Source organism: Dendrobates tinctorius, unplaced genomic scaffold (genome assembly GCF_039654945.1).
Source record: "Dendrobates tinctorius isolate UK_male_01 unplaced genomic scaffold, ASM3965494v1 ptg000182l, whole genome shotgun sequence".
NCBI lineage: Eukaryota > Metazoa > Chordata > Amphibia > Anura > Dendrobatidae > Dendrobates > Dendrobates tinctorius.
In genome coordinates, this window is record NW_027361849.1 from 381,635 (window position 1) to 525,813 (window position 144,179).

Genomic DNA, 144,179 nt, shown 5'->3' on the forward strand with positions numbered 1-144,179 from the left:
ATATACCTGAGTGCTGATTTAGTCTTTTGAAGCCTAGCGACTTCAGGGCCTGTTTTTCCTATCAGTCGGTTGGCACATTTTGGATAGGGTTTTTGCGGATGGCAGACAGCAGCTTTCCTATCCTGTCCTATTTTAGTTAGCTTGGGCCCCATCATTTGCTCAACCTATCTTTCTATCTGTGTTAGTGTTTTCATCTTGCTTTACCGTCATTATATTTTGGGGGCTGCCTATTGCTTTGGGGTCTGCTCTGGGGCAGTTTAGTTTTTCCCCTTTCTGTCTTTAGGCTATGTAGTTCTCCGGCTGTGATCGAGGGGTCTAGGGCACCGTAGGAACCCCCCACGGCTACTGCTAGTTGTGGATAGGTTCAGGGGTCTGCAATCTGATAGCTGCCAACCTCTCCGGTTTTTCTGGACTTAGCTAGTATTTGGTTTTTCCTCCTTCGGTGACTCATCATAACAGAATCACCAGCCATACTGCAGATCCTAGGGTACTCAATAGCAGGAGAGAATTGTAAAACAAAAAAAAAAAGTGTGTTAGAATTTTCTTTTTTTGTGCATATTTTTTCCTCTATATCTCTGAGGCCGTAGGGGGAATTTTTCTCTCAATGGAGATGAAGCAATTGTCTGATCGTGTGGAGCAGCTCGCTGCTGAAGTGCGGGGAATTTCCGCCTATCTTGCTCATTCACATGCTGCTGAACCAAAGATTCCTACTCCTGATGTGTTTTTTGGGGATCGGTCTAAATTCTTGAATTTCAAGAATAATTGTAAATTATTTTTTGCCTTGAAGCCTAACTCGTCGGGGAACTCCGCGCAGCAGGTTAAAATTTTCATCTCTTTGCTGCGCGGCGATCCCCAGGATTAGGTGTTTTCTTTGAAACCTGATGATCCTATTCTGACTAATGTGAACACATTTTTTCAAGCCTTGGGGTTGTTGTATGATGAACCTAATGCTATTGATCAGGCTGAAAAGACCCTGTTGGCATTAAGCCAGGGTCGGGATTCGGCAGAGTTGTACTGTCAAAAATTCTGAAAGTGGGCTGTCCTTACTACCTGGAATGATGGTGCCTTGGCAGCCCTCTTTTGGAAGGGTTTGTCAGAAACTGTAAAGGATACTATGGTGGGATTTCCTGTTCCCTCTGGTCTTGACGATTCTATGTCATTAGCCATTCAGGTGGATCGGCGTTTACGTGAACGCAAAACTACACGAGAGATGTTGCCACCTGTTGAACAAATGTCTGAACCTATGCAATGTGATAGAGTTTTGTCTAGGGCGCAACGTCAGGAGTTCAGAAGGCGTAATAAGCTGTGTTTTTTCTGTGGAGATGCCTCGCATATTATTTCTGTCTGCCCTAAATGAGAGAAACATTGTGCACACACATTTGCTGTGGGTGGTGTTCAACCTAAGTTTCTTCTGGCAATTTCTCTGATCTGCTCCCTGTCCACATTTTCCGCCATGGCTTTTGTGGATTCGGGAGCAGCTCTGAACCTGATGGACTTGGAGTTTGCTAAACGTGGATTTCCTATGACACCTCTGCGGACGCCTATCCCTTTGAGGGGTATTGATGCTACTCCTTTGGCGAAGAATAAACCTCAGTTTTGGACCCAGGTGGTAATGCGGGTCGCCCCAGACCATCAAGAAAATTGCAGATTTTTGGTGTTGCATAATTTGCATGATACCATTGTTTTGGGGTTTCCCTGGTTGCAAATCCATAATCCAGTTCTGGATTGGAAATCTTTGTCTGTGGTGAGTTGGGGTTGTAGGAGTGCCCTTAGTGATGCTCCTGTTTTCTCCACCTCTCCTCAGTCGCATGATGTTCCTGACTATTTGGCGGACTTTTATGATGTATTTAGTGAGAATGAGTCTGCGTCTTTGCCTCCTCATAGGCGTTATGACTGTGCAATTGAACTGAACTCGGGGTGTAAATTCCCCAAGGGTCGGCTTTTCAATTTACCTGTACCCGAGCATGAGGCTATGTGATCCTATATTAAGGAGTCGTTGGAGAAGGGTCATATTAGACCATCCTCGTCACACTTAGGTGCTGGGTTTTTTTTCGTGGCTAAAAAGGATGGGTCATTAAGACCTTGTATTGATTATCGTGCTCTCAACAAAATTACTGTTAAATATCAGTATCCGTTACCCCTGATTTCTGATCTATTCTCCAGAGTTAAAGGTGCTTGCTGGTTTACCAAGCTTGACCTCAGGGGGGCGTATAATCTTATTCGCATTAAGCATGGGGATGAATGGAAGACGGCGTTTAATACTCCGGAGGGACATTTTGAGTACCTGGTGATGCCTTTTGGGCTCACTAATGCCCCTTCTGTCTTCCAGTGCTTCATGAACGATATATTCCGAGACTTTGTGGATACATTTTTGATTATCTATCTGGATGATATTTTGATCTTCTCCAAGAATTGGGACTCTCATGTGGAACATGTTCGGACTGTGTTCCGGATTTTGATGGAGAATTCCCTGTATGTCAAGGGATCGAAATGCCTTTTTGGGGTACAGAGGATTTCATTTTTGGGATTTATTTTGTCTCCGTCAACTATTGAAATGGACCCGGCCAAGGTACAGGCCATTTATGATTGGGTTCAGCCCACTTCTTTGAAGACCCTCCAGAAGTTTTTGGGTTTTGCTAATTTTTATTGGAAATTTATAGCTAATTTTTCTGGTATTGCCAAGCCATTGACTGATTTGACTAGGAAGGGTGCTGATGTGCTGAATTGGTCTCCGGAGGCTGTTTCTTCCTTTCAGGAGCTGAAGAGAAGATTCACTTCTGCTCCGGTTTTGCGGCAACCTGATGTCTCACTCCCGTTTCAGGTGGAGGTGGACGCTTCTGAGATTGGTGCAGGAGCGGTGTTGTCCCAAAAAGATCCTGTGACATCTAAAATTAATCCTTGTGCTTTCTTTTCCCGAAAGTTCTCCCAATCCGAACGTAACTATGATGTGGGGAATCGGAACTGTTGGCCATGAAATGGGCATTTGAGGAGTGAAGACATTGGTTGGAGGGAGCCAAACACCAAGTCGTGGTCCTTACTGACCACAAGAATTTGATTTACCTGGAGTCGGCCAAGCGCTTGAATCCTAGACAGGCTAGGTGGGCCTTGTTTTTCACACGTTTTGATTTTATGGTCTCTTTTCTTCCGGGCACTAAGAATGTCAAGGCAGACGCCCTCTCTAGGAGTTTCCTTGCTGATTCTCCTGTTGTGACTAAGCCTGCTACCATCTTAGGCGAGGGGGTAGTTCTTTCTGCCATCTCTCCCGATATGAGACGTGCTCTGGAAGAGTTTCAGGAGGACAAACCTGAGCATTGTCCCATTGGAAAGTTGTATGTTCCTGACCAGTGGAGGAAGAGAGTGATGTCTGAAGTTCATTGCTCTGCATTGCCTGGTCATCCAGGTATTTTTGGTACTAGAGATCTGGTGAGTCGGTCTTTTTGGTGGCCCGCCTTGTCTCATGATGTCAGGAATTTTGTGCAGTCCTGTGGGACTTGCTCCCGGTCTAAACCTTGTTCTCACTCTATTGGCTTGTTGATGCCTTTGCCGGTGCACAGGAGGCCATGGACCCATATTTCAATGGATTTTTATCTCTGATATGCCTGTCTCTCAGAGAATGACTGTTATTTGGGTGATTTGTGATAGATTCTCTAAGATGGTCCATCTTGTACCACTCCCTAAGTTGCCATCTTCCTCTGAGTTGGTGCCCTTGTTTTTGCAACAGGTGGTTCGCTTGCACGGGATTCCTGAGAACATTGTATCTGACAGAGGAGTTCAGTTTGTGTCTAGATTTTGGAGGACTTTCTGTTCCAAGCTGGGAATTCAGTTGTCCTTCTCCTCTGCGTTTCACCCTCAGACCAATGGGCAGACGGAGAGAACAAACCAGACTTTGGAGTCGTATTTGAGATGTTTTATTTCTGCCGATCAGGATGATTGGGTTTCATTTTTGTCCTTGGCCGAATTTGCTTTAAATAATACAGCTAGTTCTGCCACTTTGATGTCACCTTTCTTTTGTAACTTTGGGTTTCACCCTCGATTTTCTTCAGGGCAGGTGGAGCCTTCTGCCTACCCAGGTGTTGACACTGTGGTGGAGAGAATGCACCAGATCTGGGACCAAGTAGTGGATAAGTTGTCTCTGTCCCAGGAAAAGGCCCAGCGGTTTTCCAACCGGCGTAGGACCGTTGGTCCCCAGTTTAAGGTTGGTGATATGGTTTGGTTATCATCAAAAAATATCGCTATGAAGGTGGCTTCTCCAAAGTTTAAACCTAGATTTACTGGACCTTACAAGATTTTGGAGATTATTAATCCGGTCTCTTTTCGGTTGGCACTTCCTGTCACATTTAAAATTCATAATGTGTTTCATAAGTTCTTGTTGAAGAGGCTTGTTGAACCAGTAGTTCCTGTGGTGGCACCTCCTGACCCTGCATTGGTTGAAGGTAACATGGAATATGAGGTAGAGAAGATACTGGATTCCCGTCTGGCTAGACGGAGACTCCAGTATTTGGTTAAGTGGAAGGGTTATGGTCAGGAGGATAATTCCTGGGTCTCTGCCTCTGATATTCATGCCGAAAGATTGGTGCGTGCCTTTCATCGGGCTCACCCGGTTCACCCTGGTGGCATGGATGAGGGTTCAGTGACCCCTCCTCAAGGGGGAGGTACTGTTGTGAGTTAATTTTTCCCTTCATCGTTGAGGTCTGATGAACTCCCTCCTCTGGTGAAGGAAGGTAGTGAGGCTGATTACCAAACACCTGGGCAGCTAGATGATGACTGGGTGGCTGGAATTGAGGACTGGATATAAGGAAGCCGACGCCCTTTTGCCTTGCTGGTGATCCTGCTGGATTCTTGGAGACCAGTCTGATTCCTACGTCTCAAAGCTAAGTTTTTCTGCTCTGCTTTGTACACTTCAGTTTTGTTTTGCCTTGTTTTTTGGGAGTTCTGCCATCCCCGGCCGGGGGTGAGCTGTATTCCATTTTTGTCTCTGATCTTTTGATCTTTGCTCTGTCTTCAGAATATACCTGAGTGCTGATTTAGTCTTTTGAAGCCTAGCGACTTCTGGGCCTGTTTTTCCTATCATTCGGTTGGCACATTTTGGATAGGGTTTTTGCGGATGGCAGACAGCAGCTTTCCTATCCTGTCCTATTTTAGTTAGCTTGGGCCCCATCATTTGCTCAACCTATCTTTCTATCTGTGTTAGTGTTTTCATCTTGCTTCACCGTCATTTTATGTTGGGGGCTTCCTATTGCTTTGGGGTCTGCTCTGGGGCAGTTTAGTTTTTCCCCTTTCTGTCTTTAGGCTATGTAGTTCTCCGGCTGTGATCGAGGGGTCTAGGGCACCATAGGAACCCCCTACGGCTACTGCTAGTTGTTGTGGATAGGTTCAGGGGTCTGCAATCCGATAGCTGCCAACTTCTCTGGTTTTTCTGGACTTAGCTAGTATTTTGTTTTTTCTTCCTTCGGTGACTCATCATAACATACCCGGCCACAAGCTCTTATTGGTCTGGTGGTGCTTCCAGGTCAGGGCACCGCCAGAGCTCAAGGAGAGTGGTTGACGCACGGCCGCGGCCTACGGGCATGCGCACAGAGTGCAGAGATGCCATCGATCGTGCACCAGTCAGACGGCGTGAGCTCCGACCCGAGGGAGACTGCGATGCTGGAGCAGGGAGGTAAGCATGAGTGGAGGTGGCTGTGGCGGCCGTGACAGTCTCTTTCTTGTTATAACATCATGCTGTTGCTTGGCCAGTGTAATGTAAAATGTCTGTAAGGTAGAACTTTCTAGAATCCTCAATTCTTTCCAGAAAATCACCTTGTCACACAGCAGCATCCCCCCTCCTTATCAGCTCTGTGCTTGCTGGTAACATGAAACCGTCCATTTCCTCTCGAAGCCTTCTCCTTCCCCCCTGCACAGCTAGGGGGAAAAGATCTCTTTGTTCTAGCCGAGGCTGGATGCCAGTATATGGGAAGTATTAAAACAAGTCATATTGCAAAAACCATACAACTCAGAGATATAATAACCATATCACTGCGTAGGCAACGAAAGCAGCTTACCAATCTCTAATTTTCATAATCCTAATCCCTCCAGAAACTGTGATATGGATTGCTCCCAAATGGAGTGTCCTAAGTATGGCATGCTTGGTGTCTTTGGATTCTATTCAGTAAATCACAGACAATGAAGCCCTATGTGTGTTGGTATGGGCTTTTCTCTTTTAGATATAGTTGTTCTAAGTTTTGTAGTCAAATCCTAACTTGGAGAGAGGGAGGTTGGACCTCTGCAGACCACCCATTTCGTGAGGTCACAGACCCTAGACTATAGGTATTCCCTACCAAATTCCAGTCAGTTGTAGCTGGAGTCTTGATGCTGACAAGAACCCCAGATGAGTGGAGACATGTGGCTCCGCCTTCTTGCCTCACATGGCTTGCCTAAATAATCATGAGCAACTGTAAGTGTTACTTCTGTCTTTTTAATCCCCTTTATGTTATATTTGTATTGTACATATTTGATGTCTCAACTTAATAGCAACTTTTGTATTTGTAATCACTGCCCGACTTTGGGGAATAAATCATAAAATTATTAGTTTGACTTCATGCTCTAAGAAATGAACTATGTACCTTTTTTAGATAATCGCTACTAATTTGGGGTTTGTCACGGACCCTCTTAATTACCGCTGTGATTAAGTAAAGCATGGCTGGTGGCAGCGTGGTGTGCACGGCTGGCTAGGCTAGCAGGCAGTACGGACGGGTCTTACATGCTGAATGAGGGGCTGCGGCCACAGCATTGATAATTCCCTTACTGCTGTAGTCTAGTGGCCCGTGCACAACAAGCAACCTGTCCGGCGACTAATTATCCTAGGTGCAGTTCCCTGACTGACCTGAGGGTAAGGGGGGCGCCGGAGAGCTGCGAGTTCCAAAGTGGAACTGAGAAAGTGGGATATACATAAATCCCCGCAGTTCTTGGAAGGTTGTTAGCAGTGGTGGGGCATCCAAAATACCCCCCTGCGGTAAATTGTTAGAGCAAGATTAGCTTGCTGTATTTTTGTCACGTGGTGCCGGTGGTGGGATAAATAAGATAAGCCCCCACTGTGCCTGCGGTATCCATGTGCCGGCAGTGCGTCATGTCCCTCCGTCCGCTGACAAACCCGTGTTGGTGGTGGGATCGTGACGTTTTGGTGGCACCGGCCGCGCCATTCGTCACAATTTGGTGGCAACGGTGTGCCTCCTGCTTGCGTTCATCACATATTGGTGGCAGCGGTGGGATGTTCCTCACAGCCAGTATGGAAATGTGGTGGAGATGCCAAAGAAAAACCATGACGAGTTTGGTATCTGGTCAGGAGCCTGGATGTTTATGGTAAAACTTAACTGTTCAGGTGGTACGGTTGCCCATATTCCATAATCTTCCTTCCTTCTGCAGGGATCATATCCTTTTCTTCTACCAGGGGCAACCGAAACTCTGTCACAGGTGCGGCGACCCCACACACTTCAGTGCAAACTGCACTGTGCAGAAATGTGCATTGTGTGGGGATATCGGCCATCTTGCTGCATCTTGTGTGGAGATTAGGTGCCACCTGTGTGGTGAGTTAGGTCACCCATTCAGCCGTTGTCCTCGCTCCTATGCTAATGCAGTCGTGACCCTGATGGGAGGAAGCTGTGAGGCTGATTCTGCTGAGGAAGGGACTAGCAGGGGTCAGGGAGCTGAGATGCCAGGGAGGAAAAGCAATAAAAAGACGCCTGCCCAGCTGAGGCATCTAGACAAGCGCAGACAGGAGAGCGAGCTGGGCAAACCCCGGTCTACTGGGGCGCCCCCTGTCCTGGACAACAGTCTTGCTGCTAGGGCCTTGAGGGATGATGAGTTGGATGAGGAGGTCAGGAGGATTCACAGGTAGGAAAGTGCCACTTCCTCAGAATTCTCCCATTATGAAAGTATGGATGAGGATAATATATGCAGTGGCTAGAGGACAAGCATAAGCTCGGCACCAAAAAGAAGAGAAAGAAGGGAGATAAAACATCTTCCGCTCCCCGGTGGCGGCTGGTGTAATTACATCACTGCTTAGTTTGCTGGTGCAGGTTGTGACCACTCCCCCCATCCTTTAAAAGGTCACCTGATGCGTCAGCTGACTGTTGGTTATACAGTTTCTTTTGGATACCAACCGTGCTGAAGACAGGAGATTGCTGGTGCAGTGGTGCTTCAGCTGACTGCTGTTATCTGGTGCCTTACTCTGCTGTACGGTGCATTGCAGCAGAGAAAGCTAAGTGTGGTTTTTGTTACCCTGTTTCTTTTGCTGTCTGTCTATCCTTACCTTGAGTTGTATTAGTGCAGCGGTGGGACCAGTGTCCGCACTTGCCAATTCCCTACTTAGGGATAGGTGCAGGGCAAGCGAGGGCTAAGGTATTCTGCTTGGCGACGGTTTGAAAGAAGCCGTATAGGGACGTCAGGATAGACCAGGGCACATCCTTAGGAGACTGCAGGAGGTGTCCATTTCCCCGTTCCCTATCGCAGGGACCACCGTTGTAATTATTTCCCTGGTGTTTCCTTGTTTGTTTGCCGTTTAGTGACCAACCGATTGTTGGGTCGTGTCACACAGGGCCAGTCACTTCGTGACAGTACCTAAGGAAGGGAAAACTGACTCCCCTCTGGTTGGTCTTTCTAACCGGTTTCAAGCCCTTAATAACGCCTCTTCCTCCGAGGCGGAAGCTGAGGGTGAGGTCCTGGCTTCGGCGGGGCTTACAGGGGGTGACAATTCTCCTTCTTCTGGGAATGTAAGGTCCTTGGAGGGTCTAGAGAAAAAAAAGGGTCTAAAAGAAAAAACATGTGGAAAAAGACACCTCTGTGTCGTTAGAGGGGAAGGATTCCTACTCTGAGGCAGAGGATAAGGGGAGTGGGGAGAAGAAAGCCATCTAACTCAATCACCAATGATGGCGGTACCCACTCCGTTGATCCTGGCGTCCATTAATGTCACCAGCATGAAGTCAAATACGGCCAGATTTGCGGCCTTTGATTTTCTCAGCCGTGTTGAAGCTGATACTTTCTTTTTGCAAGAGACCAGACTGTCAAACATGGCAGACGTGTTTAAAGCCAAGAGGGGGTGGAGATTCGGGCCCTCCTATTGGTCTCTTGCGGCCGAGCCATATAGCGGAGTGGCGGTCCTTTTTACCGCACCGGTGGAATGCCGACGGGTTATTGAGTTAGAAATGGGGAGGTGCCTGATCTTAGATGTCCTCATGAAGGGACAAGAGCTCCAGCTTATTAACATCTATGGTCCCCAATCTAAGTGGGACTGGAAGTGTCTCATTATGAGGATCAAGCCCTACCTTTTAACACGTCGGCAGGTTGTCTTTGGAGGGGACTTCTATACTGTCATGAGGCCCCGAGATAGAGGAGGTTCCAGAGACAAGCTGACTTATGATAGCATCGCCCTTAATTGTATAGCTAGTGAGGCTCGCCTGGTGGATGTCCACATTCGGCACACCCCAGGCCACGAGGGGTTCACCCATCATAGAGGTAACTGTAGGTCAAGAATAGATAGGTTTTATTTAAAGGAGGAAGCTGTCTCTTCAGCAGTGTCTGTTGTTGAGGTGGAGTTCTCCGACCACTGTTTAATTTTGTTTTCTCTGAATGTTACAGAGACCCTCTGGATGGGAAGAGGCTTTCGGAGGCTCAATTCATCTCTCTTGGAAGAAGCGGATATAAGACAGTCCTTTGATGATTTTCTTCAGAGCCAGGTACCCTTACTGGATCTTTGTAGTAGTAAGTTAGAGTGGTGGGAGATGTTCAAGAAAAGGGTGGCGAGATTCTTCCACCAGCTCTCGAGCCTCAGGAGTCTGAGCAGGTATCGCCTGTATCAGGGTCTGAGGAGGAAACTCGAGCATCTCGTCTCAACTGGAGGTAGCCACAAGATCTCCAGAGTGAAATCTTTGCTCATGAGGTGTCAGTACGATAGACATGCATCTTTGGCTTTTGAGAGGGATTACGGGAAGTACCGCTTGCCCGACCCTTAGAGAAACTGCAAGATGTCAGTGAATAGTAAAGTGGTTGCAGGACTGGTCGACACTACTGGGTCCCTGAGGCGATCCAGATCAGGGATCCTGGGGGTTGTCAGATCCTTCTACTCGCACCTCTTGGGGAAGAGGGATCTTGATTGGGATGAGATGTTGGCTTTTCTGGCTGAAGCCATTCCTGAACCAGGGGTAGACCCCTCTCTTGATGTTTTGACAGAGATGATCAGGGAAGAGGAAGTTAAGTTGTCGATTGAAGGACTTGCTGTTGTGAGCTCATTTTCTCGTTCACCTTTGATGTCCAATGAACTCCCTCTGCTGGTGAAAGGAGGTGGTGAAACTGATTTGGATGGGAGAAACCTGTCACCTGAACAGGTTGATTGCGATTGGACATCCGGAATCTCTGAGTGGATATAAGGCAGCCGACGCCCTGTAGGGTTGCTGGTGATTTCTCTGCTCTGAGCTCTGGCCTCCAGTTTAGTTCCTGTATTCTAAAGCTAAGTTTTGCTCTGTTATTGTTCCATGAGATTTTGTCTGATTTGCTTAGTTTTGTGTTCTGCCAGCCCCGGCTGGGGCTCTGCTGAATTTCCATTTTTGTCCCTGATCGGTTAAATCTCTTTTGCTCTGTCTTCAGAATATATCGGAGTGCTGATATAGGGATTTTGAAGTCAAGTGACTTCAGGGCTGTTTTTCCTATCAGACGTGTTGGGACATTTTTGGTAGGGTTTTTGCAGATTGCAGCCAGCATCTTTTCTGTCCTTTCCTATCTAGTTAGTTGGGACCCATCGTTTGCTCTGCCTGTCTTTCTGTCTGTGTTTGTGTTTTCATCTGTTTTCACTGACAATACATGTTGGGGGCTGTCTATTGCTTTGGGGTCTGCTCTGGGGCAGTTTAGATTTCCCCTTTCTTTCTTTAGGCTTATTTAGTTCTCCGGCTGTGAAGAGGCGTCTAGGACCACCGTAGGAATGCTCCACGGTTACTGTTAGTTGTGAATAGGATCAGGGGTCTGCAATCCGCTAGCTACCAACCTCTCCGGTTTTCTGGACTTAGCTTGCATTTTTGTTTTTTCCTCCTCCGGTGACTCATTCATAACTGCTTGCCCAAAAATAATAAAAAAAAAAATCGCCCGGTCCAGATGGCTTAACATCTGAATTTTATAAGACCTTTAAGGACGCTTTGTTTCCCCTCTTGACTGAGGTATTCAATGAGTGTCTTTCCTCGGGCACTCTGCCAAAGTCAATGAGGAGGTCTGCCCTGATCATCTTGTCAAAGGGTAAGGACCCATTGTGCATTGAGAATTGGTGTCCCATAGTGCTTCTCAATGCAGACTGGAAGGTTCTGGCAAAGGTGCTGTTTAATTGACTGGTGAAATTTGCACCCCGACTCCTTTCGGAGGCCCAGCATTGCTCTGTTCCAGGTCGCAGCACATTTAGTGCTGTGCTCGGTGTCCAGGAGGCGGTGGAGCAGGGTAGGGCTGGTCACTGGAAGGGGTAGATGCTGTCACTGGACCAGGCCAAAGCGTGTGATTGGGTTAATCATGAGTACCTCTGGTCAGTCCTTCTGAGATATGGCCTGCCGAGGGGTTTGTTGATTGGCTTAAAACTTTGTACGGTGAAGCAGAGAGTTTCCCGCTTGTGTACGGTTGGATTGGCAGCTCTTTTGAGGTTGTATCTTTCTTTCTTTAGGCTTATTTAGTTCTCCGGCTGTGAAGAGGCGTCTAGGACCACCGTAGGAATGCTCCACGGCTACTGTTAGTTGTTGTGAATAGGATCAGGGGTCTGCAATCCGCTAGCTACCAACCTCTCCGGTTTTCTGGACTTAGCTAGCATTTTTGTTTTTTCCTCCTCCGGTGACTCATAACAGAATCACCAGCCATACCGCAGATTCTAGGGTACTCAATAGCAGGAAAGAATTGTAAAAAAAAAAGTGTCAGAATTTTTTTTTTTTAAATGTATATTTTTTCCTCTTTTTCTCTGGGGCTGTAGGAGGAATTTTTTCTTAATGGAGTTTAAGCAATTGTCTGATCATGTGGAGCAGCTCGCTGCTGAAGTGCGGGGAATTTCCGCCTATCTTGCTCATTCACATGCTGCTGAACCAAAGATCCCTACTCCTGATGTGTTTTTTCGGGATCGGTCTAAATTTTTGAATTTTAAGAATAATTGTAAATTATTTCTTGCCTTGAAGCCTAACTCATCGGGGAGCTCTGCACAGCAGGTTAAAATTGTCATCTCTTTGCTGCGCGGCGATCCCCAGGATTGGGCGTTTTCTTTGACACCTGATGATCCTATTCTAACTAATGTGGACGCATTTTTTCAAGCCTTGAGGTTGTTGCATGATGAACCTAATGCTATTGGTCAAGCTGAAAAAGCCCTGTTGGCATTGAGCCAGGGTCAGGATTCTGCAGAGTTGTACTGTCAAAAATTCCGAAAGTGGGCGGTCCTTACTACCTGGAATGATGGTGCCTTGGCAGCTCTCTTTCGGAAGGGTTTGTCAGAAACCGTAAAAGATTATATGGTGGGATTTCCTGTTCCTTCTGGTCTTGACGATTCTATGTCATCAGCCATTCAGGTTGATCGGCGTTTACGTGAACGTAAAATTACACGAGAAATGTTGCCACCTGTTGAACAAATGTCTGAACCTATGCAATGTGATAGGGTTTTGTCTAGGGCGCAACGTCAGGAGTTCAGAAGGTGTAATAAGCTGTGTTTTTTCTGTGGAGATGCCTCTCATAATAATTCTGTCTGCCGTAAATGAGAGAAACGTTTTGCACACACATTTGCTGTGGGCGGTGTTCAACCTAAGTTTCTTCTGGCAATTATTCTGATCTGCTCCCTGTCCACATTTTCCGCTAAGGCTTTTGTGGATTCAGGAGCAGCTCTGAACCTGATGGATTTGGATTTTGCTAAACGTTATGGGTTTCCTATGACATCTCTGCAGACGCCTATCCCTTTGAGGGGTATTGATGCTACTCCTTTGGCGAAGAATAAACCTCAGTTTTGGACCCAGGTGGTAATGCGGGTCGCCCCAGATCATCAAAAAAATTGCAGATTTTTGGTGTTGCATAATTTGCATGATACCATTATTCTGGGGTTTCCCTGGTTGCAAATCCATAATCTAGTTTTGGATTGGAAATCTGTGTCTGTGGTGAGTTGGGGTTGTCGGTGTGCTCTTGGTGACGCTCCTGTTTTCTCCACCTCTCCCCAGTCGCATGATGTTCCTGACTATTTGGCTGACTTTTATGATGTATTTAGTGAGAATAAGTCTGCGTCTTTGCCTCCTCATAGGAGTTATGACTGTGCAATTGAGCTGAGCCCTGGGTGTAAATTTCACAAGGGTCGACTTTTCAATTTATCTGTACCCGAGCATGAGGCTATGCGATCTTATATTAAGGAGTCGTTGGAGAAGGGTCATATTAGACCATCCTCTCCACCCTTGGGTGCTGTTTTTTTTTTCGTGGCCAAGAAAGATGGTTAATTAAGGCGTTGTATTGACTATCGTTCCCTCAACAAAATTACTGTTAAATATCAGTATCCGTTACCCCTGATTTCTGATCTATTCTCCAGAGTTAAAGGTGCTTGCTGGTTTACCAAGCTTGACCTCAGGGGGGCGTATAATCTTATCCGCATTAAGCATGGGGATGAATGGAAGACGGCATTTAATACTCCGGAGGGACATTTTGAGTACCTGGTGATGCCTTTTGGGCTCACTAATGCCCCTTCTGTCTTCCAGTGCTTCATGAATGATATTTTCCGGGACTTTGTGGATAAATTTTTGATCATCTATTTGGATGATAGTTTGATCTTTTCCAGGGATTGGGACTCTCATGTGGAACATGTTCGGACTGTGTTCCGGATTTTGAGGGAGAATTCCCTGTATGTTAAGGGGTCGAAATGCCATTTTGGTGTACAGAGGATTTCATTTTTGGGATTTATTTTGTCTCCGTCAACTATTGAAATGGACCCGGCCAAGGTACAGGCCATTTATGATTGGGTTCAGCCCACTTCTTTGAAGGCCCTCCAGAAGTTTTTGGGTTTTCCTAATTTTTATCGTAAATTTATAGCTAATTTTTCTGGTATTGCCAAACCATTGACTGATTTGACTAAGAAGGGTGCTGATGTGCTGAATTGGTCTCCAGAGACTGCTTCTTCCTTTCAGGAGCTGAAGCGGAGGTTCACTTCTGCTCCGGTTTTGCGGCCACCTGATGTCTCACTCCCGTTTCAGGTAGAGGTGAACGCTTCTGAGATTGGTGCGGGAGCTGTTTTGTCCCAAAAAGATCCGGTAACATCTAAAATGAATCCCTGTGCTTTCTTTTCCTGAAAGTTCTCCCCATCTGAACGCAACTATGATGTGGGGAATCGGGAACTGTTAGCCATGAAATGGGCATTTGATGAGTGAAGACATTGGTTGGAGGGAGCTAGACACCAAGTCATGGTCCTCACAGACCACAAGAATTTGATTTACTTTGAGTCGGCCAAACGGTTGAATCCTAGACAGGCTAGGTGGGCCTTGTTTTTCACACGTTTTGATTTTGTGGTCTCTTTTCTTCCGGGCACTAAGAATGTCAAGGCAGACGCCCTCTCTAGGGGTTTCCTTGCTGATTCTCCTGTTGTGACTAAGCCTGCTACCATCTTAGGTGAGGGGGTAGTTCTTTCTGCCATCTCGCCCGATTTGAGACGTGCTCTGGAAGAGTTTCAGGAGGACAAACCTGAGCGTTGTCCCATTTGAAAATTGTATGTTCCTGACCAGTGGAGGAAGAGAGTGATGTCTGAAGTTCATTGCTCCACATTGGCTGGTCATCCAGGTATTTTTGGTACTAGAGATCTGGTGAGTCGGTCTTTTTGGTGGCCCTCCTTATCTCGTGATGTCAGGAATTTTGTGCAGTCCTGTGGGACTTGCTCCCGGTCTAAACCTTGTTCTCGCTCTAGTGGGTTGTTGATGCCTTTGCCGGTGCCCAGGAGGTCATGGACCCATATTTCAATGGATTTTATTTCTGATCTGCCTGTCTCTCAGAGAATGACTGCTATCTGGGTGATTTGTAATAGATTCTCTAAGATGGTCCATCTTGTACCACTCCCTAAGTTGCCATCTTCCTCAGAGTTGGTGCCCTTGTTTTTGCAACAGGTGGTTCGCTTTCATGGGATTCCTGAGAACATTGTATCTGACAGAGGTGTTCTGTTTGTCTCTAGATTTTGGAGGACTTTTTGTTCCAAGCTGGGAATTCAGTTGTCCTTCTCCTCTGCGTTTCACCCTCAGACCAATGGGCAGACGGAGAGAACAAACCAGACTTTGGAGTCTTATTTGAGATGTTTTATCTCTGCTGATCAGGATGATTGGGTCTCATTTTTGCCCTTGGCCGAATTTGCTTTAAATAATAGAGCTAGTTCTGCCACTTTGATGTCACCTTTTTTTTGTAACTTTGGGTTTCGTCCTCGATTCTCTTCAGGGCAGGTGGAGCCTTCTGCCTGCCCAGGTGTTGACACTGTGGTGGAGAGAATGCACCAGATTTGGGACCAAGTGGTCAGGGCCGGTTTTAGACAAAGTGGGGCCCTAGGCAAAAGTTTAAAGTGGGGCCCCAAATGTTAACATTGTAAAACCACACATTTAGGTTACATTACATGAGTAGGAAGTGGATACAGGTGGCAGAGGGGCCTGGAGCCAGTGCTGGCACTGTGGCCCCCATATTCAGGGGCCTTATATCGGTCAATGGGTCTGCCACTATTAGCATTACACAGGAGCGTGGCTAGGATCAGAAAAGATTGGAGGGCCAGGCCCCAAGACAAAAAGTTGTCCCCCAACCCCCTCTTAATTTTTTTTTAACACTGCAGCTAACACAGCAGGGCTCCCAACTGTCCTGGATTCAGCGGAACAGTCCTGATTTTGACACTCCCACCCGATATCCAGGCCGGGATTGCAGTTTTCCCGCACTGCGAATCAGCCACCACGCCCACCTGTCATTTCAGAAGTGGCTGTGTACCGGTCGCCATACAATTCCCTCTATGCATAGCACACTCCAGAACAGAAGCCCTCCCCGGCTCACGTGACCAGTCACATGACTCTGACCTCATCTTATGTAACACCAGAGATAGCAGTAATAACTCTTGGAGAACAGATAATGTAGTAGATGTCACCTGCAGTCCTATGTAACACCACAGATAGTCTTACTCTGAAACGCTATGGCTATGTTCACATGCATTTTTTTCAGTAGCCAAAACCTGTTCAATTGGCAGTAAAAATGTTGCGTTCAAAACACCTGTTTTTCAGCTTGTTTTCTGGGGTTATTTACACTTTTCTCAGCTTTTTTTAAAGTGAGGATGATTGCTTTGTCTACAGTATGTTTAAGGCCACGTTCACACGTTGAGTATTCGGTCAGTATTTCACATCAGTATGTGCAAGTCAAAACCAGGCGGGTGAGAAATCCAGAAGTGGTGACCTGTTCCTGTTATACTTTTCCTCTGATTGTTCCACTGCTGTTTCTGCATTACAAATCCTGATGTGAAATACTGACCAAATACTGAACATGTGAATGACACTTAATAGTTTAATTCACCAAAACCATTTCAAAAATTGCAGCAAAAAATACCGATGCAATATCTGCAGCTTTCTTTTTTATTCTTTCATTGCTTTCTAAAGGTGAAAACACACTGAAAGAAGGGACACGTTGTAGATTTAAAAAGTGCTACAGTTCTGAAATTCAGTCAGAAAAAAATCAAGCGCATGCAGGAGATTTCGGAAATCTCATATGTTTTGCTGGCACTTTAAAAAGCCGCTCTTGGCCGCGTTCATAGGCAGAATCTCTGCAGCTTTTTCTTCTGCAAATAAGAAGCTTACAGCATTTTACAGCACAAGCAAAGACTGAGATTTTCAGAGATCTCCCGCACACCCTTTTATTTTCTCCTGACTGAATTTCACAACTGCAGCGTTCTTTAAATCTGCAGCGTCACTTCTTTCAGCAATTTTTTGCACCCGTAGAAAGCAATGAAAAAGTTTTAGAAAATCTCACCCCTACCATGTACTGGACGCAGTGATTTCGCACGGTTCAGTGACCACATGTGGAATCACCTGCGTTCAAAAGATGGCAGCAGTTTAGACGGAGCACAAGTCCGCTACGTTCAAAGTGCTGCCATTTCTGGATCGTCTGCACATACCCTAAAAAATGGGCATTTTGAAAGCAGTGTTTTTACTGCCAAGAGAGCCAGCTTTAAAATAGTAACATAGTTTTGAAGGCTGAAGGAAGACCTTATGTCCATCTAGTTCAGCCTATTTTTAGTGCAGCTGTTCGGCATTGTTGATCCTGGGGAAGGCAAAAAACCCACAGAGTAGAAGCCAATTTTCTCCATAGGGAAAAAAAATTCCTTCCCCTAAGCTGCGTCAACCATCTACCTATAATATTCTGTTATTCGTAACCTTCTATCCTGTTACTCACAAGAAAAGCCTCCATTCCTTTCTTACATTCATTCAGTGAGTTGGCCATCACCACTTCCTCAGGAAGAGAATTCCAGAGCCTCACTGCTCGTACCGTGAAGAACCCTCTTCTATGCTGGTGCAGAAGTTGTCTTTCCTCCAAACGAAGAGAATGCCCCCTGTTCTTGTCACAGTCCTCGGTACAAACAGTTCATTGGAGAGATCTCTGTATTGCCCTCTGATATACTTGTACATATATATTAAGTCTCCCCTAAGTCTTCACTTTTCTAGAGTAAATAGACCTAATTTTGATAACCTTTCTGGGTATTGTAGTGAACCAACTCCATTTATCATGTTAGTAGTTCACCTTTGAACCCTTTCAAGTTCAGTAATTTCTTTCTTGAGCACCGGCGTCCAAAATTGCCCACAATCCTCCAAGTGTGGTCTGACGAGTGGTTTGTACAGAGGGAGAATTATGTTTTCATCTCGTGTCCCCAGACCTCTTCTAATGCATCCCATGGCCCTATTTGCTCTGGTGGCAGCTGCCTGACACTGGGCACTCCAATTTTGCTTCTTATTGACTAAGATGCCTAAGTCTTTTTCCATGTCTGATTTCCCCAGCAGTTTCCCATTTAGTCAGTAATCGTAGCATCTGTTTCTCCTTCCCATGTGCAGAACCTTACACTTATCTGGGTTAAACCTCATTTGCCATTTTTCAGCCCAATTCTCCAATTTACTCAAATCTGTCTGTAGTTGCAAACTGTCCTCCTTTGTGTTAACGACCTTACATAGTTTTGTATCATCTGCAAATACTGATATTTTACTGTGTAAGCCATCCACTAGATCATTAATAATTTTTTGGCTGCAAAAAAAAAAGGCACCAAAAACGCTGATTCCTATGCAAACCTGTACTAGTACTATATATATGTATGGTTTACCCTTGTTATTTCACATCGGAATTCATTTATTTCTATATCATAAATCCCCTGATTCAGCAGACAATATCCTGGTCATGTCATCCAGACAGTAGTGACAGGAGGTCGCCCTGTCACATTACAAGCAGTGATAAGTGACTGTGGTCAGAGCTGATGCTGATCGCTGCTGTATGTGGCTGTGAATCCTGATCCTACAGCAATCAGCACAGAGCTCTGGGACCACAGTGAGTAAATCATTGCACTTTGACCTGTTATTGCTGCTCTTACCAGGTTCTGTGGCTTCACTTAGGCATATCCATTCTCAGGTCAGTGCTAGGAGCAGCCATGACACAGGAGGAGACATAGAGCTGCAGTCATCTGCTGTGCTGTAATCGGACCCTCCCCCTCACTCTCAACTTTTAACCTAACTGCAGGGAGAGACAGGGGGGCTCAAGGGGCTTTGCGAGAGACACTCCAAGACTTCAGAGCAATGCACAGCGTTATTCACTGCTGTACACCCTCTGGGCACTTCATAAATGGACTGCAGATGCAGGGGGACCCCTTTGTAGGTGGGGGCCCCAGGCATCTGCCTGGTCTGCCTGGTCCAAACGCCCCAGTGGTTTTCCAACCGGTATAGGACCATTGGTCCCCTGTTTAAGGTGGGTGATATGGTTAGGTTATCATCAAAGAATATCGCTATGAAGGTGGCTTCTCCTAAGTTTAAACCTAGATTTATTGGACCTTACAAGATTTTGGAGATTCTTAATCCGGTTTCTTTTCGATTGGCTCTTCCTGTTACATTTAAGATTCATAACGTGTTTCATAAGTCTCTGTTGAAGAGGTTTGTTGAGCCAGTAGTTCCTGTGGTGGCACCTCCTGACCCTGTATTGGTTGAAGGTAATGTGGAATATGAGGTTGAGAAGATACTGGATTCTCATCTGGCTAGACGGAGACTCCAGTATTTGGTTAAGTGGAAGGGTTATGGCCAGGAGGATAATTCTTGGGTCTCTGCATCTGATATTCATGCCGAAAGATTGGTTTGTGCTTTTCATCGGGCCCATCCTGATCGGCCTGGTGGCGTGGATGAGGGTTCGGTGACCCCTCCTCAAGGGGGAGGTACTGTTGTGAGCTCATTTTCTCATTCACCTTTGATGTCCGATGAACTCCCTCTGCTGGTGAAAGGAGGTGGTGAAACTGATTTGGATGGGAGAAACCTGTCACCTGAACAGGTGGATTGCAATTGGACATCCGGAATCTCTGAGTGGATATAAGGCAACCGACGCCCTGTAGGGTTGCTGGTGATTTCTCTGCTCTGAGCTCTGGCCTCCAGTTTAGTTCCTGTCTTCTAAAGCTAAGTTTTGCTCTGTTATTGTTCCATGAGATTTTGTCTGATTTGCTTAGTTTTGTGTTCTGCCAGCCCCGGCTGGTGCTCTGATGAATTTCCATTTTTGTCCCTGATCGGTTAAATCTCTTTTGCTCTGTCTTCAGAATATATCGGAGTGCTGATATAGGGATTTTGAAGTCTGGTGACTTCAGGGCCGTTTTTCCTATCAGACGTGTTGGGACATTTTTGGTAGGGTTTTTGCAGATTGCAGCCAGCATCTTTTCTGTCCTTTCCTATCTAGTTAGTTGGGCCCCATCATTTGCTCTGACTGTCTTTCTGTCTGTGTTTGTGTTTTCATCTGTTTTCACCGACAATACATGTTGGGGGCGGTCTATTGCTTTGGGGTCTGCTCTGGGGCAGTTTAGATTTCCCCTTTCTTTCTTTAGGCTTATTTAGTTCTCCGGCTGTGAAGAGGCGTCTAGGACCACCGTAGGAATGCTCCACGGCTACTGTTAGTTGTTGTGAATAGGATCAGGGGTCTGCAATCCGCTAGCTACCAACCTCTCTGGTTTTCTGGACTTAGCTTGCATTTTTGTTTTTTCCTCCTCCGGTGACTCATTCATAACTGCTTGCCCAAAAAAATAATCGCCTGGTCCAGATGGCTTAACATCTGAGTTTTATAAGACCTTTAAGGACGCTTTGGTTCCCCTCTTGACTGAGGTATTCAATGACTGTCTTTCCTCGGGCACTCTGCCAAAGTCAATGAGGAGGTCTCCCCTGATCATCTTGTCAAAGGGTAAGGACCCGTTGTGCATTGAGAATTGGTGTCCCATAGTGCTTCTCAATGCAAACAGGAAGGTTCTGGCAAAGGTGCTGTTTAATCGACTGGTGAAATTTGCACCCCCGACTCCTTTCGGAGGCCCAGCATTGCTCTGTTCCAGGTCGCAGCACATTTAGTGCTGTGCTCGGTGTCCAGAAGGCGGTGGAGCAGGGTAGGGCTGGTCACTGGAAGGGGTAGATGCTGTCACTGGATCAGGCCAAAGCGTTTGATTGGGTTAATCATGAGTACCTATGGTCTGTCCTTCTGAGATATGGCCTGCCGGGGGGGTTTGTTGATTTGCTTAAAACTTTGTACGGTGAGGCAGAGAGTTTCCCCCTTGTGTACGGTTGGATTGGCAGCTCTTTTGAGGTTGGATCTGGTGTTCGCCAGGGTTGTCCCTTGAGCCCGCTGCTGTACGTGTTTGCGATTGACCCACTTCTTAGGAGGGTGGAGCGTGGACTGTTGGCCGGGATCGGGATGGATCGGGCATCACCGGAAACCACTCTGAAGGTGGTGGCGTATTCCGATGATGTCACTGTTTTTGTTTCCTCTCACGAGGAGGCAGGGTGGCTGATGTCAGAGGTAGATCGCTACTCGGAGGCATCCGGGTCCAAGATCAACTGGGTGGACACCCTTCCAGGACCCAAAGTCTCTGCAAAAGTCCTTGGCATCGAATTTGGCCAGGGGGATTACCCCAAACAAAATTGGAACAGCAGGCTAGAGATCACCACTCAGAAGGTGAACCAATGGAAGGGTTGGTCTTTGACCCTCAGGGAAAGGGTAAACCTGATCAAAACTTACCTGCTCCCTTTACTGATTTATCTGGGCAGTGTGTGCATCTTGCCGGAGTCTCTCTGGACTCGGGTCTACAGTTTGTTCTTCCAACTGTTATGGGGGAATAGGCTGAACCTGGTCAAGAGGGAGGTTACTTACCGTACGAGGAGACTAGAAGGGTTGGGTATGGTCAACCCTCTGGTATTCCTTGTGGATACCTTCATTAAGATCAATATTGCAAACCTCTGGTCAGAGAGGGCTCCTCCGTGGGTATTCTCCTGTAGGGGATGGTTTCAGCCTTTCTTCCAGGAATGGGAGACAGGAGGGCAAGTGAAGGATCTTCGCACACTGCACGGACATCTTCCGGCTTACGCTACCTTGGTTCTGAAGGTAATTCGCCGGTGGGGTCTGGGAATATGGGAGATCAGGACTCTGCCAAGGAAACTCCTTGACAATAGGGTTCTGTTGACCCATTTCCAGAGCCCTCTGGTGCTCAGGCATTGCCCAAGTCGGGATCTTGGGGTCGGTTTGCATCTTTTGAATTCTATCAGGATCCCCTCGAAGTTTTGGGACTTGGCTTGGCGCTGCTTCCATGGGAAACTGTGTGTGAGGGACAATCTGAAGTGTAGGAGCTCTGAGGACAGGAACTGTCCTCGGGAGCATTGTGGTACCGTGCTGGAAAGGATGGACCATTTCCTGCTTCATTGCCCCTTCAACACAGAGGTGTACAACAGGGTGGGTGCCGCCATTGGCTGGTCTCGGCTGGCCGGTCTCTCCTATGCGGAATGGGCCTATGGAGCATTCAGAGACCTTGGTGGCCGGGACCGCTGCACATTATTTCTAGTTAATGCAGTGGTTAGGTATCACATGTGGAATGCACGGTGCTTAGTATCGACGCAACGGAAAATCCTCCCAGTGGACGATGTGTTTAGGACCATACTCGGTGACCTGGTGAAGGTGCGCTCTCTGGAGTATGAGAGACTGGGCACACGTAGGGCCGCTCTCCTCTGGAGGGGCTTTTCTTTTAGTGTGCCCTAGTCTGGTCGTCTCCTTTCCTGGTGGTGGGCTGCCGCTGACACTAGATTTTTGTTTTGTGATTGGTATACAGTGATGTTGGGCTGCAGGCGCCGAACTTGGGCTTTGTGATTTGTGGGTATTGTGGTGTTTATTTCTGTATATATTGTATATAGGGATATAGATTTGGGTGTAGGTGTTAGGCTGGGTGGTGGGAAAAGTGGGGCGGTGGGTTTATCTTGTGGGACTATGGGACACTGGGGTGTTTGGGGAAACACTGGCACTGCCTGATCTGGCCTATGGACGTTGGACATGGACTGAGGCATGAGACGCAGGACCAGCTCTCAGGTCAGTGCGGGGGTTGGGAATGGTGGGCTTGTGTGTGGGGTGTTTAGTTTAGTCTTGTATATATTTCTATAGTATGTGGTTATTTTATTTAAAATTAAAAAAAAGTATGTATATTGTTTTTGTTTGCTATTGTTTATTTTGTTTTGTTTGTTATTAGTTTGTTGGTGACCAGACCGGAAGGTGTAAGTTATTATTAGTTATTATTCTGTATATACGTATAATATGTGAGAGGAGAGAATGAGCGGCCGGACCAGTGTTCAGTATACGGATCATTGTCTGGCTGATATTCCTGCTATGTTTCTGTTATTATTATTGATATGTTTTTCATTTTTATAATAAAAGATCTACAGGAGGTAACTCAGGATCAGTAATGTAATGTATGTACACAGTGACTGCACCAGCAGAATAGTGAGTGCAGCTCTGGGGTATAATACAGGATGTAACTCAGGATCAGTAATGTAATGTATGTACACAGTGACTGCACCAGCAGAATAGTGAGTGCAGCTCTGGGATATAATACAGGAGGTAACTCAGGATCAGTAATGTAATGTATGTACACAGTGACTGCACCAGCAGAATAGTGAGTGCAGCTCTGGAGTATAATACAGGAGGTAACTCAGGATCAGTAATGAACTGTATGTACACAGTGACTGCACCAGCAGAATAGTGAGTGCAGCTCTGGGGTATAATACAGGGTGTAACTCAGGATCAGTAATGTAATGTATGTACACAGTGACTGCACCAGCAGAATAGTGAGTGCAGCTCTGGGGTATAATACAGGAGGTAACTCAGGATCAGTAATGTATGTACACAGTGACTGCACCAGCAGAATAGTGAGCGCAGCTCTGGAGTATAATACAGGATGTAACTCAGGATCAGTAATGTAATGTATGTACACAGTGACTGCACCAGCAGAATAGTGAGTGCAGCTCTGGGGTATAATACAGGGTGTAACTCAGGATCAGTAATGTAATGTATGTACACAGTGACTGCACCAGCAGAATAGTGAGTGCAGCTCTGGGGTATAATACAGGAGGTAACTCAGGATCAGTAATGTATGTACACAGTGACTGCACCAGCAGAATAGTGAGCGCAGCTCTGGGGTATAATACAGGATGTAACTCAGGATCAGTAATGTAATGTATGTACACAGTGACTGCACCAGCAGAATAGTGAGTGCAGCTCTGGGGTATAATACAGGAGGTAACTCAGGATCAGTAATGTATGTACACAGTGACTGCACCAGCAGAATAGTGAGCGCAGCTCTGGAGTATAATACAGGATGTAACTCAGGATCAGTAATGTATGTACACAGTGACTGCACCAGCAGAATAGTGAGTGCAGCTCTGGGGTATAATACAGGATGTAACTCAGGATCAGTAATGTAATGTATGTACACAGTGACTGCACCAGCAGAATAGTGAGTGCAGCTCTGGGATATAATACAGGAGGTAACTCAGGATCAGTAATGTAATGTATGTACACAGTGACTGCACCAGCAGAATAGTGAGTGCAGCTCTGGGGTATAATACAGGGTGTAACTCAGGATCAGTAATGTAATGTATGTACACAGTGACTGCACCAGCAGAATAGTGAGCGCAGCTCTGGAGTATAATACAGGATGTAACTCAGGATCAGTAATGTAATGTATGTACACAGTGACTGCACCAGCAGAATAGTGAGTGCAGCTCTGGGGTATAATACAGGGTGTAACTCAGGATCAGTAATGTAATGTATGTACACAGTGACTGCACCAGCAGAATAGTGAGTGCAGCTCTGGGGTATAATACAGGAGGTAACTCAGGATCAGTAATGTATGTACACAGTGACTGCACCAGCAGAATAGTGAGCGCAGCTCTGGGGTATAATACAGGATGTAACTCAGGATCAGTAATGTAATGTATGTACACAGTGACTGCACCAGCAGAATAGTGAGTGCAGCTCTGGGGTATAATACAGGAGGTAACTCAGGATCAGTAATGTATGTACACAGTGACTGCACCAGCAGAATAGTGAGCGCAGCTCTGGAGTATAATACAGGATGTAACTCAGGATCAGTAATGTATGTACACAGTGACTGCACCAGCAGAATAGTGAGTGCAGCTCTGGGGTATAATACAGGATGTAACTCAGGATCAGTAATGTAATGTATGTACACAGTGACTGCACCAGCAGAATAGTGAGTGCAGCTCTGGAGTATAATACAGGATGTAACTCAGGATCAGTAATGCAATGTTTGTACACAGTGACTGCACCAGCAGCATACTGAGTGCAGCTCTGGGCACGCCCAGGAAGAGGAGGAGCGTCTGGGCTGAGCTCTGCAGGCTAGGCTTTTGCTAAGCTCCTGGGAAGGGAGGTTTTTTTTTCCTGCAAGGACTTTCCATCTGCCCCCTTCCCAGGAAAGAGGACTCTCCCTGGGACTGAGCGCCGGGGCTGTGCCCCTGGCTCCCACCCTCCGGCAAGCCAGCTGGGGGTGGGGGGCCTCATCCACCACCAGGAGGCCCAAGGCACAGTCAGCCAGTCCCAGGGATGGGGAAAAAGCGGACCCCAGGGGGCCGCAAGGCTCCAGGGTCCGGGACCCCTGAAGTGAAGGCTGTGGCGGGCCCTTCCCCCGGAGGTGCAGCAGCCGGCAGAGGTGAGGCGGGGCCCCCCCTTAACATCTGGGGCTCCAAGGTTGCGGGAGAGCCAGCTACCACCTACGCCTCCCGCATTCATGCCCACCTCTCCGAGTACGAGGAGGCCGGCAAGCAGCTCAGGAGACTCCGGGGGGAGTTGGAGGGAGCCCGGGTCATCAGTAAAAACAGGCTCCCTGCCTCAAAGAGAGCGGAGGTCACCGCCACGGTCAAGCGGCTGAAAGGGGAGATTCGGGCCCTGGAGGACCGGCAAAGTACCATCATGGCCGGCAGCGGCCCCTTCCAGGAAAAGCTTCAAAACAAGGACCGGTTCAGGGCCATGGCCGGTGGGTCTCCTGGGGGGTCAGGAGTCCCCATCCAGGTGGAGGAAAGCGAGGAGGAGGAAGAGCAAGATGGCGCCCACACCACATCCGGGCCACCTCCACCTGAAGACCTGGCGGACACCAGCGTGAGTCAGGTAACATGCAGCGGGATAGCCCCCGAGCAGGTGGCCCTCCCGCTGGACTCCAGTAACGCGGAGGAAAGCGGGAGCGAGGGGGAGGATGGAGGGAGCGGGAGTAGTTCTGAGGGGGGCTGCCTCATCCTTAAACAAGTACGGCAGACTGAATCCCCAGCACGGTTTGGCACGCTGTTGTTTGGGTATGAAGTCTGCCCGGAGGATGAGGCAACCGGGAAGAGGAGAAACAGGAGGCGCAGGCGTAAGGCCTCTGAAGGCGTGGAGGAACAACTGGTTTTTGCTCCTCTTCCCGGGGCCCCTCTGTCCCGCTGTGTGGAACCCGCTACCCACCCCGGCTCGGGCCCTGTGGTGGGTCCGCAGCGAGGGAGCGGGGAGAGAGATGACTGTTGTGACCTGACTGTCGCATCTGGTGACAGTTCAGACCAGGGCAGCGACATGGAGGTCGGTGCTGGTTGTGGTGTTGGTGGTGGTGTCCAGGCTCAGCCCTCGGTGGCAGGGGAGGCTGGCCTGGCACCAGGTAAAGTTGGTACAGCCAGGGCCGCACCTCCGGCGGCGAGTGCTGGGGCTTCTGGACCCCCCACGTACGGATCCGCTAAGTCTGGATCGCTAGTGGGGGTCCAGAAGCCTAGGAAGGGCGAACAGAACATCAAGCAGCAGCTGAGGCGGTGCAAAGTGCTGGTCGCTCCCATGTCGGCGCCTGTGGTGAGAGCGGGGTCTCCGGCACGTCGACCCAAAAAGGGGTCCGTGCAGGGGGCTCCGCCGCCGCTGGGCGACGAGGGGGAGTGGCCGGCCTTGCCTGTCTCAAGTGGTGGGCATGGGGTGGCAGCGGTGGTCTGTGAGGGGGGCGTGGCCTCCCCGAGTGTTGCCCGGCCTGCAAAGGCTGTGGCGTGCGGGGGGGCATGTCCTCCTCGGCCGTCGTCCCACCCGCTGCGTCTGCGTCGCCCGGGGGGGGCATGGCCTCGCAAGGGGTCGCTGCTCTGCCCGTGGTGGCTGTGACTGGCGGGGGGGCGTGGCCTCAGCGGTCGCGACTCCGCCCGCTGTGCTCGCGTCACCCGGGGGGGCCGTGGCCTCGCAGGGGGCCGCGGCTCTGCCTGGGGTGGCTGCGACCGGCGGGGGGGCGTGGCCGCTGCGGGCCCACTGCCCTCTGTCCCACCCACCCTTCCAAGTAATGCTGTACTGCCCCCAAAAGCTGGCGGGGAGTTGTCGGGGTCCCCGGCCCACCTACCTTCATCTGAGGGTGCGGGGACTCTGGCGCTCCCTGGCAAGCCGGCGGCGGGGGTGAAGAAAAGTGCAGGGCAGGGAGCGGTGCCAGTGGCCGTCCCTGCCCAGAGTAAACAAAACTCAACAAAAGAAAAAAAAATGGAGCTGAAACCAGGAGCTGCTGTTGCTCCTAGGCCCAGCCAGGACAGAGTGCATGATGTCATCAGCACTGAGGCATTTAAAGGGGCAGCGGCGCTCCTGGACAGGAGCTGGAGTAGCTCCCAGCAAGAGAGCTCAGGGCCCCCAGCAGGCAAAGAGAGGAACTACACTGGTTTGGGAAATGTTAAAAATGTAAAAAATGTAAATAATGTTGCTATGTTCACCAATTGTGCGAGTGAGAGTGAGTACGAAAGCGGAGTGGATATATTTGAGGAGATGTTTGCTGAAGTGAATGGTGATATGAGTGACATGGATGAGGGAGTGAGTGCTACTGTGAATGTGGGTGAGTGTGCTGGAGTGAATGCAAATAATAAAAGAGTGAATGGGAGAGTGAGTGGGAGGACGAATGAGGGTGCTGGCACAAGTGGTGGTAGTGGTGGGAGGGCTGGCCCGTCTGCCCCCCTGGCCGCAAGACCCCAACATAGTTATGCGGGGGCCGCGGCTGGGGGTCGGGGTGGTCCTGGGGGGGTCTCCTCGCCTCCGGGCTCCAGGGACGGCGCTTTGCACCACCGTTTCCTGGAGGCCCTCAAAAAAGGAGAAAGGTCGATAGTGGTAGAGGGGAGGACAGTGGACTTGTCTTTCTGGATAGAGAGACACTGCCTTGCTGCCTTCCAAAACCAAAGGGAGGGAGGGACTGTTTGGTCTCTCCCCACAGCCGGGCAGGGGCCGCAAAGGAGGAATGTGGTCCGTCTTAGGTGGGGGGGCAGTGAAGCTTGTCCACCTAGGAGCAAGGTGGTGGAGCTCCTCCTTAAGATGGGCTTCGGGGCGAATGACATCTTTGCCCTGATACATCCTTCGGCGTCCCGCTTCTTCGACGTCAGCTTTGTGCGGCCAGAGGGGCTTGAGCTCTTCTGGTCTAACTATGAGCTGGTGCGGGAAGAGCCCGGATGGCGAGACTTTGTTGCGCAAGCGGTGTCTCGCCAAAATTCCGTCAAGCGAGTGACCGTGGTCACTTGTAACGAGTCACTTGCCGGCGTGGACATTATGACGTGGCTTTCCCGTTACGGGGAAGTCACCGAGGTCCCCAAAAAGAACAGGGACGAATTAGGCATCTGGTCGGGGGGCTGGACCTTCATGGTTAAACTGAAGGTTTCCGGCGGCACGGTCACCCACATCCCTTCCTCGGCGTTCCTGGGAAGGGACAGGATCCTGGTCTTCTACCAGGGGCAACCGAAGGTCTGCCACAAGTGCGGCGACCCCACTCACTTCAGCGCTAGCTGCAAGGTACAGAAATGTGCCTTGTGTGGTGGGGTAGGTCATCTGGCCGCCTCGTGTAAAGACATTCGGTGTCACTTGTGTGGTGACCTAGGTCACCCTCTCAGCCGCTGCCCTCGCTCCTTTTCTAATGCCGCTGCAGGCCCGGCGGGAGGAGTCCGTGAGGGAGAAACCTCTGGCGGCGCTCCTGCAGCTGTGGCAGGTGGTGGCGGAGGGGAAGGGGCTGAGGGACCGGTGAGGAAGGGCAATGCCAAGGTGAGGGGCCCCGCGTATGTGCGGAGGCAAGAAAAACGCCATGGGGGTGGGGGGCAGGTGAAGTCTCGGGCAACCGGGGTGATGCCTGCTCCTCCCTCCAGGCCCGTGGCAAAAGCCTCTGAGGTCCTGAGGGAGAGTGTGGTGAGAGAGGAGATCAGGAGGATGGAGAGGGAGGATAAAGCGGCTGACTCGGACGGGTCCTCACAGTATGAAAGTGTTGATGAGGAGGTCCAGGAGCAGCCTACAGCAGCGGGTGGCAAAAGTAAACGTGCCAATTGTAACAAATCGGGGGGGAAGAAGGCTGGCAAGCCTTCAAAATCTCCCCCGCCCCCGACCACCAGGGTGCGCACGGAAGGGCCCGCTGACCCCCCTCTGATTGATCTCTCCAACCGGTTCAGCGTCCTCGGAGGCTCGGATGATGGGCCGCAAGACGAGGATGCTGGGCCGGGGGTACCACCGGAGGGTCCTTCGGGGGATGGTGGGGTCCGTCCCTCAGGGGGCAGTGTTCCTCCTGGGGGGGGGACAGACCTGGAACCCGGGGGCGAGGACACCGGGGGGGGTGGGATGGACACAACGGGAGCTTCCCTGAAAAGGAAGGTGTCCGACCCCTCCCCAGGTGGAGGTGATAGCAGTGGTAAGAAGTTGGCCATCCAACTTGATCACCCATGATGGCGGAACTCGCCCCGTTGACGCTGGCATCTATTAATGTTGCCAGCATAAAGTCAGATGCGGCTCGCTTCACGGCCTTTGATTTTTTCTCCCGGATTGAGGCAGAAATTTTATTCTTGCAAGAGACCAGACTAACAGACATGGGGGCCATCTATAAAGCACGGAGGGAGTGGAGGTGCGGGCCCTCATACTGGTCTCTTGCGGCCGAGCCGTATAGCGGGGTGGCAGTCCTTTTTAAGACTGCAGCTGTTGAATGCCGACGGGTTACTGAGTTGGAAATGGGGAGGTGCCTGATCCTAGATGTCTTCATGAGGGGACAAGAGCTCCGGCTCATCAACATCTACGGCCCGCAGTCCAAGTGGGACCGCAAATGTCTCTTCCTGAGGATCAAGCCCTTTCTTTTTACGAGCCGGCAGGTGGTCTTCGGTGGGGACTTCAACACCATTACGAGGTCCCGTGACCGGGGGGGTCCCGGAGATCGCCTGGCTTATGATAGCGTCGCGTTGAATAGCATAGCCAGCGAAGCTCGCCTGGTGGATGTCCACATCCGGCACACCCCAGGTCACGGAGGTTTCACCTACCATAGGGGTAGCTGTAGGTCTAGAATAGACAGGTTTTTTTTGAAGGAGGACGCCATCTTTTCTGCTGTGTCCGCCGTTGAGGTGGAGTTCTCCGATCACTGTCTAATTTTCTTTTCTCTGAATGTTGCAGAGACTCATCGGATGGGAAGAGGGCTGTGGAAGCTCAATTCGTCCCTGCTGGAAGAAGCGGAGGTGAGACAATCCTTCGAGGACTTTCTTCAGAGCCAGGTACCGCTGTTGGATCTCTGTAGTAGTAAGTCAGAGTGGTGGGAGATCTTCAAAAAGCGGGTGGCGGGGTTCTTCCGTCAGCTCTCGAGCCTCAGGAGTCTGAACAGGCACCGCTTGTACCAGGCCCTGGGGAGGAAACTCGAGCAGCTTGTCTCGACTGGAGGTGACCGTGAGGAAATCTCCAGAGTGAAATCTTTGCTCAAGAGGTGTCAGTATGATAGACACACATCTTTAGTTTTTGAGAGGGACTTCGGGAAGTACCGCTCACCCGACCCTTACAGAAACTGTAAGATGTCAGTGAATTGTAAGATGGTGACAGGACTGATCGACAGTACGGGGTCCCTGAACAGATCCAAATCAGGGATCCTGGAGGTGGTCAGATCCTTCTACTCACACCTCTTGGAAAAGAAGGATCTGGATCGGGACAGGATGTCGGCTTTCCTGGCTGAAACCGTCCCTGAGCCAGGGGGTGATCCCTCTCTTGGTGTTTTGGCAGAGGAAATCAGGGAAGAGGAAGTGAGACTGGCCATTGATGGGCTTCGGCCCAAGAAATCGCCAGGTCCGGATGGCTTAACATCCGAGTTCTATAAGACTTTTAGGGACTCCTTGGTCCCCCTCTTGACAGGGGTATTTAATGAGTGTCTCTCCTCGGGCACTCTTCCCGACTCAATGAGGAAGTCAGCCCTCATTATTCTGTCAAAGGGAAAGGATCCGTCCCGTATCGAGAATTGGCGTCCCATAGCGCTTCTCGATACGGACCGGAAGGTTCTGGCCAAGGTGCTGTTTAATCGGCTGGTGAAGTTTGCACCCCGGCTCCTTTCAGGGGCCCAGCATTGCTCTGTTCCGGGCCGCAGTACTTTTAGTGCTGTGCTCAGTGTCCGAGAGGCAGTGGAGCAGGGTAGGGCAGGTCACTGGAAGGGGTACTTGCTGTCATTAGATCAAGCGAAAGCCTTTGACCGGGTCAACCACGAGTACCTCTGGTCCGTCCTTTTGAGGTATGGTCTGCCTGGGAGGTTTGTAAAATGGTTAGAGATCTTGTACCAAGGGGCTGAGACTTTTCCGCTGGTGAACGGTTGGTCAGGTCGCCCTTTTGAGGTGGGTTCTGGGGTCCGTCAGGGCTGTCCGCTGAGCCCGCTTTTATACGTGTTCGCGATCGATCCCTTCCTAAGGAGGGTAGATCGTGGACCGTTGGCGGGAGTCGGGATGGACCAGGCGGGCTCTGGGTCCTCTCTGAGGGTGGTGGCGTATGCCGATGATGTTTCCCTTTTCGTGTCCTCGAGAAGGGAGGCGGATTGGGTCATGTCGGAGGTAGTGCGCTACTCGGAGGCATCCGGGTCCATGATCAACCGGGATAAGTGTGAAAGTCTCTGGCTGGGAGGGGGAGATCCCAGGTTTGATCTCCCGGACACCCTTCCAGGGCCCCAGGCCACCGCCAAAATTCTAGGCATCGAATTTGGCCCCGGGGATTACCCCCAGCAAAATTGGGAGGGCAGACTTAAGATCGCCGCCCAAAAGGTGGACCAATGGAAGGGTTGGTCTTTAACCCTGAGGGAAAGGGTTGCCCTGGCTAAAGGCTTTCTGCTACCTTTATTAATATACCTGGGCAGTGTGTGCATCTTGCCGGAAACTCTCTGGACACGGGTCTATAGCCTGTTCTTCCAATTGTTATGGGGGAATAGGCTTAACCTAATCAAGAGGGAGGTTACATACCGTACGAGGAGACTAGGTGGGTTGGGTATGGTCAACCCGGTGGTGTTTCTAGTAAACACCTTTCTTAAGACTAACATCTCCAACCTCTGGCTAGAAAGGGCTCCTCCGTGGGTAGTCTCCTGCAAGGGTTGGCTTTGGCCTTTCTTCCAGGAATGGGAGACAGGAGGGCAGGTGAAGGACCTACGCACACCTCATGGGCATCTCCCGGCTTACGCTACCCCGGTTCTGAAGGTGATCCGCCGGTGGGGTCTGGGAATGTGGGAAATCAGGACCATGTCGAGGCAATGCCTTGACAGGAGGGTCCTGTTGACCCATTTCCAGAAGCCCCTGGCCCTTAAGGATTGCCCAGGCCGGGATCTGGAGGTCGGGCTGGGGCTTTTAAATTCTAAGCGGATCCCCATGAAGTTTTGGGACTTGACCTGGCGCTGCTTCCACGGGAGGCTGTATGTAAAGGATAACTTGAAGTGCAGGAAATCCGATGATCGGGGTTGTCCCCGTGAGGAGTGTGGCGACGTGCTGGAAAGCATGGAGCACTTCCTGCTTCATTGTCCCTTTAATGCAGAGGTTTACAACAGGGTGGGTGCTTCCATACGTTGGCCGCGGCTGGCGTCCCTCTCCTACGCTGAGTGGGCCTATGGAGCGTTCAGATCCCTGGGTGGCCGGGACCCGTGCACTTTATTCCTAGTCAGTGTAGTGGTTAGGTTCTACACTTGGAATGCACGGTGCCTAGTTTCGACGCGGAAAAAAACCCTTCCGAGGGATGAGGTGGTAGGAAACATCTTGGGTGACCTGGTGAAGGTCCGTTCTTTGGAGTTCGAAAGGTTGGGTGTGAGGAAGGCCTCTTGGCTTTGGAGGGGCCTCTCCTTTTAGAAACGCACTCAAGGGAGAGCTAGCTCCGTGTGAATGAGGGTAGGGATAGCATAAGTTTCACTGGGTGTTAGGGACAGAATTAGGGGCAGATAGGGACAGGGAGGGACAGGCACTGAGGGACAGATAGAGAGTTAGTTATGATAAGTTAGGTAGAGTAGGGGCAGGTAGGGACAGATAGGGACAGTTTTTTTTTTTAGGGACAGAAGTAGGGACAGTCTTAGTTGTTGAGGGACAGGGTGAATGTGTTAGTGAGGGATGGGGCCTCCAGAACTCCTTTCCTGGTGTTGGGCTGGTGCATGTCACTTTAGCTTTTTGTTTTGGAAGCATGAAATTTAATGGATATTGGGCTTGCAGGCACCAAACTTGGGCCTGTGGCAAGGTTTTTGGAAATGTGGTTAATACTTATTGTTTGGGTAATATTATCAATGGTTATAGCAGGTCGTATCTTAGGTGTATAACAAGTGTAGTATGTGCTTTTTGTGTATCTGTACATGTATGCAGTATTGTATGTATGTCGCTAGGATGGTGCTTTTAAAAAAAAAATGTATATATTATAGTTAGGAAAGGGGGAAGGGGTACAGTCAGGTTGGGTGGGGGTTTCTTGCGGGAGGGAGGGGGGAAGTTTGGACCCTGGAATGGACCCTGAGAAATCAAGGGCCGAAGATCAGAAGGAGATGGCCTGGGAACTACACCAAGGACCATGGGAAATATATAATGAAATGTAGATACGGGCCATAAACTTTCCTGGACCCTGAGGTGCTGTTTTTTTTTCTGAGGCCATAAACTTTCATGGACCTAGGTGTGGAAAAGGCTACGAACTTGTGGACCTGTGGTGTGGGTGGTGGGAAAAAAAAAAAAAAAAGGGAAAAAGGGGGGGGGTTTCTTGCTGTGTTGAGGGGAAGTAGTTGAGGGTCTGCCAAGATGGCTGTTTTTTCTGTTTAAGGCAGTGGGCCAGAAAAAGTGTTTACTTTCCTGTTTTAAATCCAGTATATAGGAATGAATGGGAGCATGAGTGAAGGTGTGAATGGGGTTGAATGTGAAGGAATGGATTTTTGTTTGTTTGTTTGTTTTCTTTGTTTTTTTTTTGGAGGTTACTGCTGGGGGTCCCTCAGGCTGCAAAGCCTGGAGACACTGCACTATGTTCTTCAGAGATGGACTGTCGTAAACTAGCATATTTGCACAAGTTTTTTTTTTTGTATGTCGGTGTGGTTTATTTTAGTTCATGTATCGTGGTTTTTGATTTCTGGAATGTTGTTTTTGTCTGTCTTATGTATTATGTTTTTGATATTTTTATAATAAAAGAGATACAGGATGTAACTCAGGATCAGTAATGTATGTACACAGTGACTGCACCAGCAGAATAGTGAGTGCAGCTCTGGAGTATAATACAGGATGTAACTCAGGATCAGTAATGTAATGTATGTACACAGTGACTGCACCAGCAGAATAGTGAGTGCAGCTCTGGAGTATAATACAGGATGTAACTCAGGATCAGTAATGTATGTACACAGTGACTGCACCAGCAGAATAGTGAGTGCAGCTCTGGGGTATAATACAGGATGTAACTCAGGATCAGTAATGTAATGTATGTACACAGTGACTGCACCAGCAGAATAGTGAGTGCAGCTCTGGAGTATAATACAGGATGTAACTCAGGATCAGTAATGTATGTACACAGTGACTGCACCAGCAGAATAGTGAGTGCAGCTCTGGGGTATAATACAGGATGTAACTCAGGATCAGTAATGTAATGTATGTACACAGTGACTGCACCAGCAGAATAGTGAGTGCAGCTCTGGAGTATAATACAGGATGTAACTCAGGATCAGTAATGCAATGTTTGTACACAGTGACTGCACCAGCAGCATACTGAGTGCAGCTCTGTACACGCCTCGGTGGTCGCGGCTCCGCCCGCTGTGCTCTCGTCACCCGGGGGGGCCATGGCCTCGCAGGGGGCCGCGGCTCTGCCTGGGATGGCTGCGACCGGCGGGCCCACTGCCCTCTGTCCCACCCACCCTTCCAAGTAATGCTGTGCTGCCCCCAAAAGCTGGCGGGGAGTTGTCGGGGTCCCCGGCCCACCTACCTTCATCTGAGGGTGCGGGGACTCTGGCGCTCCCTGGCAAGCCGGCGGCGGGGGTGAAGAAAAGTGCAGAGCAGGGAGCGGTGCCAGAGGCCGTCCCTGCCCAGAGTAATGAAAACTCAGCAAAAGAAAAAAAAATGGAGCTGAAACCAGGAGCTGCTGTTGCATCTAGGCCCAGCCAGGGCAGAGTGCATGATGTCATCAGCACTGAGGCATTTAAAGGGGCAGCGGCGCTCCTGGGCAGGAGCTGGAGTAGCTCCCAGCAAGAGAGCTCGGGGCCCCCAGCAGGCAAAGAGAGGAACTGCACTGATTCAGGAAATGTAGATAATGTAAATAATGTTGCTATGTTCACCAATTGTGCGAGTGAGAGTGAGTACGAAAGCGGAGTGGACATATTTGAGGAGATGTTTGCTTGAGTGAATGGTGACATGAGTGACATGGATGAGGGAGTGAGTGCTACTGTGAATGTGGGTGAAAGTGCTGGGGTGAATGCAAATAATAAAAGAGTGACTGGGAGGACGAATGAGGGTGCTGGCACAAGTGGTGGTAGTGGTTGGAGGGCTGGCCCATCTGCCCCTCCGGCCGCGAGACCTCAACGCAATTATGCAGGGGCCGCGGCTGGGGGTCGGGGTGGTCCTGGGGGGGTCTCCTCGCCTCCGGGCTCCAGGGACGGCGTTTCGCACCGCCGTTTCCTGGAGGCTCTCAAAAGGGGAGATAGATCAATAGTGGTAGAGGGGAGGACAGTGGACTTGTCTTTCTGGATAGAGAGACATGGCCTAGCAGCCTTCCAAAATCAAAGGGAGGGAGGGACTGTTTGGTCTCTCCCCACAGCCGGGCAGGGGCCGCCAAGAAGGAATGTGGTCCGTCTTAGGTGGGGGGGCAGTGAAGCTTGTTCACCTAGGAGCAAGGTGGTAGAGCTCCTCCTTAAGATGGTCTTCGGGGCGAATGACATCTTTGCCCTGATACATCCTTCGGCGTCCCGCTTCTTCGACGTCAGCTTCATGCGGCCCGAGGGGCTTGAGCTCTTCTGGTCGAATTACGAGCTGGTGCGAGAAGAGCCTGGATGGCAAGACTTCGTGGCTCAAGCGGTGTCTCGCCAAAATTCCGTCAAGCGAGTGACCGTGGTTACATGTAACGAGTCACTCGCAGGCGTGGACATCATGACGTGGCTTTCCCGTTACGGGGAGGTCACCGAGGTCCCAAAAAAGAACAGGGACGAATTCGGCATCTGGTCGGGGGGCTGGACCTTCATGGTTAAATTGAAGGTTTCCGGCGGCACGGTCACCCACATCCCTTCCTCGGCGTTCCTGGGAAGGGACAGGATCCTGGTCTTCTACCAGGGGCAACCGAAGGTCTGCCACAAGTGCGGCGACCCCACCCACTTCAGCGCCAACTGCAAGGTGGTCAGATCCTTCTACTCACACCTCTTGGAAAAGAAGGATCTGGATCGGGACAGGATGTCAGCTTTCCTGGCTGAAACCGTCCCTGAGCCAGGGGGTGATCCCTCTCTTGGTGTTTTGGCAGAAGAAATCAGGGAAGAGGAAGTGAGACTGGCCATTGATGGGCTTCGGCCCAAGAAATCGCCAGGTCCGGATGGCTTAACATCTGAGTTCTATAAGACTTTTAGGGACTCCTTGGTCCCCCTCTTGACAGGGGTATTTAATGAGTGTCTCTCCTCGGGCACTCTTCCCGACTCAATGACGAAGTTAGCCCTCATTATTCTGTCAAAGGGTAAGGATCCGTCCCGTATCGAGAATTGGCGTCCCATAGCGCTTCTCGATACGGACCGGAAGGTTCTGGCCAAGGTGCTGTTTAATCGGCTGGTGAAGTTTGCACCCCGGCTCCTTTCAGGGGCCCAACATTGCTCTGTTCCAGGCCTCAGTACTTTTAGTGCTGTGCTCGGTGTCCGAGAGGCAGTGGAGCAGGGTAGGGCAGGTCACTGGAGGGGGTACTTGCTCTCATTAGATCAAGCGAAAGCCTTTGACCGGGTCAACCACGAGTACCTCTGGTCTGTCCTTTTGAGGTATGGTCTGCCTGGGAGGTTTGTAAAATGGTTAGAGATCTTGTACTAAGGGGCTGAGACTTTTCCGCTGGTGAACAGTTGGTCAGGTCGCCCTTTTGAGGTGGGTTCTGGGGTCTGTCAGGGCTGTCCGCTGAGCCCGCTTTTATACGTGTTTGCGATCGATCCCTTCCTAAGGAGGGTAGATCGTGGACCGTTGGCGGGAGTCGGGATGGACCAGGCAGGCTCTGGGTCCTCTCTGAGGGTGGTGGCGTACGCCGATGATGTTTCCCTTTTCGTGTCCTCGAGAGGGGAGGCGGATTGGGTCATGTCGGAGGTAGTGAGCTACTCGGAAGGCATCCGGGTCCATGATCAACCGGGATAAGTGTGAAAGTCTCTGGCTGGGAGGGGGAGATCCCAGGTTTGATCTCCCGGACACCCTTCCAGGGCCCCAGGCCACCGCCAAAATTCTAGGCATCGAATTTGGCCCCGGGGATTACCCCCAGCAAAATTGGGAGGGCAGACTTAAGATCGCCGCCCAAAAGGTGGACCAATGGAAGGGTTGGTCTTTAACCCTGAGGGAAAGGGTTGCCCAGGCTAAAGGCTTTCTGCTACCTTTATTAATATACCTGGGCAGTGTGTGCATCTTGCCGGAACCTCTCTGGACACAGGTCTATAGCCTGTTCTTCCAATTGTTATGGGGGAATAGGCTTAACCTAATCAAGAGGGAGGTTACATACCGTATGAGGAGACTAGGCGGGTTGGGTATGGTCAACCCGGTGGTGTTTCTAGTAAACACCTTTCTTAAGACTAACATCTCCAACCTCTGGCTAGAGAGGGCTCCTCCGTGGGTAGTCTCCTGCAAGGGTTGGCTTTGGCCTTTCTTCCAGGAATGGGAGCCAGGAGGGCAGGTGAAGGACCTACGCACACCTCATGGGCATCTCCCGGCTTACGCTACCCCGGTTCTGAAGGTGATCCGCCGGTGGGGTCTGGGAATGTGAGAAATCAGGACCATGTCAAGGCAATGCCTTGACAGGAGGGTCCTGTTGACCCATTTCCAGAAGCCCCTGGCCCTTAAGGATTGCCCAGGCCGGGATCTGGAGGTCGGGCTGGGGCTTTTAAATTCTAAGCGGATCCCCATGAAGTTTTGGGACTTGACCTGGCGTTGCTTCCACGGGAGGCTGTATGTAAAGGATAACTTGAAGTGCAGGAAATCCGATGATCGGGGTTGTCCCCGTAAGGAGTGTGGCGACGTGCTGGAAAGCATGGAGCACTTCCTGCTTCAGTGTCCCTTTAATGCAGAGGTGTACAACAGGGTGGGTGCTTCCATACGTTGGCCGCGGCTGGCGTCCCTCTCCTACGCTGAGTGGGCCTATGGAGCGTTCAGATCCCTGGGTGGCCGGGACCCGTGCACTTTATTCCTAGTCAGTGTAGTGGTTAGGTTCTACACTTGGAATGCACGGTGCCTAGTTTTGACGCGGAAAAAAACCCTCCCAAGGGATGAGGTGGTAGGAAACATCTTGGGTGACCTGGTGAAGGTCCGTTCTTTGGAGTTCGAAAGGTTGGGTGTGAGGAAGGCCTCTTGGCTTTGGAGAGGCCTCTCCTTTTAAAAACGCACTCCAGGGAGAGCTAGCTCCGTGTGAATGAGGGTAGGGATAGCATAAGTTTCACTGGGTGTGTTAGGGACAGAACTAGGGGCAGATAGGGACAGGGAGGGACAGGCACTGAGGGACAGATAGAGAGTTAGTTATGATAAGTTAGGTAGAGTAGGGGCAGGTAGGGACAGATAGGGACAGTTTCTTTAGGGACAGATGTAGGGACAGTCTTAGTTGTTGAGGGACAGGGTGAATGTGTTAGTGAGGGATGGGGCCTCCAGAACTCCTTTCCTGGTGTTGGGCTGGTGCATGTCACTTTAGCTTTTTGTTTTGGAAGCATGAAATTTAATGGATATTGGGCTTGCAGGCACCAAACTTGGGCCTGTGGCAAGGTTTTTTTTTGGAAATGTGGTTAATACTGATTGTTTGGGTAATATTATCACTGGTTACAGTATATAAGCAGGTCGTATCTTAGGTGCATTACAAGTGTAGTATGTTCTTTTTGTGTATGTGCATATGTAGTATTGTATGTATGTTGTTAGGATGGTGCTTTTAAAATGTATATATTATAGTTAGGAAAGGGGGAAGGGGTACAGTCAGGTTGGGTGGGGGTTTCTTGCGGGGGGGAGGGGGGAAGTTTGGACCCCGGAAAGGACCCTGAGAAATCAAGGGCCGAAGATGAGAAGGAAGACGGCCTGGGAACTACACCAAGGACCATGTGAAATATATGAGGAAACGTAGAGACGGGCCATAAACTTTCTTGGACCCTGAAGTGCTGTATTTTTTTTTCTGAGGCCATAAACTTTCATGGACCTAGGTGTGGAAAAGGCTACGAACTTGTGGACCTGTGGTGTGGGTGGTGGAAAGGGAGAAAAAAAAAAAAATAAATAAATAAAAAAAAATAAAAAAATAATAAAAAATAAAAAGATTAAAAATAAAAAAAACGGAAAAAAAAGGGGGGGAGCTTTCTTGCTGTGTTGAGGGGAAGTAGTTGAGGGTCTGCCAAGATGGCTGTTTTTTTTTTTGTTTAAGGCAGTGGGCCAGGAAAAGTGTTTACTTTCCTGCTTTAAATCCTGTATACAGGAATGAACGGGAGCATGAGTGAAGGTGTGAATGGGGTTGAATGTGAAGGAATGGATTTTTGTTTTCTTTTTTTTTAGGAGGTTCCTGCTGGGGGTCCCTCAGGCTGCAAAGCCTGGAGACACTGCACTATGTTCTTCAGAGACGGACTGTCGTAAGCTAGCATATTTGCACAAGTTTTTGTATGTTGGTGTGGTTTATTTTAGTTCATGTATCGTGGTTTTTGATTTCTGGAATGTTTTTTTTGTCTGTCTTATGTATTATGTATTGTGTTTTGATATTTTTATAATAAAAGAGATACAGGGTGTAACTCAGGATCAGTAATGTATGTACACAGTGACTGCACCAGCAGCATACTGAGTGCAGCTCTGGGCACGCCCAGGAAGAGGAGGAGCGTCGCAGCTGAGCGTCTGCAGGCTGGGGTTTTGCTAAGCTCCTGGGAAGGGAGGTTTTTTTTTCCCTGCAAGGACTTTCCATCTGCCCCCTTCCCGGGAAAGAGGACTCTCCCTGGGACTGAGCGCCGGGGCTGTGCCCCTGGCTCCCACCCTCCGGCAAGTCAGCTGGGGGTGGGGGCCTCATCCACCACCAGGAGGCCCAAGGCACAGCCAGCCAGTCCCAGGGATGGGGAAAAAGCGGACCCCAGGGGGCCGCAAGGCTCCAGGGTCCGGGACCCCCGAAGTGAAGGCTGTGGCGGGCCCTTCCCCCGGAGGTGCAGCAGCCGGCAGAGGTGAGGCGGGCCCCTGCTTAACATCTGGGGCTCCAAGGTTGCGGGAGAGCCGGCTACCACCTACACCTCCCGCATCCATGCCCACCTCTCCGAGTACGAGGAGGCCGGCAAGCAGCTCAGGAGACTCCGGGGTGAGTTGGAGGGAGCCCGGGTCATCAGTAAAAACAGGCTCCCTGCCTCAAAGAGAGCGGAGGTCGCCGCCACCGTCAAGCGGCTGAAAGGGGAGATTCAGGCCCTGGAGGACCGGCGAAGTACCATCATGGCCGGCAGTGGCCCCTTCCAGGAAAAGCTGCACAACGAGGACCGGTTCAGGGCCATGGCCGGTGGGTCTCCTGGGGGTTCAGGAGTCCCCATCCAGGTGGAGGAATGCAAGGAGGAGGAAGAGCAAGATGGCGCCCACACCACACCCGGGCCACCTCCACCTGAAGACCTGGCGGACACCAGCGTGAGCCAGGTAACATACAGTGGGATAGCCCCCCGAGCAGGTGGCCCTCCCGCTGGACTCCAGTAATGTGGAGGAAAGCGGGAGCGAGGGGGAGGATGGAGGGAGCGGGAGTAGTTCTGAGGGGGGCTGCCTCATCCTTAAACAAGTACAGCAGACGGAATCCCCAGCACGGTTTGGCACCCTGTTGTTTGGGGATGAAGTCTGCCCGGAGGATGAGGCAACCGGGAAGAGGAGAAACAGGAGGCGCAGGCGTAAGGCCTCTGAAGGCGTGGAGGAACAACTGGTTTTTGCTCCTCTTCCCGGGGCCCCTCTGTCCCGCTGTGTGGAACCCGCTACCCACCCCGGCTCGGGCCCTGTGGTGGGTCTGCAGCGAGGGAGCGGGGAGAGAGATGACTGTTGTGACCTGACTGTCGCATCTGGTGACAGTTCAGACCAGGGCAGCGACATGGAGGTCGGTGCTGGTTGTGGTGTTGGTGGTGGTGTCCAGGCTCAGCCCTCAGTGGCAGGGGGGGCTGGCCTGGCACCAGGTAAAGTTGGTACAGCCAGGGCCGCACCTCCGGCGGCGAGTGCTGGGGCTTCTGGACCCCCCACGTACGGATCCGCTAAGTCTGGATCTCTAGTGGGGGTCCAGAAGCCAAGGAAGGGCGAACAGAACATCAAGCAGCAGCTGAGGCGGTGCAAAGTGCTGGTCGCTCCCATGTCAGCGCCTGTGGTGAGAGCGGGGTCTCCGGCACGTCGACCCAAAAAGGGGTCCGTGCAGAGGGTTCCGCCGCCGCTGTGCGACGAGGGGGAGTGGCCGGCCTTGCCTGTCTCAAGTGGTGGGCATAGGGTGGCGGCGGTGGTCCGTGAGGGGAGCGTGGCCTCCCGAGTGTTGCCCGGCCTGCAAAGGCTGCGGCGTGCGGGGGGGCATGTCCTCCTCGGCCGTCGTCCCACCCGCTTCGTCTGCGTCACCCGGGGGGGGCGTTGGCCTCGCAAGGGGTCGCTGCTCTGCCCGTGGTGGCTGTGACTGGCGGGGGGGGGCGTGGCCTCAGCGGTCGCGGCTCCGCCCGCTGTGCTCGCGTCGCCCGGGGGGGCCGTGGCCTCGCAGGGGGCCGCGGCTCTGCCTGGGATGGCTGCGACCGGCGGGGGGGCGTGGCCACGGCGGGCCCGCTGCCCTCTGTTCCACCCACCCTTCCAAGTAATGCTGTGCTGCCCCCAAAAGCTGGCGGGGAGTTGTTGGGGTCCCCGGCCCACCTACCTTCATCTGAGGGTGCGGGGACTCTGGCGCTCCCTGGCAAGCCGGCGGCGGGGGTGAAGAAAAGTGCAGGGCAGGGAGCGGTGCCAGTGGCCGTCCCTGCCCAGAGTAATGAAAACTCAGCAAAAGAAAAAAAAATGGAGCTGAAACCAGGAGCTGCTGTTGCTCCTAGGCCCAGCCAGGACAGAGTGCATGATGTCATCAGCACTGAGGCATTTAAAGGGGCAGCAGCGCTCCTGGACAGGAGCTGGAGTAGCTCCCAGCAAGAGAGCTCGGGGCCCCCAGCAGGCAAAGAGAGGAACTGCACTAGTTCAGGAAATGTAGATAATGTAAATAATGTTGCTATGTTCACCAATTGTGCGAGTGAGAGTGAGTACGAAAGCGGAGTGGACATATTTGAGGAGATGTTTGCTGAAGTGAATGGTGACATGAGTGACATGGATGAGGGAGTGAGTGCTACTGTGAATGTGGGTGAAAGTGCTGGGGTGAATGCAAATAATAAAAGAGTGACTGGGAGGACGAATGAGGGTGCTGGCACAAGTGGTAGTAGTGGTGGGAGGGCTGGCCTGTCTGCCCCTCCGGCCGCGAGACCCCAACGCAATTATGCAGGGGCCGCGGCTGGGGGTCGGGGTGGTCCTGGGGGGGTCTCCTCGCCTCCGGGCTCCAGGGACGGCCTTTCGCACCGCCGTTTCCTGGAGGCTCTCAAAAAAGGAGAAAGGTCGATAGTGGTAGAGGGGAGGACAGTGGACTTGTCTTTCTGGATAGAGAGACACGGCCTTGCTGCCTTCCAAAACCAAAGGGGGGGAGGGACTGTTTGGTCTCTCCCCACAGCCGGGCAGGGGCCGCAAAGGAGGAATGTGGTCCGTCTTAGGTGGGGGGGCAGTGAAGCTTGTCCACCTAGGAGCAAGGTGGTGGAGCGCCTCCTTAAGATGGGCTTTGGGGCGAATGACCCCACTCACTTCAGCGCTAGCTGCAAGGTACAGAAATGTGCCTTGTGTGGTGGGGTAGGTCATCTGGCCGCCTCGTGTAAAGACATTCGGTGTCACCTGTGTGGTGACCTAGGTCACCCTCTCAGCCGCTGCCCTCGCTCCTTTTCTAATGCCGCTGCAGGCCCGGCGGGAGGAGTCCGTGAGGGAGAAACCTCTGGCGGCGCTCCTGCAGCTGTGGCAGGTGGTGGCGGAGGGGAAGGGGCTGAGGGACCGGTGAGGAAGGGCAATGCCAAGGTGAGGGACCCCTCGTACGTGCGGAGGCAAGAAAAACGCCATGGGGGTGGGGGGCAGGTGAAGTCTCGGGCAACCGGGTCGATGCCTGCTCCTCCCTCCAGGCCCGTGGCAAAAGCCTCTGAGGTCCTGAGGGAGAGTGTGGTGAGAGAGATCAGGAGGATGGAGAGGGAGGGTAAAGCGGCTGACTCGGACGGGTCCTCACAGTAAGAAAGTGTTGATGAGGAGGTCCAGGAGCAGCCTACAGCAGCGGGTGGCAAAAGCAAACGTGCCAATCGTAACAAATCAGGGGGGAGGAAGGCTGGTAAGCCTTCAAAATCTCCCCCGCCCCCGACCACCAGGGTGCGCACGGAAGGGCCCGCTGACCCCCCCTGATTGATCTCTCCAACCGGTTCAGCGTCCTCGGAGGCTCGGATGATGGGCCGCAAGACGAGGATGCTGGGCCGGGGGTACCACTGGAGGGTCCTTCGGGGGATGGTGGGGTCCGTCCCTCAGGGGGCAGTGTTCCTCCTGGGGGGGGGACAGACCTGGAACCCGGGGGCGAGGACACCGGGGGGGGGTGGGATGGACACAACGGGAGCTTCCCTGAAAAGGAAGGTGTCCGACCCCTCCCCAGGTGGAGGTGATAGCAGTCGTAAGAAGTTGGCCATCCAACTTGATCACCCATGATGGCGGAACCCACCCCGTTGACGCTGGCATCTATTAATGTTGCCAGCATAAAGTCAGATGCGGCTCGCTTCATGGCCTTTGATTTTTTCTTCCGAATTGAGGCAGAAATTTTATTTTTGCAGGAGACCAGACTATCTGACATGGGGGCCATCCATAAAGCACGAAGGGAGTGGAGGTGCGGGCCCTCATACTGGTCTCTTGCGGCCGAGCCGTATAGCGGGGTGGCGGTCCTTTTTAAAACCGCAGATGTGGAATGCAGACGGGTTACCGAGTTGTAAATGGGGAGGTGCCTGATCATGGATGTCTTCATGAGGGGACAAGAACTTCGGCTCATAAACATCTACGGCCCACAATCCAAGTGGGACCGCAAATGTCTCTTCCTGAGGATCAAGCCCTTTCTTTTTACGAGCCGACAGGTGGTCTTCGGTGGGGACTTCAACACCATTATGAGGTCCCGTGACCGGGGGGGTCCCGGAGATCGCCTGGCTTGATAGCGTCGCGTTGAATAGCATAGCCAGTGAAGCTCGCCTGGTGGATGTCCACATCCGGCACACCCCAGGTCACGGGGGTTTCACCTACCATAGGGGTAGCAGTAGGTCTAGAATAGACAGGTTTTTTTTGAAGGAGGACGCCATCTTTTCTGCTGTGTCCGCCGTTGAGGTGGAGTTCTCCGATCACTGTCTAATTTTCTTTTCTCTGAATGTTGCAGAGACTCATCGGATGGGAAGAGGGCTGTGGAAGCTCAATTCGTCCCTGCTCGAAGAAGCGGAGGTGAGACAATCCTTCGAGGATTTTCTTCAGAGCCAGGTACCGCTGTTGGATCTCTGTAGTAGTAAGTCAGAGTGGTGGGAGATCTTCAAAAAGCGGGTGGCGGGGTTCTTCCGTCAGCTCTCGAGCCTCAGGAGTCTGAACAGGCACCGCTTGTACCAGGCCCTGGGGAGGAAACTTGAGCAGCTTGTCTCGACTGGAGGTGACCGTGAGGAAATCTCCAGAGTGAAATCTTTGCTCAAGAGGTGTCAGTATGATAGACACACATCTTTAGTTTTTGAGAGGGACTTCGGGAAGTACCGCTCGCCCGACCCTTACAGAAACTGTAAGATGTCAGTGAATTGTAAGATGGTGACAGGACTGATCGACAGTACGGGGTCCCTGAACAGATTCAAATCAGGGATCCTGGAGGTGGTCAGATCCTTCTACTCACACCTCTTGGAAAAGAAGGATCTGGATCGGGACAGGATGTCAGCTTTCCTGGCTGAAACCGTCCCTGAGCCAGGGGGTGATCCCTCTCTTGGTGTTTTGGCAGAAGAAATCAGGGAAGAGGAAGTGAGACTGGCCATTGATGGGCTGCCAGGTCCAGATGGCTTAACATCCGAGTTCTATAAGACTTTTAGGGACTCCTTGGTCCCCCTCTTGACAGGGGTATTTAACGAGTGTCTCTCCTCGGGCACTCTTCCCGACTCAATGAGGAAGTCAGCCCTCATTATTCTGTCAAAGGGTAAGGATCCGTCCCGTATCGAGAATTGGCGTCCCATAGCACTTCTCGATACGGACCGGAAGGTTCTGGCCAAGGTGCTGTTTAATCGGCTGGTGAAGTTTGCACTCCGGCTCCTTTCAGGGGCCCAGCATTGCTCTGTTCCAGGCCGCAGTACTTTTAGTGCTGTGCTCGGTGTCCGAGAGTCAGTGGAGCAGGGTAGGGCAGGTCACTGGAGGGGGGTACTTGCTCTCATTAGATCAAGCGAAAGCCTTTGACCGGGTCAACCACGAGTACCTCTGGTCCGTCCTTTTGAGGTATGGTCTGCCTGGGAGACCGTTGGCGGGAGTCGGGATGGACCAGGCGGGCTCTGGGTCCTCTCTGAGGGTGGTGGCGTATGCTGATGATGTTTCCCTTTTCGTGTCCTCGAGAGGGGAGGCGGATTGGGTCATGTCGGAGGTAGTGCGCTACTCGGAGGCATCCGGGTCAATGATCAACCGGGATAAGTGTGAAAGTCTTTGGCTGGGAGGGGGAGATCCCAGGTTTGATCTCCCGGACACCCTTCCAGGGCCCCAGGCCACCGCCAAAATTCTAGGCATCGAATTTGGCCCCGGGGATTACCCCCAGCAAAATTGGGAGGGCAGACTTAAGATCGCCGCCCAAAAGGTGGACCAATGGAAGGGTTGGTCTTTAACCCTGAGGGAAAGGGTTACCCTGGCTAAAGGCTTTCTGCTACCTTTATTAATATACCTGGGCAGTGTGTGCATCTTGCCAGAACCTCTCTGGACACGGGTCTATAGCCTGTTCTTCCAATTGTTATGGGGGAATAGGCTTAACCTAATCAAGAGGGAGGTTACATACCGTACGAGGAGACTAGGCGGGTTGGGTATGGTCAACCCGGTGGTGTTTCTAGTAAACACCTTTCTTAAGACTAACATCTCCAACCTCTGGCTAGAGAGGGCTCCTCCGTGGGTAGTCTCCTGCAAGGGTTGGCTTTGGCCTTTCTTCCAGGAATGGGAGACAGGAGGGCAGGTGAAGGACCTACGCACACCTCATGGGCATCTCCCGGCTTACGCTACCCCGGTTCTGAAGGTGATCCGCCGGTGGGGTCTGGGAATGTGGGAAATCAGGACCATGTCGAGGCAATGCCTTGACAGGAGGGTCCTGTTGACCCATTTCCAGAAGCCCCTGGCCCTTAAGGATTGCCCAGGCCGGGATCTGGAGGTCGGGCTGGGGCTTTTAAATTCTAAGCGGATCCCCATGAAGTTTTGGGACTTGACCTGGCGTTGCTTCCACGGGAGGCTGTATGTAAAGGATAACTTGAAGTGCAGGAAATCCGATGAGCGGAGTTGTCACCGTGAGGAGTGTGGCGACGTGCTGGAAAGCATGGAGCACTTCCTGCTTCATTGTCCCTTTAATGCAGAGGTTTACAACAGGGTGGGTGCTTCCATACGTTGGCCGCGGCTGGCGTCCCTCTCCTACGCTGAGTGGGCCTATGGAGCGTTCAGATCCCTGGGTGGCCGGGACCCGTGCACTTTATTCCTAGTCAGTGTAGTGGTTAGGTTCTACACTTGGAATGCACGGTGCCTAGTTTCGACGCGGAAAAAAACCCTCCCAAGGGATGAGGTGGTAGGAAACATCTTGGGTGACCTGGTGAAGGTCCGTTCTTTGGAGTTCGAAAGGTTGGGTGTAAGGAAGGCCTCTTGGCTTTGGAGAGGCCTCTCCTTTTAGAAACGCACTCAAGGGAGAGCTAGCTCTGTGTGAATGAGGGTAGGGATAGCATAAGTTTCACTGGGTGTGTTAGGGACAGAATTAGGGGCAGATAGGGACAGGGAGGGACAGGAACTGAGGGACAGATAGAGAGTTAGTTATGATAAGTTAGGTAGAGTAGGGGCAGGTAGGGACAGATAGGGACAGTTTCTTTAGAGACAGAAGTAGGGACAGTCTTAGTTGCTGAGGGACAGGGTGAATGTGTTAGTGAGGGATGGGGCCTCCAGAACTCCTTTCCTGTTGGGCTGGTGCATGCCACTTTAGCTTTTTGTTTTGGAAGCATGAAATTTAATGGATATTGGGCTTGCAGGCACCAATCTTGGGCCTGTGGCAGGGTTTTTTTTTTTGGAAATGTGGTTAATACTGATTGTTTGGGTAATATTATCACTGGTTATATAAGCAGGTCGTATCTTAGGTGTATAACAAGTGTAGTATGTGCTTTTTGTGTATCTGTACATGTATGCAGTAATGTATGTATGTCGTTAGGATGGTGCTTTTAAAATGTATATATTATAGTTAGGGAAGGGGTACAGTCAGGTTGGGTGGGGGTTTCTTGTGGGGGGGAGGGGGGAAGTTTGGATCCTGGAAAGGACCCTGAGAAATCAAGGGCCGAAGATGAGAAGGAAGATGGCCTGGGAAGTACACCAAGGACCATGAGAAATATAGGAAACGTAGAGACGGGCCATAAACTTTCATGGACCTAGGTGTGGAAAAGGCTACGAACTTGTGGACTTGTGGTGTGGGTGGTGGAAAGGGGGGGGAGGGAAAAAAAAGGGGGGGGGGTTTCTTGCTGTGTTGAGGGGAAGTAGTTGAGGGTCTGCCAAGATGGCTGTTTTTTTTGTTTGAGGCAGTGGGCCAGGAAAAGTGTTTACTTTCCTGTTTTCAATCCAGTATATAGGAATGAATGGGAGCATGAGTGAAGGTGTGAATGGGGTTGAATGTGAAGGAATGGATTTTTGTTTGTTTTCTGTTTTTTGTTTTTTTTTTTTTTTTTTTTTTTGGAGGATCCTGCTGGGGGTCCTTCAGGCTGCAAAGCCTGGAGACTGCGCTATGTTCTTCAGAGACGGACTGTCCTAACCTTGCATATTTGCACAAGTTTTTTTTTTTTTTTTGGTTCCTGCTGGGGGTCCCTCAGGCTGCAAAGCCTGGAGACACTGCACTATGTCCTTCAGAGATGGACTGTCGTAAGCTAGCATATTTGCACAAGTTTTTTTTTTTTTTTTTTGTATGTCGGTGTGGTTTATTTTAGTTCATGTATCGTGGTTTTTGATTTCTGGAATGTTGTTTTTGTCTGTCTTATGTATTATGTATTGTGTTTTTGATATTTTTATAATAAAAGAGATACAGGCTGTAACTCAGGATCAGTAATGTAATGTATGTACACTGTGACTGCACCAGCAGAATAGTGAGTGCAGCTCTGGGGTATAATACAGGATGTAACTCAGGATCAGTAATGTAATGTATGTACACAGTGACTGCACCAGCAGAATAGTGAGTGCAGCTCTGGAATATAATACAGGATGTAACTCAGGATCAGTAATGTAATGTATGTACACAGTGACTGCACCAGCAGAATAGTGAGTGCAGCTCTGGAGTATAATACAGGATGTAACTCAGAATCAGTAATGTATGTACACAGTGACTGCACCAGCAGAATAGTGAGTGCAGCTCTGGAGTATAATACAGGATGTAACTCAGGATCAGTAATGTAATGTATGTATACAGTGACTGCACCAGCAGAATAGTGAGAGCAGCTCTGGGGTATAATACAGGATGTAACTCAGGATCAGTAATGTAATGTATGTACACAGTGACTGCACCAGCAGAATAGTGAGTGCAGCTCTGGGGTATAATACAGGCTGTAACTCAGGATCAGTAATGTAATGTATGTACACTGTGACTGCACCAGCAGAATAGTGAGTGCAGCTCTGGAGTATAATACAGGAGGTAACTCAGGATCAGTAATGTAATGTATGTACACAGTAACTGCACCAGCAGAATAGTGAGTGCAGCTCTGGAGTATAATACAGGAGGTAACTCAGGATCAGTAATGTAATGTATGTACACAGTGACTGCACCAGTAGAATAGTGAGTGCAGCTCTGGAATATAATACAGGATGTAACTCAGGATCAGTAATGTAATGTATGTACACAGTGACTGCACCAGTAGAATAGTGAGCGCAGCTCTGGAATATAATACAGGATGTAACTCAGGATCAGTAATGTATGTATGTACACAGTGACTCCACCAGCAGAATAGTGAGTGCAGCTCTGCAGTATAATACAGGATGTAACTCAGGATCAGTAATGTAATGTATGTACACTGTGACTGCACCAGCAGAATAGTGAGTGCAGCTCTGGAATATAATACAGGATGTAACTCAGGATCAGTAATGTAATGTATGTACACAGTAACTGCACCAGCAGAATAGTGAGTGCAGCTCTGGAGTATAATACAGGAGGTAACTCAGGATCAGTAATGTAATGTATGTACACAGTAACTGCACCAGCAGAATAGTGAGTGCAGCTTTGGAGTATAATACAGGAGGTAACTCAGGATCAGTAATGTAATGTATGTACACAGTAACTGCACCAGCAGAATAGTGAGTGCAGCTCTGGAGTATAATACAGGATGTAACTCAGGATCAGTAATGTATGTACACAGTGACTGCACCAGCAGAATAGTGAGTGCAGCTCTGGGGTATAATACAGGATGTAACTCAGGATCAGTAATGTAATGTATGTACACAGTGACTGCACCAGCAGAATAGTGAGTGCAGCTCTGGAGTATAATACAGGATGTAACTCAGAATCAGTAATGTATGTACACAGTGACTGCACCAGCAGAATAGTGAGTGCAGCTCTGGAGTATAATACAGGATGTAACTCAGAATCAGTAATGTATGTACACAGTGACTGCACCAGCAGAATAGTGAGTGCAGCTCTGGAGTATAATACAGGATGTAACTCAGGATCAGTAATGTAATGTATGTACACAGTGACTGCACCAGCAGAATAGTGAGTGCAGCTCTGGAGTATAATACAGGATGTAACTCAGGATCAGTAATGTAATGTATGTATACAGTGACTGCACCAGCAGAATAGTGAGAGCAGCTCTGGGGTATAATACAGGATGTAACTCAGGATCAGTAATGTAATGTATGTACACAGTGACTGCACCAGCAGAATAGTGAGTGCAGCTCTGGGGTATAATACAGGCTGTAACTCAGGATCAGTAATGTAATGTATGTACACAGTGACTGCACCAGCAGAATAGTGAGTGCAGCTCTGGGGTATAATACAGGATGTAACTCAGGATCAGTAATGTAATGTATGTACACTGTGACTGCACCAGCAGAATAGTGAGTGCAGCTCTGGAATATAATACAGGATGTAACTCAGGATCAGTAATGTAATGTATGTACACAGTAACTGCACCAGCAGAATAGTGAGTGCAGCTCTGGGATATAATACAGGATGTAACTCAGGATCAGTAATGTAATGTATGTACACAGTAACTGCACCAGCAGAATAGTGAGTGCAGCTCTGGAGTATAATACAGGAGGTAACTCAGGATCAGTAATGTAATGTATGTACACAGTAACTGCACCAGCAGAATAGTGAGTGCAGCTCTGGAGTATAATACAGGAGGTAACTCAGGATCAGTAATGTAATGTATGTACACAGTGACTGCACCAGTAGAATAGTGAGTGCAGCTCTGGGGTATAATACAGGCTGTAACTCAGGATCAGTAATGTAATGTATGTACACAGTGACTGCACCAGCAGAATAGTGAGTGCAGCTCTGGGGTATAATACAGGATGTAACTCAGGATCAGTAATGTAATGTATGTACACTGTGACTGCACCAGCAGAATAGTGAGTGCAGCTCTGGAATATAATACAGGATGTAACTCAGGATCAGTAATGTAATGTATGTACACAGTGACTGCACCAGCAGAATAGTGAGTGCAGCTCTGGGGTATAATACAGGAGGTAACTCAGGATGAGTAATGTAATGTATGTACACAGTGACTGCACCAGCAGAATAGTGAGTGCAGCTCTGGAGTATAATACAGGAGGTAACTCAGGATCAGTAATATAATGCATGTACACAGTAACTGCACCAGCAGAATAGTGAGTGCAGCTCTGGAGTATAATACAGGAGGTAACTCAGGATCAGTAATGTAATGTATGTACACAGTAACTGCACCAGCAGAATAGTGAGTGCAGCTCTGGAGTATAATACAGGAGGTAACTCAGGATCAGTAATGTAATGTATGTACACAGTAACTGCACCAGCAGAATAGTGAGTGCAGCTCTGGGGTATAATACAGGCTGTAACTCAGGATCAGTAATGTAATGTATGTATACAGTGACTGCACCAGCAGAATAGTGAGAGCAGCTCTGGGGTATAATACAGGATGTAACTCAGGATCAGTAATGTAATGTATGTACACAGTGACTGCACCAGCAGAATAGTGAGTGCAGCTCTGGGGTATAATACAGGCTGTAACTCAGGATCAGTAATGTAATGTATGTACACAGTGACTGCACCAGCAGAATAGTGAGTGCAGCTCTGGGGTATAATACAGGATGTAACTCAGGATCAGTAATGTAATGTATGTACACTGTGACTGCACCAGCAGAATAGTGAGTGCAGCTCTGGAATATAATACAGGATGTAACTCAGGATCAGTAATGTAATGTATGTACACAGTAACTGCACCAGCAGAATAGTGAGTGCAGCTCTGGGATATAATACAGGATGTAACTCAGGATCAGTAATGTAATGTATGTACACAGTAACTGCACCAGCAGAATAGTGAGTGCAGCTCTGGAGTATAATACAGGAGGTAACTCAGGATCAGTAATGTAATGTATGTACACAGTAACTGCACCAGCAGAATAGTGAGTGCAGCTCTGGAGTATAATACAGGAGGTAACTCAGGATCAGTAATGTAATGTATGTACACAGTGACTGCACCAGTAGAATAGTGAGTGCAGCTCTGGGGTATAATACAGGCTGTAACTCAGGATCAGTAATGTAATGTATGTACACAGTGACTGCACCAGCAGAATAGTGAGTGCAGCTCTGGGGTATAATACAGGATGTAACTCAGGATCAGTAATGTAATGTATGTACACTGTGACTGCACCAGCAGAATAGTGAGTGCAGCTCTGGAATATAATACAGGATGTAACTCAGGATCAGTAATGTAATGTATGTACACAGTGACTGCACCAGCAGAATAGTGAGTGCAGCTCTGGGGTATAATACAGGAGGTAACTCAGGATGAGTAATGTAATGTATGTACACAGTGACTGCACCAGCAGAATAGTGAGTGCAGCTCTGGAGTATAATACAGGAGGTAACTCAGGATCAGTAATATAATGCATGTACACAGTAACTGCACCAGCAGAATAGTGAGTGCAGCTCTGGAGTATAATACAGGAGGTAACTCAGGATCAGTAATGTAATGTATGTACACAGTAACTGCACCAGCAGAATAGTGAGTGCAGCTCTGGAGTATAATACAGGAGGTAACTCAGGATCAGTAATGTAATGTATGTACACAGTAACTGCACCAGCAGAATAGTGAGTGCAGCTCTGGAGTATAATACAGGATGTAACTCAGGATCAGTAATGTATGTACACAGTGACTGCACCAGCAGAATAGTGAGTGCAGCTCTGGGGTATAATACAGGATGTAACTCAGGATCAGTAATGTAATGTATGTACACAGTGACTGCACCAGCAGTATAGTGAGTGCAGCTCTGGGGTATAATACAGGATGTAACTCAGGATCAGTAATGTAATGTATGTACACAGTGACTGCACCAGCAGAATAGTGAGTGCAGCTCTGGAGTATAATACAGGATGTAACTCAGGATCAGTAATGTATGTACACAGTGACTGCACCAGCAGAATAGTGAGTGCAGCTCTGGGGTATAATACAGGCTGTAACTCAGGATCAGTAATGTAATGTATGTACACAGTGACTGCACCAGCAGAATAGTGAGTGCAGCTCTGGGGTATAATACAGGATGTAACTCAGGATCAGTAATGTAATGTATGTACACTGTGACTGCACCAGCAGAATAGTGAGTGCAGCTCTGGAATATAATACAGGATGTAACTCAGGATCAGTAATGTAATGTATGTACACAGTAACTGCACCAGCAGAATAGTGAGTGCAGCTCTGGGATATAATACAGGATGTAACTCAGGATCAGTAATGTAATGTATGTACACAGTAACTGCACCAGCAGAATAGTGAGTGCAGCTCTGGAGTATAATACAGGAGGTAACTCAGGATCAGTAATGTAATGTATGTACACAGTAACTGCACCAGCAGAATAGTGAGTGCAGCTCTGGAGTATAATACAGGAGGTAACTCAGGATCAGTAATGTAATGTATGTACACAGTGACTGCACCAGTAGAATAGTGAGTGCAGCTCTGGGGTATAATACAGGCTGTAACTCAGGATCAGTAATGTAATGTATGTACACAGTGACTGCACCAGCAGAATAGTGAGTGCAGCTCTGGGGTATAATACAGGATGTAACTCAGGATCAGTAATGTAATGTATGTACACTGTGACTGCACCAGCAGAATAGTGAGTGCAGCTCTGGAATATAATACAGGATGTAACTCAGGATCAGTAATGTAATGTATGTACACAGTGACTGCACCAGCAGAATAGTGAGTGCAGCTCTGGGGTATAATACAGGAGGTAACTCAGGATGAGTAATGTAATGTATGTACACAGTGACTGCACCAGCAGAATAGTGAGTGCAGCTCTGGAGTATAATACAGGAGGTAACTCAGGATCAGTAATATAATGCATGTACACAGTAACTGCACCAGCAGAATAGTGAGTGCAGCTCTGGAGTATAATACAGGAGGTAACTCAGGATCAGTAATGTAATGTATGTACACAGTAACTGCACCAGCAGAATAGTGAGTGCAGCTCTGGAGTATAATACAGGAGGTAACTCAGGATCAGTAATGTAATGTATGTACACAGTAACTGCACCAGCAGAATAGTGAGTGCAGCTCTGGAGTATAATACAGGATGTAACTCAGGATCAGTAATGTATGTACACAGTGACTGCACCAGCAGAATAGTGAGTGCAGCTCTGGGGTATAATACAGGATGTAACTCAGGATCAGTAATGTAATGTATGTACACAGTGACTGCACCAGCAGTATAGTGAGTGCAGCTCTGGGGTATAATACAGGATGTAACTCAGGATCAGTAATGTAATGTATGTACACAGTGACTGCACCAGCAGAATAGTGAGTGCAGCTCTGGAGTATAATACAGGATGTAACTCAGGATCAGTAATGTATGTACACAGTGACTGCACCAGCAGAATAGTGAGTGCAGCTCTGGGGTATAATACAGGCTGTAACTCAGGATCAGTAATGTAATGTATGTACACAGTGACTGCACCAGCAGAATAGTGAGTGCAGCTCTGGGGTATAATACAGGATGTAACTCAGGATCAGTAATGTAATGTATGTACACTGTGACTGCACCAGCAGAATAGTGAGTGCAGCTCTGGAATATAATACAGGATGTAACTCAGGATCAGTAATGTAATGTATGTACACAGTAACTGCACCAGCAGAATAGTGAGTGCAGCTCTGGGATATAATACAGGATGTAACTCAGGATCAGTAATGTAATGTATGTACACAGTAACTGCACCAGCAGAATAGTGAGTGCAGCTCTGGAGTATAATACAGGAGGTAACTCAGGATCAGTAATGTAATGTATGTACACAGTAACTGCACCAGCAGAATAGTGAGTGCAGCTCTGGAGTATAATACAGGAGGTAACTCAGGATCAGTAATGTAATGTATGTACACAGTGACTGCACCAGTAGAATAGTGAGTGCAGCTCTGGGGTATAATACAGGCTGTAACTCAGGATCAGTAATGTAATGTATGTACACAGTGACTGCACCAGCAGAATAGTGAGTGCAGCTCTGGGGTATAATACAGGATGTAACTCAGGATCAGTAATGTAATGTATGTACACTGTGACTGCACCAGCAGAATAGTGAGTGCAGCTCTGGAATATAATACAGGATGTAACTCAGGATCAGTAATGTAATGTATGTACACAGTGACTGCACCAGCAGAATAGTGAGTGCAGCTCTGGGGTATAATACAGGAGGTAACTCAGGATGAGTAATGTAATGTATGTACACAGTGACTGCACCAGCAGAATAGTGAGTGCAGCTCTGGAGTATAATACAGGAGGTAACTCAGGATCAGTAATATAATGCATGTACACAGTAACTGCACCAGCAGAATAGTGAGTGCAGCTCTGGAGTATAATACAGGAGGTAACTCAGGATCAGTAATGTAATGTATGTACACAGTAACTGCACCAGCAGAATAGTGAGTGCAGCTCTGGAGTATAATACAGGAGGTAACTCAGGATCAGTAATGTAATGTATGTACACAGTAACTGCACCAGCAGAATAGTGAGTGCAGCTCTGGAGTATAATACAGGATGTAACTCAGGATCAGTAATGTATGTACACAGTGACTGCACCAGCAGAATAGTGAGTGCAGCTCTGGGGTATAATACAGGATGTAACTCAGGATCAGTAATGTAATGTATGTACACAGTGACTGCACCAGCAGTATAGTGAGTGCAGCTCTGGGGTATAATACAGGATGTAACTCAGGATCAGTAATGTAATGTATGTACACAGTGACTGCACCAGCAGAATAGTGAGTGCAGCTCTGGAGTATAATACAGGATGTAACTCAGGATCAGTAATGTATGTACACAGTGACTGCACCAGCAGAATAGTGAGTGCAGCTCTGGGGTATAATAAAGGATGTAACTCAGGATCAGTAATGTAATGTATGTACACAGTGACTGCACCAGCAGTATAGTGAGTGCAGCTCTGGGGTATAATACAGGATGTATCTCAGGATCAGTAATGTAATGTATGTACACAGTGACTGCACCAGCAGTATAGTGAGTGCAGCTCTGGGGTATAATACAGGATGTAACTCAGGATCAGTAATGTAATGTATGTACACAGTGACTGCACCAGCAGTATAGTGAGTGCAGCTCTGGGGTATAATACAGGATGTAACTCAGGATCAGTAATGTAATGTATGTACACAGTAACTGCACCAGCAGAATAGTGAGTGCAGCTCTGGAGTATAATACAGGATGTAACTCAGGATCAGTAATGTATGTACACAGTGACTGCACCAGCAGAATAGTGAGTGCAGCTCTGGAGGATAATACAGGAGGTAATTCAGGATCAGTAATGTAATGTATGTACACAGTGACTGCACCAGCAGTATAGTGAGTGCAGCTCTGGGGTATAATACAGGATGTAACTCAGGATCAGTAATGTATGTACACAGTGACTGCACCAGCAGAATAGTGAGTGCAGCTCTGGAGGATAATACAGGATGTATCTCAGGATCAGTAATGTAATGTATGTACACAGTGACTGCACCAGCAGTATAGTGAGTGCAGCTCTGGGGTATAATACAGGATGTAACTCAGGATCAGTAATGTAATGTATGTACACAGTAACTGCACCAGCAGAATAGTGAGTGCAGCTCTGGAGGATAATACAGGATGTAACTCAGGATCAGTAATGTATGTACACAGTGACTGCACCAGCAGAATAGTGAGTGCAGCTCTGGGGTATAATACAGGATGTAACTCAGGATCAGTAATGTAATGTATGTACACAGTGACTGCACCAGCAGAATAGTGAGTGCAGCTCTGGAGTATAATACAGGATGTAACTCAGGATCAGTAATGTATGTACACAGTGACTGCACCAGCAGAATAGTGAGTGCAGCTCTGGGGTATAATACAGGATGTAACTCAGGATCAGTAATGTAATGTATGTACACAGTGACTGCACCAGCAGTATAGTGAGTGCAGCTCTGGGGTATAATACAGGATGTATCTCAGGATCAGTAATGTAATGTATGTACACAGTGACTGCACCAGCAGTATAGTGAGTGCAGCTCTGGGGTATAATACAGGATGTAACTCAGGATCAGTAATGTAATGTATGTACACAGTGACTGCACCAGCAGTATAGTGAGTGCAGCTCTGGGGTATAATACAGGATGTAACTCAGGATCAGTAATGTAATGTATGTACACAGTGACTGCACCAGCAGAATAGTGAGTGCAGCTCTGGAGTATAATACAGGATGTAACTCAGGATCAGTAATGTATGTACACAGTGACTGCACCAGCAGAATAGTGAGTGCAGCTCTGGAGGATAATACAGGAGGTAATTCAGGATCACTACACTGATACAAGGGACTTCAGGGCTTTAAGCCAGGTGCTTTTTGCTGTCCTGCAGTTCGAGGGTCTTCAGTCTCACGTGAACGGAGTAACTTGTCAGGGAATTATAGTCACAATCATTGTCTAAAATCCTTTTTATCTAGTTTGCAGCAGAACAGACAGTGACACGTGGTCTCCAGAGTGATCTCTTGGCAATGTGACTACGTTAAGACTCCTCACAGCCTCTTATATGCTCCCTGCCCGTGTCCTGGATTAATGACAACCAATGTTTATCCTCTGGGAAACAAAATAGCAAAACTATGGACCCCAAAAGAATAAGATGATTTTGACAGAGGGAGCAGCTGTCACCCAGAATGCAGCCATGAAGTTCTTACAAGCCCCAGAGTAAATGGAAACATCGAGAAGGTCCCACACAAAGCTGCAGGCGTGACCTTCACAAGTCCTTGAGAGCCAAGCAGTGTAATATGGGCGCTCATCTTCTCTCCGGATGATGGACTCTTTTGACTACAGGGTTAGAGGATGAGCAGCCGTCATGAGACCCCCACCAGCAGCCGTCATGAGACCCCCACCAGCAGCCGTCATGAGACCCCCACCAGATGTTCCATATCCCTATAGAAGGAGGTGATGATTGATGGGTTTATTATACACACAGTCACACAGTTTATGGATCCATGTCGGGTACACATGTCATCTCTAGGTCAGTGTGGTTAGGTAACCGTAGATTGGAACAATGCAAACTCTAATGTTACCTGTGGATCATGACAGTCTCGTATGTTACCTACAGTTGCGGGTGTCACCCATATTGTGTGAGGTGCTGAGTGTCACCTGTATCGGGGGAGGTGCCGAGTGTCAGCCATATCGTGGGAGGTGCCGAGTGTCACCCATATCGGGGAAGGTGCCGAGTGTCACCCATATCGGGGAAGGTGCCGAGTGTCACCTGTATCGGAGAAGGTGCCGAGTGTCACCCATATTGTGTGAGGTGCTGAGTGTCACCCGTATCGGGGAAGGTGCCGAGTGTCACCCATATTGTGTGAGATGCCGAGTGTCACCCGTATCGGGGAAGGTGCCGAGTGTCACCCATATTGTGTGAGGTGCCGAGTGTCACCTGTATCGGAGAAGGTGCCGAGTGTCACCCATATCGGAGAAGGTGCCGAGTGTCACCCATATTGTGTGAGGTGCCGAGTGTCACCCGTATCGGGGGAGGTGCCGAGTGTCACCCATATTGTGTGAGGTGCCGAGTGTCACCCATATTGTGTGAGGTGCCGAGTGTCACCCATATTGTGTGAGGTGCCGAGTGTCACCCATATCGGGGGAGGTGCCGAGTGTCACCCATATTGTGTGAGGTGCCGAGTGTCACCCATATTGTGTGAGGTGCCGAGTGTCACCCATATTGTGTGAGGTGCCGAGTGTCACCCATATTGTGTGAGGTGCCGAGTGTCACCCATATTGTGTGAGGTGCCGAGTGTCACCCATATCGGGGGAGGTGCCGAGTGTCACCCATATCGGGGGAGGTGCCGAGTGTCACCCATATCGGGGGAGGTGCCGAGTGTCACCCATATTGTGTGAGGTGCCGAGTGTCACCTGTATCGGAGAAGGTGCCGAGTGTCACCCATATCGGAGAAGGTGCCGAGTGTCACCCGTATCGGGGGAGGTGCCGAGTGTCACCCGTATCGGGGGAGGTGCCGAGTGTCACCCATATCGGGGGAGGTGCCGAGTGTCACCCATATTGTGTGAGGTGCCGAGTGTCACCCATATTGTGTGAGGTGCCGAGTGTCACCCATATTGTGTGAGGTGCCGAGTGTCACCTGTATCGGAGAAGGTGCCGAGTGTCACCCATATCGGGGAATTTGCCGAGTGTCACCCATATCGGGGGAGGTGCCGAGTGTCACCCATATCTGGGGAGGTGCCGAGTGTCACCCATATCGGAGAAGGTGCCGAGTGTCACCCATATCGGAGAAGGTGCCGAGTGTCACCTGTATCGGAGGTGCCGAGTGTCACCCATATCGGGGGGTGGTTGCGGACTGCCACTGATATCGAAGGAGGTGCACAGCATCACCCTTATCGGTGGAAGTGGAAGCGTCACCTATAATGAGGAAAGTAGCGAATTTCACCCATATTGGGGAAGGTGCAGAACATCACCCATATCGGAGGAAGTGCTAAGTGTCACCCATATCGGGGGGAAGTGGCGAGTGTCACCAATAATGGAGGGAAGTGGCAAGTGTCACTCGTATCGGGGGGAGGTGCCGAGTGTCAGCTGTATCGGGGGTAGTAGCGAGTGTCACTCGTATCGGGGAAGGTGCCGAGTGTCACCTGTATCGGGGGAGGTAGCGAGTGTCACCCATATTGGGGGAGGTGCCGAGTGCCAGCTGTTGTCAGCATTTGTCATGTGTACAATGTCCATGGATCGTGGTGTCACTCGTATCGGGGGAGGTGCTGAGTGTCACTCGTATCGGGGGAGGTGCTGAGTGTCACTCGTATCGGAGGAGGTGCCGAGTGTCACCTGTACCTGGGGAGGTAGCAAGTGTCACCCATATCGGTGGAGGTAGCGAGTGTCACTTGTACCGGGGGAGGTAGCGAGTGTCACCTGTATCGGGGGGAAGTGCCGAGTGCCAGGTGTTGTCAGCATTGGTCACGTGTACAATGTCCATGGATCGTGGTGTCACAAGTTCTTCACCAGAGATCCTCTGAGTTCTAGGCTTCATGTGCGGCGGATGAGGGTCGTTGTGGAGGATGGATGTGATGCACTTCTGTTGTACATGGAGCTCTGTATAGGTCACACGTGCGCAGTCACTGCCGGCAGCGGAGGATTCCTTCCTGTGGATTTGGGGCGGTCGACATCCTAATCGGGGTAGAGGATGAATCCGGAGAAGGTGCTGTACTTGTTGTTGTTCCCACCATGTGCCTTCCCGCCGTCCAGCTTCACGTAGATCTCGTCGCCGGAGTCCAGGTGCAGCACCACGCTGTTACTGGCGTAGTCATAGTTCTGATCCGCGTCCTGGGCGATGGCGCTGGCCCGGACCTGAGGAGAAAGGAAGCAAGGTAACTATCAGGGTCTGATATCAACCCCCAATATAGCAGCAAGTTATAAGCACACTGGATTAACCCCGTATATGACAGCGATAAAATAACTGCCACCATGCAGTGTGGACGCACCGCGCTGATCCGGCTCGTGCCTCAGGATTGCTGCGGCCATAACTCCCCACCGTCCTCCGCAGGCCCACATCACTCCCCCCCAAGGCCTATACCACTCCCACCGCTCTACCAAAGGCCCAAATCACTCCCATCGCCCCCCCCACAGGCCCACATTACTACCACCGCCCCCCGCAGGCTCATATCACTCCAACCACCCCCCCGCAGGCCCACATCACTTCCACCCCCCCACAGGCCCACATCACTCCCACCACTTCTCACAGGCCCACATCACTCCCTCCCCCCCACAGGCCCACCTCTCCCCCAATGCCCCCCCACAGGCACACATCACTCCCACCGCCCCCGCAGGCCCATATCACTCCCACCCCCCCTGGAGGAACACAACCCATCACTTCCACATACCCCACCTCCGCAAGCCCACATCACCCCCATTGCCCCCCACAGGCCCACATAAATAAACTGGAGCAGTGGGCAGCAACTAACAGAATGGTTTTTAACAGGGAAAAATGCAAAGTACTACATCTGGGCAATAAAAATGAAAAAAGCATATACAGAATGGGAGGAATAGGGCTAAGCAACAGCACATGTGAAAAAGACTTGGGTATACTAATAGATCACAGACTGAATATGAGTCAACAGTGTGATGCAGCAGCAAAAAAGGCAAATGCAATTCTAGGCTGTATTAACAGAAGCATACAGTCTAGATCACGTGAAGTCATTATTTCCCTCTACTCCTCTCTGGTCAGACCTCATCTGGAATATTGTGTCCAGTTTTGGGCACCACATTTTAAAAAAGACATTGAAAAACTGGAGCAAGATCAGAAAAGAGCGACCAGAATGGTGACCAGTCTGCAAACCCTGTCTTATGAGGAACGGCTACAGGATCTGGGAATGTTTAGCTTGCAGAAGAGAAGACTGAGATGAGACTTAATAGCTGTCTACAAATATCTCAAGGGCTGTCACATTGTAGAAGGATCATCTTTATTCTCATTTGCACAAGGAAAGACTAGAAGCAATGGGATGAAACTGAAAGGGAGGAGACACAGATTAGATATTAGAAACTAATTTTCAGCAGTGAGGGTGATCAATGAGTGGAACAGGCGGCCATGAGAGGTGGTGAGTTCTCCTTCAATGGAAGTCTTCAAACACAGGCTGGACAGACATCTGTCTGGGATGATTTAGTGAATCCTGCTTTGAGCAGAGGGTTGGACCAGATGACCCAAGAGGTCCCTTCCAACTCTACGATTCTATGACATCACTCCCACAGGCCCACATCACTCCCACCCTCCCCGCATACCCACATCACTCCCACCGCCCCACCACAGGTCCACATCACTCCCACCGCCCCCCACAGGCCCACATCACTCCCACTGCCCATAGGCCCAAAATCACTCCCAACGCTCTCGTAGGCCCACATCACTCCCACCTCTCCTCACAGGCCCACATCACTCCCACCCCTCCCCCCCGCAGGCCCACATTACTCCCACACCCCCCGCAGGCCCATATCACTCCCACCACCCCCCTGCAGGCCCACATCACTCCCACCGCCCCCCCGCAGGCCCACATCACTCACATCACCTCCCGCAGGCCAACATCACTTCCACTACCACTCCCACTGACCCCCACATCACTCCCACTGGGCCACATCTCTCCCACCACCCCTCACAGGCCCACATCACTACCACCACCACCCCCGCAGGCCCACATCACTGCCACCACCACTCCCACAGGCCCACATCTCTCCCACCACCCCTCGCAGACCCATATCACTCCCACCGCCCCCCGCAGGCCCACATCACTCCCACCGCCCTTCCACAGGCCCACATCACACCCCCCCCGCAGGCCCACATCACTCCCACCGCCCCTCGAAGTCCCACATCACTCCCACTGCTCCCAACAGGCCCACATCACTCCCACCCCCCGCAGACCCACATCACTCCCACTGCCCGCAGGCCCACATCACTCCCACCACTCCCCACAGGCCCACATCACTCCCACCGCTCCCCACAGGCCCACATCACTCCCACCCACCCGCAGGCCCACACCACTCCCACACCCTCGCAGCCCCACATCACTTCCACTGCCCCCCACACAGGCCCACATCACACCTCCCTCCCCCCACGCCGCATGCCCACATCACTTCCACCACCCTCTGCAGTGAGTAATTGGTGATGTATAATCTCTATAATGCTCTGTGCACAGAATTCTGTTCTTCAAGAGATCAATTATCTCCGTTTATTTGTCCGTCACTCAAACCCCCACAGATCAAGCCAGAAGTCTCTGCAGCAGCGTCCAGTCCCTAAACACAAGTTCACACATCTGAGCCATGGCTAACAACCACAGAAATGTGACTGCCCACGACTGCGCCGTGGCTGCCCACCACTGAGCCATGATTGCCCACTGCAGAACTGTGAGTGCTCACCGACCCGTGGCTGCCCACCACTGAGCCATGGCTACCCACCACAGAATTGTGACTGCTCACCACTGAGCTGTGACTGCCCATCGCAAAACCATGACTGCCCACCGCAGAACTGTGACTGCACTCCACTGAGCCATGGCTGCCCACCACTGAGCCATGGCTGCCCACCGCAGAACTGTGAATGCCCTCCACTGAACTGTGGCTGCCCACCACTGAGCCATGGCTGCCCACCGCAGAACTGTGACTGCTCACCACTGAGCCATGGCTGACAACCACAGAAATGTGACTGTCCACCACTAAGCCGTGGCTGCCCACTGCAGAACTGTGATTGCCCACCATTAACCGTAGCTGCCCAACACACAGAACTGTGACTGTCCACCACTAAGCCATGGCTGCCCACCACAGAACGGTGACTGCTCACCATTGCGCCGTGGCTGCCCAACACACAGAACTGTGACTGCCCACCACTAAGCCATGGCTGCCCACCACAGAACGGTGACTGCTCACCATTGCGCCGTGGCTGCCCAACACACAGAATTGTGACTGCGCACCACTGAGCTGTGACTGCCCATTGCAAAACCATGACTGCCCACCTCAGAACTGTGACTGTTCACCACTGAGTCGTGGCTGCCCACTGGAGAACCATGACTGCCCACCACAGAACCGTGACTGCCCACCACAGAATCATGACTGCCTACCAATGAGCCGTGGCTGCCCACTGGAGAATCATGACTGCCCACCACTGAGCCATGGCAGCCCACCACAGAACCATGATTGCCCACAACTGAGCCGAACTGGGACTAAAAAGCAGCCCTGACATATAGAGTCCACCAGGGCGCATACAAAGTTTTCTTCCCCAATTCCACAAATAAAGTGCCACATGTGCCCTGGCATCATTTTCAGTGTCACATGGCTGTCCCCTCTAATAAAGGGCATGTCCGGCATCCCTGAGCTCTGAGTTGTGAGGTGGCCGGTGCTCATGTCGCCGTCTCGGCAATGTGCACATTTGGTGGGTACCTGCCTGTTGTCCTGTTTGCCCACCGATAAGGACACATGACCACCACCAGCGCTGCTCACCTCGGAGAGCCCTATTACACTGTGTTCACACATTGCAGTGCTTTTGCCACAATATCTGAACACTGAGGCAGGACAATGAGGCAAAAAAACAAAAAAAAGTTTGGAGCGGTCACAGGCAGCCATCACCTAGGCCGTGGTTCTCAAGTGCTCGGTGCAGGGAGGCCATAATGCCCAGCATAGCACATGGTGAATCCCGCTATACAGAGGATGCATGGACGAGAAGCAGAGAGGGACTGCATGCAGAAACGTCAGAAGTGACCCCCACAACATGACCAGCAGTGAGCGCAGACCCTAAACACAAGCTCATCACGAGCCCTATACGTGTATGTGCATAGGACGCCACCGACAGCTGACTGCACCGCGGCACGTCTACAATTCCTTCACAAAACCTTTTTTCCTTGTAGAAACTTCTTGATCTGGATGCGTCTGATGATACAAGGCTTTTTACTAACCGCAGCCATGGAAAGCCTGGAGGCTGCGCGCTGCCCGCGGCTCGCTCACACAACATTTATGGATAGAGGGAGAGCGTTAGAGCCTGCGGGGGGGCCGTACAGCGCTGAACATGCCGACATCATGGAGCAGATATCAGGTCACTGCAGGCAAAGCCAATCTGACCTCATGCCGTAGCTGGACAATCCTCCATGGAATGCCGTTGGGATAACGCTTGTTATTACTATTTACTGCTGTTTGATAGTGATGAGTAATAGTGTTATATTGCCACTAAAGCATTGATAAAAAACAAACAAACCTGGAAGTTCCTGTTCACACTATTCATTTCACACCCAGAAATGATTAAAGTCACAATAAGCAGAGATTTAATGACTGATAACAACTGGTATCACTCTAGTTTCATGACATCTGACCATTAGTCCAGCTGAAGCAACAACAATCTCAGATACAATTTCAAAGTAACAAGGAAAAGAATGGAGAAGATTGTAGAAGGTTCTTCAACCACTGAACAACAGAAAACCCAAGTGAACCTGAAGTCAGGAGACTGTGAAGATCAAACAAGGGCGTACCAGCTAAGTGTCTATCCCGCATTATCCAAACACTGCCTGAGCCAGAGCCGCAGTCATGGGATGGGAGGCAGCACCTACCTGTCCATGAGAACCTGAAGTCAGGAGACTGTGAAGATCAAACAAGGGTGTACCAGCTAAGGGTCTATCCTGCTTTATCCAAACACTGCCTGAGCCAGAGCCTCAGTCATGGGATGGGAGGCAGCACCTACCTGTCCATGAGAACCTGAAGTCAGGAGACTGTGAAGATCAAACAAGGGTGTACCAGCTAAGGGTCTATCCTGCTTTATCCAAACACTGCCTGAGTCAGAGCCGCAGTCATGGGATGGGAGGCAGCACCTACCTGTCCATGAGAACCTGAAGTCAGGAGACTGTGAAGATCAAACAAGGGTGTACCAGCTAAGGGTCTATCCTGCTTTATCCAAACACTGCCTGAGCCAGAGCCTCAGTCATGGGATGGGAGGCAGCACCTACCTGTCCATGAGAACCTGAAGTCAGGAGACTGTGAAGATAAAACAAGGGTGTACCAGCTAAGGGTCTATCCCGCATTATCCAAACACTGCCTGAGCCAGAGCCGCAGTCATGGGATGGGAGGCAGCACCTACCTGTCCATGAGAACCTGAAGTCAGGAGACTGTGAAGATCAAACAAGGGTGTACCAGCTAAGTGTCTATCCCGCGTTATCCAAACACTGCCTGAGTCAGAGCCGCAGTCATGGGATGGGAGGCAGCACCTACCTGTCCATGAGAACCTGAAGTCAGGAGACTGTGAAGATCAAACAAGGGTGTACCAGCTAAGTGTCTATCCCGCATTATCCAAACACTGCCTGAGCCAGAGCCGCAGTCATGGGATGGGAGGCAGCACCTACCTGTCCATGAGAACCTGAAGTCAGGAGACTGTGAAGATCAAACAAGGGTGTACCAGCTAAGGGTCTATCCTGCTTTATCCAAACACTGCCTGAGCCAGAGCCTCAGTCATGGGATGGGAGGCAGCACCTACCTGTCCATGAGGACCGGAAGTCAGGAGACTGTGAAGATAAAACAAGGGTGTACCAGCTAAGGGTCTATCCTGCATTATCCAAACACTGCCAGAGCCGCAGTCATGGGATGGGAGGCAGCACCTACCTGTCCATGAGAACCTGAAGTCAGGAGACTGTGAAGATCAAACAAGGGTGTACCAGCTAAGTGTCTATCCCGCGTTATCCAAACACTGCCTGAGTCAGAGCCGCAGTCATGGGATGGGAGGCAGCACCGACCTGTCCATGAGAACCTGAAGTCAGGAGACTGTGAAGATCAAACAAGGGTGTACCAGCTAAGTGTCTATCCCGCGTTATCCAAACACTGCCTGAGTCAGAGCCGCAGTCATGGGATGGGAGGCAGCACCGACCTGTCCATGAGAACCTGAAGTCAGGAGACTGTGAAGATCAAACAAGGGTGTACCAGCTAAGTGTCTATCCCGCATTATCCAAACACTGCCTGAGCCAGAGCCGCAGTCATGGGATGGGAGGCAGCACCTACCTGTCCATGAGAACCTGAAGTCAGGAGACTGTGAAGATCAAACAAGGGTGTACCAGCTAAGTGTCTATCCCGCGTTATCCAAACACTGCCTGAGTCAGAGCCGCAGTCATGGGATGGGAGGCAGCACCGACCTGTCCATGAGAACCTGAAGTCAGGAGACTGTGAAGATCAAACAAGGGTGTACCAGCTAAGGGTCCATCCTGCTTTATCCAAACACTGCCTGAGCCAGAGACGCAGTCATGGAATGGGAGGCAGCAACTGCCTGTCCATAAAAACCTGAAGTGGATGTATGTTGCTAATGAAGAAATGAAGTCCCTTCATCAACTTCAAACTTGGAAACTCATCAAGGCACCACAAGGCAAGAAAGCCATCAAATGTAAATTGGGTTGAAAGACCAAATGTGGCTCTGAGGGCAAGGTTCACAGATTTACAGCAAAATTAGCTGCAAAACGATATTCTGTCTAGAAATTGCATTGACTGTAAGTGAGGTCGCAGAGCAGAGGCTGCACACAATATCATATTTTATCACAAGAGCATAGTTTGGTGTTTTCCTTCCTAGCTTTCCATAGTTTTTTCTGCATTTATCTGTACAGTTTATTCCCATCCCCTCCATGTATAAAGCTACCTGGTGTTCTCTAGTGAGATGTCTACAGGCCTTGAACAGCCGTTTGAGGGTTGTGACAGAGTCACTGGTGAAGTGATGGAGGGGAGATACGTGCCACTGCGCATGATCACGTCAGTGATATGAAACCAGATTACTTTCCTCTAGCACACTATATAATGGGCTGGTTTTAGTGGACATTCATAGAGCAGGAGAGAGAATGTCCACATATCTCCTCCTGCAGAGCTGCCAGGATCTGTGTGATGTCAGAATCATGTGATCAGTCAGGGCTTAAATGGCTGACGGGCAGAGCTTCCAGTGTTCAGTGGTTCCTGGAGAGACAGGACTTCAGGGACTAACCGAACCCTGCACATTGCTGACTGTTAGCGGGCTGATCCCTCTAGGAAAAGGACTGTGTTTCTTTCTTTTGTTTCTTTTTTCTGTTTTGCCCAGACGGCCGTGTTTACTTTTAATAAACCAAGCATTTCCTTAAGAGACGGTGTTCCAGATATACCTGTTAGGAGTCAGATTTCTGCCTTGACTATGCAGGAATCTAGACCCTCACATTCGGCAGTCTCCTGCTCTTTGTCCACTGCAGAAGAGTTTGCAGAGGGGATTGCTTTGCAGCAACTCTCTCCGGAGGCTAAGTCCTTCATTCCGTTCTCTGAGCATGCTCCTGGGACGATCTCCCATTGGAGCTCAGGAGTCAGGTGCTCAGGTCCTGCTCCTAATTCCATTGGTTCTGCTCGGGGTTCTGGAGACTTCCGGAAGGTCCTGTTCACTATAGAAAGTGTGCATGGCTGTTCCGCCATGCGCTAGTATAGTCTTAGTTGCTGCTGTGTGTATGGTGATGGATGCATGATCTGGTGAATGACTCATTGGAAACCCCTACCCTCTAATAATACGCATGTGTGAGGGAATGTGCTCTAGCCAGTAATTGCGCCTGCGCCAGCGCGCCTTGCTCCACAGCAACACCTGCTAGCGCCTGTCACCGTGCCTGTGTTTTTAGCGGTGCCTCTCTGCGGCATCTTCCTCGCCGCGCTGCAGTTGCAGCCTATTAGTGCGTCCGCGGTTGCGACGCTTCGCACACAAGTACTACGGTAGGTCCTTCGGAGATAGTGCCTGTATATTTAACTACTCCGGTGACTAACTACCGCGTGTGTACCGCTGAGTCTCTGTGCTGCTATCAGGCTCAGCGTTACTTTACTCATTATTGGTTATAGCAGCTCTGTGCCTACAACAGAGACTGCTTGTTCCACCTGGGTGATATTGAACCCTGTGCACATTTCCGCCATAGTGCTCTGCTACCCTCTAGCAGCGGTTCTACATCTACCGCACGGTGGACCCCGAGTGGCGACGGCACTTTATTTTTTCTTATTTAGTGCCTTCCGCCACTCCAAACATAATACTAGCGCCAGGGTCTGGCTAGAGATGGCAGAACAGCAGCAACTCCTGCAGTGTGTGCGGCAGCTCGAGGCTCGCTTGGCTACCCTTGAGAGGGCTCTCGCAGCTGCACAAGCCACTGATGCTGCTGTACAGGCACTCACAGATGCGGTAGGGCGTATGTCCATGTCCGCCCTTGCGCCGACAGTTACCCGCCTCCCATTGCCCGATACTCTGGGGATGGCGCCTTCTGCAGGGGTTTTATCAGCCAGTGTTTAATCCACCTGGAGCTGCTGGCTGCGCAGTTCCCTACAGAGCGGGCTAAGGTGGCTTTTATTATTTCCCTGTCGGGCAAGGCGTTGGAATGAGCTACGACTTTATGGGAGCGTGGTGACCCTGAGATTCGGACCGCTGCTCACTTGCTAGCAGCCATCAAGCAAGTCTTTCTCGGTCCACGGGTCACCCATGAAACCTCACAACAATTGCTTGCCTTGTCCCAGGGATCCCTCTCTGTTAGCCAGTACGCCGTCCGTTTTCGGACACTGGAGTCCGAGTTGGAATGGTCCGATAAGGCCCTTATTGCCGTTTTTTGGAGAGGTTTGGCGGAGCATGTGAAGTATGCTCTCTCTACCAGAGCGATCCCTACCACTCTGGAGAAGTTGATTTCCATCTCCACTCGCATTGACCTCCGCTTTTCGGAGCGAGGTTTGGAGCGTGCTCACTCCAAGCGGAGAGGTACTCCGGCTCCCCACTTTTTTGAGCCTCTGGAGTTGCCCGAGCCAGAGGTTCTACCCCTAGAGCCCATGGAGGTGTCTCGCGCCATTTTTGAGACACGCCCGGCTCAAGTGTCCACGTGCGGTTGTCAACATCTACACGCTGCTTCCCAGGAAGACAGCACCCTGCAGTGGTCTGACTGTGAGTCGGTCGGCGAGACTTTTGTCCCTCCTTGCTTGCGGCCTAAGATTCTCGCGTAAGTACACGCGTCCAATGCGGACGGCCATCGTGGCTATATGCAGACCACGAAGTCTCTAGCCGGATCGTATTGGTGGCTGCACAGGGCTCGGGACGTGAAAAAGTTTATTCGGGCATGCACCTCATGTGCGCGGGAACGTCTTCCCAGACGGAGTGTGGCAACGGCCGTCGATACACGACGGCGTTCGCCTGAGACTCCCGCTCCCATTATCTCCTGGGTATCCCTTCTGAAACCTGGCGACCTGGCCTCCACTGGTGCCCTCCGTGTGTCTCGGTTTTCCGTTTCACCTACCAGGACATCAGGCTCGCCTTTGGACGAGTCTAAGGCCTGTGCCACTGTGGGGCACAGGCTGGTGGATCGGAGGGTTCAGGGAGGGGGGGGCCCTAGGAGGGGGGGTAATGTTAGGAGTCAGATTTCTGCCTTGACTATGCAGGAATCTAGACCCTCACATTCGGCAGTCTCCTGCTCTTTGTCCACTGCAGAAGAGACTGCAGAGGGGATTGCTTTGCAGCAACTCTCTCCGGAGGCTTAGTCCTTCATTCCGTTCTCTGAGCATGCTCCTGGGACGATCTCCCATTGGAGCTCAGGAGTCAGGTGCTCAGGTCCTGCTCCTAATTCCATTGGTTCTGCTCGGGGTTCTGGAGACTTCTGGAAGGTCCCGTTCGCTATAAAAAGTGCGCATGGCTGTTCCGCCATGCGCTAGTATAGTCTTACTTGCTGCTGTATGTTTGTTGATGGATGCATGATCTAGTGAATGACTCATTGGAAACCCCTACCCTCTGATAATACGCATGTGTGAGGGAATGTGCTCTAGCCAGTAATTGCGCCTGTGCCAGCGCGCCTTGCTCCACAGCAACACCTGCTAGCGCCTGTCACCGTGCCTGTGTTTTTAGCGGTGCCTCTCGGCGGCATCTTCCTCGCCGCGTGGCAGTTGCAGCCTATTAGTGCGTCCGCGGTTGCGACTCTTCGCACACAAGTACTACGGTAGGTCCTTCGGAGATAGTGCCTGTATATTTAACTACTCTGATGACTAACTACCGCGTGTGTACCGCTGAGTCTCTGTGCTGCTAACAGGCTCAGCGTTACTTTACTCATTATTGGTTATAGCAGCTCTGTGCCTACAACAGAGACTGCTTGTTCCACCTGGGTGATATTGAACCCTGTGCACATTTCCGCCATAGTGCTCTGCTACCCTCTAGCAGCGGTTCTACATCTACCGCACGGTGGACCCCGAGTGGCGACGGCACTTTATTTATATTTTTTTTATTTAGTGCCTTCTGCTACTCCTAACAATACCTCTGTGTCCACACGAGTGAGGCGCTCTACCATAGGTGGTGGAGAATGCGGGCAGTTTCCCAGTGAACACGTGTGATGGCCACAAGCCAGCGCCGATGTCAGGCAAGATGGAGGACCTAATCAAACATTTGTTACAAGCCCAGCAGCAACAACAGCTACATCAACAGCAATTCCAACAGCAGCAGATGGCGCAGCAAGAGACCAATAAGATGCTTGTACAACAAATGTAGCAGCAGCATCAGTAAAACCAGCAGATTGACTTACTGGCAGAGGCGGTTCGTGGCAGCCCCTCCTCCGACTATGCCAAGATAAAGACTGATATTTTGGCACATACAGGAGTGACTATGTCAGCCAGAGCACAAAGGGTTCACCACTGGACGTACTATGGGGACAAACCACGTCGATCCCAAATTTTCGACTTACTACACCTGGTGCAAAAATGACTGCAGCCAGAATCCTCCACCCCAGCCCAGATGGTCGAGCGAGTTATCATGGACTGTTTTGTGCACTCCCTTCCTAGGCCAGTGCAGACCTGGATTGCCCAGGGAGATCCCAAAATGCAGATGAAATGGTGGGCCCTGGTGGAATGGTTCCAGGTGGTAGACAGGTCCCTAAGGAAGCCCCAGTACACCCTCATACTGGGGTACTCAGCCAGAACCTGAGCCCCAAAAGAGGGGTAGTAAGGCCACCACTGGGGGAAGTCCTAGATCCCAAGGGGTCACTGAGGGGTTGTAAACCTTCTTTAGAGGGAGAGATTCCTTGTCAGGTGGGATCACTGGGGTTTATGGCAAACACAAGCTCTTTTTCGGATGTCAGGAAAAATGTTGCAGTCTTGGTAAGTTTAACTGAAACACAAGACATAGATGAACCGCACTCCCAGAGGTCGCAGCTTTAAACCACTCACATGCCACCAGCAGCACCTGCGAATGTGATTGAGTTATTGGAAGTTCACGTCATCAATGACATGGAAGCATTGATTTATCAGAAAATGCCTTACAATTTGACAATTGCAGAAAAGCAGGCTTTAACTGAAATTAGAGGGTGGGTGACAAAGGTGGAAATACGGCTTTATTGCCAAAATCGCAGAAGCGGAGAGACAACTAACGGATACAACTATCTATCTAAAATTATGACAAGACTCAACTAACAAGTTCAAAAACGAGTCACATTCTTTCCTAAGAAAATATGTAGAATTGGGCATTATTACTAAGAAACAAGCTGAGTCCCCCCAAAACCCCCACTGGTACTATATTCCCAAAATATGTAAATCCAGATTCCACCCCCCCCGGCCTCCCTATTGTATGTGGAATAGGTTACTGAACCTTTATCTCAATACTTGGACTGGCTGCTCCACCCATTGCTGCAAGATATTATTCATATGGTAAAGACACCACAAAGTTTTTTAAATCTATAGGATATTTTTCCGGGCAGGAGGAGGGCTTCTCCTTAGTCTCCATGGACGTGGAGAGATTTATACTAGGATCCCACGAACAATGGGGTGGAGGCGTCAGGGAGGTTCAGATTTTACAAATGTTGTATGTGAAGGGATAAGTTACATTTTAAAACAAAAGGCTTTCAAATTCCTGGATACCTGTTATCTTCAAAGCGTGGAAACTGTGATGGGGACCCCGGTAACTTGCACTTTTGCTAATCTTTTTCTAGCTGTATTTGAGGAAAAATACATTTATTCCATCAACAATATGTTCTTGAAGCATATAAAACTTTTTGAGATATGTGGACGACATCTTCATGGTGTGGGACGGGGCCATAATTGTGTGGAGTATCTGAACCTGTCCATGAACATGCGTGTCACTTCCCAATACGGTGGCGTTTCATTGGAATTTTTGGACATCGGGGTCTGGGTTGTCAATGGGATCATCAACACTAAGGTATATTGAAAACCGTCGTCTACTAACGCGCTACTGCGTTACAAAAAAGATCTAATAGCTCAAAGAAGGGATTCGAGAAACAGTAGGTTCAGAGAAAGAGGGGATCCGAAATCCCTACTGGAGGCAGCACTGGCTAGATCCACCCAAGATTCAAAAGAAAGGAGATTTGGGTTTTGCTTCAAATTTGGTCCCATGGACAATAACTTTAGATCCACCATTAGAAAGAGCAGGACACGGATCTTTCAGAGATTGTGGCTAGAGGTGCCCTTGTCTCTACTAACCTGAGGGATATTATAGGGCGGAATTGAATGAAAAATACAAAACCCAACTGGTTGGAGCTGGGATCCCTAATGTGGGCAGTGCTCCTTGTGCTCGCAGCGTATTACCGGCAGCGTATTCTCATCAGGTACGAGATTTTATCTCCTGTAAATTTCGCTGTATGTCATATTCTGCCCTTGTAAATTCTCTAATATCGGAAAAACCATACGCCCTTTATTATTTGTGAGCTTTAGGGAACATTGTAATTCCATTCTCACAGGTAAGGGAAGTGCGCAGCTGATTAACCATGTTAGAGAAGCTCATAAAGGGGATCCTCATGTTCTTAGGATTGGAAAAAGTAATTCTACATCCACAATTAGGCGCTCTCCATAAACTCGAGAGGGATCATGGGCACACGTGCGCTTCAGTCCGCTGGCTTCAATGATTGGGTAGATATGTCTATCTTTCTTTAGATAACAATAATAATACATTTTATTTCTATAGCGCCGACATATTCCGCAGCACTTTACATTTCAGAGGGGACTTGTACAGACAATAGACATTACAGCATAACAATAATCACAAATCATAACAGATACCAAGAGGAGTGAGGGCCCTGCTCGCAAGCTTACAGTCTATGAGGAAAGAGGTAGACACGAGAGGTGGGTGGTAACAGTTGCGCTGATTGTATGGACCAGCCATAATGTTAAGTGTGTAACAGTACAGACACAGAGGGCTAATGGATGCATAAAGCATGTGGGAACATGATGCGGGGAACCTGGTTATGGTAAAACTTTTGGCTGTGCCACCCAGGGATAGATTAGATTAATGTGTTGAGGCGATAGGCAAGTCTGAATAAATGAGTTTTCAGGGCACGCTTAAGATTGGGGACTAATCATATTGACCTGGGAAGTGCATTCCAAAGAATTGTCGCAGCACGAGTAAAGTCTTGGAGACGGGAGTGGGAGGTTCTGATTATTGAGGATGCTAACCTCAGGTCATCAGCAGAACGGAGGGCGCGGGTAGGATGGTAGACTGAAACAAGGGAGCTGTAGGGTGGTGCTGAGCCATGGAGTGCTTTGTGGGTGAGGGTAATAAGTTTATACTGAATTCTGGAGTGGATGGGTAGCCAGTGTAATGACTGGCACAAGGTAGAGACATCGGTGTAACGATTGGTGAGGAATATGATCTTGGCTGCAGCATTCAAGACAGATTGGAGGGGGGAGAGTTTGGTAAGAGGGAGACCGATTAGAAGAGAGTTACAATAGTCGAGACGAGAATGAATAAGAGAAAAAGTAAGAGTTTTTGCAGAGTCAAAAGTAAGAAAAGGTCGAATTCTAGAAATGTTTTTGAGGTGCAGATGACAAGAGCGAGCCATTGATCGGATGTGGGGGGCAAAGGAAAGCTCGGAGTCAAGTATGACCCCAAGACAGCGGGCATGTTGCTGGGGAGTAATAGTGGAACCACACACGGAAATGGCAATGTCGGGTATAGGTACATTAGTAGCGGGAGGAAACACGAGGAGTTCAGTCTTTGACAGGTTCAGTTTCAGATATAATGAGGACATGATGTTAGACACAGCGTTTAGACAATCGCTGGTGTTTTCTAGAAAGGCTGGCGTGATGTCAGGAGAAGAAGCGTATAATTGGGTGTCATCAGCATAGAGATGGTACTGGAAACCAAATCTACTGATTGTTTTACCAATGGGGCAGTGTACAAAGAGAAGAGGAGGGGACCTAGAACCGATCCTTGAGGAACCCCAACAGTAAGGGGAAGGTGAGAGGAGGAGGAACCGGCAAAAGATACAGTAAAGGAGCGGTCAGAGAGATAGGAGGAGAACCAGGAGAGAACGGTGTCCTTGAGGCCAATGGAACGGAGCATAGTGAGGAGGAGCTGATGATCCACAGTGTCGAATGCTGCAGAGAGATCCAAGAGAATTAGCATGGAGTAATGACAATTAGATTTAGCTGTTAGTAGATCATTAGAGACTTTAGTGAAGGCAGTTTCAGTAGAGTGCAAAGAGCGGAAACCGGATTGGAGAGGGTCGAGAAGAGAGTTATCAAAGAGATAGCGGATAAGACGGGAGTGGACCAGGCGTTCCAGGAGTTTAGAGATGAAGGGAAGATTAGAGACAGGTCTATAGTTAGCGGCACAGTTTTGGTCGAGGGATGGTTTTTTAAGTAGTGGATGTTTGATGGCATGCTTAAATGAGGAGGGAAAGATAACAGAAGAGAGAGAGAGGTTAAATATTTTAGTTAGGTGAGGGGTGACAGCAGGGGAAAGGGATTGGAGGAGATGTGACGGAAATGGGTCACTGATGCAAGTGGTTGGGCGAGAAGATGCAAGGAGCCTGCTTACTTCTTCTTCTGTGACTGGTTCAAAATCAGAGTGAGCTAGAGGCAGTGGGGGAGGGAGGACAGTGCATGGTATGAGGTGATTGGGAGATAATTTCCTGTCGAATCTGGTCAATTTTTCTTTGAAGTAATTGGTCAGATCGTCAGCTTGGAGCTCCGTGTTTGGGGCCTGTTCTCTTGGGTTGAGTAGAGAATGAAAAGTGTCAAAGAGACGTTTCGGGTTATTGGACAGTGAGGTGATGAGGGTGGTGAAATAGGTTTGTTTGGAGAGGTGAAGGGCAGTGTTGTATGCTCTAAGCATAAACTTATAATGGATGAAATCTTCGTGTAGATTGGATTTTCTCCACAGACGTTCGGCGCACCTGGAGCACCGCTGCAGGAAGCGTGTTTGCAGGGTGTGCCAGGGTTGTCGCCGTCTGAGTTGTGGTGTTCTATGTATAGGAGGTGCAAATTCATCCAGGGCACTTTGACGTATTTCATTGTAATGCTTCAATGCAGAATCAGGACATGTGAGGGAGGAGATGGGGGCCAATGATGACTGCAAGTTCTTCATAAGTTTCTGGGTGTTAATGGCCTGTATGTTTCTGTAAGTATGGACAGTGGGGGTGACCTGAGCAGCCTGGTAGTTCTTGATAGAGAATGAAAGAAGGTTGTGGTCAGAGAGCGGGAGGGGGGAGTTTGCAAAACCATCCACTGCACAAAGCCGAGGAGGTTAGAGATAAAAGGTGAGTAGCAGATGGGGAGAGGGGAAGAGCAATGGGGATGTTGAAATCGCCCATGATGAGGGTAGGGATGTCACAGGAGAGAAAATGTGGAAGCCAAGTGGCAAAATGATCCAGGAACTGATGGGAGGGGCCGGGAGGACGATACACCACCGCCACTTGCATGGAGAAGGGGGTGTAGAGTCTGACGGCATGGACCTCAAAAGAAGGGAAGACTTGTGAGGGTAGTTGAGGGATAACCTAAAAGGTACATTTTGGTGATAGGAGCAGACCTACACCTCCACCTGCTCTATTGTCTGATCTTGGGGTATGAGAGAAGTGTAGTCCCCCTTATGAAAGAACAGCAGCAGCGGTAGTGTCTGACTGCTGGATCCAGGTTTCAGTAAGAGCCAGGAGGTTAAGAGAATTAGAAAGGAAGAAGTCATGGATGAAGGAGAGTTTGTTACACACTGAGCGAGAATTCCAGAGGACACAATTAAGAGAGACAGATGGCATGCAGGGAATATTAATAAGATTAGAGGGGTTTCTGAGTGTAGCAGTTGGGGGGTTTGACTTTCTATAACATGGGGGACCAGGGTTGTTTAGAGTACAACAAACGGTTTTAAGTCTCACTGTTACGTTTGGTAATTATTGTTTTGATTTTTTTCACTGTTGTTGACGATTATCGAATTTTTTGTACTTTGTAGGGGGTGGGAGGAGGGGGACGAGCTAGACCTATGACATTTAGATTCCCTCCACCCCTTCCTACCTTAGTGACCCGTAGAAGCGCAATTGTGCGAACCGGCCGTCGTCCTCACACTCCAAAACCCACCGTCCTGCCGAAAATGTTTTTAATGTAACCAATAAAACGTTGGATTTTATTCTGGTGAGTGCCACCCTTTATTATTTTTGCATGAGGGTATGTTTGATAATATAGTTTGATAATATTGGTGTACATTGCTCAGCAGTGGTGCTCATTACTTTGCACTGGGATTGTTCTGTTTGCTATTGGGTGTTGTGGTACAATAAAGTGTTGCCACACTGTGTTACCCTAACCCTGTGTTGTCTGTGTAGTGTTCTGCCCACGGGGAGATAGAGCGGACGATCAGTGGTGTGAGCCCTGGTCCATGCAGTCTTTCTAAAGACAGTTGGGCCAGCGGAGGAGAGCACCCACTGACCCCGTTTCGCCACACTTTGGCTGACCCCTGCCTCTGCTGGGCTTGGGGAACGGTCTTGATCCGCTTCAAGTTGCACCAGTTCCGCGACCTTTTGGCCTTTGGTTTTGCCCTAGGGGTCAATGCCTTTGTACATACATATTCCAGCGAGAGCGTCCTTTCCCTGCTGAGCGTACCAGGGTTCTCCCCATAATTGCCAAATAAAAGATAGGACAGAAAAAATAAGAGAAAGGGAGGGGGTAACTGCAATGCACACGGTATTGTCTCAGGACTAATAAACACTGAGTTCGTTCTCCAAAAAGTTTTGCGCAGGGTCCTCGCAAGAACCGTGCAAGTTTTTCATGGGAGGAATGATTGCTCTATGATCCCACCGCTCTGCCACCAATAAGTCAGGGATTTATTTGTCTATCCCACTCTCAGTTCCGGTTCAGAGCTTGCAGCTCTCTGCCCCCCCCCTTACCCTCAGGTCAGTCAAGGAACTACACCAAGGATAAGTAGTTGGGAGAAAGGCTGCCTTGCCGTGTACTGGCTATTGGGCTGTAATGTACTGTAGATGTTTCTGGAACCTTCTAGAAGGTCCCTTTGTCACACAGCTGCAGCACCCCCCTCCTTATCAGATCTGTGCTTGCTGGTAACATGAAACCGTCCATTTCCTCTTGAAGCCTCAGTGTAGAATTCTTCTCCTCACGCCTCCTGCACAGCTAAAGTAAGGGTACCGTTACACCTAGCGATGCACCAGCGATCCCGACTAGTGATATGACGCAGTCAGGATCGCTGGTGAATCGCTAGGTGGTCGCTAGTGAGCTGCCACACAGGCAGATCTCACCAGCGACATCGCAGGGGTCGGGGGTTGCTACTTACCTGTCAGACGAGGCGATCCTGCGTCCTCCCGCCCGGCTCCACGCGTCACTCGTCGTCACAGCAGGAAGCGCCGCAGGAAGTGGACGACGAGGAATGGTCCAGCAGCTTCTCGCGCGATCAGCGATTACCAGCGGGGAAGCCGGTCGGAGGTAAGTATCACATGCAGCGATATCGCTAGTAATATCGCTGTAACGTCACAAAATCGGTGACTTTACAGCGATATTGCTAGCGATATCACAGTGTGTAACGGGGGCTTTAAGCTGGAGTCACACATAGCGACTTACCAGCGATACCGACACCGATATCAAGGTGTCAGGATCGCTGGTAAGTCGCTATGTGATCGCTGGTGAGCTGTCACACAGACAGCTTCACCAGCGATCAGCACAGCGATGCCGAGCGCCCGGCATTGCTGGCCATCCCTGTAAAAAATAGAATTAAAATAAAAAATATTGTTATTCTCACCTTCCGACGTCCCGCGCAGCCTTCCCGCCTCTCTCCACGCTCCGGTCCCAGTAATCCTTTGCGAGAATGACCACGAGACGTCACGGTTTCACAGGAGCGCGAAGTCTCGCGGTCATTCGTGCAAAGGATTACTGGGACTGGGAGCGTGGAGAGAGGCGGGAAGGCTGAACGGGACGTCGGAAGGTGAGAATAACAATATTTTTTATTTTAATTCTATTTTTTACAGCTGATCGCTGGTCTCCTGCCTTTCACACGCAGCGATGCGTGCTGGCCAGCGGGAGACCAGTGACCAAAAAATGTCCAGAGGTTTCTTACAGCGATCAGCGATACCGGCAGGGGGGCCGCTCGCTGATCGCTGTCACACACAGCGATCTCGCTTGTGAGATCGCTGTTACGTCACAAAAGTTGTGACTCAGCAGCGATATCGCTAGCGAGATTGCTGTGTGTGACTCCCGCTTAAGTCCTTTGTTCTCAGATCTGTGGCTGAATGAAACTATGGGTGATATTAAAGAGACTGTACCGCAAAAACCATACACCGTAGAGATATAATAATCATATCACTGTGTAGGCGATGAAGCCAGCTGTCTAAACCCTTAAGTTTCACGATTCTCGGACTTCTAGAAATTGAGATATGGATTGCTCCCAAATGGAGTGTCGTATCTAGTGCATTCTTGATGTTTTCTTGTTGGATTCGTTAAATCACAAACAATGATGCCCTATGTGTGGTGGTACAGCCTTTTCTCGTTTAGATATAGTTATTCTAAGTTTTGTAGCCAAATCCTAACTTGGATAGCGGGAGGTTGGACCTCTCCAGACCGCCCATTTCATGAGGTCACAGACCCATCTATAGTTATCCCCTAGCAAATTTCTGTCAGTTAAGCTGGAGTTCTGATGCTGAACAGACCTACCCCATGTCTTGGAATGTTTGGCCGCCCATCCCCCGAGCCACATGGGTTGCCTAACACCAACTGACCACATGTAAGTGTACTTTCTTCTTTCATCCACTTTGTTTTATATTTGTATTTGTACATATTTAATGTCTCAACTTTATAGCAACTTTTATCTGTATAATCACTGCCCTTTTGGGAATAAATCTTAAAATTATCAATTTGTCTCCATGCTCTAAGAAACGAACTATGCGCCTCTTTTAGATAATCGCTACTGATTTCAGGGGTTTGCCACGGACCCTCTTAATTTAACTCTGTGAATTAAGAAAAGCGTGGATGGTGGCAGCGTGGTGTGTGCGATTGATTGGGCTAGTTGGCAGGACAGAAGGGTCTTATATTGCTAAAGGGGGGCTGCGGCCACAGCATTGATAATTCCCTTACTGCGGTAGCCTAATTGTCCGTGCATAACAATCAGCCCGTCCGGCGACTAATTATCCTAGGTGCAGTTCCCTGACTGACCTGAGGGTAAGGGGGCGCCGGAGAGCTGCGAGTTCCAAAGTGGAACTGAGAAAGTGGGAGATACATAAATCCCCGCAGTTCTTGGAAGGTTGTTAGCAGTGGTGGGGCATCCAAAATAACCCCCCTGCGGTAAATTGTTAAAGCAAGGTTAGCTTGCTGCATTTTTGTCACATGATGCCAGTGGTGGGATAACTAACATAAGCCCCCACTGTGCCTGTGATAGCCGTGTGCCGGCAGTGTGTCGCGTCCCTCCGTCCGCTGATACACCCATGCCAGTGGTGGGATTGTGACATATTGGTGACACAGGGTCCGCTGTCCGTCGCGATTTGGTGGCAGCGGGACCACTGTTCATCACATATTGGTTGCAGCGGTGGGATAATCATAGAGCATTAGTGATTTGGTTTGAGCAATCATTCCTCTCACTAAAGACCTGCGCGGTTCCTGCGGGATTCCTGCATCATAGGTTTTGGAGAACAGACTCAGTGGTTACTAGTCCTGAGACATTTTTGTGTACTTGCAAGTATCCCCTCCCTTTTCCTTCATTTTTCTTTTCTATTTTTTTATTTGGCAACCATGGCGCCAAAAGGAGGACCCTGGTACAAACAGCAGAAAAAGGAAACTCTTGCTAGAGTATGCACGTACTGAGGCATTGACGCCACAAACAAAACCAAAGACCAACTGATTACGGCTCTGGTGCAGCTGGACAACGACCAGAATCCAGTGGGCGCAGAAGATGGCCCAAGTGACAATGGGGCTGCAGCAGAGGCTCCACTCCTGAGCACTGGCCCCACATTCAACCAGAGCACGCTGGACCCCTACCTGCAAGCGGCCTTGGACGCACTCCCTGCTAAAGACCATGACGGACGTCTGCAGCTGATCCAGCAAGCTCGAGAGAGAGCGGAGCAGCGAGCTGAGCGGGAGAGAGCGGAGCAGCGAGCCGAAAGAGAGGCTGAGAGCCAAACGCGAGCGCCAAGCAGACGCTCAGAGGGCCCAAGAGCTGGAGGTGCTCCAGCGGGGGTGGAATGCCCCCACAGCCGGAAGCAGTGAGCCCAACAGCGTCCAGACTCCTAAACCCCAGCCAGAGCATTTTCCCGTGATGGAAAAGGACGGGGACTTGGACACGTTTCTGCGAGCCTTTGAGAAAGCCTGCAGACAGTACCGTCTGCCCCTTGACCAATGGGCCAGGTACTTGACCCCAGGGCTAAAAGACAAAGCCCTGGAGGCATTTGCTTCTCTTCCGCAAGCGCATGATGATGACTATGATGCCATCAAGCAGGCTCTGATCGCCAAATACCGGCTGACACCTGAGGTATACCGAAAGAAGTTCCGGAACCTCCAACGTGGCCCACATGATAGCTATAGTGATGTGGTGCAAGGACTCAGGACCCACTTTGACCAGTGGATCCATGGACAGTCCGTTGATTCCTTTGAGCAGCTACGGGACCTGATGATCAAAGACCAGTTCCTGCATCTTTGCCCAGCTGAGGTCCGACAGTTCATCCTGGACCGCGAACCAACAAACGCGGACAAAGCTGCGCAGATCGCCGACAACTACGAGGCCAACCGGAAGCCAGAGACGCGGAGGCAAGTCACCACCAGCTGGAGAGGGAGTAAGCCTGAAACCAACCCCAGTGCCCCAGCTAGCCGTCCCTCCGGAGGCCCTGACCCTGTGGCCAACACCAGGCCTACTACTGACAGCCGCCTGTGTCACCACTGCAAGCGGCCTGGTCACCTCAGTTACACCTGTCCGGAGAGGCCAAAGAACCCCCCAGCCAAGGCCTCTGGGCCCAACGCCTCTGTTCTTTTGGTGGCAGGTGTGATTGGGAGGATTGACGACAATGTTCAACCTGTTCAGGTGGGGGCCCGTCTTGCTACAGACCTCAAGGACACCAGGGATGAACAAACCCTCATCCGTCCTGGACTGGGGGCCCCTGAAGAGTTTGTTGAGGGGAATACCCTGACTGTCACCGGGATTGGAGGCACCCATTGTCCCTTGCCAGTGGCCCGGGTTTTTCTTGATTGGGGTGCTGGGAGCGGGTTGAGAGAGGAGGGAGTGTCTGAAAACCTGCCCACTGATGTTCTATTGGGGACTGACTTGGGGAGGATGGTTGCATACTATGTCCCTGACACCCTTCCCCAATCTGATAAGGGTAACGTTAACCCTGGTGTTGATGATGATGATGGGAATCAGAATGTGTTACATGCTAATGCCTTGATGAGTAATGATGCAACTAACAACCATTCTTTCCCCAAATATGATGCTGAGGGTGATGTGAATGTACCAAAGCAATCTGATAACCATTCTTGTCCTAGGAATGGTGATAATGATGATGATGATGTATCTGTGCCGACTGAACCTGTTAACCCTTTCTTTGAAACGGTAGATGTGTCCACAGGTACTCTGCGGAGTGAGCCGGCTGAGGAACCCCTGGCAGGAGCAAGCAACGGTGCTCAAGGAAATGGGGAGGTGCATGGGGACCATGAGGAAGGTAATGCCATGCAGCTGACCAGTGCCACCGAGGAAGGTAACTGGCCCATAAGTAGCACTGCTCCTGAAGTGTTGGGGGTGGATGGGGAGGTAGAGCCCATGGCAGCGCCGATTGGTGGGTCTGTAGAAATCCCCAGGGAGACAGCATACATAGCAGCTGTCACACGCAGTCAGAGTGCCCAGATAGCAGGTAGCACCCTGTCTTCTGGACCCTCTTCTGCTACAGGTGAGACTGAACCAGAGGTGACCCCAGAGCCGGTTCCAGAGGGTCCCAGTAAGGAAGGGACCCTGACGTCACTTCTGGCAGCCTCCAGCAAGGAGTTCCAGGCTGCTCTGCACTCAGATGCCAGCCTGGAGAAATTGAGACACCACGCCAAGACGCCCATCTCCGAGCCTGATAAGGAGAGTGTGTTCTGGGAACAAGGAAGGTTTTAACGGGAGACAGTACCCGGAGATCCTCAAAAGGAGTGGTCGAGGGAAAGACAGCTAGTCGTCCCCCTACAGTTCAGAACTGTTGTTGCGGATTGCCCATGAGATTCCACTCTCTGGACACTTGGGGATCAGCAAAACAAAGGCACGGCTGTCTCAACACTTCTATTGGCCCAAGATGGGGACAGATGTCACGACCTACTGCCGCTCCTGTGCCACCTGTCAAAAAGTGGGTAAGGCGGGGCCTGTTCTTAAGGCTCCCCTTATTCCTTTGCCGGTGATAGAGGAGCCCTTCCAGAGAATCGCGGTGGACATTGTAGGCCCGCTGGCCGTCCCCAGCAGCTCTGGAAAGCGATACATTCTCACCGTGGTAGACTACGCTATCCGGTACCCAGAGGCCGTAGCTCTGTCTTCAACCAGGGCAGATAAGGTGGCTGACGCACTGGTGACCATCTTTTCAAGGGTAGGATTTCCCAGGGAGATGCTTACTGATCAAGGGACCCAATTCATGTCTCGCCTAATGGAGGTTCTCTGTAAGAGAATTCAGGTGAAGCACCTGGTATCGAGTGCGTATCACCCACAGACTAATGGTTTGTGTGAACGCTTCAACGGTACCCTCAAACAGATGCTCCACATGCTGGTTGAGACTCAAGGGAGCGACTGGGAGCGGTACCTCCCACACCTGCTGTTCACTTACAGAGAAGTTCCGCAGGCCTCGACCGGGTTCTCCCCCTTCGAGCTCCTGTATGGCAGGCAAGTCCGGGGACCCCTTGGGTTGATAAGAGAATCTTGGGAAGATGAGCCAAACCCCACAGAAGTGTCCATTGTGGATTATGTCATGCGCTTCCGTGACAAGATGCAGACCTTGACGCAGTTGGTGCATGACAACATGACGCAGGCTCAGGCTGACCAGAAGCACTGGTACGACCAGAACGCCCGGGAGCGGACCTACCAGGTGGGTCAAAAGGTGTGGGTGCTGGTCTCCGTACCAACGGATAACCTTCAGGCAACCTGGGAAGGCCCATACGTCATCCACCGACAGCTCAACCCGGTCACCTACGTGGTCACGCTTGACCATGCTCGGGGTAGGCACAAGGCCTTTCACGTCAACAAGGTGAAGGCGCACCACGAACGTGAAGCTTGCGTCCTACCGGTCTGCAACCTGCCCGAGGATGGGGAGGAAGATCCCCTCCTGGATATGCTGGCCCAAGCCAAGGCCGATGGGTCCATTGAGGATATGGAGATAAGTGGTTTGCTAACCGTATCCCAGCGGTCGCAGTTGGTGGAAACCCTGGAACCCTTCCGGGCCGTGTTCACCAACCAACCTGGGAGGACGGCGTTAGTGGTTCATGAGGTGGACACCGGGAATCATGCCCCACTACGGCGAACACCTTATCGGATCTCTGAGGCGGTGCAACAAGTCATGTGCCAAGAGATCGATGAGATGTTAAGGCTGGGGGTGATTCGACGGTCAAAAAGCGCGTGGGCTTCACCTGTAGTCCTCGTGCCTAAAAAAGATCGAAACACCCGGTTCTGCGTGGACTACAGGGGGCTCAACGCCATCACAACCTCTGATGCCCACCCGATGCCGCGCATCGAGGATCTGCTTGAGCGGTTGGCGAAAGCAAGGTACATATCCATCATGGATTTGGGTCGGGGATACTGGCAGATTCCCCTGAGCCCTGAGGCGCAGTAGAAATCCGCCTTTATCACCCCCTTTGGACTGTACAAGTCCACAGTCATGCCCTTTGGCATGAAAAATGCCCTTGCCACTTTCCAGCGGATGGTCAACCACCTGCTTCGGGGACTGGAGGAGTACGCAGTGGCGTACTTAGACGACATCGCCATCTTCAGTTCCACCTGAGAGGAACACCTTCAGCATCTCCAGGAGGTGCTCAAGGGTCTTCACCAGGCAGGCCTGACTATCAAGCCGGGAAAGTGCCAGATGGGCATGAGCGGGGTCCACTACCTGGGGCACCGGGTAAGCGGGGGTTCCATGAGTCCGGAGCCAGAAAAGGTGGACACAATCGCGTTCTGGCCCACCCCCAGGATCAAGAAACAGGTGAAGCCCTTAAGCCCTTCTTGGGCACTGCAGGGTACTATAGGAGGTTTTTCAAGACTATAGGGCCCTTGCAAAACCCTTGACTGACCTCACCAAGCAGAGGCTACCCCAAACAGTCAACTGGACAGATGACTGTGAGGCGGCTTTCCAAGTTTTGAAAGCAGCCCTGTGCAGCTCTCCAGTGTTGAGAGCAGTCGACAGCAGTCGCCCGTTTCTGGTACAGACCGACGCCAGCAAGTTTGGCCTCAGTGCTGTGCTCAGCCAGGAGCACCCCGTGTTGTACCTGAGCCAGAAACTTTTGCCGAGGGAAGTGGCATACTCGACCATCGAAAAGGAGTGTCTGGCCATGGTGTGGGCACTGCAACGCTTGCAGCCCTACCTGTACGGGCGCACCTTCACGGTGGTAACCGACCACAACCCTCTGAGCTGGTTGCACACAGTGTCTGGAACCAATGGAAGGTTGCTCCGCTGGAGCCTTGCCCTTCAACAGTACGACTTTACTATTCAACACAAAAAGGGCAGTGAACATGGCAATGCCGATGGGTTGTCCCGCCGGGGCGAACCTGCTGAGGTGCGCATGGCCGATTACGGACAGGTAATGCCTCCATAGCGCCCTCTAAAGGGGAGGTGTAATGTACTGTAGATATGTTTCTGGAACCTTCTAGAAGGTCCCTTTGTCACACAGCTGCAGCCCCCCTCCTTATCAGATCTGTGCTTGCTGGTAACATGAAACCGTCCATTTCCTCTTGAAGCCTCAGTGTAGAATTCTTCTCCTCCCCCCTCCTGTACAGCTAAAGTAAGTCCTTTGTTCTCAGATCTGTGGCTGAATGAAACTATGGGTGATATTAAAGAGACTGTACCGCAAAAACCATACACAGTCGAGATATAATAATCATATCACTGTGTAGGCGATGAAGCCAGCTGGCTAAACCCCTAAGTTTCACGACTCTCAGACTTCTAGAAATTGAGATATGGATTGCTCCCAAATGGAGTGTCCTATCTAGTGCATTCTTGATGTTTTCTTGTTGGATTTGTTAAATCACAAACAATGATGCCCTATGTGTGGTGGTACGGGCTTTTCTCGTTTAGATTCAGTTATTCTAAGTTTTGTAGCCAAATCCTAATTTGGAGAGAGGGAGGTTGGACCTCTCCAGACCCCCCATTTCATGAGGTCACAGACCCAAGTCTATAGTTATCCCCTAGCAAATTCAAGTCAGTTAAGCTGGAGTTCGGATGCTGAACAGACCTACCCCATGTCTTGGAATGTTTGGCCGCCCATCCCCCGAGCCGCATGGGTAGCCTAACACCAACTGACCACATGTAAGTGTACTTTCTTCTTTCATCCACTTTGTTTTATATTTGTACATATTTAATGTCACAACTTTATAGCAACTTTTATCTGTATAATCACTGCCCTTTTGGGAATAAATCTTAAAATTATCAGTTTGTCTCCATGCTCTAAGAAATGAACTATTCACCTCTTTTAGATAATCGCTAATGATTTCAGGGGTTTGCCACGGACCCTCTTAATTTAACTCTGTGAATTAAGAAAAGCGTGGATGGTGGCAGCGTGGTGTGTGCGATTGATTGGGCTAGTTGGCAGGACAGAAGGGTCTTATATTGGTAAAGGGGCGCTGCGGCCACAGCATTGACAATTCCCTTACTGCGGTAGCCTAATTGTCTGTGCACAACAAGCAGCCCGTCCGGCGACTAATTATTCTAGGTGCAGTTCCCTGACTGACCTGAGGGTAAGGGGGGCACCGGAGAGCTGCGAGTTCCAAAGTGGAACTGAGAAAGTGGGAGATACATAAATCCCCGCAGTTCTTGGAAGGTTGTTAGCAGTGGTGGGGCATCCAAAATAACCCCCCTGCGGTAAATTGTTAAAGCAAGGTTAGCTTGCTGCATTTTTTTCACATGATGCGAGTGGTGGGATAACTAAGATAAGCCTCCACTTTGCCTGTGATAGCCGTGTGCCGGCAGTGTGTCGCGTCCCTCCGTCCGCTGATACACCCGTGCCAGTGGTGGGATCGTGACATATTGGTGACACAGGGTCCACTGTCCGTCGCGTTTTGGTGGCAGCGGGACCCCCCGTTCGTCACATGGGCACTCTGCAGTGGAGGCGGTATGTATATCTCCAGTTTCAGGCCGGAAATACACACATAAAATAAGTTCCATCACTGCCAGAGTCTTCCAAATCCCCCAGAACACTTTGCTGCCACCAGCTCCTCATTTTACTTTAAAATCGAAATCGGGTCAGGAGCCCACCCACAAGGTAGCATAGTTTAGTGCGGAGGACGTGGCGGTTCATTCGAGCAAGGAAAATGAAACTAGTAAATTTTATAGAATTACTCCAGAAAATATAGACAGTGTTTACAAAAATACAGAAGATATTACAAAAGGAGACAAAATTCAGTATGTACAGACAGTTACAAATAAAAGGGATTAAAATAAGAAACTTACTACACCTCAGTCACTGGTATGACGTGTTGATGAGGGGAGGTGAGATCCCAGGGACAGAGATTCAGTCAACAGCATGGATGATATAGCTGTCTTCCCGAGGTCTGAACGCACTCCTGATTGAGCATCTGAGCATTATACCTTTGCCCAAAACAAGGGGCTCCCCCCTTGCTGTCCTCACTTGGTGGGCTGGGCCTGCCCCTTTTGGAAAGTTATTAAAAACGTCTAGTTGCCATATCTCCGGCTGGGGAGCTCGCAGAGTGACGACAGGGGCATCATATGTTCGGTTAGGAATTTATCTTTCTTTAGATACCAAACATCATATGTCTGTGTATCACTGGGAGGCTTATACCCTTTTCTCAGTTTCTGGTGGACGCAGAAGTCGCAAAACGATGCTGCGTGTAGCTTTAACTATACCGATCCCAATAATATAGGTTTCCTGTCTCTAGGCTTATAGTGTGTTATTAAATTTGATCTGAAATAAACAAAGTAACATGTGGCTGGAAAACTTCCTGCCAGTTACTTCCTGCTTGAGCCCGGCAGACCATGATCTCTCATTACACAAAGCTCGTTGACGGGAGGGGTGAGTGCACATTCCAACAGGGTAAAGAGGTCGGGGGGGGCCTGCAGCTCGGAGGGGGGTCGCAGCATGAGAAGCTCAGTGTTACACTGCAAAAACCTAACGGGGGTGGGGCATGTGATTCACAACCCAAGGAGATGCAGCAGGCAGCACTGGATGGATGCTTCGGTTATTTACGCGATAACTCATACTTTCCTGACAACTGGGATGACTACAGCGGGCCCAGGATTGGTATCACTACAGCGGGCCCAGGACTGGTATCACTACAGCGGGCCCAGGACTGGTATCACTACAGCAGGCCCAGGACTGGTATCACTACAGCAGACCCAGGACTGGTATCACTACAGCAGGCCAAGGACTGGGATCACTACAGCGGGCCCAGGACTGGGATCACTACAGTAGGCCCAGGACTGGTATCACCACAGCGGGCCCAGGACTGGTATCACTACAGCGGGCCCAGGACTGGTATCAATACAGCAGACCCAGGACTGGGATCACTACAGCAGACCCAGGACTGGGATCACTACAGGCAGCAGACCCAGGACTGGGATCACTACAGCAGACCCAGGACTGGTATCACTACAGTAGGCCCAGGACTGGTATCACCACAGCGGGCCCAGGACTGGTATCACTACAGCGGGCCCAGGACTGGTATCACTACAGCAGGCCCAGGACTGGTATCACCACAGCGGGCCCAGGACTGGTATCACCACAGCGGGCCCAGGACTGTTATCACCACAGCGGGCCCAGGACTGGTATCACTACAGCGGGCCCAGGACTGGTATCACCACAGCGGGCCCAGGACTGGTATCACTACAGCAGGCCCAGGACTGGTATCACTACAGCAGACCCAGGACTGGGATCACTACAGCAGGCCCAGGACTGGTATCACTACAGCAGGCCCAGGACTAGTATCACTACAGTAGGCCCAGGACTGGTATCACCACAGCGGGCCCAGGACTGGTATCACTACAGCGGGCCCAGGACTGGTATCACTACAGCGGGCCCAGGACTGGCATCACTACAGCAGACCCAGGACTGGGATCACTACAGCGGGCCCAGGACTGGTATCACCACAGCGGGCCCAGGACTGGTATCACCACAGCGGGCCCAGGACTGGTATCACTACAGCAGGCCCAGGACTGGTATCACCACAGCGGGCCCAGGACTGGTATCACTACAGCAGACCCAGGACTAGTATCACTACAGTAGGCCCAGGACTGGGATCACTACAGTAGGCCCAGGACTGGTATCACTACAGCGGGCCCAGGACTGGTATCACTACAGCGGGCCCAGGACTGGCATCACTACAGCGGGCCCAGGACTGGTATCACCACAGCGGGCCCAGGACTGGTATCACCACAGCGGGCCCAGGACTGGTATCACCACAGCGGGCCCAGGACTGGTATCACTACAGCAGGCCCAGGATTGGTATCACCACAGCGGGCCCAGGACTGGTATCACTACAGCAGGCCCAGGATTGGTATCCCCACAGCGGGCCCAGGATTGGTATCACTACAGCGGTATCACTACAGCGGGCTCAGGACTGGTATCACTACAGTAGGCCCAGGACTGGTATCACTACAGCAGACCCAGGACTGGTATCACCACAGCAGACCCTGGACTGGTATCACTACAGCAGACCCAGGACTGGTATCACTACAGCAGACCCAGGACTGGTATCACTACAGCAGACCCAGGACTGGTATCACTACAGCAGACCCAGGACTGGTATCACTACAGCAGACCCAGGACTGGTATCACCACAGCGGGCCCAGGACTGGTATCACTACAGCAGACCCAGGACTGGTATCACTACAGCAGACCCAGGACTGGCATCACTACAGCAGACCCAGGACTGGTATCACTACAGCGGGCCCAGGACTGGCATCACTACAGCAGACCCAGGACTGGTATCACCACAGCGGGCCCAGGACTGGTATCACTACAGCAGACCCAGGACTGGTATCACTACAGCAGACCCAGGACTGGTATCACTACAGCAGACCCAGGACTGGTATCACTACAGCAGACCCAGGACTGGCATCACTACAGCAGACCCAGGACTGGTATCACTACAGCGGGCCCAGGACTGGCATCACTACAGCAGACCCAGGACTGGTATCACCACAGCGGGCCCAGGACTGGTATCACTACAGCAGACCCAGGACTGGTATCACTACAGCAAACCCAGGACTGGTATCACTACAGCAGACCCAGGACTGGCATCACTACAGCAGGCCCAGGACTGGTATCACCACAGCGGGCTCAGGACTGGTATCACTACAGCAGGCCCAGGACTGGTATCACCACAGCGGGCCCAGTACTGGTATCACCACAGCGGGCCCAGGACTGGTATCACTACAGCAGACCCAGGACTGGTATCACTACAGCAGACCCAGGACTGGTATCACTACAGCAGGCCCAGGACTGGTATCACCATAGCGGGCTCAGGACTGGTATCACTACAGTGGGCTCAGGACTGGTATCACTACAGTGGGCTCAGGACTGGTATATCACCACAGCAGACCCAGGACTGGTATCACTACAGCAGATCCAGGACTGGTATCACTACAGCGGGGATAATAGAAAAAAATGGGAGTTGTTCAGAAAGTAATTGTGCAGGAAAGGAAGTTTGTTACATACAGACCGTGGATTCCAGAGGGCACAATTAAAAAAAAAGGAGATGAAGGAGTGCAACTAATATTAATAAGGTTAGTAAGGTTTTGATGTGAGGTAGCGTAGGGGTTGAGGTTGAGGGATGGTGGACTGGGGTTGGGGGAGATGTCCCCTGAAATCAGTAGGAGTAGGAAGATAAAGAGCAAGTAGTTCTTTGAAATGTAAGAATTTTTTTGTGCAATGTGTTTAGGCAAGATGGGCTGAGGTTTTATCCTCAGTCACCGCTGAGTGATACCGGACCCCCATCATCATCCTCAGTCACCACTGAGTATTACAGGACCCCCATTATCATCCTCTATCACTACTGAGTGATACTGGACCCCCATTATCATCCTCAATCACCACTGAGTGATACCGGACCCCCATTATCATCCTCAGTCACCACTGAGTGATACCGGACCCCCATTATCATCCTCAGTCACCACTGAGTGATACCGGACCCCCATTATCATCCTCAGTCACCACTGAGTGATACCGGACCCCATTATCATGCTCAGTCACCACTGAGTAATACCGGACCCCCATTATCATGCTCAGTCACCATTGAGTATTACCGGACCCCCATTATCATCCTCAATCACCACTGAGTGATACCGGACCCTCATTATCATGCTCAGTCACCATTGAGTATTACCGGACCCCCATTATCATCCTCAGTCACCACTGAGTGATACCGGACCCCCATTATCATCCTCAGTCACCACTGAGTGATACCGGACCCCCATTATCATCCTCAGTCACCACTGAGTGATACCGGACCCCCATTATCATGCTCAGTCACCACTGAGTGATACCGGACCCCCATTATCATGCTCAGTCACCATTGAGTATTACCGGACCCCCATTATCATCCTCAATCACCACTGAGTGATACCGGACCCCCATTATCATGCTCAGTCACCACTGAGTGATACCGGACCCCCATTATCATCCTCAGTCACCACTGAGTGATACCGGACCCCCATTATCATCCTCAGTCACCACTGAGTGATACCGGACCCCCATTATCATCCTCAGTCACCACTGAGTGATACCGGACCCCCATTATCATGCTCAGTCACCACTGAGTGATACCGGACCCCCATTATCATCCTCAGTCACCATTGAGTATTACCGGACCCCCATTATCATCCTCAGTCACCACTGAGTGATACCGGACCCTCATTATCATCCTCAGTCACCACTGAGTGATACCGGACCCTCATTATCATCCTCAGTCACAGATTAGTATTACCGGACCCCCATTATCATGCTCAGTCACCATTGAGTATTACCGGACCCCCATTATCATCCTCAGTCACAGATTAGTATTACCGGACCCCCAGTATCTTCTTCAGTTCAGGCTGAGTATTATTATCGTTCATCCATGCTGAGTATTACCGGACCCTCATTTTCTAATCTTCAGTCCCTGCTGAGTATTACCTTACCCCCATTATCCTTAGTCAGGCCGGGGTCACACTAACATGCGCAAAATACGGTCCGTAGTTTACATGCGTAATACGGATGACAGACCCCTAAACAGTGCTCCGTATGTCATCCGTAGTCAAGGTGCGGTCGCGTATTTTGCGCATGTCAGCATCCGTATGTAATCCGTATGGTGAGATTTTCTCGCAGGCTTGCAAAATGGACATATAATGGAGCCCTATGACAGGGTTTATAACAGAAAGCAAAGAATAGATATAAACACATAGAATGCATATATATAGATATATATATATATATATACACATGTATTCTATATGTATTCTATGTGTCTATATCTATTCTTTCTTTCTTTATTAAACCTGTCAGTGTGAGTTTACTGTATCGCGCACTGAATTGTCGGCTTTGCTAAAAGACACCTGGTGCGTATTTCTCACAAGTCACATGTGTGGTCCGTGTATAATCCGTATTTTTTGCGCACCCATAGACTTACATTGGCGTATTACGGGCGTAGTACGCTGACAGTCACAGCATGCTGCGATTAGCACGGAGCGTAGAATACGGATGAGAAATATACGGCTGGTGCGAGGGACCCCATAGAGAATCATTGGTCCGTGTGTAATGCGGCTTTTAGTGCCTCTCACTCGGCCGTATTCCTCCCCAGTGTGACCCCGGCCTCACAGTTAAATACTACCGGACCCCCATTATCATCCTCAATCACCGCTGAGTATTATCGGACTACCATTATCATTTTCAGTCCCTGCTGAGTAACACAAGACCCCTTATTATTATCCTCCATCCCTGCTGAGTATTGCCGGACCCCCACTATCATCCACTGGCATCGGGCCAATAGGTGCCAGTTGCCTCCAGGCCCCACTCCCTGCTGTCGGGACAACTTCTCTTATAATTACCCTGAAATACTCCCCACTGGCCACTAGTCTAATAACTATCTGTGGTCATCCCGAGAATCACCACAGCTGCCCCAATCCCTTGTTAGTCATCTATGATCATTCTTTTACCCCGCTTACCCAGCTCCACCTTGCTTGTCCCCAGCTACCTCAGGTTCCTCTCCCCTTCCTCCATTCTCCTCGCCCGCTCATCCAGTCCCTCTCTCGCTCCCCTAGGTTCCTCTATGCTCCTCTCCCGCTTCCCCGGTTCCTCTGCAGCTCCTTAACTGCACCCCAAGGTTCCTCTCTTGCTCCCCTAGCTCCTCTTCCACTTCCCCAGGTTCCTCTCTGGCTCCTCAACTGCTTGCCCAGGTTCTTTTCCCGCTCTTCAACTGCTCCCCCAGGTTCCTCTCTTGTTCCCCCTGCTCCTTTCCAGCTTCCCCAGATTCCTCTCCAGCTCCTCAACTGCTCCCCCAGATTCCTCTCTTGTGTTCCCCCCGCTCCTTTCCCGCTTCCCCAGATTCCTCTCCAGCTCCTCAACTGCTCACCCAGGTTCCTCTCTTTTTCCCCCAGCTCCTCTCCTGCTTCCCCTCCAGCTCCTCAACTGCTCACCGGGGTTCCTGTCCTGCTTCCCCAGGTTCCTCTCCAGCTCCTCATATGCATCCCCAGGTTTCTCTCTTGTTCCTCCATGCTCCTCGCCCGCTACCCCAGTTCCATTTCCGATCTTCCATACTCCTCATTCGCTCCCACAGGCTCTTCTCTTGTTCCTCCATGCTCCTCACACACTCCCTCAGCTCCCTGCCCGATCCCCCAGTTCTTTGCTCGCCCCCCCAGGTCCTCTCCCACTCCCCAGCTCTTCTCCCGCTCCCCAGTTTCTCTCCCACTCCCCAGTTCCTCTCCCGCTCCCCAACTCCTCACCTGCTCCCCCAGGTTCCTCACCTATTTTTCTGCTCCATGTCCACTCCCCCAGTTCCTCTCCTGCTCCCCAGTTCCTCTCTGCTCCCCAGTTCCTCTCCACTCCCCAATTCCTCTCCGCTCCCCCAGTTCCTCTTCCCCTCCCCAGTTTCTCTCTTCTCCCCCAGTTCCTCTCCGCTCCCCAGTTCCTCTCCCGCTCCCCAGTTTCTCTCCCGCTTCCCCGGTTCCTCTTTTGCTCCTTAACTGCACCCCAAGGTTCCTCTCTTGCTCCCCTAGCTCCTCTTCCGCTTCCCCAGGTTCCTCTCCGGCTCCTCAACTGCTCGCCCAGGTTCTTTTCCCGCTCCTCAACTGCTCCCCCAGATTCCTCTCTTGTGTTCCCCCCGCTCCTTTCCCGCTTCCCCAGGTTCCTCTCCAGCTGCTCAACTGCTCACCCAGGTTCCTCTCTTTTTTCCCCCAGTTCCTCTCCTGCTCCCCAGTTCATCTTCTTCCCAGTTCCTCACCTGCTCCCTCAGGTTCCTCACCCATTTTCCTGCTCCTTGTCCGCTCCTGCAGTTCCTCTCTGCTCCCCAATTCCTCTCCGCTCCCCAATTCCTCTCCCGCTCCCCAGTTTCTCTCAGCTCCCCCAGTTCCTCTCCCGCTCAACAGTTCATCATCACTCCGCAGTTCCTCTCCCGCTCCCCCACTTCCCCTCCCCAGTTCCTCTCCGCTCCCCAGTTTCTCTCCCACACCCCAGTTCCTCATCCTCTACCCAGTTCCTCTCCCACTCCCCAAGTTCCGCTCCCCAGTTCCTCTCTGCTCCACAGATCCTCACCTGCTCCCTCAGGTTCCTCACCCATTTGCCGGCTCCTTGTCCTCTCCCCCAGTTCCTCTCTGCTCCCCAGTTCCTCGCCAGCTCCCCAGTTCATCTCTGCTCCCCGGTTCTTCGCCAACTCCTCAGCTCCTCACCCGCTCCCCATCTCTTCGCCCGCCCCCCAGTTCCTCTCTGCTCCCCAGCTCCTCACTTGTTCCCCAGGTTCCTCACCTGCTCCCCCAGGTTCCTCTCTGCTCCCCCAGGCTCCTCGCCTGCTCCCCACCTGCTTCCACGTTCCTTTCTGCTACCCCAGGCTCCTCGCCTGCTCCCAGCTCCTCACCTTCTGCCCCCAGCTCATCACCTGCTCCACCAGGTTCCTCGCCTGCTCCCCAGCTCCTCACCTGCTCCCCAGCTCCCTCTCCCGCTCGTCACCTGCTCCCCAGCTCCTCACCTGCTCCACCAGGCTCCTCACCTGCTCCCCAGCTCCTCACCTGTTCCCCCAGTTCCTTACCTGCTCCCCAGCTCCTCACCTGCTCCCCAGCTCCTCACCTTCTCCCCAGCTCCTCACCTGCTCCCCCAGGTTCCGCTCCCCACCTGATCCCCAGGCTCTTCACCTGCTCCCCAGCTCCTCACCTTCTCCCCCAGCTCCTCACCTGCTCTCCCCAGCTCCTCACCTGCCCCCCAGTTCACCTGCTCCCCAGTTCCCTCACCTGCCCCCCCAGCTCCTCACCTGCTCCCCCAGCTCACCTGCCCTCAGCTCCTCACCTGCCCCCCAGCTCCTCACCTGCTCCCCCAGCTCCTCACCTGCTCCCCAGGTTCCTCTCTGCTCCCCAGCTCCTCACCTGCTTCCCAGGTTCCTCTCTGCTCCCCAGCTCCTCACCTGCCCCCCAGCTCTTCACCTGCCCCCCAGCTCCTCACCTTCTCCCCCAGCTCCTCACCTGCCCCCCAGCTCCTCACCTTCTCCCCAGCTCCTCACCTTCTCCCCCAGCTCCTCACCTGCTCCCCCAGCTCCTCACCTTCTCCCCCAGGTTCCTCACCTGCTCCCCAGGTTCCTCACCTGCTCCCCAGCTCCTCACCTGCTCCCCAGGTTCCTCTCTGCTCCCCAGCTCCTCACCTGCTTCCCAGGTTCCTCTCTGCTCCCCAGCTCCTCACCTGCCCCCCAAGCTCTTCACCTGCCCCCCAGCTCCTCACCTTCTCCCCCAGCTCCTCACCTTCTCCCCCAGCTCCTCACCTTCTCCCCCACCTCCTCACCTGCTCCCCCAGCTCCTCACCTGCTCCCCAGCTCACCTGCTCCCCCGTTCCTCACCTGCTCCCCCAGGTTCCTCACCTGTTCTCCCAGTTCCTCTCCGCTCCCCAGCTCCTCACCTGCTCCCACGTTCCCCCAGCTCCTCACCTGTTCCCCCAGCTCCTCGCCCGCTCCCCAGCTCCTCACCTGCCCCCCAGGCTCCTCACCTGCTCCCCCCCAGCTCCTCACCTGCTCCCCCAGGTTCCTCACCTGCTCCCCCAGGTTCCTCACCTGCTCCCCAGCTCCTCACCTGCCCCCCAGCTCCTCATCTTCTCCCCCAGCTCCTCACCTTCTCCCCCAGCTCCTCACCTGCTCTCCCCAGCTCCTCACCTGCCCCCCAGTTCCTCACCTGCTCCCCAGTTCCCTCACGTGCCCCCCCAGCTCCTCACCTGCTCCCCCAGCTCCTCACCTGCCCCCAGCTCCTCACCTGCCCCCCAGCTCCTCACCTGCCCCCCAGCTCCTCACCTTCTCCCCCAGCTCACCTGCTCGCCCAGGTTCCTCTCTGCTCCCCAGCTCCTCACCTGCCCCCCAGCTCCTCACCTGCTTCCCAGGTTCCTCTCTGCTCCCCAGCTCCTCACCTGCCCCCCAGCTCCTCACCTGCTCCCCCAGCTCCTCACCTGCTCCTCACCTCCTCACTAGGCTGGCCACTAGTCTAATAACTATCTGTGGTCATCCCGAGAATCACCACAGCTGCCCCAATCCCTTGTTAGTCATCTATGATCATTCTTTTACCCCGCTTACCCAGCTCCACCTTGCTTGTCCCCAGCTACCTCAGGTTCCTCTCCCCTTCCTCCATTCTCCTCGCCCGCTCATCCAGTCCCTCTCTCGCTCCCCTAGGTTCCTCTATGCTCCTCTCCCGCTTCCCCGGTTCCTCTGCAGCTCCTTAACTGCACCCCAAGGTTCCTCTCTTGCTCCCCTAGCTCCTCTTCCACTTCCCCAGGTTCCTCTCTGGCTCCTCAACTGCTTGCCCAGGTTCTTTTCCCGCTCTTCAACTGCTCCCCCAGGTTCCTCTCTTGTTCCCCCTGCTCCTTTCCAGCTTCCCCAGATTCCTCTCCAGCTCCTCAACTGCTCCCCCAGATTCCTCTCTTGTGTTCCCCCCGCTCCTTTCCCGCTTCCCCAGATTCCTCTCCAGCTCCTCAACTGCTCACCCAGGTTCCTCTCTTTTTCCCCCAGCTCCTCTCCTGCTTCCCCTCCAGCTCCTCAACTGCTCACCGGGGTTCCTCTCTGCTCCCCAGCTCCTCACCTGCCCCCCAGCTCTTCACCTGCCCCCCAGCTCCTCACCTTCTCCCCCAGCTCCTCACCTGCCCCCCAGCTCCTCACCTTCTCCCCAGCTCCTCACCTTCTCCCCCAGCTCCTCACCTGCTCCCCCAGCTCCTCACCTTCTCCCCCAGGTTCCTCACCTGCTCCCCAGGTTCCTCACTGCTCCCCAGCTCCTCACCTGCTCCCCAGGTTCCTCTCTGCTCCCCAGCTCCTCACCTGCTTCCCAGGTTCCTCTCTGCTCCCCAGCTCCTCACCTGCCCCCCAAGCTCTTCACCTGCCCCCCAGCTCCTCACCTTCTCCCCCAGCTCCTCACCTTCTCCCCCAGCTCCTCACCTTCTCCCCCAGCTCCTCACCTGCTCCCCCAGCTCCTCACCTGCTCCCCAGCTCCTCTCTGCTCCCCAGCTCACCTGCTCCCCCAGGTTCCTCACCTGTTCTCCCAGTTCCTCTCCGCTCCCCAGCTCCTCACCTGCTCCCACGTTCCCCCAGCTCCTCACCTGTTCCCCCAGCTCCTCGCCCGCTCCCCAGCTCCTCACCTGCCCCCAGGCTCCTCACCTGCTCCCCCCAGCTCCTCACCTGCTCCCCCAGGTTCCTCACCTGCTCCCCCAGGTTCCTCACCTGCTCCCCCAGGTTCCTCACCTGCTCCCCAGCTTCCTCACCTGCTCCCCAGCTTCCTCACCTGCTCCCCACCTCCTCACCTGCCCCCCCAGCTCCTCACCTTCTCCCCCAGCTCCTCACCTTCTCCCCCAGCTCCTCACCTTCTCCCCCAGCTCCTCACCTGCTCTCCCCAGCTCCTCACCTGCTCTCCCCAGCTCCTCACCTGCCCCCCAGTTCCTCACCTGCTCCCCAGTTCCCTCACCTGCCCCCCCAGCTCCTCACCTGCTCCCCCAGCTCCTCACCTGCCCCCAGCTCCTCACCTGCCCCCCAGCTCCTCACCTGCCCCCCAGCTCCTCACCTTCTCCCCCAGCTCACCTGCTCGCCCAGGTTCCTCTCTACTCCCCAGCTCCTCACCTGCCCCCCAGCTCCTCACCTGCTTCCCAGGTTCCTCTCTGCTCACCAGCTCCTCACCTGCCCCCCAGCTCCTCACCTGCTCCCCCAGCTCCTCACCTGCTCCCCCAGCTCCTCACCTGCTCCCCCAGCTCCTCACCTGCTCCCCCAGCTCCTCACCTGCTCCCCAGCTCCTCTCTGCTCCCCTCAGCTCCTCACCTGCCCCCCCAGCTCATCACCTTCTCCCCCAGCTCCTCACCTGCCCCCCAGGTTCCTCTCTGCTCCCCTCAGCTCCTCACCTGCCCCCCAGCTCCTCACCTGCCCCCCAGGTTCCTCACCTGCCCCCCAGCTCCTCACCTTCTCCCCCAGCTCCTCACCTGCCCCCCAGGTCCTCTCTGCTCCCCTCAGCTCCTCACCTGCCCCCCAGCTCCTCACCTGCCCCCCAGGGTCCTCTCTGCTCCCCTCAGCTCCTCACCTGCCCCCCAGCTCCTCTCTGCTCCCCTCAGCTCCTCTCTCGCCCCCCAGCTCCTCACCTGCCCTCAGCTCCTCACCTTCTCCCCCAGCTCCTCACCTTCTCCCCCAGCTCCTCACCTGCTCCCCAGGTTCCTCTCTGCTCCCCCCAGCACCTCAGCCGCCCCTCAGCTCCTCTCTGCCCCCCAGCTCCTCACCTGCCCCCAGCTCCTCACCTGCCCCTCAGCTCTTCACCTGCCCCCCAGCTCCTCTCTGCGCCCCTCAGCTCCTCACCTGCCCCCCAGGTCCTCACCTGCCGCTCACCTGCCCCCCAGCTCCTCTCTGCGCCCCTCAGCTCCTCACCTGCCCCCCAGCTCCTCACCTGCCCCCCAGCTCCTCTCTGCTCCCCCCAGCTCCTCACCTGCCCCCCAGCTCCTCACCTTCTCCCCCAGCTCACCTGCTCGCCCAGGTTCCTCTCTGCTCCCCAGCTCCTCACCTGCCCCCCAGCTCCTCACCTGCTTCCCAGGTTCCTCTCTGCTCCCCAGCTCCTCACCTGCCCCCCAGCTCCTCACCTGCTCCCCCAGCTCCTCACCTGCTCCCCCAGCTCCTCACCTGCTCCCCAGCTCCTCTCTGCTCCCCCCAGCTCCTCACCTGCCCCCCAGCTCCTCTCTGCTCCCCCCAGCTCCTCACCTGCCCCCCAGCTCCTCACCTTCTCCCCCAGCTCACCTGCTCGCCCAGGTTCCTCTCTGCTCCCCAGCTCCTCACCTGCCCCCCAGCTCCTCACCTGCTTCCCAGGTTCCTCTCTGCTCCCCAGCTCCTCACCTGCCCCCCAGCTCCTCACCTGCTCCCCCAGCTCCTCACCTGCTCCCCCAGCTCCTCACCTGCTCCCCAGCTCCTCTCTGCTCCCCTCAGCTCCTCACCTGCCCCCCCAGCTCATCACCTTCTCCCCCAGCTCCTCACCTGCCCCCCAGGTCCTCTCTGCTCCCCTCAGCTCCTCACCTGCCCCCCAGCTCCTCACCTGCCCCCCAGGGTCCTCTCTGCTCCCCTCAGCTCCTCACCTGCCCCCCAGCTCCTCTCTGCTCCCCTCAGCTCCTCTCTCGCCCCCCAGCTCCTCACCTGCCCTCAGCTCCTCACCTTCTCCCCCAGCTCCTCACCTTCTCCCCCAGCTCCTCACCTTCTCCCCCAGGTTCCTCACCTGCTCCCCAGGTTCCTCACCTGCTCCCCAGCTCCTCACCTGCTCCCCAGGTTCCTCACCTGCTCCCCAGCTCCTCACCTGCTCCCCAGGTTCCTCTCTGCTCCCCTCAGCTCCTCTCTCGCCCCCCAGCTCCTCACCTGCCCTCAGCTCCTCACCTTCTCCCCCAGCTCCTTACCTGCCCCCAGCTCCTCACCTGCCCCTCACCTGCCCCCCAGTTCCTCACCCTCCCCCCAGCTCCTCACCTGCCCCTCAGCTCTTCACCTGCCCCCCAGCTCCTCTCTGCGCCCCTCAGCTCCTCACCTGCCCCCCAGCTCCTCACCTGCCCCCCAGCTCCTCTCTGCTCCCCCCAGCTCCTCACCTGCCCCCCAGCTCCTCTCTGCTCCCCTCAGCTCCTCACCTGCCCCCCAGCTCCTCTCTGCGCCCCTCAGCTCCTCACCTGCCCCCCAGCTCCTCTCTGCTCTCCCCAGCTCCTCACCTGGCCGTTCTTGCACAGGTCTGCCCCCCAGCTCCTCACCTGGCCGTTCTTGCACAGGTCTGCCCCCCAGCTCCTCACCTGGCCGTTCTTGCACAGGTCTGCCCCCCGGCTCCTCACCTGGCCGTTCTTGCACAGGTCTGCCCCCCGGCTCCTCACCTGGCCGTTCTTGCACAGGTCTGCCCCCCGGCTCCTCACCTGGCCGTTCTTGCACAGGTCTGCCCCCCGGCTCCTCACCTGGCCGTTCTTGCACAGGTCTGCCCCCCGGCTCCTCACCTGGCCGTTCTTGCACAGGTCTGCCCCCCGGCTCCTCACCTGGCCGTTCTTGCACAGGTCTGCCCCCCGGCTCCTCACCTGGCCGTTCTTGCACAGGTCTGCCCCCCGGCTCCTCACCTGGCCGTTCTTGCACAGGTCTGCCCCCCGGCTCCTCACCTGGCCGTTCTTGCACAGGTCTGCCCCCCGGCTCCTCACCTGGCCGTTCTTGCACAGGTCTGCCCCCCGGCTCCTCACCTGGCCGTTCTTGCACAGGTCTGCCCACATGCTGGTGCCGTCTCCCCCTCTCATCAGGATGTGGTAGGTGAAGTAGTAGACGCCCGGGACCTCGCAGGTGAACTTCCCGGTGCTGGGGTCATAGTGCTCCCCGACATTGGTCACGACATCGTCAAACTTGAGCAGCTCGTAGCCCTCGTGAGGACTCTTCAGCCCGACATAGAAGGCGATGCGGGGGAGAGCAGGAGACCCCGCAGCCTCCGCGCCCCCCGGCGGCCCCCGCTCCCCCGGGGGGCCACGCAGTCCTGGGGGTCCCGGCTCTCCTGGGGGGCCCCGCGCCCCCGGCTTCCCCGGTCTGCCTGGATCCCCCTTGGGTCCCTGGATGAAGGGCGGCGGGGCCCCGCTGAGGTCCTGCGGAGCTTCTCCCGGGGAGCGCGGAGGGAGCCCGGTGTACGGGTCACAGATCATCCGGCAGGTGCCCAGCAGCTCGTAGTGTCCGGCGGCGGGCGGCGGCAGCAGGGCGAGCACCAGGAGCAGCAGCATGACCACGGCAAGGGCAGCACCCGGACACCGGGGAGAGGAGCAGCGGAGACCGGACCGGGGACTGAGGAGGAGGAGACTGAGGAGGACGGCGGCACAGCCCCATCCAGCGCGCCGGGGAGGGGACCGGGAGCGCGGGGGGCAGAGGAGGGGACCTGGGGGGCAGAGGAGGGGACCTAAGGGGGCAGAGGACCTGGGGGCAGAGGAGGGGACCGGGAGCGCGGGGGGCAGAGGAGGGGACCTGAGGGGGCAGAGGAGGGGACCTGAGGGGGGCAGAGGAGGGGACCTGAGGGGGCAGAGGACCTGGGGGCAGAGGAGGGGACCGGGAGCGCGGGGGGCAGAGGAGGGGACCTGGGGGCAGAGGAGGGGACCTGAGGGGGGCAGAGGAGGGGACCTGGGGGCAGAGGAGGGGACCGGGAGCGTGGGGGGCAGAGGAGGGGACCTGAGGGGGGCAGAGGAGGGGACCGGGAGCGTGGGGGGCAGAGGAGGGGACCTGGGGGGGCAGAGGAGGGGACCGGGAGCGTGGGGGGCAGAGGAGGGGACCTGGGGGGGCAGAGGAGGGGACCTGAGGGGGCAGAGGAGGGGACCTGAGGGGGCAGAGGAGGGGACCTGGGGGCAGAGGACCTGGGGGCAGAGGAGGGGACCTGAGGGGCAGAGGAGGGGACCTGGGGGGCAGAGAAGGGGACCTGAGGGCAGAGGAGGGGACCTGAGGGGCAGAGGAGGGGACCTGGGGGCAGAGGAGGGGACCTGAGGGGGGCAGAGGAGGGGACCTGGGGGCAGAGGAGGGGACCTGGGGGCAGACAAGGGGACCTGAGGGGGCAGAGGAGGGGACCTGAGGGGGCAGAGGAGGGGACCTGGGGGGCAGAGGATGGGACCTGAGGGGGCAGAGGAGGGGACCTGGGGGGCAGAGGACCTGGGGGCAGAGGAGGGGCACTGAGGGGGCAGAGGACCTGGGAGGCAGAGGGTGGGCAATGGGGGGCAGGGACCTGGGGGCAGAGGAGGGGCAATGGGGGGCAGAGGAGGGGACCTGAGGGGGCAGAGGAGGGGACCTGAGGGGGCAGAGGAGGGCACCTGAGGGGGCAGAGGAGGGGACCTGAGGGGGCAGAGGAGGGGACCTGAGGGGGCAGAGGAGGGGACCTGGGGGGCAGAGGATGGGACCTGAGGGGGCAGAGGAGGGGACCTGGGGGGCAGAGGACCTGGGGGCAGAGGAGGGGCACTGAGGGGGCAGAGGACCTGGGAGGCAGAGGGTGGGCAATGGGGGGCGGAGGATGGGCACTGAGGGGGCAGAGGAGGGGCACTGAGGGGGCAGACGACCTGGGGGCAGAGGAGGGGACCTGAGGGGGCGGAGGAGGGGACCTGGGGGGCAGAGGACCTGAGGGGGCAGAGGAGGGGCACTGAGGGGGAAGAGGACCTGGGGGCAGAGGAGGGGACCTGGGGGGCGGAGGATGGGCACTGAGGGGGCAGAGGAGGGGCACTGAGGGGGCAGACGACCTGGGGGGCAGAGGATGGGACCTGAGGGGGCAGAGGAGGGGCACTGAGGGGGCAGAGGATGGGCGCTGAGGGGGCAGAGGATGGGCACTGAGGGGGCAGGGACCTGGGGGCAGAGGAGGGGACCTGGGGGCAGAGGAGGGGACCTGGGGGGGGCAGAGGATGGGACCTGGGGGGGCAGAGGAGGGGCGCTGAGGGGGCAGAGGATGGGACCTCGGGGGGCAGAGGAGGGGCGCTGAGGGGTCAGAGGAGGGCACCTGGGGGGCAGAGGAGGGGACCTGGCGGCAGATGATGGGACCTGGCGGGCAGAGGAGGGGACCTGAGGGGGCAGAGGATGGGACCTGAGGGGGAAGATGATGGGACCTGGGGGGCAGAGGAGGGGAACTGAGGGGGCAGAGGATGGGACCTGGGGGGCAGAGGATGGGACCTGAGGGGGCAGAGGATGGGATCTGAGGGGGCAGATGATGGGACCTGGGGGGCAGAGGAGGGGCACTGAGGGGGCAGAGGATGGGACCTGGGGGGCAGAGGATGGGACCTGGGGGCAGACGATGGGCACTGAGGGGGCAGGGACCTGGGGGGCAGAGTATGGGCAATGAGAGGGCAGAGGAGGGGCACTGAGGGGGCAGAGGATGGAACCTGGGGGGCAGAGGATGGGCACTGAGGGGGCAGAGGACCTGGGGGGGCAGAGGATGGGCACTGAGGGGGCAGAGGACCTGGGGGGCAGAGGATGGGACCTGGGGGGCAGAGGAGGGGCCCTGAGGGGGCAGAGGATGGGCGCTGAGGGGGCAGAGGAGGGGCACTGAGGGGGCAGAGGATGGGACCTGGGGGCAGAGGATGGGCGCTGAGGGGGCAGAGGAGGGGCACTGAGGGGGCAGAGGATGAAACCTGGGGGGGCAGAGGAGGGGACCTGGGGGGCAGAGGAGGGGACCTGGGGGCAGAGGATGGGCACTGAGGGGGCAGATGATGGGACCTGGGGGGCAGAGGATGGGACCTGAGGGGACAGATGATGGGACCTGGGGGGCAGAGGAGGGGCACTGAGGGGGCAGAGGATGGAACCTGGGGGGCAGAGGATGGGCGCTGAGGGGGCAGAGGAGGGGCACTGAGGGGGCAGAGGATGGGACCTGGGGGGCAGAGGAGGGGCACTGAGGGGGCAGAGGATGGGCCCTGATGGGGCAGGGACCTGGGGGCAGAGGATGGGACCTGGGGGCAGAGGATGGGCACTGAGGGGGCATTGACCTGGGGGGTAGAGGATGGGCATGGGGGCAGAGCATGGGCACAGGGGAGCAGAGGATGGGCACTGTGGACCAGGGACCTGGGGGGCAGAAGATGGGCACTGTGGGCCAGGGGGGCAAAAGATGGGCACTGGGGGGGGGCAGAGGATGATCATCAGGGACCTGGGGGGCAGAGAATGGGCACTTGGGGGCAGAGGATGGGCACTGAGGGGCAGAAGATGGGCACTGTGGACCAGGGACCTGGGGGGCAGAAGATGGGCACTGTGGACCAGGGACTTGGGGGGGCCAAAGATGGGTATGTGGGCAGAGGATGATCATTGGGGACTAGGGACCTGGGGGGCAGAGAATGGGCCTGTGGCCATGGACCTGGGAGGCAGAAGATGGGAATTGTGGACCATGGACCTGGGAGGGCAGAAGATGGGGGCGGAGGATGATCATTGGGGACCAGGGACCTGGGAGGCAGAGAATGGGCCCTGTGGACCAGGGACCTGGGGGGCAGAAGATGGGCTCTGGGGGGCAGAGGATGATCATTGGGGACCAGGGGGCAGAGAATGGGCCCTGAGGACCATGGACCTGGGATGCAGAATATGGGCTGGAGGACCTGGGGGGACAGAAAATGGGCACTGTGGACCATGGACCTGGGGGGAAGAGAATGGGCCCTGTAGACCATGGACCTGGGGGGGGGGCAGAAGATTGGCACTGTGTACCATGGATTTGGGGAGGCAGAAGATGGCCACTGTGGACCATGGACCTTGGGGGGCAGAAGATGGGAACTGTGGACCATGGACCGGGGGGTCAGAGAATGGGCACTGTGGACCAGGTGAGGAGCTGGGGGGCAGGTGAGGAGCTGGGGGGCAGAGATGAGCTGGGGGGAGAGGAGGGGGCAGAGGACCTGGGGGGAGAGGAGGGGCACTGAGGGGGCAGAGGAGGGGCACTGAGGGGGCAGAGGACCTGGGGGGCAGAGGAGGGGACCTGAGGGGGCAGAGGAGGGGACCTGAGGGGGCAGAGGATGGGACCTGGGGGGCAGAGGAGGGGCACTGAGGGGGCAGAGGATGGGACCTGGGGGGACAGAGGACCTGGGAGGCAGAGGTCCTGGGGGGCAGAGGAGGGGCACTAAGGGGGCAGAGGACCTGGGGGGCAGAGGATGGGCTCTGAGGGGGCAGAGGACCTGGGGGGCAGAGGATGGGCTCTGAGGGGGCAGAGGAGGGGCACTGAGGTGGCAGAGGATGGGACCTGGGGGGCAGAGGACCTGGGGGGCAGAGGATGGGACCTGAGGGGCAGAGGATGGGCAATGAGGGGGCAGAGGAGGGGCACTGAGGGGGCAGAGGAGGAGACCTGGGGGGCAAAGGAGGGGCACTGAGGGGGCAGAGGAGGGGCACTGAGGGGGCAGAGGAGGGGCAATGAGGGGGCAGAGGATGGGACCTGGGGGGCAGAGGATGGGCACTGAGGGGGCAGAGGAGGGGACCTGGGGGGCAGAGGAGGGGCACTGAGGGGGCAGAGGATGGGACCTGGGGGGGCAGAGGACCTGGGGGCAGAGGATGGGCACTGAGGGGGCAGAGGATGGGACCTGGGGGGCAGAGGAGGGGCCCTGAGGGGGCAGAGGAGGGGACCTGGGGGGCAGAGGAGGGGCACTGAGGGGGCAGAGGATGGGACCTGGGGGGCAGAGGAGGGGCACTGAGGGGGCAGAGGAGGGGCACTGAGGGGGCAGAGGAGGGGACCTGGGGGGCAGAGGAGGGGCACTGAGGGGGCAGAGGATGGGACCTGAGGGGGCAGAGGATGGGACCTGAGGGGCAGAGGACCTGGGGGGCAGAGGATGGGCCCTGAGGGGGCAGAGGACCTGGGGGCAGAGGATGGGACCTGGGGGCAGAGGAGGGGACCTGAGGGGGCAGAGGATGGGACCTGAGGGGCAGAGGATGGGCACTGAGGGGGCAGAGGACCTGGGGGCAGAGGAGGGGACCTGGGGGCAGAGGAGGGGACCTGAGGGGGCAGATGATGGGACCTGGGGGGCAGAGGATGGGACCTGGGGGCAGAGGATGGGCACTGAGGGGGCAGGGACCTGGGGGGCAGACGATGGGCACTGAGGGGGCAGAGGAGGGGCACTGAGGGGGCAGAGTATGTAACCTGGGGGGAAGAGGACCTGGGGGGCAGAGGATGGGCACTGAGGGGGCAGAGGACCTGGGGGGCAGAGGATGGGACCTGAGGGGGCAGAGGATGGGACCTGCGGGGCAGAGGAGGGGCACTGAGGGGGCAGAGGAGGGGCGCTGAGGGGGCAGAGGAGGGGCACTGAGGGGGCAGAGGATGGGCACTGAGGGGGCAGGGATCTGGGGGCAGAGGATGGGACCTGGGGGCAGAGGATGGGCACTGAGGGGGCAGGGACCTGGGGGTAGAGGATGGGACCTGGGGGCAGAGGATGGGCGCTGAGGGAGCAGAGGAGGGGCACTGAGGGGGCAGGGACCTGGGGGGCAGAGGATGGGCACTGAAGGGGCAGGGACCTGGGGGCAGAGGATGGGCACTGAGGGGGCAGGGACCTGGGGGGCAGAGGATGGGAACTGAGGGGGCAGTGGATGGGCAATGGGGAAGGAGAGGACCTGGGGGGCAGAGGATGGGCCTGAGGGGGCAGGGACCTGAGGGGCAGAGGAAGGGTACTGAGGGGGCAGAGGATGGGCACTGTGGGGGCAGAGGATGGGCACTGTGGGGGCAGGGACCTGGGGGGCAGAGGATGGGCACTGGGTGGCAGAGGATGGACAATGGGGAGGCAGAGGATGGGACCTGGGGGCAGAGGATAGGCACTGAGGAATAGAGGATGGGCACTGGGGGGCAGAGGAGGGTCACTGGGGGGGGCAGAGGATCGCCACTGGGGGGGCAGAGGACCTGGGGGCAGAGGGTGGGCGCTGGGGGGGGCAGGGACCTGGAGAGCAGAGGATGGGACCTTGGGGGGCAGAGGATGGGCACTGAGGGGGCAGGGACCTGGGGGCAGAGGATGGCAATGGGGGGGCAGAAGATGGGAACTGAGGTGGCAAGGACCTGGGGGGCAGAGGATGGGCACTGGGGAGCAGAGGGTGGGCGCTATGGACCTGGGGGGCAGAGGATGGGAATGGGGGGGAAGAGGATGGGACAAGGGGGGGCCGAGGAAGGGACCTGAGGGGGCAGGGACCTGGGGGCAGAGGATGGGCACTGAGGGGGCAGGGAACTGGGGGGCAGAGGGTGGGCACTATGTACCTGGGGGGCTGAGGATGGGCACTAAGGGGCAGAGGATGGGCACAGGGGGGCAGAGGACCTGGGGGGCGAAAGATGGGCACTGGGGCAGACGATGGGCACTGGGGGGCAGAGGATGGGCACTGGGGGACAGAGGATGGACACGGGGCAGAGGATGGGCACTGGGGGGGCAGGGACCTGGGGATGGAGGATGGGCATGGGGCAGAGCATGGGCACAGGGGTGCAAAGGATGGGCACTGTGGTCCAGGGACCTGGTGGGCAGAAGATGGGCATGGTGGACCTGGGGGGCAGAAGATGGGCACTGGGGCAGACGATGGGCATGGGGGGCAGAGGATGGGCGCTATGGACCTGGTGGGCAGAAGATGGGAACTGGGTGGGCAGAGTATGGGCACTGAGGGGGCAGAGACCTGGGGGTAGAGGATGGGCATGGGGGCAGAGCATGGGCACAGGGGAGCAGAGGATGGGCACTGTGGACCAGGGACCTGGGGGGCAGAAGATGGGCAATGTGGACCAGGGGGGCAAAAGATGGGTACTGGGGGGGCAGAGGATGATCATCAGGGACCTGGGGGGCAGAGAATGGGCCGTGGGGGGGCAGAGGATGGGCACTAAGGGGCAGAAGATGGGCACTGTGGACCAGGGACCTGGCGGGCAGAAGATGGGAACTGTGGACCAGGGACTTGGGGGGGCCAAAGATGGGTATGTGGGCAGAGGATGATCATTGGGGACTAGGGACCTGGGGGGCAGAGAATGGGCCTGTGGCCATGGACCTGGGAGGCAGAAGATGGGAATTGTGGACCATGGACATGGGAGGGCAGAAGATGGGGGCGGAGGATGATCATTGGGGACCAGGGACCTGGGAGGCAGAGAATGGGCCCTGTGGACCAGGGACCTGGGGGGCAGAAGATGGGTTCTGGGGGGCAGAGAATGATCATTGGGGACCAGGGGGCAGAGAATGGGCCCTGAGGACCATGGACCTGGGGTGCAGAATATGGGCTGGAGGACCATGGACCTGGGGGGACAGAAAATGGGCACTGTGGACCATGGACCTGGGGGGAAGAGAATGGGCCCTGTAGACCATGGACCTGGGGGGGGGCAGAAGATGGGCACTGTGGACCATGGACCTGGGGAGGCAGAAGATGGGCACTGTGGACCATGGACCTTGGGGGGCAGAAGATGGGAACTGTGGACCATGGACCGGGGGGGAAGAGAATGGGCACTGTGGACCATAGACCTGGGGGGGCAGAGAATGGGCCCTGTGGACCATGGACCTGGGGGGGCAGAATATGGGAACTGAGGACCAAGGACCTGGGGGGCAGAGAATGGGCACTGTGGACCATGACCCTGGGGGGAAGAGAATGGGCCCTGTGGACCATGGACCTGGGGGGGGCAGAAGATGGGCACTGTGGACCATGGACCTGGGGGGAAGAGAATGGGCCCTGTGGACCATGGACCTGGGGGGGGGCAGAAGATGGGCACTGTGGACCAAGGACCTGGGGACGCAGAAGATGGGCATGTGGACGCAGAAGATGGGAACTGTGGACCATGGACCGGGGGGGCAGAGAATGGGCGTTATGTACCATGGACCTGGGGGGGCAGAGAATGGGCCCCGTGGGGCAAAAGATGGGAACTGAGGACCATGGACCGGGGGGGCAGAGAATGGGCTTGTGTACCATGGACCTGGGGGGGCAGAGAATGGGCCCTGTGGGGCAAAAGATGGGAACTGAGGACCAAGGACCTGGGGGCAGAAGATGGGAACTGGGGGCAGAGAATAAGAATGGAGACCAGGGAGTTGGGGGGCAGAGGATGGGCACTGTGGACCTTGGACCTGGGGGGGCAGAGAATGGGTATTGTGGACCAGAGGCCTGGGGGGCAGTAGATGGGCACTGGGGGCAGAGGATAAGAATGGAGACCAGGGACCTGGGGGGGCAGAAGATGGGCACTGTGGACCATGGACCTGGGGGGCAGAGAATGGGCTCTGGGACCATGGACCTGGGGGGGCAGAAGATGGGAACTGCGGACCATGGACCTGGGGGGCAGAAGATGGGAACTGTGGACCAGGGACCTGGGGGAGCAGAAGATGGGCATTGGGGGATAGAGGATAAGCATGGAGACCAGGGATTTGGGGGCAGAGGATGATCATTGGGGACCAGGGACCTGGGGGGCAGAGAATAGAACTGGGGACCAGGGACCTGGGGGGGCAGAGAATGAGAAAAGAGTCCAGAGAATGAATACTGGGAACCAGGCACTTGGGAGGCAGAGGATGGGCACTGTGGACCAGGGACATGGGGGCAGAGGATGAGAACTGGAGGCAAGGAATATGGGGACAGAGGGTGGGCAAAGGAGCCAGAGAATGAGCACTGGGGAATAGGAACCAGGGAGGTAGAGGATGAGAACTGGAGACCAGGAACTTAGGGAGCGGAGGATGGGAATTCAGGGGCCAGAGACCTAGAGGCCAGAGAATAAGCATGGGAACCTATGACATTGGGAGAAAAGGATGAGGACCTGGGGGCAGAGGTTGAGCCATGAGGACCAGGAATCTGGGAGGGGGGCAGAGGATGAGAAAAGGGAGTAGAGGATGAGCACTGGGGAAGAGGGACCTGGGAGGCAGAAGATGAGAACTGGTGACTTGGGGGACAGAGGATAAGCACTGGGAATAAGGGACTCGAGGGGCAGAGGTTGAGAAATGGGGATCAGGGACCCAGGGGGCAGAGGATGGGCACTGGGAACCAGGGACCTAGGCAGCAGAGGATGAGCATTCGGGGGGCCACAGATCTTTGGGCCAGAGGATAAGCATGGGAACCAAAGACATTGGGGTGCAGAGGATGGAGACCATGGATCTGGGGATAGAGGATGAGAATTGGGGACCAGGGACATGGAGGGGCAGAGGATGAGCAATGGGGACTGGGGACCTGGAGGGGGCAGAGAAGGAGCAACGGGGACCAGTGATTAGAGGGAGCAGGATGAGCACTCGGGCAAAGGGGTCTGGGGGGCAGAGGATGGGCAAAGGAGCCAGAGAAGGAGCACTGGGGACAAGGAACAATGGAGGCAAAGGATGAGAATTTGGGGGTCAGAAGATAAGCATGGGAACCAAGGACATTGGGACAGAGGATCGGCACCAGGGGGCAGAGGATGAGCCATGAGGACCAGGGATCTAGGGGGCAGAGGATGAGAAAAGGGAGTAGAAGATTAGCACTGAGGACGAGGGACCTGGGAAGCAGAAGAGAACTGGTGACTTGGAGTGCAGAGGATTCACTGGAGACCAGAGACTTGGGTGTTGTGAGTTCATTCTCTGGTTCACCAGTTGTGAGTTCTCCTTCCAGACTCCCTCTGGTGGTAACAGAAGGTAGTGAGGCTGATTTGATCGGTGGAGATCTGCCACCTGAGAATGAGGATGACGATTGGATCTCAAGAGTCTCAGATTGGATTTAAGACAGGCGACGCCCTACTCTGGTGCTGGTGATTCCTTCTGGCTTGTCAGCTCTTGGTTCTCAGCTCTGTTCCAGTCATCTAAAGCTAAGTTTTTCTGCTAATGTTCACACTTGATTTTGTTGGTCTATTCAGTTTTCAGCCAGCCCCGGCTGGGGGCTGTGCTGAATTTCCACTCTTATTTATCAGTATTTTGCCAATTTGCCTTTTTGACCCGTACTAGTTTGGTCTCTTTTTGCTCTGTCTCAGAATATTTCAGAGTGCTGATATAGTGGGAGAAGTCTAGTGACTTCAGGTTAATTTTGCTATCAGAAGTGTTGGACATGATTTTGTAGGGCTTTTTGCAGATTGCAGACAGTGTCTTTCCTTTCCTGTCTAGTTAGTTTGGCCCCATCGTTTGCTCAGCCTATTTTCCTGCCTGTGTTTGTGTTTTCATCTTGTTTCACCGTCAATACATGTGTGGGGGCTGTCTATTCCTTTGGGGTCTGCTCTGGGGCAGTTAGTTTACCCCTTTTCATGCTTCAGCCTTATTTAGTCCTCCGGCCGTGACGAGGCGTCTAGGAACATCGTAGGCACGCTCCACGGCTGCTGCTAGTTGTGTGGTAGGATCAGGGATCTGCAATCTGCATAATTACCAACCTCTCTAGTTTTCTGTGACTTAGCTTGTTTTGCTTTTTTCTCCTCGGTGACCCATTCATAACACTTGAGGTCACAGGATGAGCACTGGGGACAGAGGATCAGCACTGAGGACCAGAAACATGGGGGCAGAGGATGAACAATGGGGACCAGTGACTTGTGGGCACCAGAGGGCGATCACTGGAGATCACGGACCTGGGGGGGAGGATGAGCAATGGGGATCAGGGACTTTAGGGGGGGCAGAGGATATGCATAACGGACTAGGGAGGAAGAAGATGAGAACTAGGGACCAGGAACATGGGGGGCAGCGGATGACAAATGGGGACTAGTCACTTGGGGGTAAGAGGATGAGCTCTGGGGAATAGGGACCTGGGGGAGGGGCAGAATATAAGCACTAGGAACCTGAGGGACAGGGTATGAGTTCTTGGGACCACTGACTTAGGAGGCAGAGGATGAGTAATGGGGACTAGGAACCTGGGCGGCAGAGGATAAGAACTGGGGACCAGGGACTTGGGGGGGGTAAAGGATATGCGCTAGGGACCAGGGAGGGGCAGAGGATGACCACTGGGGACCCGGGTGGCAGAGGACAAGCAATGAGGACCGGTGGGGCAGGCAGAGGATGAGCAATGGGATCAGGGACTTTGTTGGGCAGAGGAGGAGTAAAGGAGCCAGAGAGTGAGCACTGTGGAATAGGCCCCAGGGAGGCAGAGGATGAGAACAGGAGGCCAGGGACCTAAGGGGGGGCATAGGATAAGTGCTAGGGACCAGGGACTGTAGGGGTTAGAGGATGAGCACAGGCAACCAGGGCAATGGGGGGGCAGCATATGAGCAATGGGGATCTGAGTGTCAGAGGATGAGCATTGGTAGTCAGAGGGGCAGAGGATGAGAACGGTGGACTTGGGGGGCAGAGCATAAGCACTGGGAACAAGTGACCTGGGGGGCAGAGGTTGAGTACTGGGTACCAGGGACCTGAGGTCAGAAGATGAGCACTTAGTACCAGGAACATGGGGGGCAGAGGATGAGCAATGGGGACTAGTGACTTGGGGGGCAAAGGATGAGCACTGGGGACCAGGGACCTGGGGATGAGCACATGGGACCAGTGATTTAGGAGACAGAGGATGAGCAATGGGGATCAGGGACCTGGGGGCATAGGATGGAAACTGGAGACCAGGGACCTGGAGGTCAGAGGATAAGTGCTAGGGACCAGGGACTGAAGGAGTTAGAGGATGAGCACTGGCAACCAGGGAGATGAGGGGACAGAATATGAACAACAGGGACTGGGGTCGTCAGTGGCAGATGAGTAATGGTGACCAGGGGGGCAGAGGATGAGCAATGGGGACTGTCACGTACCCGCTTCTCAGCACGTGACTTGGGGTTGAGCCTGCAAGGGTTAATCTGTCTCCTGTCACTCAGTCCAGCATTCACCCTCTGTCCTATGCTGCAGTGGGAGCATAAATCACACCCGGACACAGACCACACACCCCGCTCATACATGCTGCCACCACTCCCCGAACACACGGGCGATGAGTCCCGGAGATACTACTGTCTCCCAATCTCCAGAATCGCACACTCTGAGGCTGTGGATTCTTTAGAGCATACAAGGTTGAAACTTAAAGTTTTAATCTTTAATATAAAAGGTACAGTGCTTACAATAAAAGGATATAAAATATGGAATAAAAAGTGACTTACAAATATGCAAAACAGTGATAAAATAAAAGGGAGAAAACTTACAGAAATGTCTAAACTTTGCAGTCTGGCATTCTGTTCCCTGAGGGAGGGAGAAATATGGAATGGCTCACACCAGCTTGGCTGCCCCTCAGTCTGTGAACAGCTTTCTTTGTGTAAAGGTCTAATTTATAGGTTTAGTCTGGAGATCAGATTTCTAGACCGGCTTCTCAGGTTAATATTCTAATCCTTGGTTTGTGACTGGATCATGGCGACGCTACCAATGAACACATTTTCTCTGAACGCTGTTTGTATAACTTTCATAGTAAATAGTGTCAGGCTGCAATTTGGAGTCTCCCCATCAAAGTTACTAGGAGGTGTGAAATGTTTCCAATTCTGTGTTCTCAGGAAGGCCCCCTGGGGTCAGGGACCAGGAAAACTATCTTTTCTCAGGATAACATAGGTTGTGACCTTTGTGAGAGCTGCAGCCTGGAACATATGCTAATTACTGCTGGCCATACATCCATACATATACATATTTCACTACAGGGACCAAGCATTAAGGGGCAGAGGATGAGCACTGGAGACCAGGAACATGGAGAGCAGAGGCTGACCAGGGACCCAGGGGGCAGCAGATGACGGCGACTCTCATCGCACCGCCGCCCCCGGTGAGTGTAATATACCTCCTTTTTCTTCTCTTTCAGGTTACATCGGAGGCAGATACACGGCATTACAGAATGCTGCAGATAAGTCCCTGATGTTGGTGCCGGCAGCTCATATTTGAAAAAAGGGGTGACAGATTCCCTTTAAGTGCATTCGGGTTCTGGACTATCTCATCCTTTGTGTGGTGGATTGTACATGGACCTTTCATATTTTTGCCTAAATTACGGTCTTGGGATTGTTTGCTCTTCTCTTGCTCTGTTGCGTGTGTGATACCGGAGAAGGACCCCGTGACATATGCACATTGCAGCTAGCCAATCAGGACACAGGAAACACCCACAATTTCATGACACTACGGCTTGTGTCATTGGCTGCTGAAATCACATGTCCCTCTCCATATAAAGAGCGGCCATCTTGTTTTAGCGCCATTTTGACAGCGTAACAGCGCAGAGAGGCTGCTCCTGACGCTGGCACTGTAAACACCAAGATTTTAGCTAGTTAGGCGGTTGTATATCAGTCAGATAGAGGAGCGAGCTACTGTCCAGTGTGGCTGTTAAGTTTACCTTCCAGTGTTTTTTTGGCCATTACTGAGGTCCACAGGCAAAGGGCACATGTCCTACAAGTGTGTTGTGTACTGCTTTTCCCCTGAGGAAGCCACGCTTAGTGGCGATACGCGTGGGTTCCTCCCGCCACATACCATGCTGTGCCCGGGCATCATCTTCGTGTTCATCCACAGGTCTTATGCAGCATTTCTGTCATAGTCATGCGCGGCTGGATACAGCGCCCCCAGCAGGGCGGATTTAGATGACATGCGTGACCCTGGATACGCCGCCTCCAACAGGCGAATTTAGGTAATACACGTAACACGTAAATCTGGAAACCCCGCCTCCAGTAAGGCGAATTTAAACAATAAGGGAAACCTGGGTAAAAATAACAATGGTGGGCCCTGCGATAGGGAAACGGGGACGTGGAGACCTCCAGCACTCCCCTGAGTCAGTGTCTCTACACTCCTAACGTTCCCTAGGCCAGTTCTGCACCGGGCGCCGATCTGGATACCTGATATCCCTAGCTCGCCCTGCACCTAAACCCTCACTAGGGAATTGGTCGGTGCGGAAACTAATCCCACCACTGCACTAAACACACATGAGGAAAGATGACAATACAGGGGAAACACCACTTAGCTTTGCTCTGTTGCTTACGCTCCTAGCAACAGAGCCCACCACCTGCGTTCATCTTCTCCACCCAGATCCATCACCATAGTGCAGCCTTGGAGCAACCAGAGTCCACCACCTGCATGCAGCTGTCCAGAAACAGAGTCCAGCAAATGAGTCCAGCTTCTGCCAAAAAGTCCAGCATGCTTGAGTCCAGCTCTCAGCAACCAAGTCCAGCACCGTGAGTGCAGTTCTACACCGCAACTGCCACTCCACCAAGCCATGCAGGCACTCCTTGCTGACACCATTGCTGCGACTCCACCACGCCATGCCAGCACTCCTTGCAGACACCATCGCTGACTCCACCAATCCACTCTAGGACTCTCTCTGAGCTGCCTGTGACTCTCCTTTAGCTCCATCCTTCACCCAGGCTTGCTTGTACCTGAAGACCTATCACCCACAGTGATTAATACACCTGACACTCTTTTATAGAACATTCACACCTGCATTATAATTACGTGCACAAACTAAGGTACTAGAGTGCAATACCGCTCACCACCACCAGGGCAACTTAGAACAAACGACACCACAGTGCAATAATCCTAATGGCCACCGGGGGCAAACACCAGACTTTGGCACACAGCCAAAGGAAAAAAGTTCACTTGTGCATTTAAACTGTCAGATCCAACCTGGATCATGACAATTTCCTTGTATCCTGGGTTGCCTTTATCACATGCCATATTGAATTTACCTGTAGCTTTCTCTACAACGCAGGTCTTTGTATTTGTGTTTAACATACATATTTTTTGGTTTATTTCCGGTGCACATAGTGGGGGAGTCCGGATGGTCCTTACTAGGTCCTCCAGGTGTTGTTTTGAGCCTCAATTGGTTTTTAATTGTTTTTAAATGTATGTTTTGTACTTTGCTTCTGTAATTGTATTAGTTGAGGTAAAAAGTGCAATAATTTGACTACTACATGTTTGAACCCTCACATGCGCAATCAACATGCTTTACTGTGGGAATCCCACTACACCAAAATGCGGGCCAGTGGACCTCAGCAACCATCAGCCGCCCCATCAATCACATCTGCTGCTCCTTCCTCCTCTCCTCTGTTACCGCTCCAACTACTGAGACGCAGGTCGGCTACTGCAAAGTCTCGGGTCCACTCCAGTCACGCTGACTGAGAGCCCGCCTTCAGCTATAACGGAAGCGGACGTGCCTGCTGTTGGCCAATTTCAGAGAACGAGCACACCACATGTGCCTTGCATGGCTCACATCAACCTGGTGGTGCAGCGATTTCTCAGCCATTCTCCTGGCCTGGGTGACCTGCTCCAGACAGCACATAAGCTGTGTGCTCATTTCCGCCATTCACACCCCTCTGATCATCGACTTACATCGATACAGAGGACTTTGTCCATGCCAGAAACAGGTTGATATGCAATGTGCCGACACGGTGGAATTCCACTCTGCAGGTGTTGCAGCGACTGTGGCAGCAGTAACAGGCCCTGACAAAGTATGTCATGTCGTACATCCTGGGCCAACGCAGTACGAACATGGCGCATATCACGGTTACAGAGTGGGCACGGATTATGGACCTCTGCTCCCTTCTGCAGTTTCGAAATGGCTACTAAGATGGTTAGCGCTGATGCCACCATCATCAGCATCTCTATTACGGTCATCTATATGCTGGAGCAGACTTTGAATAGCCTGCAGGAGGAGATGGTGGTCCCAGAAGAAGAGGAGGATGCGGATGGGATAACATTGACTCTAAGTTCAAGACTGTCGTCACACAGGCGGGTGCCAAGGGAGGGTGGATTACTGTGATCGAGGGGGGCTGGAGATAACAGACAAACTGTTATCAAAGGTGCAAGGTCTAAGGAACAAATGGAGGAGAAAGAGACGATGGTCGAGCAACTGTCGGATGAAGAGGACAATCCTCCCCCCTCTGCTGTTCGTGGATGGCGGGAGGGGACAGAGAAAACGAGCCTCATTGTTACCCAGCCACCCACACAGCATGGGCTTGGACCTCATGGTAGAGCCCGACATATGAGTGCCTTCTTCCTGCGCTATCTGCAACATGATCCCGTATAGAATCATAGAATTGTAGAGTTGGAAGGGACCTCCTGGGCCATCTGGTCCAACCCCCTGCTCAAAGCAGGATTCGCTAAATCATCCCAGTCAGATGTCTGTCCAGCCTCTGTTTGAAGACTTCCATTGAAGGAGAACTCACCACTTCTCGTGGCATCTTGTTCCACTCATTGATCACTCTGTCAAAAGGTTTTTTCTAATATCTAATCTGTGTCTCCTCCCATTCAGTTTCATCCCATTGCTTCTAGTCTTTCCTTGTGCAAATGAGAATAAAGTTGATCCTTCTACAATGTGACAGCCCTTTAGATATTTGTAGACAGCTATTAAGTCTCCTCTCAGTCTTCTCTTTTGCAAACTAAACATTCCCAAATCCTGCAACCTTTCCTCATAAGACAGGGTTTGCAGACTGGTCATCATTCTGGTCGCTCTTTTCTGAACTTGCTCCAGTTTGTTGATGTCTTTTTTAAAATGTGGCGCCCAAAACTGGACACAATATTCCAGATGAGGTCTGACCAGAGAGGAGTAGAGGGCAATAATGACTTCACGTGATCTAGACTGTATACTTCTGTTAATACATCCTAGAATTGCATTTGCCTTTTTTGCTGCTGCATCACACTGTTGACTCATATTCAGTCTGTGATCTATTAGTATACCTAAGTCTTTTTCACATGTGCTGTTGCTTAGCCCTATTCCTCCCATTCTATATATGCTTTTTTCATTTTTATTGCCCAGATGTAGTACTTTGCATTTTTCCCTGTTAAAAACCATTCTGTTAGTTGCTGCCCACTGCTCCAGTTTATTTAAATCTTTTTGAATCCTCTCTCTCTCTTCTCTAGTATAAGCTATCCCTCCTAGCTTTGTGTCATCAGCAAATTTAATCAGTTTACCCTCAATTCCTTCATCTAAATCATTGATAAAGATGTTGAACAATACAGGGCCCAGGACAGAGCCCTGTGGTACCCCACTTGAGACATTCTTCCAACTGGATGTGCAGCCATTTATGACCACTCTTTGGGTTCAATTACTAAGCCAGTTATGAGTCCACCTAACAGTTGCCTTGTCCATTCCATACTTAGTCATTTTTTCAATAAGGATTGTGTGAGATACTTTGTCAAATGCTTTGCTGAAGTCAAAATATACTATATCTACAGCATTTCCTTGATCCACCCAATCAGTGGTTCCGTCATAGAAGGAAATTAAGTTAGTCTGACATGACTTATTAGTTACAAACCCATGCTGACTCTGTTTAATCACTTCATTCTTATCCAGGTACTGACATACATGTTGTTTAATAATTTGTTCAAAGATCTTTCCTGGTATAGAAGTCAGACTCACTGGCCTATAGTTGCCTGGGTCCACCTTCCCCTTTTTGAAGATAGGAACAACATTTGCTCTTCTCCAGTCTTCTGGGACTTCTCCTGTTCTCCAAGAATTTTCAAAGATTATGGAGAGGGGTTCAAAAATTTCTTCTGCTATCTCCTTCAGCACTCTGGGGTGTAATTCATCTGGACCTGGAGACTTGAATTCATTTAGGTTAGCTAAGTGTTTCCTCACTATCTTTCTGTTTATAGATATCCTGGATTCTTCTATTCCGTTAATAGGACAGTGAATAACAGTTGATGTTACATTTCCTTTCTGAGAGAAAACAGATGCAAAATAAGAATTTAAAAGTTCGGCCTTCTCAACATCCTGTCTTACCATTTCATCATTTTCATCCTGTAAAAATCCTATAGCATCTTTGACTTTTCTTTTACTTTTGACATATCCCCAAAATCCTTTATTATAGCTTTTGACATCTCTTGCAAGCCACAATTCATTTTCAGCTTTAGTTAATCTGATTTGTGCCCTGCAGGTTCTGCAGACAGCATTATATTCTTCTTTAGATATGCGTCCCTCTTTCCATTTTATAAACATTTTTTTCTTCCTTTTTAGCATGTGCTTAAGTTCTGTGTTCATCCATCCTGGTTTCTTTAAATGCTTCCTATTCTTCCCTCTTTTCGGAATTGTTAACAATTGTGCTTTGAGAATTTCATTTTTCAAGATTTCCCATCCTTCCTGGATATTTTTGTCTTTAAGGATATCCAGCCATTGGATCCCTCCAATTCTCTTTCTGAATCCCTTAAAATCTGCCTTTCTGAAATCTAACCTTGACGTCTGAGTCTTCACAGGTCTTCCGCCTCTAGTTATCCAAAATTCTAAAATGGCATGGTCGCTACCTCCTAGGGTCCCAGCCACTTTTACCTCCTCAACCATTTCCTCCCTGTTTATAAGGATTAGATCCATGGTAGCAGTTCCCCTTGTTTTCTCCCCTACCTTTTGGAAGATAAAGTTGTCAGCAAGAGAGGATAAGAATTTCCTTGACCTGTTAGTTTTCCCTGAGAGAGATTCCCAACAAATGTCTGATAGTTGAAATCTCCCATGACAGCTATACTTATGATTAGGAATACTGCTGACTGCTGGGTTGTCACTCTGTTAGATCCACGTTATAAAACCAAATTTTGCCAGATGATTCCCACCCTAGAAAGGGACCCACGAATGCTGGAATATGGAAACACGCTTTTACACAACCTTAGAGAGCTTTTCCCCAAGACAGCAGTGAAGCACACAGTTCGCATCCAGCTCTAATCTTCCAACCTCCAGCCCGTCAATTCGTCAATGCCAAAACATTAGCAGCAGTAGCGGCGGAAGAAGCAATTTGTGTGAGCCCTTTGACACTTTTTTAGACCAACTCATGCACCAGCACAACTGAGTCCAAGTCTTACATGTGAATGACTGGAGAGGATGGTGCAGGAGTGTCTACAACTGAATATCAATACCATCAGGGAGGGTTTGGACCCTTTCAAATTTTGGTCTTCCAAAATGGTTGAGTGGCCTGAGCTCGCCTCAAACGCCTTGGAGGTTTTATCGTGTCCAGCAGCCAGCATTCTCTCAGAACGTGTCTTCAGTGCTGCTGGTGGTTTCCTGATGGATAAGCGCAGCCGGCTGTCCCCTGAAAGTGTAGACCGCCTGTCATCAAGATGAACAAGTCATGGATCTCCAAGGACTTTTGCACCCAAATGGCAGACTGTACAGACTAGGTGATATTGCATTTTTAGTGTTATGCATTAATGTCACGTAACTGCACTCTGTGATACCTTTAATGTGGCTTCTGTGGCTGCTGCTGATGTTAATGCAAATATGTGGAAATGTGAACAGTCATGGTTGGTCGACATCTGCTGGGTTAGGTGTAGTGGAAGCCTGAAGACGTCTCGGTCCCAATTATACTATTTCTATTCTCATGAGAGTTACTCCACTTTGTTGGCGTCAGGCCCTCATTTGTTTAAATGTGAGCACTCCTGGTTGGGTGTCCATCTACTATACTATTTCTCCTGTGGTGAAATTGCTGCCACTTTTGTGGTGTCTGCCAATAATTTTTGGAAATGTGAACACTCCTGGTTGGGTCTCGTTCATGCGTGTTGCCTGTAGCAGTAGGCCTCCGACACCGTCAGGCCTCCACTTCCTTGGGGTCAACTGCCCGTGTTACTATCCTTAGATTTTTCTGACAATGGTAGTCTAGAAAACTGATATTTGTGGCCCCTGAGTGTGGCTCAGCATGAAAGCAGGTAGTGGTGATGCATGTGGTCTCAGGGCTCCCAGCACAGGGGGTCTACACCGATCCCTCACCCACCTCGTCTTACTGTGACGTTCATTGGAAATCTGTAAATGCCGTCCCAGACCCCGATACCTCATGCCTGGCTGATTGCTGCAGTGCCATGCTACAGTCTGCGCTGTGGGTGAATTGAGGCCGCTTCCCTGGTGTCTGTCCCCCACTTCATGTGTTTTGGCCTCAGTTTGGGCCGTTATAAGGTGTTGTGCATGCGATTGTTTTTGCCTCCCATTGACCTGAAGGGCGTTCGGTAATGTTCGGCGAATTAATCAGTGAATATTGCGAATTTGGCGATCGTAATCCGAACCGAACATTGAAATATTTGCTCATCTCTACTTATTGGGACATATAGCTATGGGACACAGGTCACAGGGGGCACACAGCTTGGGGGCACAGAGATCACATGGGGCATAGAGATCACAGAGGGGCACAGAGATCACAGGGGGCACAGAGATCACATGGGGACACACAGCTGGGGGGCACAGAGATCACATGGGGACACACAGCTGGGGGGCACAGAGATCACATGGGGCATAGAGATCATATTGGGGCACACAGCTGGGGGGCACAGAGATCACATGGGGCACAGAAATCACATGGGGGCACATAGCTGAGGGGCACAGAGATCACAGGGGACACACAGCTGGGAGGCACAGAGATCATATTGGGGCACACAGCTGGGGGGCACAGAGATCACATGGGGGCACACAGCTGGGGGGGCACAGAGATCACATGGGGCACACAGCTGGGGGGCACAGAGATCAGATGGGGCACACAGCTGGTGGGCACAGAGATCACATGGGGGCACATAGCTGAGGGGCACAGAGATCACGGGGCACAGAGATCACATGGGGCACACAGCTGGTGGGCACAGAGATCACATGGGGCATAGAGATCACATGGGAACACAGCTGGGAGGCACAGAGATCATAGGGGCAAAGAGATCACATGGGATCATATTGGGGCACACAACTGGGGGGCACAGAGATCACAGGGGGCACAGAGATCACATGGGGCACACAGCTGGTGGGCACAGAGATCACATGGGGCACAGAGATCACATGGGGCACACAACTGGGAGGCACAGGGGGCACAGAGATCACATGGGGCACACAGTTGGTGGGCACAGAGATCACATGGGGCACAGAGATCACATGGCACATAGCTGAGGGGCACAGAGATCACAGGGGGCACACAGCTGGTGGGCACAGAGATCACATGGGGCACAGAGATCACATGGGGGCACATAGCTGAGGGGCATAGAGATCACATGGGGCACACAGCTGGGAGGCACAGAGATCACATGGGGCACAGAGATCACATGGGGCACACAGCTGGGAGGCACAGAGATCACAGGGGGCACAGAGATCACATGGGGCACACAGCTGGTGGGCACAGAGATCACATGGAGCACAGAGATCACATGGGGGCACATAGCTGAGGGGCATAGAGATCACATGGGGCACACAGCTGGGACGCATAGAGCTCACAGGGGGCACTGAGATCACATGGTAACACAGCTGGGAGGCACAGAGATCACAGGGGGCACAGAGATCACATGGGGTACACAGCTGGGAGGCACAGAGATCACATGGGGCATAGAGATCATATTGGGGCACACAGCTGGGGGGCACAGAGATCACATGGGGACACACAGCTGGGGGGCACAGAGATCATAGGGGCAAAGAGATCACATGGGATCATATTGGGGCACACAGCTGGGAGGCACAGAGATCACAGGGGGCACACAGCTGGTGGGCACAGAGATCACAGGGGGCACAGAGATCACATGGGGCACACAGCTGGGAGGCACAGAGATCACATGGGGCATAGAGATCATATTGGGGAACACAGCTGGGAGGCATAGAGATCACGTGGGGCACAGAGATCACAGGGGGCACAGAGATCACATGGGGCACACAGCTGGTGGGCACAGATCACATGGGGCACAGAGATCACATGGGGGCACATAGCTGAGGGGCACAGAGATCTCATGGGGCACAGAGATCACAGGGGACACAGAGATCACATGGGGCACACAGCTGGTGGGCACAGATCACATGGGGCACACAGCTGGGAGGCATAGAGATCACATGGGGCATAGAGATCATATTGGGGCACACAGCTGGGGGGAACAGAGATCACAGGGGGCACAGAGATCACATGGGGCACACAGCTGGTGGGCACAGAGATCACAGGGGGCATAGAGATCATATTGGGGCACACTGCTGGGGGGAACAGATCACAGGGGGCACAGAGATCACATGGGGCATACAGCTGGTGGGCACAGAGATCACATGGGGCACACAGTTGGGAGGCACAGAGATCACAGGGGCACAGAGATCACAGAGGGGCACAGAGATCACATGGGGCATAGAGATCACATGGGGCACACAGCTGGTGGGCACAGAGATCACATGGGGAACACAGCTGGGAGGCACAGAGATCACAGGGGGCACAGAGATCACATGGGGGCACATAGCTGAGGGGCACAGAGATCACAGGGGGCACAGAGATCACATGGGACACAGCTGTGAGGCACAGAGATCACAGGGGGCACAGAGATCACATGGGGCACACAGCTGGGAGGGACAGAGATCACAGGGGGCACAGAGATCACATGGGGACACATAGCTGGGAGGGACAGAGATCACAGGGGGCACAGAGATCACATGGGACACACAGCTGGGAGGCACAGAGATCACAGGGGGCACACAGCTGGTGGGCACAGAGATCACAGGGGGCACAGAGATCACATGGGGCACACAGCTGGGAGGCACAGAGATCACATGGGGCATAGAGATCATATTGGGGAACACAGCTGGGAGGCATAGAGATCACGTGGGGCACAGAGATCACAGGGGGCACAGAGATCACATGGGGCACACAGCTGGTGGGCACAGATCACATGGGGCATAGAGATCACATGGGGGCACATAGCTGAGGGGCACAGAGATCTCATGGGGCACAGAGATCACAGGGGACACTGAGATCACATGGGGCACACAGCTGGTGGGCACAGATCACATGGGGCACACAGCTGGGAGGCATAGAGATCACATGGGGCATAGAGATCATATTGGGGCACACAGCTGGGGGGAACAGAGATCACAGGGGGCACAGAGATCACATGGGGCACACAGCTGGTGGGCACAGAGATCACAGGGGGCATAGAGATCATATTGGGGCACACTGCTGGGGGGAACAGATCACAGGGGGCACAGAGATCACATGGGGCATACAGCTGGTGGGCACAGAGATCACATGGGGCACACAGTTGGGAGGCACAGAGATCACAGGGGGCACAGAGATCACAGGGGCACACAGCTGAGGGGCACAGAGATCACAGAGGGGCACAGAGATCACATGGGGCATAGAGATCACATGGGGCACACAGCTGGTGGGCACAGAGATCACATGGGGAACACAGCTGGGAGGCACAGAGATCACAGGGGGCACAGAGATCACATGGGGGCACATAGCTGAGGGGCACAGAGATCACAGGGGGCACAGAGATCACATGGGACACACAGCTGTGAGGCACAGAGATCACAGGGGGCACAGAGATCACATGGGGCACACAGCTGGGAGGGACAGAGATCACAGGGGGCACAGAGATCACATGGGGCACACAGCTGGGAGGGACAGAGATCACAGGGGGCACAGAGATCACATGGGGCACAGAGATCACATGGGACACACAGCTGGGAGGCACAGAGATCACAGGGGGCACAGAGATCACATGGGGCACACAGCTGCAGGCACAGAGATCACAGGGCACAGAGATCACATGGGGGCACAGCGATCACAGGGGGCACAGAGATCACAGGGGGCACAGAGATCACATGGGGTAAACAGCTGGGAGGGACAGAGATCACAGGGGGCACAGAGATCACATGGGGCACACAGCTGCGGGCACAGAGATCACAGGGCACTGAGATCACAGGGGGCACAGAGATCACATGGGGCATAGAGATCACGTGGGGTAAACAGCTGGGAGGGACAGAGATCACAGGGGGCACAGAGATCACATGGGGGCACATAGCTGAGAGGCACAGAGATCACAGACAGGCACAGACCTGCGGGCACAGAGATCGCTCTGGACTCTCTGGCAGCAGCTCCTCTTCTGTGACAGGAGGACGGGAGCGCGTTGGGTGCAGACCTCGTCCACCCTGATGACGTCGTTATTCATGTGCAGGCAGGTAGTGTTCTGTAATGAACGCTGCTTACCGTGCACTTGGGAGTTAAAGGGCTGGCAGGATATGGCTGCCGCCCAAACATGACGGACTCCGGGGACCTGCCCGCGGGCCATATGAAAAGTCACCGCGGGCCGCATGCGGCCCACTGGCCGGAGGTTCCCCACCTGCTACAGCTGATGATGAGCGTTACTATGGATGATGGTGGTAGTTGTGAAGAGCTGGCCTTGATCTAAGACTATTGGACCCATAGATGTAGAGCGGAGTCCATGGCTCTAAGGGGGCAGGCTTTTTCCACCAGTTACATCGATATTCTTGTAATTTAATAGATATTCGCTTGCTGTGTTTCATCAGTGATTTTCTTGCTCGTCAGATCATCCTCAGGAATCAATGTTCCATTCAGTGACAGTGAGCAGAGGAAGGTGAGCAGGCTGGATCTTACGTAAACCTAAGGCCAGAAAGGAGATGGGTAATTGGGTAAAGCAATCATTCCGTTACTCTCCTCAGTGTCTCAAGCCATTGTTCTCAAAGCCACTAGTCCCATAGTGTGTCTGGGGATAGTAGACCCAGCGGAGCCTTCACCACGGGGGTCTCACATGCAGTCCCAGGTGATGGGCTTGGCCGCAGGAAAATACCTCAACCAATGTGCAGATAGCTTTGGGGGGGAGGGTGTGAACAATTCTGCCAAGTCAGGAGCGGATTACAGGGAAGGAGATAAATAAGCCACGTGTAGTGAGGGGTCATTGCAGTGATGTCAAGGGGGCAAGGATCTGTTGGAGCGGTCCTGGTGCCCATGTGGTGTTTGCAGGTACGCAGGATGCAGTGACGAGTCGCAAGATGGTTTGGTGCTTTTTATAATAACGTTTATAGGCCTAGAGGTAACTATCCTCAGTCACAGCCTGCCCTCACAGGGGCTCAGTACAAGCATACACAAGCAGAGTAGAACATGACTACGTCCGGCGAAAGCCGGTCACTATAGGGCCGCGCTATGGCCGACTAGGGGTCCTTAACTATATGATCAACTTAGCCGTCCTGACGTCCCTCGGCGTCCTGGACGGTGGTTCTTCGGCGGAGCAGCCGCTGGGCCCAGCTGCTGAAAAGTCGACGTAGTCTTCGAGCGTTCTGACTCTCCTGTGACACTGGGGCACCTCCGACCCCGGAGGAGTCCTTGGACGAGTGGGCCGCAGCCCCCGGACTGGGGTAAGCGGTAGCGGTGTAGGGTGGCGAGTGGCAGTCCACCTGTGCAGCTAGCAGCTGCAACGGGAATCTGCGGCAAGCAGAGGCTCGGCCCCTGCCGCGGACCGGAGCGGGACAGTGGTGGCCGCCGACGGCACTGGACTTGCCGCGGCCACTGGTGAGGGCAGAGCGGCTGCGGGGGGCGGGAGACAGGCCGCAGCCGCAGGCTGGAGCGAGGCAGCAACGGCCACGAGCGACCGCGGGCTAGAGCGGGGCGGCAGCGGCCGCGAACTGAGGTGAGGCGGGCTGAAGCGGGGCAGCAGGTCTCAGATGGTCGTCTGGGCGCTGTCTCTCTGATGTCCTAAGTGAGTGTCTCCCCTGGCACTGGTGAGTCGCTTTTGCTCTCAGTCGCTCCCACGGTCTCCTGCTGCATCTGTCCCGGTCCGCTGACTCATCGTGACTAGCGATCCCCGCCCCTTTTGTACTGGCTCCTCCCCCAGCCCATCTGTCTATCTCAGCGGTCCGTCCCTGAACTCTGTGCCCCGGGAACAGTTTCCCCCGGAACCTAGATGACGGTCCCCTTGGTTCCGACTAGGACACCTGGTGAGGGCCGTTCTTCCCACACTCCCCCGCCCTGTATGCTCGCCAGTCCTCGGGCGAGGGTTTTGGTAGACTCGGGTTAGTGTTTCGAGACGGCAGTCCTTGTCGCCATACGAACTGGTCCTGTTTGTAACGTTCGGGGGGTTTGACAGCTGTTGACCGCTTGGAGCGTCGAAGCTCGGGTATAGTGGAGTCTCCTGGGGTGGTGGAGGGTGGTTGGATAGTCGATTCTGGTGGGCTGTCCGGGTCCACTGTAGTGCCACTATTTAGGTGCCCCGCAGATGCGGTTGGGAAGTCCTCTTCGTCATCCAGGTCCCAGACCGTGGGCGGGGGGGGGTCGGGGACCTGGGGGGCCGGTTCAAGCTGCAGGGGATCAGTGGACGCACAAGGCCGTAACATGTTATGGTGCACAACACGAGTGAGAGGTGCATTGTTTCCTTCGGATTGTATTTCATACACAGGCTCGTCGGGGCATATCCGGCGCAGCACTTGGTACGGGTTTTCCTCCCAGCGTGGTTCTAACTTGTTTTGGGGGCGTTGATCTAGTACAAGTTCTCGATCCCCAGTCTGGAAGTCAATGGGTGGGGGCAGCGCTCCCCCGGATGTTCTAGATCCCGGAGCTTTGTATGGACGATTCGGTGGAGGGTCTGCAGTTGGTGCCGGTGGTTTCGCACCCACGAGGATACTCAAGTCCAGGGTTGGGGTTCCTCCGGGTTTAACTTCACTTCTGTAATTCCTTTGCCCTCCTGTCCGAACAGCAAGGAGTAGGGGGTGTAACCAGTCACTCGGTGCACCCGGTTATTATAAACCCACACCATATTCAGGCCAGCGGGCCTTTCGGTCGCTCTCCAGGGTACGCAGCATCTGAATTAGTGTCCGATTGAATCGTTCGCAGGCTCCGTTCCCCTGCGTGTGGTACGGTGTAGCCCGAGACTTATTGATACCGTAGAGATGGTGTAGCTCTTCCATGACTTGGTGAAATGGTCCACCATAATGAGACAATGTTCATATCCCTGGTAGGCAGGGCTGATGGTCAGATAATCCACCGTGAGGAGCTCCAGGGGAGCTAATGTTACAATTGTCTGCACTGGGGCTCATTGCGCGGGAGGTTTAGCGAGCTCGCACGGGTGGCAGGTTCGACAAACTTCAACAGCAGCGTGCAAGCGTGGATGGTACACTATCTGCTGCAACCATTGCAAAGTCTTTTGTGCACCAAAGTGAGCCCCCTTCTCATGGGCTTCTCGAGCCAGTTGGCTGAGATGGGTCTCTGGCACGATCACCTGTCACATCGGAGCAGACGTTGTTCGTGACACGGCTTTCCGATATAATAGTCCCTTTTTGATGACTAACATTTCCCACTGGCGCAACATCAGCAACATATCCTGGGTCAAAGTCTGTCTCTGTGAGCCAGTGGGCAATTTGCCGGTGGACACCCATCGGCACAGGAGACCAATCTCTCCATCCTCTTGTTCCTGCTGAATACACTTGTCGCGTGGCTGTTCTAATATTCCCCCTAAGGGTCCCGGATGGGGGCGCTTCTTGCGTGTTGGCAGTAAGCGCGGCGGTGGTGAGGGCGAACGGCGTCTCTTCCCCTTCTAATTCGTCATCTCGATTCCTCCCTGTGGTGGTGTGTCGGATTCTGGAGAGTGCGTCAGCGTGCACGTTTTCAGCTCCCCATTTGTAGATGATCTTGTAGTTGAACTTGGCCATCCGAGCCACCCACCGCTGCTCTAGGGCCCCCAGTTTGGCATTCTCCAAATGGGTTAATGGGTTGTTATCAGTCTGCAGCACCACCTCGGAGCCCGCCAGGTACTCTGCGAACCGCTCCGTCATTGCCCACACTACCGCGAGGAGCTCGAGCTTAAAGGAGCTGTAATTGTCCGGGTTCCATTCGGAGTCATGCAGCGATCGGTTACCATAGGCGATCACTTTCTCTCGGCCGTCCTGCACCTGTGACAACACAGCTCCTAGTCCCTGGAGGCTCCCGTCGGTATCCAGGATGAACGGTAGCGAGAAATTCGCATATGCCAATACCGGGGCGTCCGAGAGTGCAGCTTTGAGATCTTGAAATGCATCCTCTTGTGGTTGTTGCCACTGGACCTTCTGTCCATTCGCCCCAGATGGAGTCCCCTTCAGCAGGTCCTGCAGGGCTTGGGCTCGGCGTGCAAAATTCTTCAAAACCGCTGGTAGTAGCCGGCCAACCCCAGGAAGGCCCGCACGTCTTTCACCGTCTCGGGGGTAGGCCACCCGTGGATGGCAGCAACCTTCTCCAGGGATGGTCTAACGCCCTCCGCCGAGACGGTATGCCCCAGATATTCGATCTGGTGCAGAACAGGTGGCATTTCTGGGGCTTCACCTTCAACCCATACTTCTGCAGCCGGCCGAGCACCTGCCCCAACCGCCGCAGGTGGTCCTCGAATGTGGCGGAATAGATAATATCGTCCAGGTATATCAACGTGGCTTCAAAGTTGAGGTCTCCTAGACACCGCTCCATCAACCGCTGGAAGGTTCCTGGGGCGTTGGCCAGCCCGAAAGGCATCCGATTAAACTTGAACAGTCCCATGGGAAGGATAAATGCCGTCTTGGCACTGTCTTCCTCCGACATCGGCACTTGCCAGTACCCGCTGGCCAAGTCTAGAGTCGAAAAGTATGTCGTGTTCCCCAAGGCGAACAGAGACTCTTCTATGTGGGGCAGTGGATACGAATCCTTGATGGTGCAGGCGTTCAACTTCCGATAATCCACACAAAAAGGCAGAGTGCCATCTTTTTTATGAACCAGAACAATGGGGGCCGCCCAAGGGCTCTGGCTTTCTCGTATGACCCCCTTCCGAAGCATTTGAGCTAATAGAGTTTTCACTTCCTGGTATAGCTGTGGTGGTATTTGCTGATATCGTTCCCGGATGGGGGCCGCTCCTGCCGTGGGGATCCCATGTGTGATGGCCGTGGTACATACGAAGTCATCCTCATGACTGACGAAGACACTGTAATATTGTCCAAGAAGTGTCTCTACCTGGAGAAGTTGGGCTGGCGCTAGGCCGGAAAGTTCGGCCCGTATTCTCTCCAGGATGGCTTGACCTTTCTCCTGGGTCGAGGATACAGCAGTCTGTTGGGTTCGTACCGTTATTGCCCAAGGATCTTCAGGCTGCACCTTCAACTGGATTTGCGGGGTCCGGCAGCATCTCCTCCAAAGGCCTCACTAGTTTGGCCATTTCGGCCCGCGGCTTCAGGGCGATATCTTGGTCTTCCAGGTTGACACAACGCACCAGGATGGTCCCTTCCCGCACCGTGGCCAGGGAGCGGGCTACCAGTATGCCAGGGTGCAGGCGCTCTGAGTAACATGGCTCCACCTGCACTTCCATGCCCTCCAGTGGCATCAGGGCGCGGATCGGCAGGGCTACCACCATCTGCCCTGGAGGAAGCATGAGCGGGGGGCCGCCGGCGTGATGACCTTGCCCAGCGCCTCACCCTCCTGGCACTCCTGGAGCACTCGCGCCTCCCGCACCAAACGCTGGAAGACCTGCCCTTGGGCCGTGCGAGAACCCCACTGGCTCAGGGTCTCCTGCGTGGGATCGTTGAGGAGTAGATTGCCGAATTCCCGCAGTATGTTCATGCCCAAGATAACTGGATGATGGTCGTTAATCTCTCCTTGGGTTAGGACCACTCCCCGGTGGCCGAGGGATTTACCACAAAGTGTCATCTGGAGCCACACCACTCTGGCGACAGGTACCGGCAGTTGGTTTGCGGCCACTAGTCGTATCAAGGGCCCCCACTGGGGCCTTGCCGCTTCCGGGAAGTGCTGCCAGAAGTAAGTTGCAGGCATGGTCGTTACTTGCGACCCCGTATCCACTAGGCACCATACGGCACGACCCTCGACTTCGGCTCACACTATTGGGCATTTAGCGACCAGATCTTCGGGACTTCCACCACCCCTAGTTGTGGCTTCTGGCTCCGAGCGGCGTCCCCCATGCCCGGAGCCCTTTAGTTTAATGTCCACCGGGGTGGGTATCTCCCACGCCGGACACTCCCGTGCGAAGTGGCCCAGTTCTCCACACTCATAACACAGAAGCGGTGAGGGCTGGCCACCCCGGGTATTGCGAGGCCCCCAGGGCCCGGGATTGTAGCCAGCCGGCCGGGCGCGGGCTCCGTTCACTTCTTTACTTCGGCCAGCTCGCCCTGGATACTCTTCAGTTCTTGTCTCACTTCCTCAATCCATTGAGGCTCTCCAACAACGCTTGCGGAAGCCTCCATGCTCCGGGCCTTCCCCACGGGAACCGTCATCCCCTGCTCCTGCTCTCGCACCCGGGCCTGACTCCCCAAGTCAGAGAAAGCTATACGTGGGTTCATTCGGATCAGCTCCCGCAATGCCTGCTTAATTAACGGGTCCCGGAGTCCAGTCACTAACAGGTTACGCAGGGTATGTCGATGGGGCCTCCCCCTATTCCGTCCTTCCGCTCTATGGTGGTGTATAGCTCCTGGAGGGCGTTCATATACTGGGTGATGGTCTCTCCCTCCCCCTGCATCTGACTGAACAACCGGGTTCTCAGCCCTCCCACGTTTGTTGAATCCCCATGGGTTTCTTCCAGAATCTGCAAGACCCTGGCGAAGGTGTTGTGGTGTCCCAACATCACTGACTTTCGGGCTTCCCCATCTAGCGCTATGAGGGCCACCTCGGCCTCTAAATCGAGGGTCATTGGGTGCATGCGGAAAAGGCCCCGCATGCGTTCTGTCCTGCTCCACAACAGCGTATTGGAGCCAGAAAACCGGGGCAAGTTACTTAGCATAGCCCCCAAAGAGATGCTAGAGTGGGGGCCCCCATTATCAGCAGCACCTGCAACCCTGCTCTGGTCGGGCGCAATGCCGTCTGCGCTCGGACTGCATCCTGCCGACTACACGAAATGTGGTGTTTGCAGGTACGCAGGATGCAGTGACGAGTCGCGAGACGGTTTGGTGCTTTTTAACTATCCTCAGTCACAGCCTGCCCTCGCAGGGGCTCAATACAAGCATAGACAACCAGAGTAGAACACGACTACGTCCGGCGAAAGCCAGTCACTATAGGGCCGCGGTATGGCCGACTACGGGTCCTTAACAATATAGTCAACTTAGCCGTCCTGACGTCCCTCGGCATCCTGGACGGTGGTTCTTCGGCGGAGCAGCCGCTGGGCCCAGCTGCTGAAGAGTCAACGTAGTCTTTGAGCGTTCCGACGCTCCTGTGACACTGGGGCACCTCCGGCCCCGGAGGAGTCCTTGCACGAGTGGGCCGCAGCCCCCGGACTGGGGTAAGCGGTAGCGGTGAGGGGTTGCGAGTGGCAGGCCATCTGTACAGCTAGCAGCTGCGACGGGGAATCCGAGGCAAGCAGAGGCTCGGCCCCTGCCGCGGACCGGAGCAGGACAGTGGTGGCCGCCGACGGCACTGGACTTGCCGCGACCACTGGTGAGGGCAGAGCGGCTGCAGGTGGCGGGAGACAGGCCGCAGCCGCGGCTGGAGCGAGGCAGCAATGGCTGCGAGTGACCACGGGTAGGCCACAGCTGCAAGCTGAGACAGTGGCTGCCGCAGGCTGAAGCGGGGCAGCAGGTCTCGGGCGGTCGTCTGGGCGCCGTCCCTCTGATGTCCTAAGTGAGCGTCTCCCCTGGCACTGGTGAGTCGCTTTTGCTCTCAGTCGCTCCCACGGTCTCCTGCTGCTTCTGTCCCGGTCTGCTGACTCATCGTGACTAGCGATCCCCGCCCTTTTTATACTGGCTCCTCCCCCAGCCAATCTGTCCATCTCAGCGGTCCGTTCCTGAACTCTGTCCCCCAGGAACAGTTTCCCCCGGAACCTAGATGACGGTCCCCTTGGTTCCGACCCGAACACCTGGTGGGAGCCGTTCTTCCCACACTCATGTATGCATGGTCTATGGAGACTGGAGATGGGTTGCCGGCTTGACCTTCATACTTGTGTACTGGCCATCTACAGGTGATAGTCACCAAATTAGAATATCATCAAAAAGTGAATTTATTTCAGTTCTTCAATACAAAAAGTGACTCTCCTCTATTCTATAGAGTCATTACACACAGAGAGATCTATTTAAGTGTGGACAGGGGTCAAGTCCTGCTGGATAATGACATTTCCATCTCCATAAAGCTTGTCGGCAAGAAGCATGAAGAGCTCTAAAATGTCCTGGTAGACGGCTGCGCTGACTTTGGTCTTGATAAAACCCTGTGGACCTCCACCAGCAGATGACATGGCTCCCCAAACCATCACTAACTGTGGAGACTTCACGCTAGACCTCCAGCAGCTTGGATTGTGGCTTCTCCACTCTTCCTCCAGACTCTGACACCACTGACAACAGTCCGGTTCTTCTTCTCCTTGGCCCAGGTAAGACGCTTCTGGCGTTGTCTATTGGTCATGAGTGGCTGACACAAGGAATGTGACACTTGTAGCCCATGTCCTGGACACGTCTGTGTGTGAAGCAATGACTCCAGCAGCAGTCCACTCCTTGTGAATCTCCCCCACATTACTGAATGGCCTTCTCTTAACAATCCTTTCTAGGCTGCAGTTATCCCGGTGGCTCGTGCACCTTTTTCTACCACACTTTTTCCTTCCACTCCACTTTCCATTAATATTCTTGGATCCAGCACTGTGTGAACAGCCGGCTTCTTTAGCGATGACCTTTTGTGGCTTCCCCTCCTTGTGGAGTCTGTCAGTGACTGCCTTCTGGACATCTGTCAGGTCAGCAGTCTTCCCCATGATTGTGGAGCTAATGAAACAGACTAAGGGACCTTTATAAACGCTTAGGAGTCTGTACAGGGGTTTATTGATAATTATTCTAATTTCCTGAGATAATGACTTTTGGGTTTTCATTGGCTGTAAGCCACAGTCATCAACATTACCAGAAATAAACCCGTGAAATAAATCACTCTGTGTGTGATGACTCTGTAGAATAGAGGAGGGTCTCTGTCTGTATTGAAGAACTGAAATAAATTCACTTTCTGATGATATTCTAATTTTCTGAGAAGCTCCTATACTTGTAGTTGTAAAATCATGGATGTAAGGAATAAAAAATAGTTGCATTGTTAACTTGCCTAGGTGATTATTACAACCCACAACCTCAGATCCTCACAATGATGATAATGAGCATCACTATGGATGATGACTATAGCGGGCGACGCTTGTTATTGTGGTTGCCCGCGCTCGCGGCTCATGTTCCTGGCTGGATTCGGGCCGGGGTTGGGATCCGCTCGCTGGTTGTCACTTTCACGCTGTGTCTTCTGCACAGAGATGAGTTAATTACTGCGCTGCTGTCATTCAGATGAGCGCTGATAATCACCTAGGGGTAAAGGGAACAGAAGAGACGGCCGGTTCCGCTGCCCGAGATTCTCAGCTGTTTGATGCCTTCCTCGGGCCCTCGAGGGCCCCGCAGGGAATTGCTCCATTCCTAGCCTTCTTTTGCTGAGCAAAATTCTGAGCGTCCTTTATAGACCAAACGACTGAGAAGAATTCGCTTTCATGTTCTAATCTACGTGTCTCAGCTTAATTACCACTTGTCCGAGAACAGAGAAGGTCAAAGACTACGTGAAGACTCAGCGACAAACAGCACCACATAGCCGAGCTTCTCAGCCTGTATGGGGGGCTTCACAGCGACCGAGGGGTCCGCACAGAAACACAAGTATGGACCAGTATCACTACTCCCATCATCCCTAACCCCGGAGCTCACAATCTAATCTCCTATCACACAGTGTATCACTACTCCCATCATCCCTGACCCCGGAACTCACAATCTAATCTCCTATCACACAGTGTATCACTGCTCCCATCATCCCTGACCCCGGAGCTCACAATCTAATCTCCTATCGCACAGTGTATCACTACTCCCATCATCCCTGACCCCGGAGCTCACAATCTAATCTCCTATCACACAGTGTATCACTACTCCCATCATCCCTGACCCCAGATCTCACAATCTAATCTCCTATCACACAGTGTATCACTACTCCCATCATCCCTGACCCCGGAACTCACAATCTAATCTCCTATCACACGGTGTATCACTACTCCCATCATCCCCGACCCCAGAGCTCACAATCTAATCTCCTATCGCACAGTGTATCACTACTCCCATCATCCCTGACCCTGGAGCTCACAATCTAATCTCCTATCACACAGTGTATCACTGCTCCCATCATCCCCGACCCCGGAGCTCACAATCTAATCTCCTATCACACAGTGTATCACTGCTCCCATCATCCCTGACCCCAGAGCTCACAATCTAATCTCCTATCACACAGTGTATCACTACTCCCATCATCCCTGACCCCAGAGCTCACAATCTAATCTCCTATCACACAGTGTATCACTACTCCCATCATCCCTGACCCCAGAGCTCACAATCTAATCTCCTATCACACAGTGTATCACTACTCCCATCATCCTTGACCCCAGAGCTCACAATCTAATCTCCTATCACACAGTGTATCACTGCTCCCATCATCCCTGACCCCAGAGCTCACAATCTAATCTCCTATCACACAGTGTATCACTACTCCCATCATCCTTGACCCCAGAGCTCACAATCTAATCTCCTATCACACAGTGTATCACTACTCCCATCATCCCTGACCCCGGAGCTCACAATCTAATCTCCTATCACACAGTGTATCACTACTCCCATCATCCCCGACCCCAGAGCTCACAATCTAATCTCCTATCACACAGTGTATCACTACTCCCATCATCCCTGACCCCAGAGCTCACAATCTAATCTCCTATCACACAGTGTATCACTGCTCCCATCATCCCTGACCCCAGAGCTCACAATCTAATCTCCTATCACACAGTGTATCACTACTCCCATCATCCCCGACCCCAGAGCTCACAATCTAATCTCCTATCACACAGTGTATCACTACTCCCATCATCCCTGACCCCGGAGCTCACAATCTAATCTCCTATCACACAGTGTATCACTACTCCCATCATCCCTGACCCCAGAGCTCACAATCTAATCTCCCATCACACAGTGTATCATTACTCCCATCATCCCTGACCCCGGAGCTCACAATCTAATCTCCTATCACACAGTGTATCACTACTCCCATCATCCCTGACCCCGGAGCTCACAATCTAATCTCCTATCACTCAGTGTATCACTACTCCCATCATCCCTGACCCCAGAGCTCACAATCTAATCTCCTATCACACAGTGTATCACTACTCCCATCATCCCTGACCCCAGAGCTCACAATCTAATCTCCCATCACACAGTGTATCACTACTCCCATCATCCCTGACCCCGGAGCTCACAATCTAATCTCCCATCACACAGTGTATCACTACTCCCATCATCCCTGACCCCGGAGCTCACAATCTAATCTCCTATCACTCAGTGTATCACTACTCCCATCATCCCTGACCCCAGAGCTCACAATCTAATCTCCTATCACACAGTGTATCACTACTCCCATCATCCCTGACCCCAGAGCTCACAATCTAATCTCCTATCACACAGTGTATCACTGCTCCCATCATCCCTGACCCCGGAGCTCACAATCTAATCTCCTATCACACAGTGTATCACTGCTCCCATCATCCCTGACCCCGGAGCTCACAATCTAATCTCCTATCACACAGTGTATCACTACTCCCATCATCCCCGACCCCAGAGCTCACAATCTAATCTCCTATCACACAGTGTATCACTACTCCCATCATCCCTGACCCCAGAGCTCACAATCTAATCTCCTATCACACAGTGTATCACTGCTCCCATCATCCCTGACCCCAGAGCTCACAATCTAATCTCCTATCACACAGTGTATCACTGCTCCCATCATCCCTGACCCCGGAGCTCACAATCTAATCTCCTATCACACAGTGTATCACTACTCCCATCATCCCCGACCCCAGAGCTCACAATCTAATCTCCTATCACACAGTGTATCACTACTCCCATCATCCCTGACCCCAGAGCTCACAATCTAATCTCCTATCACACAGTGTATCACTGCTCCCATCATCCCTGACCCCGGAGCTCACAATCTAATCTCCTATCACACAGTGTATCACTGCTCCCATCATCCCTGACCCCGGAGCTCACAATCTAATCTCCTATCACACAGTGTATCACTACTCCCATCATCCCCGACCCCAGAGCTCACAATCTAATCTCCTATCACACAGTGTATCACTACTCCCATCATCCCCGACCCCAGAGCTCACAATCTAATCTCCTATCACACAGTGTATCACTACTCCCATCATCCCTGACCCCAGAGCTCACAATCTAATCTCCTATCACACAGTGTATCACTGCTCCCATCATCCCTGACCCCAGAGCTCACAATCTAATCTCCTATCACACAGTGTATCACTGCTCCCATCATCCCTGACCCCGGAGCTCACAATCTAATCTCCTATCACACAGTGTATCACTACTCCCATCATCCCCGACCCCAGAGCTCACAATCTAATCTCCTATCACACAGTGTATCACTACTCCCATCATCCCCGACCCCAGAGCTCACAATCTAATCTCCTATCACACAGTGTATCACTACTCCCATCATCCCTGACCCCAGAGCTCACAATCTAATCTCCTATCACACAGTGTATCACTGCTCCCATCATCCCTGACCCCAGAGCTCACAATCTAATCTCCTATCACACAGTGTATCACTACTCCCATCATCCCCGACCCCAGAGCTCACAATCTAATCTCCTATCACACAGTGTATCACTACTCCCATCATCCCTGACCCCAGAGCTCACAATCTAATCTCCCATCACACAGGGTATCACTACTCCCATCATCCCTGACCCCAGAGCTCACAATCTAATCTCCTATCACACAGTGTATCACTACTCCCATCATCCCTGACCCCGGAGCTCACAATCTAATCTCCTATCACACAGTGTATCACTACTCCCATCATCCCTGACCCCGGAGCTCACAATCTAATCTCCTATCACACAGTGTATCACTACTCCCATCATCCCTGACCCCAGAGCTCACAATCTAATCTCCTATCACACAGTGTATCACTGCTCCCATCATCCCTGACCCCGGAGCTCACAATCTAATCTCCTATCACACAGTGTATCACTACTCCCATCATCTCTGACCCCGGAGCTCACAATCTAATCTCCTATCACACAGTGTATCACTACTCCCATCATCCCTGACCCCAGAGCTCACAATCTAATCTCCCATCACACAGTGTATCACTACTCCCATCATCCCTGACCCCAGAGCTCACAATCTAATCTCCCATCACACAGTGTATCATTACTCCCATCATCCCTGACCCCGGAGCTCACAATCTAATCTCCTATCACTCAGTGTATCACTACTCCCATCATCCCTGACCCCGGAGCTCACAATCTAATCTCCCATCACACAGTGTATCACTACTCCCATCATCCCTGACCCCGGAGCTCACAATCTAATCTCCCATCACACAGTGTATCATTACTCCCATCATCCCTGACCCCGGAGCTCACAATCTAATCTCCTATCACACAGTGTATCACTACTCCCATCATCCCTGACCCCGGAGCTCACAATCTAATCTCCCATCACACAGTGTATCACTACTCCCATCATCCCTGACCCCAGAGCTCACAATCTAATCTCCTATCACACAGTGTATCACTACTCCCATCATCCCTGACCCCAGAGCTCACAATCTAATCTCCTATCACACAGTGTATCACTGCTCCCATCATCCCTGACCCCGGAGCTCACAATCTAATTTCCTATCACACAGTGTATCACTACTCCCATCATCCCTGACCCCGGAGCTCACAATCTAATCTCCTATCACACAGCGTATCACTACTCCCATCATCCCCGACCCCGGAGCTCACAATCTAATCTCCTATCACACAGTGTATCACTACTCCCATCATCCCTGACCCCGGAGCTCACAATCTAATCTCCTATCACACAGTGTATCACTACTCCCATCATCCCTGACCCCGGAGCTCACAATCTAATCTATCACACTGTGTATCACTACTCCCATCATCCCCGACCCCAGAGCTCACAATCTAATCTCCTATCACACAGCGTATCACTACTCCCATCATCCCCGACCCCAGAGGTCACAATCTAATCTCCTATCACACAGTGTATCACTACTCCCATCATCCCTGACCCCGGAGCTCACAATCTAATCTCCTATCACACAGTGTATCACTACTCCCATCATCCCTGACCCCGGAGCTCACAATCTAATCTATCACACTGTGTATCACTACTCCCATCATCCCCGACCCCAGAGCTCACAATCTAACCTCCTATCACACAGTGTATCACTACTCCCATCATCCCCGACCCCAGAGCTCGCAATCTAATCTATCACACAGTGTATCACTACTCTCATCATCCCCGACCCCAGAGCTCACAATCTAATCTCCTATCACACAGTGTATCACTACTCCCATCATCCCTGACCCCAGAGCTAACAATCTAATCTCCTATCACACAGTGTATCACTACTCCCATCATCCCCGACCCCAGAGCTCACAATCTAACCTCCTATCACACAGTGTATCACTACTCCCATCATCCCCGACCCCAGAGCTCGCAATCTAATCTATCACACTGTGTATCACTACTCCCATCATCCCTGACCCCAGAGCTCACAATCTAATCTCCTATCACACAGTGTATCACTACTCCCATCATCCCCGACCCCGGAGCTCACAATCTAATCTATCACACAGTGTATCACTACTCCCATCATCCCTGACCCCAGAGCTAACAATCTAATCTCCTATCACACAATGTATCACTACTCCCATCATCCCTGACCCCAGAGCTCACAATCTAATCTCCTATCACACAGTGTATCACTACTCCCATCATCCCCGACCCCAGAGCTCACAATCTAATCTCCTATCACACAATGTATCACTACTCCCATCATCCCTGACCCCAGAGCTCACAATCTAATCTCCTATCACACAGTGTATCACTACTCCCATCATCCCCGACCCCAGAGCTCACAATCTAATCTCCTATCACACAGTGTATCACTACTCCCATCATCCCTGACCCCGGAGCTCACAATCTAATCTCCTATCACACAGTGTATCACTACTCCCATCATCCCTGACCCCGGAGCTCACAATCTAATCTCCTATCACACAGTGTATCACTACTCCCATCATCCCTGACCCCGGAGCTCACAATCTAATCTCCTATCACACAGTGTATCACTACTCCCATCATCCCCGACCCCAGACCTCACAATCTAATCTCCTATCACACAGTGTATCACTACTCCCATCATCCCTGACCCCGGAGCTCACAATCTAATCTCCTATCACACAGTGTATCACTACTCCCATCATCCCTGACCCCAGAGCTCACAATCTAATCTCCTATCACACAGTGTATCACTACTCCCATCATCCCTGGCCCCAGAGCTCACAATCTAATCTCCTATCACACAGTGTATCCCTACTCCCATCATCCCTGACCCCGGAGCTCACAATCTAATCTCCTATCACACAATGTATCACTACTCCCATCATCCCTGACCCCGGAGCTCACAATCTAATCTCCTATCACACAGTATATCACTACTCCCATCATCCCTGGCCCCAGAGCTCACAATCTAATCTCCTATCACACAGTATATCACTACTCCCATCATCCCTGACCCCGGAGCTCACAATCTAATCTCCTATCACACAGTGTATCACTACTCCCATCATCCCTGACCCCGGAGCTCACAATCTAATCTCCTATCACACAGTGTATCACTACTCCCATCATCCCCGACCCCAGACCTCACAATCTAATCTCCTATCACACAGTGTATCACTACTCCCATCATCCCTGACCCCGGAGCTCACAATCTAATCTCCTATCACACAGTGTATCACTACTCCCATCATCCCTGACCCCAGAGCTCACAATCTAATCTCCTATCACACAGTGTATCACTACTCCCATCATCCCTGGCCCCAGAGCTCACAATCTGATCTCCTATCACACAGTGTATCCCTGCTCCCATCATCCCTGACCCCAGAGCTCACAATCTAATCTCCTATCACACAGTGTATCACTACTCCCATCATCCCTGACCCCGGAGCTCACAATCTAATCTCCTATCACACAGTGTATCACTACTCCCATCATCCCTGACCCCAAAGCTCACAATCTAATCTCCTATCACACAGTGTATCACTACTCCCATCATCCCTGACCCCGGAGCTCACAATCTAATCTCCTATCACACAGTGTATCACTACTCCCATCATCCCTGACCCCAAAGCTCACAATCTAATCTCCTATCACACAGTGTATCACTACTCCCATCATCCCTGACCCCGGAGCTCACAATCTAATCTCCTATCACACAGTGTATCACTACTCCCATCATCCCTGACCCCGGAGCTCACAATCTAATCTCCTATCACACAGTGTATCACTACTCCCATCATCCCTGACCCCAGAGCTCACAATCTAATCTCCTATCACACAGTGTATCACTACTCCCATCATCCCTGACCCCAGAGCTCACAATCTAATCTATCACACAGTGTATCACTACTCCCATCATCCCCGACCCCAGAGTTCACAATCTAATCTCCTATCACACAGTGTATCACTACTCCCATCATCCCTGACCCCAGAGCTCACAGTCTAATCTCCTATCACACAGTGTATCACTACTCCCATCATCCCCGACCCCAGAGCTCACAATCTAATCTCCTATCACACAGTGTATCACTACTCCCATCATCCCTGACCCCAGAGCTCACAATCTAATCTCCTATCACACAGTGTATCACTACTCCCATCATCCCTGACCCCAGAGCTCACAATCTAATCTCCTATCACACAGTGCATCACTACTCCCATCATCCCCGACCCCAGAGCTCACAATCTAATCTCCTATCACACAGTGTATCACTACTCCCATCATCCCTGACCCCAGAGCTCACTGTCTAATCTCCTATCACACAGTGTATCACTACTCCCATCATCCCTGACCCCAGAGCTCACAATCTAATCTCCTATCACACAGTGTATCACTACTCCCATCATCCCTGACCCCAGAGCTCACAATCTAATCTCCTATCACACAGTGTATCACTACTCCCATCATCCCTGACCCCAGAGCTCACAATCTAATCTCCTATCACACAGTGTATCACTACTCTCATCATCCCTGACCCCAGAGCTCACAATCTAATCTCCTATCACACAGTGTATCACTACTCCCATCATCCCTGACCCCGGAGCTCACAATTTAATCTCCTAACACACTGTGTATCACTACTCCCATCATCCCTGACCCCGGAGCTCACAATCTAATCTCCAATCACACAGTGTTAAATTCGAACAGTCCCATGGGGAGAATGAACGCGGTCTTGGCACGGTCTTCCTCTGACATTGGCACCTGCCAGTACCCGCTAGCCAGATCTTAAGTCGTGAAGTATGTCCCCTTCCCCAGGGCGGATAGGGACTCCTCTATCCGAGGCAGTGGGTACGAGTCTTTGATGGTACAAGCGTTCAATTTTCGATAGTCCACACAGAATCGCAAGATGCCATCTTTCTTGCGGACCAACATGATGGGAGCCGCCCAGGGACTCCGGCTTTCTCGGATAACTCCTTTCTGCAGCATTTGGCCCAGTAATGTTTTTACCTCCTGATATAGTTGCGGGGGAATCTGTCGATATCGTTCCCTGATGGGGGCCGTTCCTGCAGTGGGGATGCCGTGCGTGATGGTTATGGTACATCCAAAATCATCCTCATGGTTGGCGATTACCTCCTGGTACTGGCCAAAAGCGTTTCTACCTGGAGGATTTGGGCCGGGGTAAGGCCAGAGAGTTCTACTCACATTCTCTCCAGGATGGGTCGGCCCTTTTCTTCGGTCGAGGTACCGGTCATCTGAAGAGACCGGATAGACACCGCCCTGCCTGCACTTTCAGTTGGAACGCAGGGGTTGGAAGCACCTCTTCCAAAGGTGTCACCAGCTTCGCCATCTCGGCTTGTGGCTTCAGAACGATGTCTTGGTCTTCTAGGTTGTCGCAGCGCACCAGGACGGTCCCTTTCCGCAAAGTGGCCAGGGTGCGGGCCACCAGGACTCCAGAGAATAGGCGCTCCGAGAGGCACGGCTCCACCTGCATCTCCACTCCCTCCAGGGGCACCGGGGCCCAAATAGGTAAGGCCACAACTGTCTGCCTGGGTGGCAGCACGAGTCGGGGAGCCGCCGGCGCAATCACCTTCCCAAGTACCTCACCCTCTTGGCAGTCCTGGAGGACCCGCACTCCCCGCACCAACTGCTGGAAGACCCGCCGGCTCAGAGTCTCTTGCGTGGGCTCATTAAGTAGTAGGTTGCCGAACTCTCGCAGTATGTTCATACCCAGGGTAACCGGATGTTTGTCGTTTGCGTCTCCCTGGGTCAGGATCACTCCCCGGCGGCCGAGTGATTTGCCGCATAGCGAAATCTGCATCCAGACTACTCTGACGACAGGATCCGGTAGCTGGCTGGTGGCTACCAACTTTATCACTGACCCCCACTGAGGTCTCACTGCTTCGGGAAAATGCTGCCGAAAATAAGTCTCTGGCATGGTCGTTACTTGCGACCCTTCGACCTCTGCCCATACCACTGGACACTGCGTGATCAGATCTTCCTGACTTCCTCCACCCCGTGTGGTGGACTTTGGCTCCGAGCGGTGTTCCCCCAGCTCAGGGTCCTCTGATTGTAATGGCCAGCGGGGAAGGTTCCTCCTGCAACGTGGGCACTCTCGGGCATAGTGTCCCAATCCTCCACAATCGTAACAGGCGAGTGGTCGTGGGAACCGACTCTGGTGAGGGCCGCGATGGTTCGTGCCTTCTCTGCCCGGCCCCAGCCAACTTCTTGTGGCCTCTTTCTTCGCTTCGGCCAATTCACCTTTAATACTTTGTAGCTCTTGCCTCATCTCTTGTACCCAGTGGGGTTCTTCCAGGGCGCTTACGGATGCTTCGATACTCCGAGCCATCCTCACAGTGACCGTCACCCCTTGCTCCTGTTTCCCAACACGTGCCTCCTTCCCTATCTCTGAAAAGGTCAGATGCGGGTCTACTCGCACCCGCTCTTGCAGAACCTGTTTCATCAGGGCGTCTCGTAGCCTGGTCACTAAAAGGTCACGTAATGTTACATCCCCACGCCGACCCCATCCTTCCTTTCAATGGCTACAAACAATTCCTGCAAAATATTCATATATTGCATCACTGTTTCCCCCTCTTTCTGCATGCGACTAAACATCCGGGTTCTCAGTTCTCCCACATCAGTCGGGTCCCCATGGGTCTCCTCTAAGATCTGTAACACCCTGACAAAGGTGTTTTGCTGCCCCGGGGGCCGCAACATTACGGAATCTCAGGCCTCCCTGTCCAACACCATTAGGGCCACTTCTGCCTCTAGGTCAGGGGTCAGCGGATGCATCCTAAATAGCCCTCGCATTCGCTCTGTCCAGTTCCACAGCATAGTATTGCTGCTGGAGAACCTGGGTAGATTGCTCAGCATAGCCCCCAAGGATAGGCTGGGCCGGGGCCCACCGTTGCGCCCCTGGCCCACACCATCTCCGCTCACGCTTGGAGACGCAGTGACGAGACAGGAGACGGGATGAACTTTAAGATGTAACTTTTATGTAAATATAGATGCCTATAGGGGCTAGCTCGAGCAACCAAACAAGCTAACAGCAGTTATCCTCGCAGGGATCAACACAAGAATACACTGGTCACACAAACACGACTAATCCGGCAAAGACCCGTCACTATAGGGCCGTGGTATGGCCAACTACAGGTCCAGAATGTGTCACTTATCATCCCCGACGTCCGGCAGAGCGATGGTCGATGATGCTTCGGCGTATCAGCCGCTG

The 144,179-nt window shown here is 52.5% G+C and overlaps 1 protein-coding gene across 1 annotated transcript; it reads right to left on the reverse strand.

Moving 5' to 3' along the window:
- Positions 1-57,339: 57,339 nt before the first annotated feature.
- C1QL2 (complement C1q like 2) lies at positions 57,340-101,243 on the reverse strand. The gene is made up of 2 exons (XM_073551889.1): positions 100,626-101,243; positions 57,340-60,242 (listed from the first exon to the last, which is right to left on the reverse strand). The coding sequence occupies exons 1-2, from the start codon at positions 101,145-101,147 to the stop codon at positions 60,063-60,065; spliced, it is 702 nt and encodes a 233-aa protein (XP_073407990.1). The 5' UTR covers positions 101,148-101,243; the 3' UTR covers positions 57,340-60,062.
- Between the last annotated feature and the right edge of the window lie 42,936 nt (positions 101,244-144,179).

What these genes read in the sequence shown, in the direction of transcription:
- C1QL2 (XM_073551889.1), bottom strand. Translation starts at nt 101,147, where the DNA reads ATGCTGCTGCTCCTGGTGCTCGCCCTGCTGCCGCCGCCCGCCGCCGGA. An exon ending in ACCTGTGCAAGAACGGCCAG is followed by an intron (nt 60,243 to 100,625) that starts GTGAGGAGCCGG and finishes CTTTCTCCTCAG; the next exon opens with GTCCGGGCCAGCGCCATCGC.